The sequence below is a fragment of the Phyllostomus discolor genome, chromosome 1, assembly GCF_004126475.2.
Source record: "Phyllostomus discolor isolate MPI-MPIP mPhyDis1 chromosome 1, mPhyDis1.pri.v3, whole genome shotgun sequence".
Lineage (NCBI taxonomy): Eukaryota > Metazoa > Chordata > Mammalia > Chiroptera > Phyllostomidae > Phyllostomus > Phyllostomus discolor.
This window is the reverse complement of record NC_040903.2, coordinates 99202770-99346948: the sequence shown is the minus strand read 5'-3', so window position 1 is coordinate 99346948 and position 144179 is coordinate 99202770. Positions and strand designations below refer to the sequence as shown.

Below are 144179 nucleotides of genomic sequence, written 5' to 3'. Positions count from 1 at the left end.
CCCTGGGAGAGAGGACCACATGCCTTTGCCAGAGTGGGGACCCCTGCAGCTTTAGAAGGGGGAACCACCACCTGGTTTTAGCAGAGATCGTGGTGACTCAGCGGAGGGTGCCGGGAACCCAGGGAGGTCTCCCAGTTGAGATGGAGTACTAACTGGGAATAACCAGAGGACTGCCTGAGCCATGGACTTCTATTTCCTTTTCTGAGATACGGTACTCTGGACTGGGCAAAGGGGGAAGGAAGGAAGGACTGTGTCTGTTTGTGGGTGTTTTAAGGGACTTTAGGATTTTTTTGGTGAAGACATTAGGTCACTAAGTTTGTATAGCATTAAATAAACATTTCCTTTTCATGAATCTCTGGCATTGAGAGATGTCTTTCCTCTGGTGGTGGACATAACGGACCTGGGGGCTTCTTTCAATAATAGTATATTGTCCGAGGCCCCCCTTGTTTGTTCTGTAACACTACTACAGTTTTTCCAATTTGTCTCCTTTTATTCTCCCTCTGCCCTGCCCCCTCAACCCTCCAGCATCCCCCTCCCTTAGTTCATGTCCCTGGGTTGTACACATAAGTTCTTTGAGTTCTTTGTTTCTTATACCATTTTTGATCTCTTCTCATCTACTTAATGCCTACCAATTATGCTTCTTCTTCCCTGTACCTTTCCCTCCATACCTGTCTTCCCCCTCCCCACTGAAAACTTTCCATATGATCTCCATTTCTCTGATTTTGTTCCAGTTCTAATTGTTTGCTTAGTTTTTATTTTCGTAGTTTTCTTTTTCTTTTATTTTTAGGTTCATTTGTTGATAGTTGTGAGTTTGTTGTCATTTTACTGTTCATAGTTTTGATCCTTTTCTTAGATAAATCCCTTTAACATTTCATGTAATAATGGCTTGGTGATGATGAACTCGTTTAACTTGACCTTATCTGGGAAGCACTTTATCTGCCCTTCCATTCTAAATGATAGCTTTGCTGGACAGAGTATTCTTGGATGTAGGTCCTTGCCTTTCATGACTTCAAATACTTCTTCCCAGCCCCTTATTTGTAAAGTTTCTTTTGAGAAATCAGCTGATAGCCTTATGGGCACTCCTTTGTAGGTAACTGTCTCCTTTCCTCTTGCTGCTTTTAAGATTTTCTCTTTGTCTTTAATCTTGGGTAGCTTAATGATCATGTGCCTTGGTGTGTTCTTCTTTGGGACTCTCTGGGCTTCCTGGACTTCCTGAAAGTCTATTTCCTTCAGCAGATTGGGAGAGTTTTCCAACACTATTTTTTCAAATAACTTTTCAATTTCTTGCTGTTAGATATCGGAACATTTCAGGTTGTTCCAGAGGTTTGTAAAACTTTTCACTTTTTTGAATTCTTGTTTCTTCATTCTGTTCAGGTTGGATATTTATTTCTTCCTTTTGTTCCAAATCATTGATTTGAGTCCTGATTTCCTTCCTGTCACTGTTTGTTCCCTGAATATTTTGCTTTATTTCATTTTGGGCATCATTCATTTTTTGACCAAGCTCAATTAGTTCTGTGAGCATTTTGATTATCAGGGCTTTAAATTCTCCATCAGATAGGTTGGCTACCTCCTCATCACTTAGCTCTCTTTCTAAGGTTTTGCTCTGTTCTTTCGTTTTGGTCCTATTTTTTTTGTTTGGGGCCACTGTAAGGGGTTGGGGCCTTAGGAATCCACCTGGGCAGGGCAACCCTCCTTGCTGTGCTGCCACGCTGTCTGTGGGGGAGGGGCCAGAGAGGGAACAGTGCTGTTCACCTGCTCATCTCTAGTGCACTTTTCAACGAAGAAACTGGGAGTTTCTCCCACCATGACAACTGCTATAGTTCATAGCCACCTCTGAGTATCAGTTTCCCCTTAAGACAGGCCCTCCCATGCAGCCTGCTGCCTCACTGTGGTTTTTCTCCCTCCACTGCCTTACCAGTCTTGTTGTTCTGTTTGACTGTTTCTTTAATTCTGTGGTTGTCAGAGTTCTATGCAGTTTGATTATCCGGCACTTCTGGTTGTTTATTGATTTTAGATTGGTTGTTATTCTCCTTTTGGTTGTGTGAGGAAGTGAAGGGTTTCTACTTAAGCCTCCATCTTGTCCAAACTCTCTGTCCCTTTACATTTCACCAAGGGATTCATTGGCCCCATCTTACCGAGTGGCAGCAAAACTTTTTAGCTGAGTTGTTACATTATGGGCTTTGGACCCAGCTGGATGTGGGATAGGTCTCATCCTTGTCACTCCTTGGTAGTGTGACAATGGATGAAGGGCTGTGCCTTTCTGAGCCTATTTCCTCATCAGTTAAATGTAATCTTGAAGGGATAATAGGAAGAAAATGACATCAATTACATAGAGTTCAGCATTGCACTTGATACCCAGTTAGCACACAATAAATGATATACAGGATATACTGTATCTATAATACATAAGGTGTGAGTATGAGAGAGTCAGCATAATGTAACAGGCCAGTGCATGGCTCTGTGTTCTGGAGCCAGACTTCTTGGCTTCAAATTTTCCTCCATTATTTCTTACCTACATGGCCTCTGGCATATTACTTAAATTCTCAGGGCTTCAATTTATTCATTTGTAAATTGGGGATCATGATAGCTGTATATACAGAATTGAGGTGTTTGTAAAATGTCAATGAGTTAATATTAAAACAGAACAGTGTCTAGTTCAGAGGAAATGCTATTAAATAAAATACTCAAATCACCTGCTAATTAGGGGTAGAAGTCAAGAACATATTTAAACAAACAAACAAGCACACAAACAAATTTTTTAAAGAAAACAGTCTAAAGTAGTCACCTCTGGCTTTAAACCTCTGAAACAAATCCTTGTCTTTTAGAGAGCAATCTGGATGCTGTCTGGGCTGTGGGTCAGGGCAACGATGTCTTCTTCTAGGCAGGTCAGAGGCAATTGGCTCTAAACTCCTGACTGGCAAATTTGATCTCTGACTGGGCTGCATTCTTTTCAGCATGACATTAGAAACCTGAGATGAAATTAGCTGCATTTGTGTTACTAAAATAATAAGCAAAATATTATATCAAATGAATTTTGTAACATTCCGCATACAGTCTTTGCACTCAGGGCTTTGGGTGGAGGCGGGCAAAGGGGAAGGGGCAAAGGGGACATCTGTAATAGTGTCAACAATAAAAATAAAGTAAAAAAAAAAGCTCTGCCTTTTTCCTCCCACATATCTTCAGAGATGCTCTTGATTTTCCATTTACTTGAAAACGCCCATGACTCACGCAAGCCGACAGAGCTCTATTCCTCACTATCTCATCCTGTCTTATGGCTGAGTTAGAACAGTAAGTTTGCTGCATTTGGTACAAACTAAGGCTTTGGGGGAAGAACATTAAATTTAAGTATCATTGATTAGTGAAATAAAGATTTTAACAGCTGTGGTTTCAGAGAGAAGGAGATTTATAATATCAATTAAAAAGTCAAAAGGCTTTTGTGAACTAACTCATCTAAAATTGTAGGAGAAAGTGATGTCACACTGGTGCAAGTAGTTCTTGTTAATGGATGATGAAATAAGGTATCATTTCTTAAATTTCAGGAGTATCTTGATGACTCCTGATTTATGTCCCAGGAAGCAGATATAAGTCTGTAGGTATTAAATGTGTGAAAACTCACTTTGCTAATATATGTTCTCAGCGTGTTTTCAGGAGGGAAGAACTCAATCATAATTGGTTACTTTGATCTCAAAGGTCCCCTTCATCTGCAGGATTCTGCCTCTGTCTCAGTGAATGCCTACATTGTGTAAGGCACTTTCCCCAAGGTTGGCTTCTATATCAAGTGCTGAAACAGGCTCTGGAATCTTCCTGGGCTCTTCCTCCATGTGCAGTGCACACTCTCTCTAGTCACTGAAGTGTTCTCAAAGTAACCCATTGCACCTCCCAAGGCAAGTGACTCTCCTATTATGAAGTTGCTACTGAAGTAAAGATTTCTTGAGAAAGCTGGTAACCCACTTAACATTAAAAAATCTTGAGAAAGCCTCTACTACTGACCCTTTCCTTGAATCTATTTTATTACAAACTATCTAAAAATTCAGAGGGGTCTTGACATCATTCAAACTGTCTGATACAAGAAGAAGATTGATAGCTATTTTAAAAGATATGAAAATTATCATGCTTGGTATTGAGTAGGTACTCACAGAATAGTATTTGGATGAATAAATTAAAGTTTTACAGACATAGAAATGAATTTAAAGGTTATAGAAGAAAAAAAATTACTGGAATTGGTCAAAGGTACCATTTGAAATACTAAAGGAAGAGTGATCACAGCTAATGGTTGTCATGAAAGATACTCTCAGATCTGGCACATTTTAATAGAGAGGCAGTAGTTAATGTACACCTCATTCTTCACATGTAGCTGATAGGTATAGAAAGTGAAAGTAGCTGTTTTTGCTCTGCAGGTAAAACAACTAGATTATGGTCCTGGCTGGTGTGGCTTAGTGGACTGAGTGCCAGCCTGCAAACCAAAGGGTTGCCGATTCGATTCCCAGCCAAGGCACATATCTGGGTTGCTGGCCAGATCCCCAGTAGGGCGGCGTGCAAGAGGCAACCACACATTGATGCTTTTCTCCCTCTCTCTCTGCTCTCTAAAAATAAATAAAGTCTTTTAAAAAATAACTAGAATATTTTCTACTAATTTTGTATGTTGCATATATAAATGTTTGGACTCAGTGTTTTTTAAAAGAAGATAAATCTTTTATCTTTATTTAATTTTTAATTGATTTTAGAGAGAGGGAAGGGAGAGAGAAGAGAGGGAGAGAAACACTGATGTGAAGGAGAACATTGATCTCTTGCCTCTTGCACATGCCCTGACTGGGGACCAAACCTGCAGCCCATGTATGTGCCCTGACCAGGAATTGAACTGGCAACATTTTTGTTTGTGGGATGATGCCCAACAAACTAAGTCATACCAGCCAGGGCAGATCTTTTATCATTAGACACCATCTTAATTTTAAGTCATATGGAATGCCCATGATATGTATTTTCTGATATTCAAAGTGCAGTACAATATTTTAGTGATATCTGTTCAATGGAGGGTAAAATTCTAGGAATACTTCAAGGATCTTTTCATTTTTATTAATCACCTCTTTGAATTAAAAGTAAACATGAAAATAGCAGTTCCAGTGTTCCTTTCTTAAGATTCCACATCAGCACTGTGTCTACAATGCTGCTTTAAAGACGCAGTGTGGTCCAGGGGAGGGAATGGAATAGACCTTCAGCAGCAGACGTAACAGTGGAGACAGTGGGCACAGCCCTTTTCTAGCAGACCCAGGCATGTTGCTGACCCACTCTGAGCCTCTGTTCCTGTCTTTGTAAAGTGGAAATAGTACCTATGCCATAGGGCTATCATATCATGTAATAGATTTTATAGACTTATAGAAAAGTTGTAGAAGTAGTACAGAGAGTAATTGTATAAGTAGGTTTTTAAAATGTGTTAATTTTTTTCTCTCCCTATGCAACATAAATTTGGTCTATGTTTTCCTATTTTACAAACAAAGCAAGAGTTTCAAACATTTCTGTCCCTTTGATTTGGCCTCCCTAGTACATCAAATATATCCATATATCCACATGTATTTTTTTTAATTAATAGACCATAGTTTTTAGGGAAGTTCTAGATTTGCAGCAAATCTGAGCTGAAATTACAGAGCGTTCCCATACACCCTCTGCCCCCACATGTGCACAGGCTCCTTGACTGTCGACATTGCCCACTGGAGGGGCACGATTGTCACAATCGATGATTCTTAATTATGTATCATTACCATAGTTTATATTAGGTTAGTTGTTTAAACCAGGGTTCACTCTGGGTGTTGGACATTCATTCCATCACAGTATCATACAGAGTAGCTTTGCTGCCCTAAAAATCCTCTGTGCCCCACCTATTTATCCTTTTCTCCTCCCTACTTTCTGGCACCCACTAATTTCTTTACTATCTCCTTAGTTTTGTCTTTTTCAGAATGCCACACAGCTGCAGTCACATAGAATGTAACCTTTTTGGATGAGCTTTTTTCATTAACTAATATGCACTTAAGTTTCTTCCATTTCCTTTTCATTTCTTTTTTACCCCAATATAATGTTTTACTGTCTGTATGTACCAGTTTACTTACTCATTCACCTATTGCTGGGCATTTGGTTGCTTTCAAGTTTGACAGATGTGAATAAACTGCTATAAATACCTGTGCACAATTTTTGTGGAGATCAAAATTTCAACTCATTTGGTTAAATACTAAGGATCACAATTGCTGGGTTATATGGTAAGGATATGTTTAATTTGCTGTAATTTGCCAAACTGTCTTCCAAAGTGGCTGTACCATCTTGCATTCCAACCAGCAATGAACGACACTTCGTGTTGTTCCACATCCTTACAGCATTTGCTGTTGCCAGTGTTTTGGATTTTCAGTTCTCTAACAAGTGTTTAGTGGCATCTCATTGTCCTAAACATACATTGCTTAAGTGCTTGAGCTCTTGGGAGGTCAGAATTAAAGCCCAAGATGCCCCTGGATGTATGTGTATGTGTATGCATGTATATATATATGTATATATGTGTATGTATGTATATATATGTATAAAAATAAATAAGGGGAAATTAAAGTTTCACTTTATGTTACTCAACAGTCACTTGATTATCAGCTTATGCTGGCCAAGAAATCCATACATTATATCAGATGGATTAGTTAGATTATCTAATGACTATATAGTTCAATATAGTTATAGTCTGATCTAATATAGCATTACAAAGAGTTTAATTCATATACATACACTATAGTCTAATGCATGTAGTAAGTCTAATCTCTCTCCATATATATTGTCTAATCTATATCTAATCTAATCTAATTTATCTAAATTACAAAGCATTCACTCAATCATTCAACAACTTGTTGAACATATATAATCGGCAGGCAGTTTTGTAGGCTCTTGGGATGGATCAGTGAACAATTACACATCCCTGCCCCAGCAGAGCTTCCATTCTAGCAGATGGAAACAACAAACAAGCATAATCAAGAACTCAATTACATAGTATGTCAGCAGGTAACAAGTGCTATTGAATAAAAGCAAAAGTGGAGAAAATAAGGGGTGAGGTAGGATGCAGTTTTGAATAGTGGCCAGTGCAGGCCTTGCTTGTGCAAAGCCTTGAAGAAATTGAAAAAAATTATTTTAAGTCTATAAATATGACCATACATAATAAAGTACAACTGCTATTTCTATTGAAAACTCAGTTACATGTTAATTTTTCTAAGATGAGTTAATTATCCTGTGATATTTATATATTTTCTCTTTAGGTAGACTCTCATCTTCTTGATGGAAAGAACTCTTATCTTTCTTTTCTAAGCCCTTAGTTAGCACAATATCTGGCACAGTGTTTGGAGAATGTGAGTTAAATTATTTGATAAGTTATGTTTAGAAACCGAAATAGTGGATGAGAGTTCTAGCAATGGGATTTTAATTATTGGAATGAAAATCAACCAGTGCCATTTTTCTTATACTTATCTTTTTAACACTTTATATAAACCACATTTAGTGAATCCCCCAATTTTACCAATTTCTCAGATTTGGAAGAAAAATTGTCAGTAGTGGAGTTTCAGTATTCATGGAGGGAAATGGAGTAAGTCCTAATTTTGTTTCTTAAGTAATAATTATTAAAATATATGTGAATACATGTAGCTTACAAAAATGAATATACAATAGTTAAGTAAGGAAAATAAAGCAATTTAAGTTTTTTAAAAAAGATTTTATTTATTTATTTTTAGAGAGAGGGGAAGGAGGGAGAAAGAGAGGGAGAGAAACATCAATTTGTGGTTGCCTCCAGTGTGCTCACTACTGGGGACATGGCCCACAGCCCAGGCATGTTCCCTGACCAGGAATCAAACCAGCCACCCCTTGGTTTGCAGGCTGGCACTCAACCCACTGAGCTACATCAGCCAGGGTGCAATTTAACTTCATGATAGTGTAAGTTAGACTCCATCATTTTGGGTAGTAGGCATAATACTTGGGTCTTTGTACAATTACTATGCTTTCCTAATGTAGACCCCTTATAACATCATCACAGCAGAAAGGGAGAAAGAGAGAGAATGAGAATGTCTAGGTAAGAGTCATAACCTATTTCAAAAAAGGAAATAAAATACCTTTGGAGGTGGGGTTAATAAAGTAAACTTTGAGAAAATGTGTTCAGAGAGATGCAAAAAAATATCATCCCAACAATAGACACTAAGGTCTATAAACAAGAGTCATGAGAAGAAAATTAGCCAAATACTACAGAACAGTGAAAAACAAACAACCAACTCCCCCCCCCCAACTATGGCTATATATCTGTATCTACATCCATATCTACATCTGGATCAAATATGGACATAAATTCTGTCTTACCCTTGGTCTCAAAGGATTCCTCCAGCATCCTTATGATACAAGATTGGAAATTAATAACAGAACTATACTACCTTCTTTGTGCTTTGTTGTTTTTTTTTGTGTGTGTGTGTATGCATATATATATGTGTATATATGCATACATATATATGAAGTCTGTGTGGGAAAAGTCCAGCCAGTGTTAATATAACAAGAACAGTTTGCTTAACATCGATGTAACCTGGCAGCCAAGGAGAGTGGACTAGAATGTGCATGCATGAGCAATGATGACTTCACTGTACTAGTCAGTGGGGGCAATAGGTGCCATTGAGTGAGCATGTGAACTGTGTGGCTGTTGCATTCAAAATGCCTGAGTGAATAGGACAGTAAGTCTGTATCAAATTCTGTGTAAGCTTGAATATTCCTCCATGGAAACTATTTGGATGATTCAGAAGGCTTTCAGGGATGATGTAGGGAGTGCAGCACAAATAAAAGTGTGACACAAAATGCTTCAAAGATGGCAAAAAATATGTTGAAGGTTATCCATCTTCTGAGAGGGCCTGCAATAAGCAGAACACCTGATTCAGAAAGCTGTAGCTGAGGGCAGCTCATGATTGGCTGCTTCATCACGACAACATTCATCATCATGCATCATGCAGTGTTTTTTGGTGAAACATCAAATCACCCAGGTGACTCAGCCCCCCTACAGCCCAGTTTTGGTGCCCTGCAATATCTGGCTTTTCCCAAAACTAAAATCACCATTGAAAGGGAAGGGATTTCAGATCATCAGTGAGATTCAGGACAATATGACAGGACAGCTGATGGTGACTGGGAGGACTGTGTGAGGTCTCAAGGTGCCTACTTTGAAGGGGACTGAGGTGTCATTGTCCTATGTACAATGTTTCTTGTATCTTCTTCAATGAATGTCTCTATTTTCCCTACATTGTATGGCTGGATACTTTCTGGACAGAACTTGAGCCAAAATTGAGTTAATATAATAATACATTGCATATAGGTCATGACCATCATAACAATTCTTAATCAATAGACAGTCTCATCTAACTTTTTTTTTTTTATAGTAACCTGAGTTACAGAATGTCATACTAATTGAAGATAAATGCTGGCTCTGGCTGAAGCCAACAGAACACAGCAGTGCTTCTGCAAGCTGTGTTGCTATTGGTTTTGTTGTGTATTTTATAATTATTGATTAAAGAAGGAAAAGATTTAGAGTGAATTCTCTCAATTTAGCAATCCAACACAACAACAGCAAAAAACAAAACAAAACAAAACAAAATGACAGTGACAGGACCCAAAAATCCTTTCTCGAAGAGTAGATTATTACTAATTCCTTTCTTGGTATACATTTAGGCTTTAGCTCAAAAGTAATGTTGAAGGTTATTAAGCTCTTGCTAACATTTTGTACTTGGTTTTCATTTGTGAGAATCCAAAATAACAGTAAAACCACAAAGGTGTTACAGGAGCTGCTGAGTTCTGTTGTGTAAGTGTGCACGGTGTCAGCAGGGATCAGTTTGATCTGGATGTGTCTGACATTGCAACTATTGGAATATGTGCTAAGAATTTCTGAGAAATTTGTAGGAAATGCCTTGTGAATTATTTACATCAACAATTAGTCTTTGCTCACCAAGCAGAAGCAGCCACCTGGAACTGTGGAGGCCTCAGTGAGCCAAGGGAGAAGGGATTTTCCTGCCCAGACTGCAGCCCAGTTTATGGAAAAGAGTAACAAGCAATGAACAGCATAAACTTATCTAAAGGCTTTTTCCCAAGAAAAGACAAATAAACAGAAAATTCAAAGATCAAGGACTTCTTTTTATTCTTCACCATTTTAATATATAAAACTATTCAGTTTTGTTTTAGCTCTGTTGAAAGATGAGCACTTATTAATTAAAAGAGGAATAAGAGAAACAGCTACCACTCCCAGGCTGAAACTATTCCTGACTTTTTCTCTCTTTGTGAATAAGTAAAGTCCTCACTTTGTTGCATAGTGCACAGATACAAAAAGCTTTGAACTCAGTTCTGCTACCATTCTGACCAGTCTTTGCAGTGATCTTTAGCAAATGGTTTTGTTTGTGGATGAAAAAAGGGGTTGTACAAGAAGTAACTTCCCAGGGTGATCTGATTATAAATTCTGAAATGCACAGGTGATGGTGGGTGGTCACACCTCAGACTTATTGCTTCTTTAGTGAAAAGTTTTAAGCCAGCCATATCCATTGACCTTGTGCATTTAGGCTAACACACTTAAAAATATATACTATTTTTAAAATTTATTTGGTTTACATTGGCTAATAAATCCAAAGTCAAGTCTCCTTCTGTCACCAATTATCCCCCCTTTACCTTCTTCTTTCTCTTCCTACCACCTTGCCCTATAGCTATCACCATATGAATAGTCTATGAAGTTTTTTTCTTAATTCTTTCACCTATTTTACCCAGCCTCTTAACCCCTCCTCTCTGATACCCATTAGTCTGTTCTGTATATCTATGGGTCTGTTTCCATTTTGTTTATTTTGGTCATTAGATTCCACATCTAAGTGAAATCATACGTATTTTTCTTTTTAACAGGCTTATTTAACTTAGCTTAATGTTCTCCAGGCCTATCCATCCTGTTGCAGAAGATGAGGTTTCCATCTTTTTTTATGGCTGAGTAGTGTGCCTTTGTGCACATGTACTATATTGTTTTTGACCCATTTATCTGCTGATGGGCACTTGGTATGCTTCCAAACCTTGACGATTGTAAATAACACTGCAATGAATATAGGGGTGCATATATTCTTTTGAATTAGTGTTTTGAGTTTCTTCAGATACATTCCCCAAAGTGGAATTCTTAGGTCAAAAGGCAGTTCTGTTTTTAGTTTTTTGAGGAAATATCATACTGTTTTCCATAATGGCTGCACCAGTCTGTATTCCCACCAACAGTGCATGAGGATTCCCTTTCTTTTTCTCTACATCCTTGGCAGCATTGGTTGTTAATTTATTAATGATGGTCATTCTGCTAGGTGTGAGATGACATCTCATTGTGGTTTCAATTTGCATCTCTCTGATGACATTGAGCATGTTTTCATAAGTTTATTGGCCATTTGTATGTCTTCATTTCTCTGCATTTTAAATGAAAATTTTTGGGATAACAAATTAATAAGATCATATAGTTTTCAAGTGTACATTTCTCTTTTCTATGCTTTTATTTTTTATTTTAAAGTATGTTTTATTAATTATTCTATTAGTTGTCTCAATTTTTTCCTTTGTCCCTTCCACCAGGAACCCTCCACTCCCTCAGGCCATCCCCACACCTTTGTTCATGTCCATGGGTAATGTGTACAAGTTCTTTGGCTACTCCATTTCTTATACTGTACTTTACATCTGTATGACTATTCTGTAACTGTCTATTTGTACTTCTTAATCCCTTTATTTCTCACCCATTTCCCCACAGGCCCCTCCCACCTGGCAACCATCAAAATGCTCTCCTTAGCCATGTTCTGTCTCTGTTTTTCTCATTTGCTTAGTTTGTTTTTTTTTTTAGATTCAATTGTTCATGGATATGTATTTATTGCCATTTTATTGTTCATAGCCTTGATCTTGTTTTTCTTAAATAAGTTCCTTTAACATATCATATAATAATGATTTGGTGATGATGAACTCCTTTAGTTTTTCCTTGTTTGGGAAACTTTTATCTGCCATTCAATTCTAAATGATAGCTTTGCTGAGTAGAGCAATTTTGGCTGTAGGTCCCTGCTTTTCAAGACCCTGAATATTTCTTATCAGTCCCTTCTAGCCTGCAAAGTTTTTTTTGATAAATCAGCTGGAAGTCTTGTGGGGATGCCGCTGTAGGTAACTAACTACTTTTCTCTTGCTGCATTTAAGATCCTGATTATTATCTTTGGCATTTTAGTTATGATGTGCCTTGGCTCGGGCCTTTTAACATCCTCCTTGTTTGGTACTCTTTGTGCTTCCCAGACTTGCATGTCTATTTCCTTCTCCAAATTAGGGAAGGGATTTTCTTTCACTATTTTTTCAAATAGATTTTAAATTTCCTGCTCATTCTCTTCTCCTTCTGGCACTCTTATGATGCAAATGTTGGATTGCTCACAGTTGTTCTGCAGTTTGCTTACATTATTCTCATTTTTTGGATTCTTTTTTTTCTTGCTTTTCTGATTGGTTGTCTTTTTCTTCCTTATGTTCCAAATCATTGATCAGATTCTTGGCTTCATCCACTCTACTGTTGTTTCCCTGTAAATTGTTCTTTACTTCAATTAGTATATTATTCATTTCTGACTGGATCTTTGTTATGCAGCTGAGGTCCTCACTGAGTTCCTTGAACATTCTTATAACCAGTGTTCTGAACTTTGCATCTGATAGATTGTTTATCTCCCATTTGTTTAGTTCTTTTTCTGGAGTTTTGATCTCTTCTTTAATTTGGCCCATGTTTCTTTGTCTCCTCATTTTGGCAGCCTCCTATGTTTGTTTCTGTGTATTAGGTAGAGCTGCTAAAACTCCCTGTCTTGGTAGCATGGCCTAATGTAGTAGGTGTCCTGTAGGGTCAAGTGCCACAGCCTCTCCCATCACTCAAGTTGGGTACTTGAGGACCTGATACCTCTTGCCACCCTTGTCTTTGCCACTCAAACTCTTGCCTTTTACCCCCAGCTTAGCTAGGCCCATTCTCTTCCATAAGAGCTTAACACCAATAAACTTTGCTTGCACACTAATAGACCTGCTTATCTGTAATTCTTTATTGTGTCAGCAAGAAGAACCACATTTCTCCTGTAACAGATGGATGTGGTTTCTTTAATTCCATAGTTGTCAGACTTTCATTCAACTCATTTTGATAGTTCTGAGTGATGGTTGTTCTATAGTTTAGTTGTAATTTTGATGTGGTTGTGCAAGGAGGCAAGCCGTGTTTACCTATGCTGCCATCTTGACTAGAAGTCTCAAGTGTACATTTCAATGATACATGATCTCTACAGATATTGCATCATGTTCCCACCACTCCAAGTCCAGTCATCTTCTGTTACCATCTATTTGGCTGTATGCCCTCTTTGGAGAAGTTTCTGTTCTTATCTGTTGCTCTTTTAAAAATTGGATTGTTTTCTTGGTGTCAAGTTGTATAAGTTCTTTATATTTTTTGAATATTACCCCTCCTTATCAGATATATCATTGACCAATATGTTCTCCCATTCAATGGGTTGCCTTTTCATTTTGTTGATGGGTTCTTTTTTTTTCTTGTGCAAAAGCTTTTAAGTTTGATGTAGTCCCATTTCTTTATTTTTTCCTTTGTTTCCCTTGTTTGAGGAGATATATTGGCAAAAGCTATTGCTACAAGAAATGTATGATATTTTCATGCCTAAGTTTTCTTTTAGGAGTTTTAAGAAGGAAATCTTACCTTTTGTGACAGCATAGATAGACTGGAGAACATTATGCTAAGTGAAATAAGCCAGTCAGAGAAAGACAAATACCATATGATCTCATTACATGTGGAATCTAATGAACAAAATAATGTAACAAAAAATAGAAATAGAAGCATAGATACATAGAACAAACTGACAGCTATAAGAGGGGACAGGGCGTAGGGTGGCTGGGTGAGAAAAAGATGGTGGGATTAAGCCAAATATATATATATATACACACACATGTATACACAGAGAGAGAACAGTATGATGATAGCCAGAGGGAAGAGGGCTGGGGGTAAGTGGAGGTGAGTAAAAGGGGGAATAAATAGGAACGGAAGAGGACTTTGCTTTGGGTGATGGACACACGATGTAGCATGCAGATGTTTTGTTGAGTTGTACACTTGAAACCTGTATGGTTTTGTTAACCCAATAAACTCAATTAAAATCTGGTTAGCTAAATCCTATCTCTAGAATGGTATTACACTTGCCTCATGTGATTTTTTTAATGAAAAGTATATTCGGAGCGACAAAAAGGACAAAAAGCTAAAAGGTCATCATTCTTAAATAACAGGTTGCATGACTGTGTTGTGCTGGTTTGCTGATCATGGCAGATTTTATTTTCCACAAAAGACTAAATGATCTTCTGCATTGTGACCTTGTCACTGTTCCATCAAGTTATAGGAGTTTGTTTTTTTTTTTTCACCCTCTTGAATATGGACAGATGCTGTGGCTGCCCTGGTGATAGAATATGGCAGAAATGACTCTGCCAGTTTTGAGTATAGTCCTAACTCCCTTGCCTCTAGCCACATGCTGTTGAAATCCCAAGCCACAAGAAAAGGATATGCATAGGTATACTAGCCCCAGCTGAGCTCTCAACCAAAGCCAGAATTAAAACCAGCCATGTGAGTGGGCATCTTGAATATTCAAGCTATCTGTCTTCCAGAGTACAGTAAGCATGACTTCTGAGAGACATCCATTCAAAAAAAAAATACGCAAACAACCCACATAGCTGAGATCAGTTATATCTTCGAGCTGTGAGATTAACAAGAAGATTTTTTTTAGCTCACTATGTTTTAGAATGTTTTGTTTGAGAACAAATAGCTGAACACTAATAAATGCCTATGATTATGGAAGAATTTAGCCTGGGACTTGCTTTCTTTATAATATGGTATGAAAGTTGTGAGGAGGTTTAGCCCTTATCCATCCACTTCCAAATATTGCTGGCTACTGAGATAAAACAAAAAAAAATCCCCTAAGAGTTGTATATGACCAAACTGACTTGCTGAAATAGGTACTTTTCTCAGTGCTAACAGGGAAAAAATTTAAGGCTCAGAACCCAGGTGTTATACCTGTGTAATGTGGTTTGTGGAATAGAAAAATTGTTGCTTCAAATGTTATTGTAAGTTACTGAGTTCTGATATTGACTGAGAATATAAAAGTTAGCAAGACCATACATCTATAATTCTTTTCCCCAGGTAGACAAATTGTCCAGATAGTTTTCCAAGACACTGCATTTATAATGTATCTACTTAAGATAAAAAGGGAGACAATACGGAACTACAACAGCCTTTTGCACACTTATTTTTGCATTGCTTATTGGCTGCTTCGGGAGCAAGCCAAAGCCAAAGCAACCTTGAATGAGTCCAACTCAATATTCTCATCCATCCTTAAACCTGGACCAGGTGGCCTGGTACAATATCTCCACCTGGATACTCCACAGGCATCTCAGATGTACTGTGTTCCAGACTGAGCATATTATATTTCCTCCTAAACATACTACCATTACTACCCTTTTTGTCTCAGTAGGTATTAATCTCCATCCACCTGTTAGGCATATTTTTTCTTCTATCTCTCTTGCCATGTCCAAATAATATCTGAGACAAGCTAATATGACTTCCTAAACAGCTTTTAGTAATCTCTTCCTAATGTTGTTCAAATATCTGGCCTTAATCATATCTTATTTGGATCTCCTGATTCACTTCCCTGCCTCCAGTCTTGTATTTCTAAAATCCCCCCTCTACTCAGCTAGCAGAGAAAGCTGTCTACAATGTAAATCTGACCATGTCATTTCTTTGCCCCAAATCTGTTATCCTGAAAGCAGCATGGGGCTTCCTTGCTCACTTCTCTCTCTTCTTTACCTACCACTGCTCTCTTAACAATGAAAGCATTCTGACAACATGGCTCTCACAAAACTAAAATGTTTAACCATCACACACCATGCTCTTTCTTGCCTCAGTGCCTTTGCTCATTCTGTTCTTTGCTTCACATACATTCTCTCAATGCCCTTCCCCACCCTCTCTGTCCTCAGTCTGCCAGTTTCTTACTCATTGTTTAGAACTGTAGGGCTTGTAAAAGGTCCGATGCCTAGGCAACATATCAGGCCAATTACAACAGAATTTATGTGAGTGGCTCCCAGGAATCAATACTTTTAAAGCTCCCCAGGGGATTTCTGTGGCAGCTATGGCTGAGAACACTGCTTTAGACTCAAGATGCTCCTTTTCTCCCCAGATTGAAATGCTCTTTTATGATCCCATAATGTTCCGTGACATCTCTATCATTGCACATTATACAATGCATTATAATGAGCTGTTTACAAGTTTGTCTCCCTAGAGAATATGAGCTCCTTTAGGGTATTTTTCAAATTTGCATTTTTAGTGTTTAGGTTAGTGTCCAGTAGATACCAGTCAGTCACCCCTCATGAAAGAAAGAATGAGAAAATAACTAAACCTATACTAATACACATTTTTAGAATATTCCTAAGAAAATTAAGTGAAAATATCATTCTATTTTACTTCAGGACTATCCATTTTTTTTTTGTAAGTCCCAAAGCACATAGGTGTGAGTAGGGTTAGACTATGTAAAGTTTGCTCTGTTATTTGGAATGAAGATATTAAAAAACAAGGGAAAGCACTGAAGATTTTGAGCAGGGTTCCCTTGAAGAGGGACTGACAGGCCCAAGAATGTGATGCTGGCTAGTGAGCTGCTCACAAGAGGTGAACTCTTGCTTCAAAGAAAAGAGAAACATTAAGGGTTTATTCAATAACTTTGTAAGAAAAACAATTTTTCTCCTATTTACTGTAATTTGATGAAAAACTTCACTGGGTTGGGCTAGATATAAGAATAAATGCATTTGTATATGAATTAAAAACACTTTAAAGAAGACAATAATAATTTAGAGCAGAATATCGAGTAAAATGAGAATATTAGACAAACATATCAAACTGAAAAACATCTGGAACCACTTAAATTCACTAACCCATTGTTGAGCACCCACATTTCAGGCTCTGTGAACTTGAACAAGAAAGCTACTGATGCCATGGCACTTAGTGTAGCAATAATGGTAAAGGGAACCATAATATAAATGCATATTTTGATCATCTGCTATGTGCTAGGTTTTGTTCAAAGATTTTTATGCACCTAATACCAACTTACCTATGGTTAACTTACTATTTCCACATTTTTAGATGAAGAAACTAAACAGGGAGTTGAAGTCATTTGTCCATGGTTGGTTGAACTAGAATTTAAACTCATATAAAAACTCATATATAACCCATTGGTTTTAACTCATTCTTCTTTTCTAATAAGATAAATTAAACATCTATGTCAATGGCAAAAGATAGAATGTGATATGTGCTCTAATCAAACAAAACACCACAAGAGCATATTATATAAAGTTCTCACTTTTCACTTCAGGGGAATAAAAGCAAACATTATGGGGAAGATCTCTGATTCAACTCTTACATGAAGAATAGAATTACATTGTTGTAGGTTTAGTAATTTTCCTTAGGTTTTTTTCTTTGGTGGTTTTATTATGAAATATATTTGGATTTGCAGATGAACTGCAAAGATAGTACAGAAGATTCTATTATACCCTTCACCCAATTTTCCTTCATGTCAACATCTTACATACACTTGGTATAATGATCAAAAGTGGTATATATCAGACTTCTGGAAGATATGGAGGCATAAGTAGATATATTTTGCCTCCTTGCACAACCAAAAGAAGGACAACAACAAATTTAAAATAAAAAAACACCAGAACTGCCAGAAAATTGAACTGTATGGAAGTCAGAAAACCAAGGAGTTAAAAAGAAACACTCATTCACACTGGTAGGAAAGGCAGAGATGGGCAGCTGGCAGCCAGGGCACAGAGGACTCACCGCAAGGCAGCAGCTGGAGGACAGGGCTAGGCGGAGGCTGGTGGAGCAGGGGGTTGTACATTTAGCCTGAGTATAAACTGGGAGGAACAACTAAGGAGTGAGATAGACTGTGCAACTCAGGGTTTCAGCATGGGGAAATAAAACCTGAAAACCTCTGATGAAAAAACCTGTGGGGGTTGAGGCAGTGGGAGAAACTCCTGGCCTCACAGGAGAGTTTGTTGGGAAGACCCGCAGGGTCCTACAATATACACAAAACCACTCACCCGGGAATCAGCACCAGAAGGGCACAATTTGCTTGTGGGTAGCTGAGGAAATTGCTGAAAGCTGGCCAAGAGCTGAGCAAGCTAGTTGTTTCTTCTCTGACCCTTCCCCCACACAGCACCACAACACAGCAAAGTGCCTTGCCCTGCCCTGGCAAATACTTAAGGCTCTGCCTCTTACTACCTAACAGGCATGCCAGGACAAAAAAAAATATGGCCCAGGGAGAGGATAAGAATAGTATGGAAAAGTAGAAGCCAAAGAACTTATATATGTGACCCATAGACATAAACTAAAGGGGGGGGGGAGGTGGGTGGGAGGGTGTATGCAGGGTGGAGGAGAGTGAAGAGGGGAAATGGGACAACTGAAACAGCATAATCAATAAAATATATTAAAAAATATGTCCCATTCAACAATTTATATGGAACCATAAACGACCCCGAATAGCTGCTGCAATTTTGAGAAAGAAGAGTAAAGTAGGAGGGATCACAATACCTGACACTAAACTATACTACAAAGCCACTGTAATCAAAACAGCCTGGTACTGGCATAAAAACAGGCACATGGACCAATGGAACAGAACAGAGAGCCCAGAAATAAACCCAAGCCTCTACGGTCAATTAATATTTGACAAAGGAAGCAGCAATATAAAATGGAATTAAAATAGCCTCTTCAACAAATGGTGTTGGGAGAACTGGACAGCTACGTGCAAAAAAATGAAACTCGAGCACCAACTTACACCTTATACAAAAATAGATTCAAGGTGGATAAAAGACTTAAATATAAAGTGTGACACCATTAAAGTCCTAGAAGAGAACGTAGGTAGGAAAATCTCAGATATTTCACGCAGCAACTTTTTTACTGACGTGTCTCCTAGAGCAAGGGACATAAAGGAAAGAATAAACAAATGGGACCTCATCAAAATTAAAAGCTTTTGCACAGCTAAAGAAAACAGTATCAACTTACACGACTCCACTCTAAGACAAGTAACCCAATTAAAAAATGGGCAAAGGACTTGGACAGACACTTCTCCAAGGAGGACATACAGAAAATCCAAAGACACATGAAGCGATGCTCAATATCTCTAGCCATCAGAGAGATGCAGATTAAAACCACAATGAGATACCACTTCACACCAGTCAGAATGGCCATCATAAACAAAGCAACAAACAACAAGTGTTGGAGAGGCTGTGGAGAAAGGGGGTCCCTTGTGCACTGTTGGTGGGACTGCAGACTGGTACAACCACTATGGAAAGTAGTTTGGAACTTCCTCAGAAAACTAAAAATGGATCTGCCTTTTGACCCGGCAATTCCACTGCTGGGTCTATATCCTAAGAACCCTGAAACACCAATCGAAAAGAACCTATGCACCCCAATGTTCATAGCAGCACAATTTACAATAGCTAGGTGCTGGAAGCAACCTAGATGCCCATCAGTAAATGAATGGATCAGAAAACTATGGTACATTTACACAATGGAATTCTATGCAGCAGAAAGAAAGAAGGAGCTCATACCCTTTGCAACAGCATGGATGGAGCTGGAAAGCATTATGCTAAGTGAAACAAGCCAGGCAGTAAAAGACAAATACCACATGATATCACCTTTAACAGGAATCTAAACAACAAAACAAAACAAAAAAAACTAGCAAAATATAACCAAAGACACTGAAATAGGGGATAGTCTGACAGTGACCAGAGGGGAGAGAAGAGGGAATTTCAGGGGGGAATGGGTAGGGATTACAGGAACAAATTTGGAGGACACATGGACAAAAACTAGGGGTGGGAGGTAATGGGGGGAAGGGGGGAGGGTTGGGTGGGTGGGCTGGAATGGGAGTAGGGGGGAGAAAACTGTACTTGAACAATGATTAAAATTAAAAAAAAAATGTCCCAAATGAAAGCACAGATCAAAGCTCCAGAAAAAGTACAACTAAGCAGTGAAGAGATAGCCAACTTATCAGGTGCACAGTTGAAGACACTGGTAATCAGGATGATCACAGAAATGGTTGAGTACAGTTGAAAAATAGAGGAAAAAGTGAAGGCTATGAAAAGTAAAATAAAGGAAAATGTACAGGGAACCTACAGTGAAGGGAAGAAAATAAGGACTCAGATCAGTATTTCAGAGCAGAAGGAATAAATAAACATTGAACCAGAACAAAATGAAGAAACAAGAATTCAAAAATATGAGGAGAGGCTTAGGAACCTTCTGGACAACTTTAAACACTCCAACATACGAATCATAGGGGTGCCAGAAGGAAAAGAGGAAGAGCAAGAAATTGAAAACTTATCTGAACAAATAATGAAGGAGAACTTCCCTAATTTGGCAAAATAAATAGACTCCCAGCAAGTCCAGGAAGCTCAGAGAGTCCCAAAGAAGTTGGACCCAAGGAAGCACACACCAAGGCACATCATAGTTACATTAGCCAAGATTAAAGATAAGGAGAGAATCTTAAAAGCTGCAAGAGAAAAGGAGACAGTTACCTATGAAGACATTCCCATAAGGCAATCAGCTGATTTCTCAAAAAGAAACCTTGCAAGCAAGAAGGGGCTGGAAAGAAGTGTTTGAAGTCATTAAAGGCAAGGACCTTCATCCAAGATTACTCTATCCAGCAAAGCTTTCATTTAGAATGGAAGGGCAAATAAAGTGCTTCCCATATAAGGTCAAGTTAAAGGAGCTCATCATCACCCAGCCCTTATTATATGAAATGTTAAAGGGACTTATCTAAGAAAAAGAAGATCCAAAATACAAACAGTAAAATGACAACAAACTCACAACTATCAACAACTGAACCTAAAAGTATAGAAAGGAAGTAAGCAACCAGCCAGAACAGGAACAGAATCACAGAAATGGAGATCACCTGGAAGATTATCAGTGGGGAGAGTAAGGGAGGAGAATGGGGGAAAAGGTACAGGGAATAAAAAGCATAAATGGTAGGCACAGAGTGGACAGGGGCAGGTTAAGAATAGTATGGGAAATGGAGAAGCCAAAGAACTTATATGTATGGACCATGGACATGAATTAAGGTGGGGGAATGATGGCAGGAGGTGGGGTGCAGGGTGGAGCGGCATAAAGGGGAGAAAATGGGACAACAATAATAGCATAATCAATAAAATATATTTTTTAAAAAGTGGTACGTCTACATTGATACAATACTATTAACTACACTACAGATTTTGTGTAGACTTACCCACTTTTCCCATTAATGTTCTTTTTCTGTTGTAGTCTCTAAGGAATAGAATGTTATGAAGGGAAAGAGTAACATATTCCAGGAAAAGGAAAGTCCCTGAACAAGGGAAACTAATAAAGTCCAGGGCACTTCTAAGATGATCATTAACATACATTTACATTAACATCTAAATTATTAACAAGTGGAAAATTCTCCGTTGCTGTTTTCCTTCCTGTCAGTCAGCTCCATCTGGTTGAACATAAAATGATAAATAAAGAGGGAAATAATTCGTGTGTCCCTTGCTGCCTGCTGTGTTTTCCTTTTGCATCACCACCGATAGCAAATGAGGCCGTGTGCTGTGCAGTGCTAATGCACTCTCCATGGCATTTCTGTCTTGGTCTGACAGTTCTGGCCTCATTGTCACATGCCACACAGAGCTGAGAAAAATATGCCAGTCTGTGCTGTGAAAAACTGAAATAAGTTTTTCATTTTGCAGGGTGGAAAGAACCCACTCTACACAAAAGGATAAACAAAGCCATTAAAGTCCATCCTAGGTCTTGAAAATGCTTTAAAATCAGCCAGATTAAAAAAAAAAAACCACTGCAAACCCCAGAGCAATAATAGACCAAGCAGAAATGTAAAGAGTATGTCTCCACTAAAAACAGTGATGACAGACACATTCACCTGAGTCCCTGGGGAAATATAAATGATAGACAATGTTGAACCCTGCCAAGTTCTGTGTGAAGAACCGAAAGAGTCCTTTCTCAGAGGATGAGCAAAGATGTCTCTACGTTAATTTTCTGGTTTTTTTTTTTTTTACTGAATTTTATACATTTCAGCCATGTTCAGCTGCTTTTTCATCTTGCCCTGTAGATGGGTAGAGGTAGATAGAAATATAGAGATAAAAACTGTCACCACTTTATCTATCTCTAAATTTAAAGGTGTATCAAGAAAAGCCGAATTAAAAAAAAAGAGCCACTGTGAACTTTATTTCTCTGACTTTGACATAAAATGTGGCATATTCTCGCATGACCCATGCAGATGCAAGGCTGCAAGCTAGGTGTGCCCATGTTATCATGGATGATGACTCAAAGGTCACCAGTTGTCATTATTTCCTGTTGCTGGTGGGACTGCAAACTGGCACATCTTCTGTGACATTACTCATAACTACACTATGGTTGTTTAAATCAGAAGGAATGCTAATGGGAGTAATTCATGGGTAATTAAGCCTCCCCTTCCCACCTGACTGTTGTGCAAACTAGAAGGAGATGAACAGCATGGTCAGGTTTTGCTTCAATTAAGAAAAATTTCTCAAGGATTTTGAACAATGTAGGTAGTCTATTAAAACATTAGAGAGGAAAGTGTTGAAATCTGTTATGCTTTAGAGGAGAATTTTATTGAGATATAATTTACATACCATAAAATTCACCCATTTCAAATGTATTGTTTTAGTATATTTTCGGGTTGTACAATTATCTACCAGAATCTAATTTTGGAACATTTCCACCACTCTAAAAAGAAATTTTGTGCCCATTTAGTAACTCTATTTCCCACTCCAGTCCCAGTTAACTATTAATTTACTTGCTTTCTCTCTATATTTGCCTTTCTAGGACATTTTACATAAATAAAATGACATAATAGGTGTTCTTTTGTGCCTGGCATCTTTCACTGAGCATGTTTTTGAGGTTCATTCCTTTTCATTGCTGAATAGTTATCCATCCTATGGAGAGACCACATCTGGTTTATCTATTTACCACTGGATAGACGTTTGAGATATTTCTACTTTTTGGCTTTTGTGCATAATGCTGCTCTGAATATTTGTGTACATGGTTTTGTGTGGATATGTTGTTTTATTTCTCTTGGATAGACACCTAAGAGTGGAATTGCCTCGTCAGATGGGAAATTTGTTTAACTCTTTTAAGAAACTGCCAAGTTATTTTCTAAAGTGGCCTCATCACTTTACATTCTCACCAGCAGGGTGTGAGGGTTCCATTTTCAGCACATCTTCACACTTGTCATTGCTTGTCCTTTTTACTCATTAGTTCTAGTGCATAAGAAACATGGTTTTGATGTGCACTTTCCTAATGAGTAATGATGTTGAGCATCTTTTCATGTTTCTGTTAGCTTATTGGTATAGCTTCTTGGGTAAATGTCTATTTAAATCTTTGTCCATTTTTAAATTGTTTATTTGCTTATTTCATCTTGGTCTCCTGGAGGAAAGCGCTATCTTAAATTTTAGAACCATTATTCCCTTGCATTTAAAAAGTTGCTTTTATAATGTATTGCATTTTTAAAGTTATTTTAATCATGTGTTCCTAAACAATGCATTTTTTGTTTTGTATTTTAAGTTTTGCAAAAATGGACTTATATTATGTATAGCTATTGAGTCACCTCAAACTCAATTTTCATGTTGGGTAAAGCCAATTGTTTTCAACAGTATACTAGAATATTCAATGCAGAAAGTTGTGTTTAAGTTAAACAAATGTATATGTGAGATTATGCAGCTTCTGATCCTTGTCTTCTGGAAGCTTTAATGGAGTTACTATAAATGGGGCATGAGTGTGACAAAAAGTCACCCCTGCACTGATCAGAACATCAACAGTTGCATTAATCTGATACTAGCATGTAGAGCTATTGGCCTCTAAACAGTTCCACTGTGCTAGGAAAATTTCATTTTGTGAGACTAATTTTTATAGTTTCTTGTTTTCTCTGAAGCTGATGATTACACCTTTTACATCTGTTATTCTTCTCACTGCTTTCAACATGCTGTTTCTTATCTAAAGATTTAGAAAACAGATCATCTAGAATTTTGATTAGGATTAGACTGAATATTTAGGTACTGATTAAGAGCCTGAGGGATTCCTGTGGAGATAAGTTAATAAGCTTTACTGCATGAATTATGTGAAATTTATTTTGGCTGCAGAGGCCTCTTTTTGTGTTCTTTCTTATTGTTAGCTCATTTCTGAGCAGAGATTTAAGAATATGGGTTTGCATTCAGACAGATTTGGTTTTGAATCCTTGCTCTGCTATTTAATTGGCTATGGACAAACGACTCTCTTTTCTTTATCCTCTAAGTGGTGATAAGAATATGTTTATCACAATGTGGCATTAAAACAGATGATATCTCTAAAGCACCTATTATAAGCACTCAATAAATTTGTGGATATTATTACAATATAAAAACACCAATTCAAAAGAACCTATCACCCCAATGTTCATTGCAGCACAATTTACAGTAGCCAAGTGCTGGAAGCAACCTAGGTGCCCATCAGTAAATGAGTGTATCAAAAAACTGTGGTACATTTACATAATGGAATACTGTGCAGCAGAAAGAAACAAGAAGCTCCTACCTTTGCAACAGCATGGATGGATATGGAGAGCATTATGCTAAATAAAATAAGCCAGGCGGTGAAAGACAAATGATCTTACCTATAAGTGGAACCTAATAAAAAACACAAACAAGCAAGCAAAATATAACAAAAAACATTGAAATTAAGAACAAATTGAACGTAACCAGAGAGGAGGTGGGAGGGAATAATGGTGGGGGAAGGATTGTCAGGAACACATACAAAGGACACATGGACAAAGCCAAAGCAGGGTAGGATCAAGGATGGGAAATGGGGATGGCTGTGGTGGAGGGAATGGTGGGGGTACAATGGAGACAACTGTACTTGAACAACAATAAAAAATGTGAAAAAAGAGACATCAATATTAAGCTCTGAAATTGCTCTTTGGTGAAATCTGAGAGTAGAAAAAATAAAAACAGTATAGACAATAAAGATTGTACTTCATAGATTAGATATATAATGCTTGTTAAGGGAAGAGAGGAAAAAATCAAGAACAAGTATTGGATTGGTGGGAGGAGGTAGTGGTAGGAATGGTGATAGGGAGAAAGTTTTCCAGGAAAGCCAGATCAGGAAAACTCTCACATTCCTGGTGAGGTCAAGAGGATGCCAGAAGGGTTATACCATCAAGAATGTCTTGAAAGGGGCTTTAGCACTATACAGCTCAGAGTCCTTAAATTTCTTTGTCTTTTTTAAATTTTTCTTTAAAAAAATTTTAATTGTTGTTCAAGTACATTTTTCTGCCTTTTAACCCATCCCAGCCCACCCCCCAGCCCTCCCCACCTCCCTCCCATTTCCACTCCCCCCTCCCCCCCCGCACAGTATTTGTCCATGTGTCCTTTATACTTGCTCCTGTAAGCCCTTCCCCTTTTCCCCTGAAATTTCCTCCCCTCTCCCCTCTGGCCACTGTCAGCCTGTTCTCAATTTCAGTGTCCTTGGTTATATTTTGCTTGTTTGTTTGTTTTGTTGCTTAGGTTCCTGTTAAAGGTGAGATTATATGGTATTTGTCTTTCACTGTCTGGCTTATTTTGCTTAGCATAATGCTTTCCAGTTCCATCCATGCTGTTGCAAAGGGTAGGAGCTCCTTCTTTCTTTCTGCTGCATAGAATTCCATTGTGTAAATGTACCATTGATGCAGACACTGGCCTGCAGTGTCTGCAGCATCATGGATGGGATGTGAGACATTCACACAGACTACCAGGCCCTGTGTGGAGGAAAAGGGACAGCATGGCTACCCTCTCAAGAAGAGAGCGCCCTGTGCTGCTACTTGAACAGGCTTTTATTAGGTAGTTGAGGGTAGGAATATGGATACAGCTTATTAACCGTTGTCTGGCAGTGAGGATCAAACAAATAGGTAGTGTTCAAAGGTCTAAAAAGGGCTCACACTGAGTTGGGGTCTTATCACCTAAAAAAACTACAGAACTTAAGGGGCTAAATTCATATTTTGCCCAGACCTTCATAATCTGATTAAGAGCATCCTCAGCAAAACAGGTGTCACAGGATTTTACATATCCTGTCTCAGGCCTGATTACTCTGGGAAATCCTGCTGTTTCCAGCATAGGGGCTGCACCGTCCCTTGTCATTGTTACAGACTTGATTCAGGCAGAAGAGACAAGGCAGCCAAGAGGTTTGAGACTTCTTGCAGGCAGAATGAGGACTCAGGCTTTGTCAAAGCTGAGGGGTAAAGGTCGATCACCCCCATTTTCCACAGCCCCCCGAGTTCTTCCCTGAGGGCCTTCCCACATGATCATGCGTCTTAGATCTATCCTCCTCTGAGGAATCTTACCCATCATTGGCTAACCAACCAAGCAATGGGGGTCAGACAAAGAGCAGAAACAGAGCTCCTGCCAGGGAGATAAGCTTGTCTCTTAAGTGTCTCCTGATCTGGAGGTCTCTCACTCAGCCTTAGCCATGGGGGGGTTACAGCTTCCTGAAACCAGGCAGGGTGGTTCCCAACATACCAGTTTTTTTTATCCATTCATTTACTGATGAGCACCTAGGTTGCTTCCAACACTTGGTTATTGTAAATTGTGCTGCTATGAACATTGGGGTGCATAGGTTCTTTTGTATTGGTGTTTCAGGCTTCTTAAGCTATAATCTTAAGAGTGGAATTGCTGGGTCAAAAGGCAGATCCATTTTTAGTTTTCTGAGAAAATTCCATACTGTTTTCCATAGTGGTTGCACCAGTTTGCAATCTCACCCACAGTGTACTAGGGTTCCCATTTCTCCACAACTTCTCCAACACTTGTGGTTTGTTGCTTTGTTTATAATGACCATTCTGACTGGTGTAAAGTGGTATCTCATTGTGGTTTTAATTTTCATCTCTCTGATAGCTAGTGATACTGAGTATCTTTTCATATGTCTCTGGACCCTTTGTATGTCCTCCTTGGAGAAGTGTCTGTTCAAGTCCTTTGCCCACTGGGTTGCTTATCTTCTTAGAATGTAGTCATGTGAGTTATTTATATATTTTGGAGATCAAACCCTTGTCTGAGGTATCATTGGCAAATATGTTTTCTCATACATATGAGAAATGTTTTCTCACTCTCTTTTCATTTTAATACTGTTTTCTTTAGAGATGCAGAAGTTTTTATTTTGATGAGATCCCATTTGCTTATTCTTTCCTTTATGTTCCTTGCTCTAGGGGACATATCAGTAAAAATATTGCTGTGTGAAATATCCGAGATTTTCCTGCCTATTTTCTTCTCTAGCACTTTAATGGTGTCATGACTTATATTTAAATCTTTTATCCACCTTGAATTTATTTTTGTGTATGGTGTAAGTTGGCGATCAAATTTCATTTTTTTTTTTTTTGCATGTAGCTGTCCAGCTCTCCCAACACCATTTGCTGAAGAGGCTATTTTTACTCCATTTTGTGCTGCTGCCCCCTTCGTTGAAAATTAATTGACTGTAGAGACTTGGGTTTATTTCTGGGCTCTCTGTTATGTTCCATTGGTCTATGTGTCTGTTCTTATGTCAGTACCAGGCTGTTTTGATTACAGTGGCCTTGTAATACAGTTTGGTATCAGGTATTATGATCCCTCCTACTTTGCTCTTCTTTCTCAAAATTGCAGCAGCTATTTGGGGTCATTTATGGTTCCATATAAATTTTTGAAGTGTTTGTTCTATATTTGTGAAATATGCCATTGACACTTTAATAGGTATTGCATTGAATTTATAAATTGCTTTGGGTAGTATGGAGAGCCCTCAAATTTTATTACCATTAAGATTTTCTTTTATTACTTTTTTCCTCCACTAACTCCACTGAGTAAACTTGTTCACCAAGAGATCTGCTGTGCCAGTGAACTAACTAATTTGTATGAGAGAACAGAGCCTGGAGAGGAGATTTATATTTCTCTTTTTTCCTCTTCAAAGAATGAAGAGGAAATGGGGTGAGGGTCTAGAGACTATAAAATAGAGCTTGAGAGCACATGGTCTCTTCCCTAGCTCTCAACTTGGCAAGTGTCCATGGCTGTGTCTGAACTTGATATAGAGAAGCCCTTCTCCTTCCTTCTGTGCCCAATCTGGCTTAGCCTATGTGCAGTAAAAAATAACGGGTACATGAGCTTGTGAGCAACTCAAGGCTTTTGCAGCACTTGAGTTTCAAGGAGACAACTCAGGGGCTTGGCAGACAACTCTAGAATGTGTCTGTGACCACTTGGGTGATATTTGTAATCTTAGACAGGTTTAAAGATAGCCTGCACCACCTAGCTGACATAAGGACAATAACAGAACTTCCCTGGTTTGGAGGCATTTGTGTGCCTCCCCAGGTAGTCTCAGGAGTAACTATGGGAGAGATGATTACAGAGGTACCTGATAGTTATAGAGATGAAGGTGATGAGTGGACAAACTTTGGCTTAAATGATAATATAAAGTCATTAAATCCACAGAGAGTTTAGGCCCCAAGATTTTTGAATTATGTAAGTAATAATCTATAAATTAAAAACCAAATATTAACTTAGGACAAATGTAATAATTACAGTAATTATATGTTTTTACTATAATTAAATAATTAGAATTAAAGTCTTTAGAAATAGGATGTTATAGTTAGTGTAGGAATTATTATTCATGTATAGTCCCTTGTAGTTTATAGATTCTTTTTATTACATTCTAGAATTTCTGGGAGACTAAGGACCTTAAACTGGAAATAGTGATATAGTTCATCTCTTTCCATTTAGATATGTATAAATGAGGCCCGGACTGATAAAGCTAGTATTATAACTAAGCTTTCTTTTTCTAACGCAGTGTTTTTTCTATTTTTGTAGCATTCCTTCTAGCCTATTTTTAATATCAATAGCCCATAGCTGTGTATTACAAGAAGGAAACCCAGCAAATATACAGAGTGGTTAGTGAACTGTGAAACAGCCAGATGCACTGGTAGCCCATTTCTCTCATTGCAGCTCCAAAGAGGAAGTACTTTGATGTTTTGGGTATAATTGGTGACAGAAGTCTCAAGCTGGAGGCAGAATGTTACCTTGGTTAATAATTAGGGAAAGTAAAAATTGCAAGGCTTTCTTACTTAGCACTACTTAAGAAGCTACAGTACAGACCTCAGAAAAAAGAACCATCATGGCGGCAAGTTGGAGCAGGTAGGGTAGAGGTTAAAGCAACTGGTCTAGAGAGAATGTTTGCCGCCTTGGTTTGAGGGAGAGTTGGAGAGGAACTTGCATCTGAGTCCTATGGAAGAATCTGAGGCTGGTCATCCAGGCCTTTCCAATAGAGGGCAGTAACAGCTTGGTTTTTCTGACAACCTGTGGGTTTCACCTACAGGCCTGGGCTAACCTCGGATCCCAGGGCTGAGAAAGAGGCTAAGGCAGCTCTGTTTCTCATGCAGGGCAAGTCTTCCCCAATCCACAAAGAGGGAAAAGGCATTTACTGAGGTCTCAAATGCCAGAGAGGATGTTGGTGGAACTCGAGCTACATTTTCTCATGCCAGGCACAGAACTGAATGTCCATCCACATAAGTTTTCTTTTTACTTCCCTGCTCGAGTTTGATCAGCTCTCTCTTTGGAATATGTCTATTCAGAATTCAATATGATTTTGACAAATGCTTGCCTGAAGTTTTGGTAACATAACTAAAAATTTCTTGCAAGAGAGAAAAATATAGATGATTGAAGGTGGAAATTTTTATTTTATTTATTTTTTTAAGGAGGACTTTATTTCCTCACACATTCAAACACAACTTCTCATCTTCTTTATTCCTAAGTCCAAAGAAATCAGTTAAGCCAGAGTCTTGTCAGAGCCCCCATGTCATTTTAGTTGAGTTAATATGTAAAGTGCTTATAATAGTGCCTGGTACATAGTGAGAGCAGTGTGAAGGTATTACTTATTTTTATCACTTTTTTTTACATTTTTAGGATTTTTAAAATTATTATTCTATTACAGTTGTCCCACTGTTTCTTCCTTTGCCCTCTTCTACTCAGCTTACTCCGCTTCCACAGTCAATCATCACACTGTTGTTCGTGTCCATGGGCCATTCATCCATGTTCTTTGTCCAGTCCCTTCCCCTTCTTCCCACCATTATTCCCCCCACCCCCCAATCCCTGGTAACAGTCAGTCTGTTCCATGTTTCTGGTTCTATTTTGCTCATTAGATTGTTTTGTTCACTGGATTCCTTTTATAAGTGAGATCATATGGTATTTGTATTTAATTGACTGGCTTATTTCACTTAGCATAATAGTTTCCAGTTCCATCCATGCTGTCACAAAAGGTAGGAATTTCTTTCTTTCTTCTGTGTAGTATTCCATTGTGTAAATGTACCCCAGTTTTTTGATCCACTCATCTACTGGTGGGCATTTAGGCTGTTTCTAGCTCTGGGTCATGGTAAATAGTGCCACTATGAACACTGGGGTGCACAGGTTCTTTTGAATTAGTGTTTCAGGATTCTTAGGGAACAATCCCAGCAGTGCAATCACTGGGTCATAAGGCAGTCCCATTTTTTGGTATTTATTTATTTTAGGTTTTTTAAAAATGCATTTTACTGATTATGCGATTACAATTGTCCCAGTTTTTCCCTTTTGCACACCCAGCACTTCCATTCCCTTGGCAGTTCCATTTTTAATTTTGTGAGGCAACTCCATATTGTTATCACAGTGGTTGCAACAGTCTGTATTCCCACCAACAGTACACTAGGGTTTCCTTTTCTCTGCATCCTCACCAGAACTTGATTGTTGATTTATTCATGGTAGCCATTCTCACAGGTGTGAGGTGATGTCTCATTAAGGTTTTAATTTGCATCACTCTGATGTTTAGTGATGCTGAACCTCTTTTCATATGTCTGAGGGTCCTCTGTATGTCTCTTTGAAGAAGTGTCTATTCAGGTCCTTTGCTCATTTTTTTTGATTGGATTGTTTGTCTTCCTGGTGTTGAGTTGTATGAGTTCTTTGTACATTTTGAGGATTAAATCCTTGTCTAATGTATCATTGGAAAATATGTTCTCCCACACAGTCAATTCACTTTTCATTCTGATGACTGTGTCTTTAGCCATGCAAAAATTTTTTAATTTGATGTAGTCCTATTTGTTTATTTTTCTTTATTTGCCTTGCCCTAGAACATATATCAATAAACACATTCCTATGTGGGATATCTGAAATTTTACTACCTATATTTTCCACTAAGACTTTTATAATATCATAACATATTTAAGTCTTTTATCCATTTTGAGTTTATTCTGGTGTATGGTATAAGTTGGTAGTTAGTTTCATTTTTTTTTGCACATACCAGTCCAGTTCTCCCAACACCATTTATTGAAGAGGCTATTTTTACTTCATTATATGCTCATGCCCTCTATGTCAAATATTAATTGACCATAGAGACGTGGGTTTATTTCTGGGCTCTCTACTCTGTTCCATTGTTCTATGTGTCTGTTCTTATGCCAGTACCAGACTGTTTTGATTATAGTGGCCTTGTAATATCATTTGATATCAGGTGTTGAGATCTCTCCAACTTTATTCTTCTTTCTCAGGATTGCTGTGGCTATTTGGGGTCTAATTTGGTGCCATATAAATTTCTGGAGTATTTGTTCTATATCAGTGAAATGTATCATTGGTATTTTAACAGGGATTGCTTTGAATCTATAGATTGCTTTGGGTAGTATGGACATTTTAATGATGTTAATTCTTCCAACCCATGAACTGGGTATATGCTTCCATTTATTTGTATGTTCCTTAGTTTCTTTCTTCAGTGTTCTATAGTTTTCCAAGTATGGTTTTTTTACCTCCTTTGTTAAATTCATTCCTAGGTATTTCATTTTTCTTATTGCTGTAGTAAATGGGATTTTTTTCCTAGTTTCTCTTTCATCTAGTTCGTTGTTGGTGTACAAATGTTCCATAGATTTCTGAATATTGACTTTGTATCTTGCAACTTTCCCAAATTCATTTATTAGGTTGAGTAGTTGTTTAGTGGAGACTACAGGATATTCTGTGTACATTATCATGTCATTTGCAAATAATGACAGTTTTACTTCCTCTTTCCCAATTTGGATGTGTTTTATTTCTTTTTCTTGTCTAATTGCTGTAGCTAGATCTTCCAGTTCTATGTTGCATAAGAGAGGTGAAAGAGGGTACCCTTGTCCTGTCCCTGATCTTAAGGGGAACATTGGTATTTTTTTCCTATTGAGTATGATGTTGGCAGTAGGTTTCTTATATATGGCCTTTATTATATTGATGTATGCTCCCTCTATTCCAACTTTACTGAGTGTTTTTATCATAAATGGGTGCTGGATTTTATTAAATGCTTTTTCAGAATCTATTGATGTGATATGTGGTTTTTGTCTTTCATTTTGTTTGTGTAGTAGACCATGTTTATTGATTTGTGAATATTGTACCATCCTTATATCATTGAGGTGAATCCCACTTGATCATGGTTTATGCTCTTTTTTAATGTATTGCTGGATCTAGATTTCCAATATTTTGTTGAAAATTTTAGCATCTATGTTCATCAGAGATACTGGCCTGTGATTTTCTTTCCATGTTGTGTCTTTACCTGGTCTTAGAATTCGGGTAATACTGGCCTTGTAAAAAGAGTTTGGGATTCTTCCTTCTTCTTGAATTTTTGGAGTACTTTGAAAAGAATAAGAGTTAGTTCTTTGTATTTTTGTTAAAATTGCCTGTGAAGCCATTCATTCAGTCCAGGCATTTTTTTTGTGCCAGGAGTTTTTTGATTACTGCTTCAATTTTGCTAGTTGATATTGGTCTATTCAGGCTTTCTGCTCCTTCTTGATCAAGTTTTGGAAGATTGTATGTTTCTAGAAATTTATCCATTTCGTCCAGGTTGCCAATTTCTTGGAATATAGTTGTTCCTAGTAATTTCTTATAATCCTTTGTATTTCTGTGGTAACTCTTGTTACTTCTCCTTCATTTCTGATTTTACTTATTTGGGTCTTCTTTCTTTCTTTATGAGTTTGGTTAAAGGTTTATCAATTTGTTTTATCTTTTCCAAGAACCAGCTCCTGGAATTATTGATTCTTTTAGTTGTTCTTTTAGTCTGTATGTGATTTAATTCTTCTCTGATCTTTATTATTTTCTTTCTCCTACTCTCTCTGGGCTTTGTTTGCTTTTTGTTCTTTTAGTTTTTAGATGTAGGGTTAGGTTGTTTATCTGAAATATTTATATCTTCTTCAGGTAACCCTGTATTGCTATGAATTTCCGTCTCAGGGCTGTCTTTGCTGTGTCTCATAGGTTTTTGGCTGTTGTTTGTTTATTTTCATTTATTTTCAGATAGTTTTTTATTTCTTCCCTGATCTCATTGTTAACCTATTCATTATGTAATAGCATGTTATTCAGTCTTCATATATTTGAATGCTTTTGTGTTCTTTCCTTGAGGTTGGTTTCTAGTTTTAAGCCATTGTGATCCCAGAAGATGCTTGATATGATTTCAATGTTCTTGAATTTCTTGAGGCTGGTTTTGTATCCTACTTTGTAGTCCATCTTTGAAAATGATCCATGTTCATTTGTAAAGAATATATATATTTTGCTTCTTTGGGGTGAAGTGCTCTGTTAATATCAATTAAGTCTATTTGATCTAGGGTGTCATTCAATGCCACAATATCTTTGTTGATTTTTGTTTGGATGATCTGCCAATTGTTGACATGGGGTGTTAAGATCCTCTACTCTGTGTTGCTGCCTATCTCCTTCCTAAAGTCCTCCATGATTTTCATTACGTATTTATGTGCCCCTATGTTGGGTGCATATATGTTTACAAAGGTTATATCCTCTTGTTGGACTACTCCTTTAATTATTATATAGTGACCTTTTCAGTGTCTTATTATGGCCTTTGTTTTGAAGTCTATTTTGTCTGATATATGTACTGTTACCCCAGTCTGTTTTTCATGTCCATTTTCTTGGGATATTTTTTCCATCCCTTTAGTTTCAGCCTGTTTAGATCTTTTGTTCTGAGGTGCATCTCTTATATACAGCAAATGTGTAGGTCTTGTTTTCTTATCCATTCAGCTATCCTGTGTCTTTCAATTTAGAGCATTTAATCCATTTATTTTAAGGTTATTGTTGATACGTATTTATTCATTGTCATTTTTTCCCTTTGTGCCTGCATTCTTTTTTTTAAAAGAATTCTTTTTTTTCAATATATATATATATTTTTAAGATTTTATTTATTTATTTTTAGAGAGGGAAGGGAGGGAGATAGAGAATGAGAGAGAAAGACATCAATGTGCGGTTGCTGGGGTTCTGGCCTGCAACCTAGGAATGTACCCTGGCTGGGAATCAAACCTGGGACACTTTGGTTCCCAGCCCGCACTCAATCCACTGAGCTACACCAGCCAGGGCTGTGCCTGCATTCTTATTCTCTCTGTCTCTCTCACTCTCTCTCTCTCTCTCTCTCTCTCTCTACTTCATCTTCTTAAAGTAATTTCTTTAGCATCTCTTGCAGTGCTGGTGTGGTTGAGATGTGCTCATTTAGCTTTTTTTTTTTTTGGTCTGGGAAGCTCCTTATTTCACCTTTCATTTTAAATGAGAGCCTTTCTGGGTAGATTAGGATTGTTTGTAGGACCTTTCCTTTCATTATTCAGAATATTTTTTGCCATTCCCTTCTGGCTAGCAGTATTTCTGTCGAGAAATCAGCTGATAACATTATTGGAGCTTCCTGGTATGTTACTAGCTGTTTCTCTTTTGCTACCTTTACATTCTATCTTTGTCTTTAAATTCTGCCATTTTAATTATGGTGTGTCTTGGAGTGGTCCTCTTTGAGTTCATCTTGATTGGGACCCTTTGTGCTTCCTGAACTTGTGTGGCTTTTTCTGTTACCAAATTAGGAAGTTTTCTGTCATTATTTTTTCAAATAGGTTTTTTATCCCTTGCTCTTTTTCTTCTTCTGGAATCCCTGTAACATGAATATTGTTACTTTTCATGTTGTCCTGCAGCTCCCTTAAACTATCTTGGTCTTTTTTAATGTTTTTTTTAATTTTGTGGCACTGACTGGGTGTTTTTTTCTATCTTGTCTTCCAAGTCACGGATTCAATCTTCCACTTCACCTAGCTGCTGTTAATCCTTTCTTGTGTATACTTCACTTCATATCTTGTATTCTTCATTTCCTACTGGTTCGTATTCATAGTTTTTATGTCCTTTTTGTGGTGATATTTTTCCCATGAAGTTTCTTGTAGTTCTCACTAAGTTCCTTTAGTATCCTTATAACCATTACTTTAAACTCTGTGTCTGATAAGTTGCTTGCCTCAATTTCATTTAGCACTCTTTCTGGGGATTCTTCTTCTTTTTTATTATTTTTTCTTTGTCTCTCCAGTTTTTGTGGCTTTTTAAATTTGTTTCTGTGTATTAGATTGATCTGCTTTGACACCTTGCCTTTGTAGATTGGCCTTCTATGGTAGGATTCCTGTGGGTCTCTCCAAACTTTGGAGCTGGATATGCTAGGGATACCCTTTATACAGTTTTTGTGTGCTCTCTTGTTGCAATTGGATTTTGGTTGTTTTTGGCTTGTTCATTGGTGGGCTCTCCCCTCAGGCAGGCTGACTGAGAATCACAACCCCTACCACATCTTATATACTATTGTACAGGTGCTGCGAGAACAAAACAAAACAACACAGCAAATAAAAATGCACACCAGCAAAAGTACCCCCCCCAACCACTACCATGATATAAGCAATAAATAAGCTAACATTTTTAATGGTGGAAAGAAAGTAAGAATATTATATGAAAAGAAAAAAGAATATGAGGTGACTAATGGGAAGAAAAGTGATTTTGAGAGGGTAGAGGGAAGAGAAATAGTAAGAGTAGGGAATAGAAACAAGGCAAATAAAAGGAGAAAATAAAATTTACCACATAAGTAAAATAGGGAGGGAATGTTGCAAACTGGAGTAAGACAAGGGAATAAATAGTATGATATGAGGTTTGGAAAAAAATAGTGAAAAAATAGAAATGAAATTGTGGTAAAATAACCACCTCAGTGATATCCACAAAAAGGAGCAAAGATTAGTAATAGTGGAAAGATAATAATAATATTATAAGAAAGGGAAAAGAAAGAAAGGAAAAAAAGATTGTGAGGTGTCTCAAGGAAAGAAAACTAATTTTGATAGGATAGAGGGAGGAGAAAAAATAAGTGTAAAGGTTAGAAACCAGGCCAAGAAAGGGACAAGATAAAATTTAAAATGAAAATAAGACAGGACAGGAGGAAGGTGAAATGGAGTAGGACAGGGGAACAGTAAAATATGAGATTTAAAAATAAAAAAATAGTGAACACTTAGGGATAGAATTGAAGAAATGCAACAATAGCCCCAATATCAATGAAAATTGAGCAAATATTAATAAAGTTGGAATGACAATAAGGATATTATAACAAAAGGAAAAAGAGTGTGAGATGACTAATGGAAAGACAGATGGTTTTGAGGGGATAGAGGGAAGAGAAATAGTAAGAGTGAGGAATAGAAACCAGGAGTAGAAAAGAAAAAATTAAGATCATAAACAAAAATAAGAAAGAGAAGGGTGAAGGGAAAATGGAATAAGAGAAGGGAAGAGTAAAATATGAGATTAGAATTAAAACAAAAATAAAAATTAAAAAGTAATAATAAAATAAAAATATATACAAAACATAAAATAAAATAAAATAAAATAAATAAAGTAAAATATATAATGAAATAATAGGAACAAAATTGAAGACAAAGTGTTAAAAATATGCAGGTGAAAAATAACACAAATAATGAAGAAGAACGAGGTGGAATTCCTCTCAGCAGAATCTAGTGTTTGTTCACCCACCGTTCTCTCCTTCAGGATCCACCCCTGATGTCAGCTGGTGTCCCAGTCTAGCTCTAGGGAGCTTGTTCGAGGCTACAAGTTATCCACAGTCTGTAGCTGTCTCTTTCAGACTTGGTTGTTCCTCACTGTTCTGCCCCGCTGGCTTTTTATCAGCCCAAGGCCTAGGGTTCTAGGGTTGGTTCATCTAATGTCTAATAGCACCGCATGTACCATCTCTACCTGCCTTCAGAGGGGGCCTCTGCTGTGATCAGGAGGGTGGGATCCTTGGATCACCTTCAAGGAGATGCTGTTCAGCCTTCAGGGAAGATGGCGAGTGTTTCCTGTACTTGCGCCACACATCTTTGTCTACTTCAGATTATTTCTGCGAATGTATAATTTCCAGTGAATTAGCTGTCTGTTTCTTGTGTGGGACCCATCTGTTTAAAAGAGTCAGTGCCTTCTTCTTGGCACTGATTGCAGCTCTGTGTGAGAGTTGAGGTTCAGTGGAGTGTGAATACTTCTTGCTGCACCAATTTCTAATCTCTTTGCTGTTTTCAGTTGAATAGGGCATAAGAAGGAGCCAGCATAGCATCTCATTAAAATTCATAATGGGGTCCTTTGGAGATTCCCTTTCTTTCCCCTATGGATATGTGCCTGGCAAGGAAGTTCTTAAGTTTGGCTTTACTATTCTGTGGGAGGGAGATTGCAACTCTGATGGTGGGGGATGGGCACACCGTCCCCTTCCCAGAGGTTTGTGTTCCTTGGTTTGGGTGGCCCTGCGTGGCTGCAAAGAATCATAGATGCTCAGCTCTAGCCCATCCTTTCCTGCCTCACTGCTCTCACAGGAGGCTCAGACCCAAACCCTCCATTCTGCATGTAGCTCCCAGCTCGTCAGCCATGCTGGGTGGTGCCCAGGAATCCCTTTATGGCACAGCCTTCTACTTTTCCTGACTGGCTGGGTTCAATGGGCATGAACCGTGCTTTGAATTTGGCTTCTTTTCTGGCAGGTCAGCTGCACACGTCTGTATGTTCCCTGCTCAGTCACGCCTCTATTCCCCTCTTTAAAAAAGTCCCTATGTGACACCCCCACTGCAGCTCCCAGCCACTGCCTGGCTCTAAAAGACAAAAAGTCTTTCTAAGTCAGGGCGGGCCACAGATTTCCCATGCCTCTGAGAATCTTAGGAGCCAGAATTTCTCTGCTGGACTTTCCTGCTTGGTTCTGCAGCCATGGACATGTTTGCTGTGTGTGTGCAGCTGGAGTCTCCCAGACTCTGTTTATCCTCCCAAGTGTCTCCCAGTTTGGACTGGGGATTCCCTGTGCAGATTGGGCCCTGCCTGCTCTGGGAGGGGCAGCAGCCACTAAGCTGTGCTTTCTCTCCTCTGCTCTCTCCTTTGACTCAGGCACCTCATGTCAGGGTATTTCGCTGAAGGTGAAAAATTTTAAGTATTTAACAGATTTAAGAAGTATATGAGAAAAACCCCACCTATTTGAGGAACTTAAAACACTTGGGAAGGCACTTATTACTCAATTATTTTGCTAGTCACTCTTGATAATGAAGGGTAGTAGAATATGACACTTCAAAATATGTCCTTTAATACAAGGTCCTGCAGATGTAAGGCCTGCGTGAGTGTGGTTGGTAGAGTAATAATATGGGTGTAATAATTTATAGTTTTAATTGGGACATTTCACCTAAAATGTCATATGGTATGCTTGCCTGTGATATTGTTATGTTACAGAACTACATGCATATGATTTTGTAACAAAAGATTTTGTAATAAAAAAGTGGCGTTATTTATGCCACACCCTGTATATTGATTATTTTGAGCTGTGGGCACTTGAAAAACAGCAAATGCAGGGAAAGGCTTTCTTTGAACTCCCCTTATCTGCCTAAAGACAGATCCTCCAAAAAGAAATCAATTGTCCTAAATCCCCAGGAGTTTTATCACAGGAGAGACTAGACGACCACACCACACCTGGTAAACTTTGACACAAACTAACGTATCTCTCATCTACTATTCTAAGAGACAAGTCATCTTTCTTAAATATCATTTACTTTCCCCTTTGCCTATTAAGATTGCACTAAAGCCTGAATTTTAAGGCACCTTGAGTAGTTACTAATTTTTCTGTGGTTTTCCTCCATGTACAGATGAAGTATACATGTTAATAACATTGTTTGCTTTTTCTTGTTAATTTGTTTTTTTGCTAGAAGTCTTAGTCAAGAATTCAGACAGGCAGAGAGAAAGTTATATTTCCTTCCCTACAATGGTTTGTTCAAGTTCATAGTCTACAACTTTAACTAGCTTTGTAGTTAAAAATAAAAAAAAAAGGAAAATGCTATGTCATAAAAAGGATTCAGTTTCTGCCTCTCACTGTCTCCTGGAGAAATACAGGGTTGTGTGCCCAGATGTAGGGGGCACTGAAGTGGGAGTGGTTTTGACAGCTGCAAATGCCAATATTTTTGTGGTGTCAGCTTATAGTATGACAGCATCTGGGCTCAGAGGACTTAGCTATTAATCCAATTCATAGTATGGGGGCAGAAACTCCCTGAAATGTATAGACTATATAGAGTCAAATAGTGAAAAGAGGAGGTTTATTCTTCCCTGTCCCTTTTAAATTAAACTGAGAGAGTTTTCATTTTGAAGACTCTCCAGCATCTCAGAGTGGCAGTGGAGACAGAGTGAGAAGCCAGGCCACAATAACATTTCTTTTCCCTGTGACCAAGACATGCGTTACATATGAGAGAAGCATCATGAGACAGAATTGTGCAACCATGACCAGTTAGTTCAAGGTTAGAAAATAACTGTTGTCTGTTAAGAAGTTGACAGGACACTTTAGAGAGTTTTGATTCATGGCATAATTTCTGATTTATTTTTGTTGCTTCTTGGAAACTCATTTTGTGGTTCATCAACAACAGGCAAGACACAGACAGTGAGGAGCCTTGTTGCCTGCTAACATGAATTGGTGGTGTTTGTTACATGAGCTTAGTCACTACGTTGCTTCTGTCTGAAATCCTCATATACCCAATTCCCGCTGGCTGTCTGAGCACGCACCTCTCATACCATAATTCCTAAGTGGCCTACTGAGCATCTAGGTGTGCACTGCATTACCGAACTTCATGCTGAGCCAATAAGAAGTAGTAAACATTCCTGTTTCACATGGAATTCGTGCTGACCCACATGACTTCTCCACTCAAGGATATCATGTGATTTATTGCCTTTGTATTAACAAACATAGCAGTAGTAGGCCATTTTTTAAATCCTGCGGTGATATCTGGCATTCTTTGTTATTCTGATGTCCCAAAGATCACAAGCATGATAGGTAAAAATGAAAAGAAACAACATACCCCACAAGTTTTATAGAAAATTATCATAAATCAGATACATCTTCCTCAACTACTGGTTTTAAACATGATTTAGAGGTTTTAAATAAAGGAGGTTCATCTCTTTATGTCATATCTCACCATAAAAAAATCTCATATTTATATAATATATATTATTTTTCTTTCAGTGTTCATTCATACAATGACTTTTCATAGTAATATCAGCAGCTTAAAACTATTACATCTCACAATTCATATGTGACTAAAAATGTACATTAAAACTTACCAAAATGGTGATAGTATATGTCTCATGACAAATAATTTGGGACATTATAATACAAGATAATACAAATACACAGGAGTGCAAATATACACCCTGGTAGTCTCTGAACTGTGTTTCTGAATTAAATTATTTATCTTCTTGCTTGAATTCAAGAGGCAAAGGATGAATTCAATTCATCCTTTGGGTTCCTTTTTTAAAAATACATTTTATTGATTATGTTATTATAAGTGTCCTGTTTTTTTTCTCCCCTTTATTCCCTTCCACCCTGCATCCCCTTCTCACCAGCATCCCTCACCTTTAGTTCATGCTCATGGGTTGTACATACAAGTTCTTCGGCTTCTACATTTCCTATACTATTCTTAACCTCCCCCTGTCTATTTTCTACCTACCATTTGTGCTAGTTGTTCTCTGTACCTTCCCCCAATATCCTCCCTCCACCTCCCCGCCTCCATATGATCTCCATTTCTGTGATTCTGTTTCTGTTCTCATTGTTTGCTTAATTTGTTTTTGTTTTTTTTTAGGTTCAGTTGTTAATAGTTGTGACTTTGTTGTCATTTTACTGTTCATAGTTTTGATCATCTTCTTTTTCTTAGATAAGTCCTTTTACCATTTCATATAATGAGGGCTTGGTATTGATGAATTCTTTTAACTTGACCTTATCTGGGAAGCACTTTATGTGCCTTTCCAGTCTAAATGATAGCTTTGCTGTATACAGTAATCTTGGATGAAGGTCCTTGCCTTTCATGACTTTGAATACTTCTTTCCAGTCCCTTCTTGCCTGTAAGGTTTCTTTTGAGAAATCAGCTGATAGTCTGATGTGAACTCCTTTGTAGGTAACTGTCTCCTTTTCTCTTGCTGCTTTTAAGATTCTCTCTTTACCTTTAATCTTGGCTAATGTAGCTGTGATGTGCCTTTGTGTGTGCTTCTCTGGGTCCAGCTTCTTTGGGACTTTCTGAGTTTCCTGGACTTCCTGGAAGTCTATTTCCTTTGCCAGATTGGGGAAGTTCTTCTTCATTATGTTTTCAAATAAGTTTTCAGTTTCTTGCTCTTCCTTTTCTCCTTCTGTCATCTCTGTGATTTGGATGTTGGAATGTTTCAAGTTGTCCCTGAGGTTCCTAAGCGGGTTCCTAAGCCTCTCTTCATTTTTTTGAATTCTTGTTTCTTCATTCTGTTCTGGTTCAATGTTTATTTCTTCCTTCTGCTCCAAATCATTGGTTTGAGTCCTAGTTTCCTTTTCCTTCACTGTTGGTTCCCTGTATATTTTTCTTTATTTCACTTTTCATAGCTTTTACTTTCCCCTCTATTTTGCAATCATACTCAACCAATACTGTCAGCATCCTGATTGCCAGTGTTTTGAACTCTTCATCTGATAGGTTGGCTATCTCTTTATCACTTAGTTCTATTTTTGGAGTTTTGATCTGTTCTTTCATTTGGGTTATATATTTTTTGTCTTGATACAGCTGTTATATTGTAAGGGGCAGGGCCTTAGGTATTTTCCAGGGTGGGGCAACCCACTTTCCTACGTTGTGATGCTGTATGTGGGGCAGGGGTCAGAGAGGAAGCAATGCTGCTTGTTTGGCTCTTGGCAGGCTTTCAGTCACTTCTCCTGCTACCCACAAGCAAATTGGGCCCTTCTGGTTCTGATTCCTGGGCAGGTAGGTTTGTGTACATTTAGGACTCTGTGAGTCTCTCTAGGTAACTCTCCTGTGAGGCTGGGAGTTTCTTCTACCACCACAACACCCAGAGGTTTTTAACAGCCAGAGGTTTTGAGGCTTTCTTTCCCTGTGCTGGAAACCTGGGTTGTGCCATCTGTCTCCTAGTTATTCTCCCTGATTTATCCACATGTAAATATGGGACTTCCCAGTCCTCCAGCTGCTGCCTTGCCATGTGTCCTCTCTACCCTGGCTGCCAGTCTCCGTCCCTTCTACCATTTGAATGCATATTTCTTCTTTAACTCCTTGGTTGTTGGACTTCCATACAGTTAGTTTTTCTGGCAGTTCTGTTTTTTTGTTTTTGTTTTTAATTTTGTTGTTGTCCTTTCTTTTGGTTGTGTGAGGAGGCAAAGTGTTTCTATCCATCTATGACTCCATCTTCACTGGGAGGTTTTGGGTTCCTATTGTAACAGATAATTGCTCTATTATGGCTCTTTTGATATTTCTTTTTTGTGGTTTACATATCCTGAAACCTCTGAAGTATAAGCGCTATGGGTCCTTCATATGGTGGATACCTGTGTGTCATGCCTGTGCCTGGTACAGGTTTACTTTAGGCCTACACAATTAAAGAATGGTTCTTTTGATGTCATTTTGCTTAAGTCTATTTTGGGTTCTTAGAATAAGGTTGTGATTGACATTTGACCTAGTTTAGAAAAATTCTCCCAATTATAGGTGAAGCTAGTTATTACACCCTGGAAAGTTCTTAGAAGGAGATGTGATCTACTTCTGCTTTTTCAGATTTGAGAATTTATCTGTCAAACCATCTGAGTCTATGCTTATTGCTTGTGTTTTTAATATTTTTCTCAGACAAGAAGTATTAACACACAGTATTGATGTCTTTCTTTCCTTCTTTATCCACATCAAATTTGTTTGATGATTCCTGTTCTGTTACAATATAACTCCTTGGAAATAAATAAAAAACATTGTGAAAATGAAATGGTTATATCACTTATGAATTCATAGTGACTTCCTAGGCATTGGTTCATAATTTGGCCAATGTTTTTGAGGTTGGAATGTTCAGATGAGCATTTTACCTTCCAGGGAATAAACAAGTTGCATTGGGCCTTGGTTCTTTCATAATGAAGCTGCAATGAAAAACTGATACCTTTTAATAATTTTATTACTTATTTGAAAATATACTCAAGGCTTGTTCACATATTTTATGAGTTACATTCATAAAGTTTATAAAAATTTAATTTAATGAATTATTAAAACACTGTGGGAGTAGAAAACAATCGCAATAGTGATAGACAAAAAATTACTTTGAGTCAATTTGTGCAACTGTACTTCAGAATTGCATATAAAATAAAGCTTTCATACACCCAGATTGTTTTTTCCTTTTCCCTAGAAAAGGGCAAGTAATTTTATGTAGTTTCAGTAAGTTTTCCCCTACTTTTTGCAGTTTTTGCATAAAATTGATTGTTACCGTGAATATGAAATTTGCATAGAGTATGAGTGGATATTTCAATATTGTCATCTGTTTATTTTTTACTTCCATCATACACACTATTTAGATAAAATATATTTGAATGAACTTCATTTTCTTGTATAAGTATTTGTTCCTTTTTTTATATTCCATCCTTGATTTGTGGAGATTTGTTACTTTACTAGTGATGCATCAAATAATACTCTAGTAGCCTGAGTTAATAAAACTTTGTAAGGGCTCAGACAAGAATAAGATAGGTCATAAGGAGAATATCACTAGGTTTTAGTGAGGTAGTATCTGCCATCCTGATAACCCCCTTCTTTTTCTCATTGGCATTTCTTATGCAGTAAGGCAGCCATATGAACTAGTTAGGTAAGTAGGTGACACCAGGCTTAGTGGGTTTGAGTGTTGGTGCCACCACTAACTAGCTGTATGCACTTAACCTCTCTGCATTTCAGTTTTCATGTGCAAAATGGGCAAGATAATAATAATATATGATAGGATTTCTGTGAAGTGTAATAAAATAATGTATAAAGAAATTTAGAATAATAACTAGTATGTACTAAACATTCAAGTACCTTTGTTATTATTATTAATAGTAACAGTCTGGAAAAATACTAATGTACTTAATTCATATATAAATTTAATTGTGAGCAAGGGACAAATAATACCAATTGCCTCATTTTGTAAAAGGGGGAAATAGAGGCATATAATTTCATTAGCTATTTATCCCAAGAACCATGAGATAAGCACTATACCTGAAGATACCCTTAACAACCTAGTGCCTTATTCACACCAGAAGGTTTTTCCTTTACTGAAAATGACATGATTATATAGTAAAGAAATTTTATGTGCACGTTATCTCCATAATTCACACCAACAAATCATGTCTAAATTGTATGCAGCATGATCCCTAAAGGCAGGTGGGAATAATAAACTAATGACACTGGAAGATAGAGTGGCATAGCTGGAAGAAGCCAGCCAGATGGGAGAAATCTACCTTAAGTCTCATGTTTTTCATTTTATGATGGTGAATTTGTCTTTGATGCATCTATCAGTCAGATTCTTATAGGAAACCATTGATATTTTCAAACTTGGTAATTGAGAATTCTATAAAGAGATGACTTACAAGGGTGTAGGCAGGCTTTAGGACAATCACAAAGTAGCAGTACAACACCATGGTTCTAGTGACAGGTTGGGGCAAAGCAAATCACTCTGAGGGGTGGTTTCTGGCTTTGCTGAGCATGACACAGCCAGCACAAGCTACCCTGATGGGATATCCAGAAATAAATGCCCCAGACTCACTTGCCTGCCAGCCACCGATCTCCACTAGCACCTCTGATCATCTGGAAGCAATTGGTATTGGCCTGGCAAGGGGACCTGTGGACCTGTGTGTATAAGTCAGCCTCCAAGTGTATACAGAGCAGAATGAGGAAGAGTGGACAGACAAGAGCAAGTGGAATATGCCCAGCATGAATGCATAAATATATGTTTGCTTCAATATTAAAGGAACTTAAGTACCTTAAGTACATTAAAACTACCATCAGATATTTTGGGAGAATGAGTACTTCAGGATGGAAGGGTTCCTGTGTCCTCCTGGTTTGGGCAGCTTAGAAAAACAAGTCCTTGACAGAAGAATTGATCTTTGGTTATTCAAATCCCTTAATGAATATGGAATTAGTTTTCCATTGCTATGGTAGTTTTCTATTGCTATATAACAAATAACCAGAAACTTAGCAAATTAAAACAGAAGAAATTTATTTTGCAATTTCTGTAGATCAGAAGTACGAGTCCAGTGTGTCTGGATTGTTTGCTCTGAGTGCTGAGTGGCTAAAATCAAGGTGTCAGTCAGGGCTTCATTTCTCACCTGACTTTGGAGCTCTTCCTCCAAGCTCACTGGTTGTTGGCAGGATTCATTTCCTTGAGGTTGCAGGACTGTGTTGTTGTGTTTCTTTTAGTTATCAGTTGGAGAGTTCTCTCAGTTCCTACAGGGTGTGTGCAATTCCTTTTGCCCCCATTTACAGTTCACAACCTGGATGTTTGCTTTCTTCCAGCCTGGTTGGGGCATGTCTCTCAGACTTCTTCTGGGACCAGCTGGAGAAAACTAGCTTTTGAAGGGCTCACATGGTTGCATCTCGCTCATGCAGATAATCTCTCTGTTTCAAGGTTAACTGATTTGGGACCCGAATGACTACACCTGCAAAATCACCTCACACCAGTGGTTGGTAGAATAACTGGTAGAAGGTGTGTGCACATCAGGGATCTGGAATCTTGAGGGTCAGCTTAGAATTCTGCTCACTGTGGGCCAGAATGACTCCAAGTGGAATTGCCTGGGACTTTCCCTTTACAACTCCTGCAAGGTCTGGTGCTGCTGACCTCTAAAACCCTAGGTAACTTTGTGGCCTAGCAGAAGCCTTCCGCAAATGCAGAAGACTTCAGGAGGCAGAGCAGATAGCATGGATCAGGCTCATGAGCTTCCAGTATTTTCTGTTGATATAAATCTTTATGTTAGGTGGCAAGGTCATCATTAGGGGCATTGTCTAGCTCAGTTTGAGGACCTCCCCTGGGTTCAGCAGGCATAGGTCATTCAAAATTGCAAATTCTGTCTCATTATGTCAAACGTAAAATGCCTAATTACACGTGATAATCATTATTCAATTAGTCATAATAGAAAGTTCCTTATCTGCCCCACAGATCCACATGGGTAAGGGGCTAGTATTTATGCAGATCTATAAAGAGTTTAGTAACTGGAAGTAAATGGCAAAATGCCATTTCCAGAGTCCAGAAGGACTCTGGCAGTTGTTTATATCTAACCTGCTTCTTCGGGCTTTCTGTGGATTCTTTGGAGAACACTCTTCCTACAATTTTTCCTTCTCCCTTAGATATGAGTGTGTGCTGCTCATGGACATGTGTGCAGGTGTTCACACACACACACACACACACACACACACACACACACACAGCGTCCCTCTCTTCCTCACATACGTACCATGCCAGGGATCTCCAACTTGCATACCTCTTAATTCAAGTGAAATTCTCTCTTCCAGCTCTTGGATGTAAAGCTCCTAACTCAGCCCCCATGAATCTGGATAGTCTTCTCCAATCACATCAGCTGTGGGGGATAGAGACTTGTGACTGAAATTGCGCATGTTTTTGTACATTTATGATGCTTGCTTATACAGTTTGACAAATCTCTGTTATATTGTTCATCTTTCTGTAACTGATTTGTAGGTGTTCTTTCTAGTTTTCTAGTTTATAATATTTTGGCAGTTATAAGACTTCCATCTGCATATTCAACCTTCTATTATTTCTAAATTTTAAATATTAGTGTAAAGTTACCAATTGTTTCCCTTTTTTGAATTGATAATTTTATTGGCTTTAACCATATATTGTAAAAATCATATTTGATGTGACAAAGTAAAGCTTAATCAAAATTATTAAATTCTTGAAGATCTGACAACTGTAAATGCTTGAATGTGTTATCCTTATGCTTTAAACAAAAAGGGAAATATATTTAAAATAATAATTTATGTATATTTTTATATTTAAAACCTTTCTTAGTATTTACCTAGGTTTACAAAAAGTTTATTAAATGGAAGAAAATGACAGAATGCCAGTCTGTTTACAATAGAGCAATAAAGTTCAAGTAAGTAAGAAAGCAAAACTCAGAGGAGTAGTGGAAGAAACTGACATTTGTTTTGCCTGTCATTCAATCACACAATTTTGTAAAGTATGTATTGTCCACAATTTACAGATGAATACACTGAACCTCAAAAATATTAAATGACGTGGCCAAGGAATTTAGCTTTAAATTTGAAATCTGAACTTAGGGTTCTTTGGTTGTAAGACTGACTATTTACCAGTATATATCTTTGAATATCCAATTCATATGTCTCAAATGCCTACCACTAAAAAAGAACTGACCAAAAAACAATTAGCACTTATGTACAATGCCTGCCAAGGTTGAGACATATGTGGAAGGGCTCAGCAGAATGCCTGGCACATAGCCATTATTCTTTGTACTGACCTTGGGTGAAAAGAACAAAGATGACGAGCAAATACTTTTCAGTCCTTTAAGAAATCTTATCTTGCTTTTAAACACCCATAATATCTTTGACGATGACATTCTGCTTAGTTTTTCTTTTTTTGAATAGCAGGCCAAAGTTCCTTTTCAGTTTGATTGAGAGTTGTCAAGTGGGAATAAAAATAGAAGGAAGGAAATATCATCCCTGAGATGCTGATACGCCCATTAGAAACCTCTTTGAGCACTTTTAGCTGCCTGACAATTTGAATTTTGACTGTTAGTCCTCTGTGATATATTTAGAAAAACTGGTTGCAGAACATTTAGCTCATTCTGAGGGTCTAAAGATTTTAGAACTCTCTAATTCAGCTCACTAACAGTCATGAATGATGTTGAGGGAAATTAAAGAATGTTGTATTCTCGAGTTCATTATGGATGTGTGGCAGTCTAAGATCCTACATGGTTTACAAAAGGCAGACTCTTCATGAGAAACAAGAGGTACTTTGGGTTCACAGTAAGTCCAGTGAAGCCTGACCATGCCAAGAAGGCTTCCCTTGTGTTTACTACTTGATGTGAAAGACGTGGATGTGTGAGAACAATTAGCTGGAAGTGGCACCTGGTAGGAAAAACAGCTATTGGCGAGACATAAACAGCCACTGGCATAAGAAAAATAATCTCAGCCCTACTGAGGACTCTTGCGTGATCTAACTTATCCATGAATGGCATTTATACTCTTGGAAACACATGAGGTTTGATTTTGCCAAGAATGAATGTCTAAGTATACAAGTTACATAATGGCAGCACTTAGGATACCATTTTAGTTCAAAACAGCGTGCATTTATACACACAGGGTAGCTGAGGGAGAGTATGGCCCTTGGAAGTTTTGAAACCCCTTTGGGTGGGTGGGCTGGATTGGGAGTAAAAGGGAGAAAACTGTACTTGAACAATGATTAAAAGAAAAAAAGAAAAAAAAGAAACCCCTTTGAAAGTTCATTAAATCATTTTTTGAGATTTAAGGTTCATAAATCTTGTACCCTTCCTACTCTATAGTACCTTGATGAATTGAAGTCAGATTCAAGGAGGCAAAAAGAAATCCAGTTTATGGAATCAGTTTTACTAATGGTTAAGTGGTATTGGAAGACAAGACGGGACTTTATCTCCTGGAATCTTGACTACAGGATCCTGATTTCACCCAGGAGTAGGCAGACAGGCTGGAACTCCACCGCACACACCTAAATGTTCCTGGAAAAGAGGCAGCTAAGCCCAGACATGGGACAATGTAAGCTGGAATATAGGTGGTTCATGCCTCCATAAGAGCTGATGGCCCCATCCCCTTATGCCTTCCTGTATTTTTCATGCACACCAAGCTCTCATCACTCTCACCAAGCAAGAGCAGAAGCATGTACACAAACACACATGCACACTGCTCTGCCATCAAGAGCAGGAAAAACCATTGTTTCTGATGACCTACAGGTACTGTTACTTCTTTGGAAGTTCTACTTTCATCGTAAAATACTATCAGCTCCACTGCAGATTCCTAGCAGAAATGTGCCACCCTGAAAATCAACTGATTCTAAACATCTAGAGCTAAAAGAACAATTACAACAATGGCAAAAGCAATAACAACAGAAAACAAAGACAAATTTTTAATCTATATTATGTTTATTATGAAAGTGAAATGCAAAAATCATGTTTAAAATTTTTTCAAGGGTAAAGCATAATTGAATTTTGTTCATTCATCCATATAATTCCAAAGTCTTGATCTATCCTTATGTAAATCATAACATTTCATCTATTTTCTAGGAAATAGAATTTAATTGGTAGGTCAATTTCTGGAAGATTGGGGACTTTCTTGAATAAACCATTTTATGACCTTTGTATGTAGACATTGTGAAGACATAATTTTACATTCTAATATTGATATATTCATAAATAGAACTTCATTGTGGTATTACTATTTCTTCAGTAATTTAAGTTCCACTACACTTTGTCTTTCTCTGCTGAGTATTTACAAAGATAAGTGACTCTCACACTGACAGCTATAACTTTTTTGGGGGGAGACTTAAGTTAATACACATTGTCCAAAATAATTATATAAATTTATTTTGTAAGCAACAGTAAATATTGACAAACATCAAGATTTCAGGTATGCTGCCTTATAAACAAGTATGTGTTTGTAGTTAAAAGACATGGTCAGCTATGATTGTTAACTGTAGTGTTCCTGTGGTTGGTTAACCTTTCATTTTTATCAAAGACATAATGATGGCCCATTCATTCTCTAAAACATGAATATATATTAAATAGTATCATAAACTTTCTACTGAGAAGTGGTTATATTTGCCACTCATTTGTTCCATTCATATCTTCAACCTAATAACCAGCCAACATATGTTTGTGTCAAGGAATTGGGGTCAAATCATATTAGGTTAGGAACCAGATCAGACTTGATTCTAATAGTGTATTTCCTTTCAGAAGAAATGAGAAAAACTCAAACAACATCAATTCGCAGATTGAAATCATGATAAGTTGAAAAATGTTGTCCAGTGTTGACCTTTGCTGGCTAATGACTCTAATCTTGTTATTGAGTCCACACAGTATCACCTGTTGTCAATAATAGTAGTTTATTTGAGTCCACCTGAGGTACTCATATTTGCTTATATTCCATTATCCTACTAACATCATCTGTAATTAAAGCAAGTTTTTTACTCTAGATTTCTCTTTGGTATGGCTAAACACTGTTTTGCTGATCTCAAGAGAAAAATGTCTACAATCATTTTTCATTTCATGTGATTAAATGTTCTTGAAATTTAGGGATATACCTCTAAAAAATATAGGGCTTTTATCAGCCTGTGCAAATAAACACACTAATAAATGTACAAATAGGATCTACAAAACATAATTGGTTTCTTCAGTGTTTGTCATTTTTACATATAAAATTAGGTGCTTAAAGAAACATTAACCATTTGGGTACAGTATGTGGTCCAGTAAGATGCTAACTGTGATCTTTGTGGACCAGCCAAGACTTCCTAATTTTTTAAATCAGCTACCAGGGAATAACACCATTTAATGGAGAGCCTCTGACCCAATACTAATATGTGTGAAGCAAAACAGTCATAGAAAAATGCAGTTTTTGATTGGTTGTCTTATGATTTACTTAAATATACCAGTATGAATAAAATGCATTTGTATGCATGTATATGTGGATAAGCTATTTACAGTATGTTATGTGTACATTTTTATGTGTAGAAAATGAAAATACACATTGATTAGCCCTTTTGAGGCTTTTGAATAACTGTTTCTTCTTCCTGCTGTCCTATAGCTGCTTTGAGGATTGAGAAAATTCATACGAGGTATGTACACAATCACACCCATAGTATGTACATCCTAGTCACACACTTAATACAGAGAAGATGTGTGAGGAATGTAAATCATCCCAGTGGTCAAAGAACTGACCTTACCTGTGACTAATGGCATGGTTAATTAGCCCTGGCATATTTAGTAACATGCCAATGTACAGATTACTATATTCAGCCTTTGTGATAATTAAGTTATCTACTCTTGAAGAGAATTAAAAAAACCCAACAGCCCTTTCTGACCTTCAAAAAGAAAAGGACTGTTACTGAATACACATGCACACTTTTTCTGGCTTTATTCGCTTTTGTACATGTGCCTTTATGACAGAACTTGGCCTTAAAATGGAATACAGCATGTTATTTTTCTACACATAAAAAATAGAAAACCAACCACTCACAGACTGTACACACTTACAGAATGTATTGACATACCACAACCAGCTACAGTATTATGCACAACATATTGTTCACAACATAGTACTACAGCAGAGATAAATACATTTAGAAATTTAGTAATTGTTAGTATATTTCTTTCTTGAGTTTTCAGGCCCCATTGACCTTTCTTAACCTCAGTAAAGATATTTCAAGATGCCCTTAAAACAAGAATTAGTCTCCCTTCTCCTGTAGGGATTCAGGAGCATGACTACAATACTGCAATCTCCTGGTTTACCAACATCATTTTAAGATATGATGGAAAACAATATAAAAAATAGTTTCCTCAAAGATGAAGTTAAAATGAATGTTAGGGAATCTAATCTAAAGTCATTAAAAGATACTGATAAACCTGGGCAAGCTCGCCTACACATTCAATATAGTTTGCTCTGTACATAGCCTTTATATAATATTAAAAGCAGTGATATGAATCAGAAAAAAATTGTGTAACTGCTTAAAAGTTTTTCTGAAGAATAGACAATTTAATTTTTAAAGTAACAAATAGTAATGCTAACAGCAATGTCAAAAAGCAAGCTACAATTTTCACTCCAGAAATAAGTGGATGACATTCCCACATCTTAAGAAATCAAAAAAGAAGTTGGCATTTCTCCCCCATTTAATTCTCTTTAACACACTTACATTACTTGGGTATCTCTCACCATAATAATTAGCATGCTGGTTGATCAGTACCTTTTTCTGAAGTGCAGATTATGTGACTTTTATTCCTACTGTTTTGCAGCCAGTAGACTTTGAGTTTGAACCCGAAAAGATACTTGATGAAGAATTGGCATTTAGGAATGCCCATCTAGAGCATCATTTTCTTTCTGTAAGGCATTTTATGAGGCCCCTTTTGCTACAAGTACTCATGTTTTAGTTATTTTACATTTGGGAATCCACTTTTTCATGGCTGAGGCTGGTAATCCTCCAGGCAGATTTCATTGCTTTTCTACATGCAAGCGTCCAGGAACAGTAATGGCCATATGTTTAACTTCTCCAGTTCAACAAACTTTCTGGTTGGAGCTGTCTCGAGTGTTAAGCTAGTGAGATTTTGGACTCCTTTTCTGTCTTGGCTGTTAGCCACATCCCTAATAATGCTCACTAGTGCTGAGCGTCTCTATGAAGCTTGTAAACAAGCTTTTCCAGCAAGGAAGGAGAAATGATGCCTTTACTTATTTTAACCTGTGGGTTCCAGTCAGTGTTCATGGAGCAGACCATAATTATGCAATGGTGTGCCCATAGTAGGTGCACTTGCTGGTATAACTGCCTCTTTTGGCACATTATTGCTTGGCTTTGATTTCATATTCAACAGTCTTTATTCTGGTGATTACTATCTGAGATAGCTGGAACTTAAACAAAACAAAACAACCCCCCCCCCAAACTTGTAAATAACGTCTTGTTGCACCATTCTGGCCTCCACAGTCATTTCACCAAGGCCCATGGTTACTTAAATGTCCTTTAAAATTATCATCACCATGATTACCTAAGACCCAACAGTAATTTTTCAGGATAGTTTGTTATTCTATTGACATACATATACAGATGTATTGGATTTACTCAGAGAGGTTATCTGGTTGTGGCAAGTGAGTAGGTTAGCTGGTGAATGTTCACAGTTGAAAGTAGTTGTAATGACCTCTGACAGATGTCACTGATTACTTGTGAGACAGAATTTTTCCACCTTCATCCATTTCATTTATGTCCTTGGTCACTGCAAATCAAGTTTATTTGATTTCCGTAGCCAAGGAGAATTTTTTTCCGGGACTGGGATAAAGTTCATGGAAATCTGTTTCAATATTTACAAGACTATTTTTTACCCTTTTGCAAAAATGTCTAAAATTTTGTAGGCATCCTTAAGCCTATGTGTTTGCACAGATGACATTTATAATTACCCAGCCAGTTTCAGGAGGGACAGGAGATTCGGCATATCACTTGTTACATGCCAAGTGGCAGCAGCTGACCGACAGTTGGAGAGATTCAACCAAAGTGGCCAAGCACAAGGAACATTGCTTACAAGAAACAAATGCTCAGAAATGACTATAACATAGTAAAATCTTTTTCATAAAGACTTCTGATTTACTGTATAGACAAAACAAGGGTGGGGCCAAGATGGTCAACTCATTTATCCAATATGTTGCTGAGTTCACTGTATTTTTATCACAAAGGGAAATTCACAGACCTCATCTCTCAAATACCATTTAGGACAAAGCGGGAGAGAATGGGCAGCATCTTCTCCATGGCAGCATTGTAGATGATTAGTAAATCAGGCAGGTAGAGGCCTCCAGAAGACTGCAAGTGCCCAATTTTTGGTAAAAACACATTCATATATATTCGAACCTCATTCTAATGCACTGTTTTTCTTTATACTGATTCTTAAAAAGTAGACAAGGGATATGGTGAATTATATGGTACTAGAAATGGACAAATTTAAAAATACTTGCACAATATGTTGGAGGAAGTGAAGACAATTTCTTACATTTAGGCAGTAAAACAGTAACAGAGTGGATACAGCAAAGATCCAACAATTTACATTAATAGCATACTCACACATATCTTCTGTAAACAAATTTTAAAGTCATATCATAGTATATTCTTCATGTGGTATGTACAAGTATTCCCAGAATGATAGGGACTCCTCTTAGGCTTTCTATTTTAAGATGTCAAGCTGAACCCTATTAATGATTTGGTTCCAAAATTCAAGCTCTCAGGTATATGTTACACATGCATATTCAGTCCAATTTATTTAAATTTCAATATTTAACCTATAGCATGGAGAACACTGGTATCTGAAATAATGAGTATTGGGTAATGCTAAAGATTAAACACCATAAAAATCAAATAATATTCAATATGGCTGAATTTGTCAAGGTAGGAAATCATACTCATATATTTTATTACTATTTCATTTAGACACAAACAAAAAGGTTTCTAGTTAATTTTGACCTAACAAAATGTTCAACTTATGCCACTGGTCCAAAACACACAGAGGTTAACTAGGATCTTACTGTATGTATAGTAGCTGGTGTTTGCATTAAACCCAATAATCCAGAAAGACATACTTAGAAAAGCACTGAAGATAAACATATGACAGCTGAAGGGATAACATTTTCTTGTCATCATAAAAATAGAAAAATCAATATTTAAATTAAAAATTCTAGTATTCACTGGGTAAGCTGGACAGTATCTTAAGATTTTGAATGTTTTATTATCTTCCAGACATGATGTTCTAACTCATCTCCCTTTTATAGTTAATATTTAATATTTATTTAATTAATGAAACATTTCCTTCATTTATTTCAACAACTAAAATGCACTAAAAAGAACTAAAACATACCCAAAATAATTTAAGGACAAAAACAGACAACTTTCAACCCAATGTGTGCCATGCAGGAGGATAGCCGAACAAGTCCGAAGAGCCCGCCCGTCACTGACACTGTTTTGCAGCCCCACCTGAGAGAGCCTAAGGCATCCTGCATCGTGTCCTGAATGTCTGCGCTGTGTCATGGAGAAAAGTGGGGGTGGATTTTCAAATCCAGGTGTTTTATGAGAGTACTTAGGGAATCGTGATGTAAAACCATGGTTGTCTTGAACAGGCTCCTATCTTATCCATTTGAGAATCCATTTCTGTAACTGTTTTTAAAAGCCTTTCTTCTACAAGATCCAAAAGAAACAAAATGAGAAAGCTTTTGTAATATTTTGTGACAATCTCTAGAGCATGGCAGAAGTAAAAGTTAAAAAATTAAAAAATTAAGAAGTAAAGGTTAGTTACAGCACCCCCCCCCCCCAAAAAACCCAACCAACCAAACAAACAAACCCCATTTAAATTAACCACCTCAAACATTAAATTTTACTATGAGAGGGAAAACTAAAACATGAAATTTAGTTTTAATTAATTTAATTTTAAATTCATTTAATGTGCAACAGATGCCTATGACTCTTTTAGGCCTTTGCCTCATTTAACTATTTATAAATCATGTGATTACTACAAGTAACTCATGAAAATAAATATTACCAGATGCTAAATTCTTCCTTTTCTCTTATTTTAATGCAGGAACAGCCTGTTCTAGCTACTTCGCGGCGGAGGATCACCTGGGGCCCACCCAGCTGGAGTGGGTACTGTTGACAGCTGCCACTGTGTACACAGGGTGTTCTCTGTGTGCACGCAGCGTGTATGCCAACGTGTGAGGGAGCACAGCCAGCGAGTGAGATTACATCCTGGAAAAGGCATTTCTGAAGGAAGTGAAATGAACATTACTATAAATGGATATTTAAGGCCAAAAGAGAGGTTTAGATCAAATCTCTAATCATTAATAGTAATTTGATTTCTAATTTGATGGTAATTTTTACTTTAGACAGCATTCTTAACAGAGGCCAATTGGTGAGAAACTGAAAGATGTATCACTGGAAAATTCATCATGAGCTCCAGTAGAACCACTGCTAAGCACCCTTCCCAGGCTCTGAGAATGCTGTGACCATGGCCAACTCAGGCAGCTCTAATGTACAGGCCAATCGCTTTGAAGGAAATCAATGGCTATTTCTAATTTATTTAGGTTTGCCCTGTGTAGCTTGTGGTGTTAAAGTTCAGGTATGATTTCCCCCATATGTTCAGCATCTGCAAAAGAGAATCAAGATAGAAAAAAAAAAGCCGGAACAGAAATTTCCCATTTTCATGTAAAAATGGCATTTATGAGTCTCCGGGAGAGAGGCTACATGGCCATCTGTCTCATCTAGGGGAATGAGTTTAGAGAAGGCAATCTGATTTTCTGAGTGCAAGGTGGTGAGCAGTGTTCTCCCTACAACGAATGCAGGAGGGGAAGGCTTTCCTGGGCCCTAGCTCATTCCCCTCTTTCACACTACCCCAATTCTGAAGCCACTGCTGGTCATCCTACCCCAGTGCCCTTGCAAGACACTTGTGGGTCCTACGGACATGGGCGATTTCTGCAGACATGTGGGGGCTGAGCTCAGACAGGTGCCTATGTTCTCAAGGACCACAGCTCAATCTGTGTTTTAGTAAAGGCCTCTCTTTTACTGGTTTTGAAGGATGAGATATGGTGGTATTTCTCTTAAAGTCAGTAAGTTTGCAGAGGTTACCTTTTTGCTAAAGGTTAAAAACCTAAACATTTACATGGCATTAATCTAACTTACAAAAACTGTAAGGAAGCTTGTGTTCTATTTGCTGTTGACTACATTTTCTATTAGAAGCCACTGAACCAAATCAAAAGAAAAACACGAACTGCATCCTGTTTACAGGAGTCTAAATTAAACATATTGTTTTTGTTACTCAGGAAACTTTCCTTTCTTTAACACAGAAGGAAGAGCAACTGTCAGTTAATACTGCCAGTAGAATGTTTTGGAGAACACCTGTACAACATAAACTTTAGTATTATCAATTACTTGATGACTCTTTTCAAGAATTTGGTGACATGTGCTTCCTCTAGGGTCAGGAATTATGAATTTAATCTGGTCAGAATCACAGAGATGCCCTGTGCCTTCAGTGTGGGAAAATCTCTCTCTGTCAATTCATGTTTTATGTGGGCAGTGTTAATATTCAACAGCATAGCTAATTTTCCTAATATAACTTTCTTAAATTTATTTAAAGGAATAACAAGGTTTATAAAAATGATTATCTATAGATGCTTATAAATATAAATTCATATTTGGTATTTTATGGATTTAAATGCTTTTACTTAATGTCATCTGGCCTAGGAATGAGTCAAATTTGTTTCAATTGTTTACATCATAGTTCTTATCGGCTACTTAAATTTTGTGTGGTAACAGCATTCTTATTGCAGTAGGACTAGGAAGTACAGCCAGCAGTTTTGCTAATAGTGTTTTTGGTATTTTTAACACAAAGCAAGGGTTGTGATGGAAATACCATAGTGTGATAAATTGAGCCAGTACTGCAAAATGACACATGTATAACGATACTGCTGATTTTATAAGCAACAGCATATTAAAAAAAATCCAGTGAATCTATTTCCTCTTAATTAAGGTCATAAAATTTCAGTGAAGCTTGCTTTTCTCTTGTTCTTTCTGTCACATCAAAATGATATTTTAGTTTATGAATCTCTAATCAAAGGGCCCAACAATTCTTAACAGTAATTTCCTATAGTTAATACTCGCTTTCTCTTCCGCGTCTCTCAGGAAAAAGCTAAGTAAGCCTTGACATAGACGGACACTTATGATGACCCTCAGCGCGTTGGAGGGTTCCCACACTCGTTCCCTTTCAGTCTAACACCGCGGAAGGGGCAGGACGCACGCAGCAGTTGGGGCGTCGGAAGTTCTGCAGCATGGACTGGAGAACGCTGTGCTGCCTGCCTTTGAGCTTTTTATTTGAAGAAGTATCTGAGGAAATGGATCTCCGGGTCTGGCTGCCCTGCGCTTTCGCTGATTTCTCGTGTTCCCGGATTTGTCTCTGTAAATGGTTCTGGATGGCGACACCCAGGGACTCCGGGTCCAGGGAAGCGCCATATACCTCCCAGGTCATGCCCTGCTCGTCCCACACCACGTCTCTGACGCGCTTGGACTGTTTCAAGTGCAGCTTGGAGTCAGCGCTAAGCTGCTTCTTCTTCTCTCCCGGAGTGAGGCCCACCTGCGCGGCAGCCGCTGTCACGTTTAACTTTTGCTCCTTGAGAAACTCGCTGACCCGGCTGCCCCTGCGTGGGCTGGCTTTGACCGAGCGAGAAGGGGTCCTCTTGCCCGAGCTAGGACTCGAGTCACCCATGGAATCAGATGGCAGGCTCAGGCTGGTGGCTGTCTTGGTCTGCCTATTTTCTTCTAGGGTGCCCTCCTGGCTATTTCTAACTGGGGAGGGCGTGGGATGCGCAGCTGACTCTGCGCCTCCACTTTCTTGAGATTTAGGATTGAGCAGTAGGGTTTTGGTGTCTGCCTCTGCCTTCCCATCTAAAATACCCGTGCCCCTAGATTCTGGTTGTTTTGCTATCTGAAGAGATGCAGGCTTCTTCTCTCTTGCATCTCCTTTATTAGTGGGATCCGAGCTTCCTAACTGCTCAGTTTTGATGGCAGGGACGCAGGAGTCAGAGACTTTGCAATCTGGGGCTGTTTTGTGGTCACTTGTGGTTTTCCTGGCAAGCTCAGATGACTTAGTTTCAAATTTTCCAAATCCATGACTGGTTTCATCTTGATTTCCTGCATGGATAGAAATCTGGTCAATAAGGCTAGCTTTCAGGGAGCTAGAATTAGTACCTGAAAGCTGTTTAGAGGTGGGCTCTGCCCTCGCTGGGGTCATTCCTGTTGACCTCCCATCTTCTATGCAGGTATCCTGAGCATTACTGGATGCCACAGTGATTGCTGAGGTATTGAGGACCTCACCTGGTAGGCTCACCAATTTACTATCCTTTTGGAAAGCTGTGGAAACAGCTGTGGCTGCCTGGATGTGCACCTCTGGCATGATGCCAAGGTGCTGCCCCGACGCCTGGGGGCCCAGGATGTTGACTGACAGCTCCAATGTGTTGCTCCCGCTGCTGTGGCAAATGACCTGCAGCTGCTCTTGTTCCAAACACTCAGGAGCAGGTGTTTCCTTTAAGAATTCAGGGAGGATGCTGGGGCTGGTGGAGACGGATCTGCTCTCGACACTCACCACTGCCTGCACCTCAGCATCTTGCTGAGCCCTGTTGGGAACTTCCTTGATCTCATCTTCAGCTTGGTTGGTCATCGTACTTGCTTCTTTGAACCTTGACACCTGATGCTGTGCTGGTGGAGGCATCTTCTCTGGATCTGGAGGAAACGTTGAATCTTTGCTAGTGAGGTGGGATGGTTGAGGTGTCACAGAAGTCAAGGCCTGGGTGTCTGAGGTGGTGGCAGAGGGTTGTTTGTTCCATGAACATCCATCTCCTCTTGTTGGAGATTCCCAGGACCTTGTCTTAGAGTCGTAAATGGCTCCCTGACTTTCCCCTTTAGGCCCGCCTATAGGAGAGGAGGCATGACTGAACACGCTGGCTGCTGGATTTGCAGTTTGTACCATTCTCTGGATTGGTTCTTGAGGGGGAAAATCACAGGGCACTTGATCTTTGCTGCTGCTACAAGTGCCTCCCACAGGACAGCTTGACTTCTCAGGCTGCTCCCCATCTGAGGTTCTCTGTGATTTCCCCAGTGTATCTTCAGATCCTGATGGGGCGCTGGCATTGGGCTGCTCACCTGGGATGACCTGGTGGGTGTGCTGACTGGCTGGCATTGTAAATGCTGCGTGTGTAAGATCTTTAACTTCTGTAGAACACGGGGCTGTTGCTGTGGTCTTGCTGTTTCCTGGCAGCTGGGTATTGCCAGGGGAGTTGAGTGTGGAAGATGCTTTCTCTACCTCATTGAAGATGCCAGGAGAAGACATGTCTGGCTGGGTGGTCTCATGCTCACAGGCCTGCATCAGGGCCCCAGAAGCTGCTCTGGGACTGAGGTCTGGTTCCGTAGGCTTGCTGGGAAGGCCATTGGTGTTCTTACACAGAAGGGCTGGTTGCAGTTGAGGTGAGGCAGCCTGCACCTCTCCTAGACCCTCTTCTTTTCCAGAAGCTGTGATCAGGGAAGTTTTAGCTGATCTTAGAGGGTCAGGTACAGTCCCCATGGAATTTCTCGTCAGGAAACCTCAGAGCACTCCCCTGAGCAGTGCTCCCACTGGGAAGCTGTCGTAGCTCAGAGCAAAGACACAGTCAGGGATGGGTGATTCCTCCGAAGGACCGATCTGCAAGTCAAGGAAACAGCAGCATTAATACGGTACAGCATTTAACAATGGAAAACACACCTGTCATTTGTAGATCTCACAAACACATTAAATCTTTTCTCCCCAAATTTGTTCATTTAAAAATATAGAGATCTTGGAAAGTAAAGTTTTGGAAAAATATTTTAAGTATACAGGTATTATTTTGATATATCAGCTTCTTTTTGCATCTCACTGCTGTCAGGCAAATAGGTTTTTAATTGTTTACCTAAGCATTCATAACTACCTTACAAGTCATTTGTGTAATCTGATTAACCAGATTCAGAAAATCCTGTAAAGCTACTGTGATCAAATCAATAAGCATTAAAATAGGCCTAAATAGACATGTGAAATAGAATATTGAGAAATAGATCCACATATAAATGAGTATTTGATATGTAACAAGAGAGGCATTTCAATTTAGTGGCAAAAGGATGGATTACTTAATGTAAAGGACTGGCAAACTGTTTATTCATCTGGAAGAAAATGAAATCTTTATCCTACATCAATTCCAAATATAAACCCTAGATGGATTTAGATGGATTAGAGGTTAAAATATAAATAAATAGAAAACAAAAAGATACATACATACACACATAAATAAATAAATAAATAAATAAATATTCTGTAAGAGAACCTAGGAACCATACATATAATATAGGGACAGGGAGGTTAAGCTTCCTTTGGAAAGGCAGAAAATAGAGAAACTGTAAGAAAAATGTAACCATGTATGTCTAAATAAAATTTAAAATCTTACATGGCAAAAGATACTATACACAAAAACAATAGGTTTGGGAAAAAAGTTTGCAACTTTAGAAGAGAAGCAAAAATATAACAGCAGAAGCTGTTAAAAACGTACAAGGAGACAACATGTCTCATTGCAAAAATGGATAAAGAATATGAAAATACAATCTGCAAGACAGGAATCAACATACTCTATAAACTTATAAAAGATGTTCAGATTCATTTGTAGTCAAAGAAATGCAAACATGTAACAATTAGATTTTACTTTACAACCAATTACACTTGGAAAAACTTTTTAAAGTACTAACATTATAGCCTGGGGAGACCTAGCTAAAGAAAGCATTTTTACAAATTGTAGGTATAAATATGTGTTGTTATAGCTTTCTCCCAGTGAAGCAGTTCAGTTTTTAAAACTAAAAATACACATATTCTTGACCCTGTGATCCCAAATAGAAAAGACATACCAGAAAATATATATACACACACATCCTCATATATATATATATATGGTATGTAAACATATATGTATATATCTATGTTTATTGAGACACTATTTGTATAGGCACAAACCGAAAACAAACTGATCTCCATGAATAGGGAAATGGTAGAAAAAATCATGCTCTACTGTAGAGCATTATGCAACCATTAAAGGAAACCATTCATTAGGGTGTAACTTTTCACTTGAGAGAGATTTCCCCAAGGAGTGGTTAAATGAGAAAAGCAAGGTACAGAAAAGAGTATATATGTTTTTATTTTTTTAAAGCAATGACTTAAAACATTACATATGTATATGTTGTGTGTGTATACAGACATGTTTGTATATGATTATATAAATTCTAAAAATATTTGGAAGAAGACATATTAGGTATTAAATGGAGGGAGCGTGATGAGTTGGAGAAAGGGAAAGAGGCATGGAGGGACCCAAAGTTGGGAAAATACTGAGTTTAAAAAAGCATATCTAAAAATTTATTTCTGTGCCTTTATGTATAAACATTTTTAAGAGAAAAAATCAGTGAATGACTGTGTTTTGGTATTACCTCTATTTCTCATAGACACTATGACCTCATGCTAATCATTTAGTCTTTCTGGACCCTTAACTAACTTATTGGCAAAATGAAATATATAATTTCAAAGGACCCTTCTTGTTCCATGTAAGGATCTTATGTATTTGCATGGGATGGATAAGAAATCAAATAGCACAGTCTTAACTCAGGCAATAAAGGGTCAAAATAAGGTAAAGGCAAATTTGGTTGGGCCCAGATTTTGAAAATACATAGTTTTATCTTTTGGTTCAATGTTATTTGGCTGATCTACAGTCACATGAAATATCACAATGAATCCAACTTATTTTCTCCCCAAGTCAGCTTTTCCCTCTAATTTCGTTATTAATGATAATTGGTTTGAATAGTTTCCCATCTTCGGTTTTGACGACGTTCTGCTCATTCAGACCACTTCCCCAGGTACGCATTCCTTCTCTTTCTTACTGGAATTCTCTGTTGTATTCACGTTCCCCTTCTTTTATAACTGTCTTTCTAATTCTTTTCCTCTCACTCTCTGCCCTCCTCATCCTGAAAAAGTTTATTCATTCTTCATGGGCCCGCTTAAACTCCATTTACTTTCTGAAGGTCTCTGAAAATTTCAAGTCATAAAAAAATGACTCTCTCTTAAAAATCCTGCAGCTATGGTCATCTGTGTCCTTTGTATTATGCTTTTTATGCAGTTTTTGTATTGTTGTACCTTGTATAAATGGCTCATTTATCCAAAACTACTTCAAGCCCTAGGAGGGAAGGAGGCAAGCTTTTGATTCTTTTCTGTTTACAGGACATAGTGAAGGATCTTGTGCATGAAAAGGTATTAATTGATCCCTTTTCCCCCCAAAATGGCCACTATTAATGCCCTACCAAACTTCAAAATAATAGGAAATTTAAACCTATGGCATGAAATATAAATGAAAACACAATAAAAAAGAGTGCTATGTTTGGAAGTAAAAAATTGTTGTATGTTAATTATTAAACTTTACGTTTCTGTAATTTGGGTTTAGACCAGGGGTGTCAAACTCATTTTCACCAGGGACCACATCAGCCTCGAGGTTGCCTTCAAAGGGCTGAATGTGATTTTAGGACTGTGTAAATGTAACTACTCCTTCACTAGGAGCAAGGAGTTTGGCACTGTTGAGGGTAGAAACAAGGTGCCAGGCCAGATAAAACAAGGTGGAGGGCCTTGTGTTTGCCACCTGTGGTGTAGACAATTAAAAATAAGTATACTAGACACCTGCTACCAAAAGCTGGAAGGTCTCGTAAAGCCAGGAATACAGAATGCCTCCTATGTCATATGCCTGGAGCCAAGAAACCTGGTTTGCTAAAAGGGCTATAAGTTTTGAATAGTTCAAATACCAACCAGAGGCCATTAATAAGATTTAACCTCTAAGTTTTTCATGTTCAAAGTTCAGCAACTGGAAGTCGAAAGACTTAGAAGAAGATGAGGGGTTCTTAGTACCTGCATGAACTTCCCTTTCCCACAGAGAGCTAATTGTACTATTTATCTATGAAATGGCATCTTCCTCTGTTTGCTTTGTTAAAAAAAGGTTACATTACCCACCAGTTGAAGAATCAAAAAGAAAAGCCCAGATTGCTTGGCTAATACCTGTAATTAAAAATCTCTTGACTTATGAATAGATAGGAAGTCCACACCACTGGATAACATACTTGCTAATTTAATTGTCACAGCCTCTCCATGCACCCAGGAGAGACTGCCTAAGTCCTGAGACAGTAGTGCCTCCACTTCCTTGCCCCCACCCTGAGACTTTTCCCCTCCTCTCACCAAGTGAATAACAGAAATCTTTAGCCTCCAATAGGTTAGACATATCAAATGTTAAAAAAGTATAATTACTTGGTGGTTTGGAGTGAGAATATGTCTTTAAAGTCAACCAGAATAAAAAATACCAACCAGAGGCCATTAATAAGATTTAACCTCTAAGTTTTTAGAGGCTGCAAACAGGTGGTCCACATCCAGATGAATCCCTCCTCCAGGTGTGGTGTGTGTGTATGAATGTGTCCTGCATGGTTTCCATTCCCTCTCTTCTCTTCCCCTTTCTTTTCTTTCTTTGCCTTTTTGAATATAAGAGAATGTTCATAAAAATCAGATTTCTCTCGTTTCTCTTTAAAAACTTGGAACATATGCATTTCCAGGAAGCAACACTAGATGGCGCAGGTAAGGACTGTTTCCCTTCATGGCAGGACCCTCCAGGTGGCCCATGCCCCACCTGCTTTGTTTCGCTCCTTCACATGACTTATCTGGCCTCCTGTGGGTAGCTGAGTTTGAGAGCTTTGCTCGAAAAATACTGACAGAGTAGAATTCCCAACCTAATTTTTGGTCCTCTGAAGAGAATTTGGCATTGTGTTTAATTAAGTACATGGAAGCAGGGGCCAGAATCCTGGATTAGAGTATCCTTGCTTTTCTGTACTTGGGCAGATAACCTCTCAGAGCCCCACCTGAAGCTATAAATTGAGGATAACAGTAACAGGATTGCCTCAGTGGGATGCTGTAAGAAGCAGATTTAGCATTTAGAACAAACAGCATCTTAGCATATTTTAAGCACCTTGTGTTAGCTTTTTAAAAAACTTTAATATTTAAGCATTGATCTTTGTTAAAGAAAAATTATCCTGACATTTGTTAGAATGGTAAGGAAGACTATGTCAGGTGTCAAGATGGCCTCAGGAGGTGAATATGTTCAGTATTTCACTTTATGGCAGACTTTATTCTTTAATCTTCCATTTTGGCATTTAAGTTATTGTTAAATTTTCATGACTTTATATTCTCATAATAAACTGTTGTACTAAGGCATATTTATTTCTTTTTGATGAGAAATTTATCAGATATTTTAACCATTTTGAATAGTATGTCAAAGAGGTCTATAAACTCCCATGTTCAGTGCAGCACTATTCACAGTAGCCATGATATAGAGCCAACCTAAGTGCCCAGCAACAGATGAATGGATAAAAAATGTTATAAATACACACAATAGAATATTATTCAGCTATGGGAAGGAAGGAAATACTGCCATTTGTGACAGCTTGGTGGGCCCTGAGGACATTATACTAAGTGAAATAAGTCAAACAAATACTAATACTGTATAATATCACTTATATGTGGAACTTAAAAACCTCAAACTCATAAAAACAGTAAAATAGTAGCCACAGGGGGATGGGTGCATAGGGAGATAGAACAGATGATGTTTACTTGCAACAAGAAGTCCTGGATATCTAATGCAGTATAGTAAAATTAGACAATATTATATTATAATCACCAAACTCACTAAGAGACTAGAATTATCCAACCACTAAAAAGAAGTGATAATTATGTGATGTTATAGAGGTGCTAGTTATAGCTACAACAGAAATTATATTACAATATATCAAATTAATATGCTGTGTATCTTAAATTTATGCAATGTTACATGTCAAGTATATTTCAATAAAAAATTGAAAAACAAAAGACTCTCACAGGAAGGGACAGAGATCAGGCTTTGCTCCAAACACAGTAAGAACCAGTGGGAGGTTACAACCAAGGAGCAGGTTCAGGTTGGGGGCAGGCGGGGTCAATGGGTGGAAAACCACTAAGAGGAGGAGACATCGAGGGTAGGGAATTCTTGCTGAACCACTTAACAGGTTTCTTCTTGAAGGCTGGCCATGTGGTAACTGTTACCTGGGGTTTGGTGGGGGAATTTAATTGCCTATTGAGAATGATCAGATATCAAGGGTGAGAGGAGTCTGTCTCACTGGCTTAGCAGGATTCTTGCCAAAACTGGACACTGCAAGGACAGACATGGAAGCCCAAGATTATGGTCTAGTGCAGAGGACAGCTCAGAAGGGCCTGACTAAATTTTCATCCAATGGGGGTCTGTCATCTGCACTGGTGAACAGTGATTTCTTTATAGGACTGGCTATAGCATTATGAATTCTTTCTGAACTGGTCACAAAGTGAGTTTGTCCTTAAGTCTGGTGGCAACTGGACTCTGGATAGCAGGTCCCTTTGGTGCCTCTGCCCTTAAAATCATGAACAAAGATTTAAAGCCTTGTTTTGGCAATGTAGCAAACACACGCCTTCCTTTTACAAGGAAGGAAACTGAAGCCCAGATGTCAACTAACCTACTCAAGGCTGAATACCTATAATTCCCATTGAACAGAATTCTATTGAATGCAAATGCCTGGCTCTCTCTGTGATGATTTCTTTTCATTTGGAAAGAAAATGGAAAGGAATAAAAATTTTAAAAGTACAGGTGTTGACAAAGTAGGTTTACATCTGTGAGTATGCACACAGTTTATATTATTTATTAATTATTGTGTTATTTCCCATTAGAACAACTGTAAACCTACTTTTGCCTACCCTGGAAATATATGTGTCACCAGAAGAGAGGGAGCCTTCTTTTGGCAGGAGGTTGAAACTTGGGGGCAGCCTGGAAGGCTTTAACACTGACTACAATGACATTCACAACTGGCCACTGTATGAAAAGGCCTGGCTTGCTGAAGGCTGACACCACCATGACTCTTTCTGAAAACAGTGGGTTCTACTACTATGCCACACTGCCTACTTTCATAACAGACACCCACACTATTTGATAAGAAAGGCAGCAGGGAATCTTATTCCTTTGTGACTTGTACCAAAGAGAGGCTTGGCAGTCCTGGACACAAGGGGGCCTAAATCCTGCTGGTCATAGCGCTAATCCTCTGGGCAGCAATTACCTTTTCCCACTTCCAGACTGTGCCTTGCCAGAAGAAGGGCTGCAAGGTGTCACTGCACCTCTTCAGTGACATTGCACAAGTGTAACAGGGACCTAGGTGAATAGCCCTGTCTCCAGCGATCCGGCAGCAGCTTTTAGCCCTCAGATGGATGGTGCAAAGACACTTGGAGAACAGCGAGGCAAGGGGTAACAGACTATGGAAAAATGTCATCTATTGCCTTGGCTGGTGTGGTTCAGTGGTTGGCCATCGTCTGCAAATCGAAAGGTTGCTGGTTTGATTCCCCATCAGGGCATATGCCTGGTTGCAGGTTTGGCCTGGATGGGGCGCATAACAGAGGCAACCGATTGATGTTTCTTACTCACATTGATACTTCTCTCCCTCCCTTTCTCCCTCCCTTCCCCTCTCTCCAAAAATAAATAAAATGTTTTTAAAGATGTCGTCTTCTGTACTATGCTATTGCATTTGATCTGCTCCCTTTAATTGGGAGCCTTTTTCTAGATCGCTTGCATTCCGGCCCAGCAGGCCCCACCAGTGCACAGTTTTAAGGAGAGGTGATTCAATCCCAGGAAACACCCAAAGGCTATGAACAGCCTTTCTTTGAAAAAGTCACACCCTCTCACTAATAGCTGCCTCAAATGCACTTTTTGAAGATGTTAGCAGAGAAATCAGTTCTTCCCTCCCACTGTGTCCCAAAGCAAATCAGACTGGATGAAGAGAAAAGAAGCCTGCTTTGCCTAATGCCAATAACAGCATCTTGTGGACTTTCACTTGTAATGGCTACTTTAAAAAAGGCTCATGAGAAATGAGACGCATCCCTTCTTCCTATCCAGTTCTTCTTTGGTTCAACACTGTTCTAGAAGCATGAATACGGGGCTTGTTATCTCGTTGAATTCCATTGTAAGCAGGACTGGAAAAATAACAAAGAAGTAAAAAGGGGCTTTAACAAGCATGAAGACACCATACAGATCCTCCCTCTTTTATCCAGTGCAATTGGAAAACATGGCTTCTAAATTCACAACAGACTGGCACCATGTGGTGCAGTAAGCACTTATTTATTGCTTCCTCTATTCCAGATACTGTTCACTGTGTGGACATATTTAGTCCTCAGATTAACTCTATGAGCATACACCTACTATGAGTTCCACTTTGCAGATCTGGAAACCAAGGAAAGGTCACACAGCAGTAAGTGGTAGAGACCAGATTTAAATCTAGTTACTCTGGCTCCAGAGTCCACTCAGTTAACCCGCTTTGCACAAGGAAGAGATAGGGGCATTTTGGGGGTGAGGCAAACACAATGCCCTGAGCAATAAGCCTAATCAGACAATAGGAAAACAATAGAAAACTCAAAAAACATAACCTTGCCTTTACTAATTCAAACTAATAGAGGTAATCTAGGTAGACTTAAATGTACCTGCCTTAAAATGTTATAAAGCTTAAATGAAATAAGTTTGATTGTTAGCATGGTGTTTGGAAGAGAACAAATACACAATCATGAATTATTATTACTTTGACTACCTAAGAAGTACCTACCTAAGAAGGCAGGACCTGTGCGTATGTTTTATAGACAGCCCACTTTAAATGGCGCAACACTTAAATAAGTTTGTGTTCTCTCACGACCACCTGGAGACTGTCACTTAGACCCAGGGGTGTCCAACTTGCGCCTGAGGGCTGCATGTGGCCCAGGATGGCTGTGAATGTGGCCCAATGCAAAATCGTAAATTTACTTAAAACATTATAAGATTTTTTTGTGATCACCTGTCACAATGTATTTAATGTGTGGCCCAAGACAACTCTTCTTCTTCCAGTGTGGCCCAGAGATACCAAAATTTGGACACTCCTGGTAGAAGGAGAATTTTGTAGCTAACTTGAAGATTAACACAATAATGAGCTCTATGTATCTTAGATCATGTGGGAGACTGTTTTTTTTTCTCAGCAAAATCAGGACATATGTTTTAATAATCATAAAAGTTAACTCTTCAGTAGCTCCATTTGCCTTCTAAAGAGGAAATGATTAAAATACACAGTTGTTTTGTTATTTTCAACCTTCTCTAATCAAGCTGGCTCTTATCATTTACTTGGTTTGCCTGACATATTACAATGTTTTGCTTCTTTTGCAACTCAGCTTTGAAGGACTTTGATTGCAAGCCTATTCTAATTGCAAAGAAATGCACAAGGACCTCAGGGCTAACTTGCGGTTAAACAAGCCATTAGAAATAAACCAAGCAATTCTGCATTTGCATATTTTTTGCATTTGCATTTTAAAATACTGTGTTAACTATGATGAGATTTGCCCTGTATCCCAATTTTCTGCAGGATATATTTAGCATCACTCAGCCTTACAAAAAGTATTCTTGACCTTGCTTCATTCCTCCCTGACCTTGCTGATCTGCTGCCCTTTTCCGTGGCTGTCCCACTTACCCCGACACCATGGGGTCCTCATTAAACCCAGGCCTCCACTCCACCTGCTTTCTTTCTGGCAAAGGTGGCTTTGAAGTGCAGAGGTTGGCACCTAAGCAGAGACCCTGCTACCTGGCTTCAGGCTGAAAGCTTGTTAGCGATTTCTGCTTTTAGCTCAGGTCAGACACCAGCCGAGAGTCTCTTCTGTTCCCACACTTGGGTCCTTAATCATGTTGAACGATGGGAGAGTGTCTGGTGGTAGCACTTGCAGTGATGGATATGGATTTGAACAGGGAGCTGTGCACAGAGCTGGTCAGTTGTGGCTTTTCTATTCCCAGAGGACTAGGGGAAACAGAGAGAAGGCAACCTCTGCAAGGTTGACCTATTGTTCTTTGTAAGGAGGACCTATGAGTCTGAGAGAAACAGTGGGGGTGGGGCGCTCTGCTCTTGAGAATGAATGGTTTCCATGCTGAAGCCCAGCTCTCCTTTGGGTTTGGTCTCTGAGTTGTGATTTAAATAAAAAAAGAAGAAAGAGAACCAAACAACCTGTCACTGTCCTTGCTTTATAGCCTGTGAATCATTAATTTAGGCATCAGAAAGTACTTAAAAGTTTTGATTTTTGCCTTTTAGGAGATTTCAATCCATTTGAAGAGACTAGACAAATTCAGTCAAAAGTGATATGTGAGCAATATAGTATATAATTAAGTGGCTGATGCTGTGTAATAAATTACATTTTATAGAAGTTCAAATACTTCTTATTCAATTGGGATTGCCTGGTACAATTTTTTTTAGCAAGAAAAAATTGCCTGTGTAAGTCTAAATAAAAATCGACATTTTAAATTAAGAGAAAAGAAAAGCAAGAAGCATAAAAAGAATGGTCTTTGATTTAAAAAAATCCATTAAGTCACACTAGGATAATTAGGAAAAACTGTTAACATCCATTCATTCAATGATTGAGTACCTTCTTTGTGCCATACACTCAGGATATAAACATAAATAAGATACATTCATGTTTTTGAGGAGCTCACAGCTCCAGCAAAACACGGATTTCAATACAATATTAGTGTTGTAGAGGAAACAAAACACAAATGTCCTATGGAAACACAGAGAGAGGACATGTTATTTTACTCGGCATAGATTTTAGGTTAATGAAGGTGGAGAATCTTAAGGTTTGTAATATGTTATTTAAGGTGATGAGAAGAGGCAGATGTTTATCTAGAAGAGATTTTCTCATCTCCACACTACTGACATTTTGGACCAGGTAATTCTTTTGGGGAGAGAGAAGCAGGGGTGTAGTGTCCTGTGCATTGTAGGATGTTTCACAGCACTTATGCGGCTTCCCACCAGTGCCCACAGCACCTCCACACCCGGGCTCTGACAATGAAAAATGTCCGCGGACACTGCCGATATCTTCCGGGAGGCAAAACCACCCCCAGTTGAGGACCACTGAACTAGGAGATGAGTATATTCACCTCTGAAAGAAGAAAAAGCCCTGATAATGACAACCTGTGAGTTGATGTAAGAGAGTTTGAACTCACTCCACCTAGATAAGAATTAAGGATACAGTTTTCTCCTTTCAAGTCAGAGATAGTGCTCTGCCTACTCCACACGTGAGGATGCAGATTAGTATAGCTTCTAGCAGCGTTCCTCAACCTTTTTGGCACCAGGGACTGGTTTTGTAGAAGACTATTTTTCCATGGACGGGGTGGAGAGGACAGTTTCAGGATGATTCAAGCACATTACACTTAAGCTCACCCCTTGCCATGGGGTCTGGTTCCTAATAGGCCCAGACAGGCACCAGTCAGTAGCCTGGAGGATGGGGACCCCTGCATAGAGAACAATTTGGCAACATCTGCCAAAGATACATAGTCACATACACTTTGACTCAGCAATTCTACTTTAGGTACAAACCTTATAGGTAAATGTGCTAATTGATATATGTACAAGGTATACATTGCATAAAATAACAAAAGATTAGAAGCAATCTAAATGTCTATTAATAGGTTTAGGGAAGGGGTTAGCTACAAAAATTAGGGTATTACTTGCATATCATGGTATACTAAGCAACCGTATTTAATAATGAGGCAACTCTTTATGTATTGATATGGAATAGTCTCCAAAATATATTAAGGAAAACAATTAATACAAAAGAAAAACCTAATGATAATAAAAAACCCAACGATACAAATTAGTATGTTTAATATGCTGCCATTTGTATTAAAAAGGGAAAATGAATATCTTTTTCTTGTATATACATAAACTATCTCTGGGAGGGTAACTAAGAAATTGCTATCCAAGGAGGAGAACTGGGTGCGTGGAGGATAGGCCACATGGAAGTCTTTTTACTCTATATCTTTTAGTACTTTTTGAATTTTAAACAGTATGAATCTATCACCTACTCAAAAATAATAAAAAATTTAAAAGCTGGTGGTCGTCACTTAGGTGAAACCAAACATGCGTGCACCCTGAAGCTGTTCTGTCGGTGATGGTGGGTTTCATACTGGTCTCTCCTTCCACACTCTTTCCATCTGCTCTGCGCTCTGCAAGGCGGCTAGCCTGGTCATTCAACTAGTAAAAGGAAACCATAATTTCCTTATCCGTCAGGGTTATCTACAAGCTAAAAGCTAGGCAATGCAATTATTTTTCAAAGTCAACAGCTGAGAAATTCTTTTTAAAGTGATGTCTGTTGGGCCACAAAATAAAGTTTACTTAAGTTTCTTTTCCCAGACTCTCTGACTCCTATTTCTCAGTTGATTTCTTCCCCTACCCCCTTTTCTATTCTTGGTAGCTCCAGCGAGCAGTTGTTCCTCAAATCATACATCCCTCAAGTAGTAAATCTAAGGAAAAGCCAAATACTATGAAATTGGGTCAAAACATCAATAAAAGTGATTAAGAGGAATTTATTTATTTTTGTCTATATTTTGAGAATTGACTAACTATGTAGATATAAAGGTTAGAAAACATTTTCAGTGCCAGTTATCAAATCCACGGTTTCCGTCCCTATCAGGCTTCACCAAATGTCTCGGATCCCCCAGCACCGCAGCGTCATGCCTCTCGGTCTCGCGCTGCCAATTCTGAAGACTTGCTGCTAACGTGACTTTTCTAAAACATACAATTATGCCCCTTCTCCATGCAAAACCATTCTAATAGTTTTGCATTACCTGCAAAATAAGGTACCTTCTCCTTAGCATGATCTAAAAAAGGTCCTTCACTGTATCTGATCCATTTTTCTTTGAAGACTGATATCCTCTCTCATTATCATTTGCCAGCCCTTGTATGTTATTTATTTTTCTTACAACAAGCTTCAAAGATGAATCACTGTCTTGTTTTACAGGTGAGAAGACTGTCTCAAAGAAATCCAGCTTGCCAAAGGTATACCTTTAGTAAGTGGTAGGGTTGAAAATCAAAACCAGATGGGTCTGATTCCCAAACTCGACTGCCTCCAAGAGGACAAAATGGGAGGTAGAAACGAACCCATGGTATACGCAGGTAAAAGAGAAAAACAGCAAGTGGAGTAAACTTGAAAAGCACTTTAAAAAGATAATTTCTCCCTAGCCTTTCCTGATTACATCAACCAAACGTAATTGTCCCATCTCTTATCTCCTGTAGCAGTTTGTTTGTTGTTTACCAACCTCAGGGCACTTCTCACATTTTGCCTTATCCTCTGTTCTCCAGGCAGAGGGCACAGCTAGAGCAAAGGCAGGAACTTGTGGGCAAGAGCACAGAGTTCAGCCCTGACTGGTGTGGCTCCAATGGTTGGGCATTGTCCCACGAACTGAAAGATTGTGGGTTCGATTCTAGGTCAGGGTCTGTGCCTGGGTTGCAGGGTTGGTCCCCAGTTGGGGTACCTGCAGGAGGCAGTCTATATCGAAGTTTCTCTCTCACATCAATGTTTCTTCTCTACCTTTCTTCCTCCTTCCTGTCCCCTCTTCTGGAATCAATAAAATGAAAGATCAATTTTTGGAAAAGAGTGAAGTGTTCAGCATGGCAGCGGGAGCTGAACAATGGGGGAGGGCAGAGAAATAAGGCAGAGGGCTCACACAAGGCTTCTTCAGCTCTTGCTCCTGTGTCACTCTCTCAATGAGGTCCCTCCAGGTCAGGCTAGTATTAAGTTGCAAGTCCTCTGACTTCACTCTCTATCACTCCTGAAGCCTTACTGTGCTCACTTACTATACATTTTTTTCCCATACCACGAATGACCTTCTAAAATACAAAAACCATTTACCCACTTACTGTGACGATTACATACTGATGGCCATCCCTGCTGGAAATGCAGGCTCCAAGAGGCAACATTTGTCTACTTTTGTTCATGTATGTACCCGAAGGGCCTAGATCAATGAATAGCTCACAATAAGCTCTTGGTGGCAGCACGTGCTGAATATTGCCTCATTCATTTTAGCCTGCCTTCATAGTACGCCATGGTTTCTAGGGTTTTATTTAGCTTTTACTGATTGCATTTAAGGACAGGTTTTGACTTGAGGACTTATCTAGGCTAGGTAACCATATGGATATTTTGAGGATAATTATAGTTCAAAATACTAAGTTATATTGCCATTAAGAATACCTTAAGTATTTTATATTTTCTTCAATATAAGATATGGTCTTAAGATATATATCTATATGTGTGATATATATATATATATGTGATATATATATATATATACTATATATATACCTACACACACACACATATATATTTTTCAGTGTTCTTTTTATCACTGGGCTAATTTAGAAAATAAATGCTATGCCTCTAAGACACCTGCTATGTATGGAGACGGACCATTTCTAATCCAATCTTAGATGGGATATGTCTCACTTGGAGGCTTATAAGTAACTGATTATAATGCCTTTTTTTTTTTGCTTAAAATACTTAGGAAAATTAATTATCTAAATAATTTTATTGAAAAAGACTAAAAATTAAACAATATCCTTCCAGATTTGTCTTTCCAACCTAGGAAATACTTATATCTATATTGAATCCTAATATCTTTTTTGTAACATTTAAAAGTTTGTGGTGAATTACCAAGGTAATATTGGCTGGGACTTGTACTGAGACTATAGTTCCAGCATACTATGATTTTATATAAGGCAAGCATTAAAATGTTTGATTTCCAATAATGTTCCAATAATGCTTATTTTCTATAGTATTGTTGGACATTCTTTGCTTTCTTCCTGTCCTCTTTTCCTTTTTTCCTTCTCCTCTCTCCCCTCTCACTTATTTTGGTTGGTATAGGCCTAATATAATTATTTACTAATATTTTAATAATAAGTTATAAAGCAAGACTATAAATCAATGCTATTTTTATGACTTATATTACAGTAATGTAATGTACTTTGTAGCTAAAATTATAAGAAGCAAAAATTTTTAAGAATCTTCCCAGGTGAAGCTGACAAGCCTGCAGAGTTGAGAACCACTATATTATATAATGCCATATTCAGGTAAATTAACACAAGCCATCATATTTTGCTTATTTAATTGGCAAAAATTAAAAATATGTTTAGTGGTTACATGGGTGGGTGAATATGGCATTCTCAGTCTTGCTTACGGGAGTATAAATTGATGAACTGTTCTAGAAACATTACAACATCTATAGTCTTTGAACCAATAATTCTACTTCTGGGAATTGAGCCTAAGGAAGTAAACAAATAACTGGTAGCCTTATGAACAATGAAATTCATTGTAGGGTTATATAGTAGAAAGCTCTCTAAATAACCCAGATAATGAGCTTTCCATTCCAGATAAAAGACTTACTGATGAAGCCCAGGACTTGGCAGCTCAGAGACCCCTCTCAGGTGGGCCTGCCCAGGTCTGCCCCTCTCACGCATGTTGTGCGGAGACCATGAGTCAGTGGCTCTTCCTGGACTCATCCATGCTAGTTGTCCTTATTCTCGTTACCCATATAATTTGACAACTATATTACACAAAAAGGGTGAAATCAGGGAGAAGTGATTTTGTTTCTTGAAACTAAGTTGAATGCTTCAGTAAAACTTAACCAAGATGGGCTACTAAAAAATGTAGCTATTGAATTAAGAGTGAGACAGTGGTAGATGAGGAAAATAATTATAAACAATTGACGTTTAATTCTAACTAGGAATGCTTTGTTTCACTGGAATAAAATAAGTAGAAAAAAATTGAGAGTTCACTACGAGTTTATGAAAGGAGGATGTAAAACTTCAATGAGTGTTTTTCTTCTCAAGGAAACATCTTCCATGTATTAAAAGGCTAGTGAATAATGTGAATGCAAATATTTGAAGTTGAAAGAAGAATCTTAGGAATATATGTATTATTTTTATAATCTCTCAGTTTTTCCTAATTTTTAATCAATTGTATCAATGAGTTTTGATGCCATGGGCTGAAAGAAATATATATTTTAAAAAATATCTGGAGAAAATACATATTTAAAAAATTAGAAGTGAGTATACTAAAATATTAGTGGGTTAATATATGGTAGAATTATGAGTGATTCTTTATTCTCTTTTATTTTTAAAGCCCAGTAAAACACGTTTTATTTCAACTGTGTAAAAATGCACCAAAAAAAATGTAAAGAAGAGTAAGAACAAAGAAACTATTCCTACAAAATTGAACCTCAGAGCCCTGAGTTTCTCAATTTATAATCCATGTTAAAACCATGGTGAGTGTTTCCCACTGCTAAGAATATGCATGCTGCAAGAATGGGAAGGGTATTCCTCCCTAAAGTTGCACTTTTAGATCATGTTTCATCTAGATGCACATTCTGGGTTTTTGGATATTATATTAGCTTTTTACTTTGTCTAAACCAGTTCTGCATATGAGTCCCAAGCATATAAATTAGACTCCACTAGATATCTGGAAGAAATCTGGGCTTAATCCTGCCCAGCCAAGGTATTCTTATAAGTTGCTGCTCTGTAGTACTTAACCAGCTTTAGGAGGCTTATTACCACCTTGAGTTTGAGGCACTCAATGCTCTGATTCAAGACCATTCACATAACTTTCTAGGACTTGCTTATCATTGCTTCTCATTGGTCCTGGGCATTTTTTCCTATAGTCAGTCTCTGGCTTCTGGTTTGAGCCATTTAAATGCCAGTCATTTCTTTTTTACTTCTAGTTTTAAGAAGCATATATCCTCTTTCTGTTTTTTTTTCAATGTCTGTAAGTACTACATGCATTGAGCCCAACTTTGAATATAGGAATGATTTCAAATATACAGGAGGAGGAATTCAGCGGAATCCACACTGGGGTGGCAGTGGGACACGGCATCTATTCAGGGAAGGTGGATTGTCCCTAAAAATTTAAACGTAGTATACTCATCAGCATTAAAAATATTTGAAAATTAAATCATTAGAAATAATTATCAGCTAGTACACATCTGGATATGCCAGACTTTTCAGATTAGATGCTATTTGGACAATAATTGATACTGGCATGTAGTACATAAAAGTGGCTCTTGGGAGCTAAAGCTGAGATGTTAGACTGAGTCACACTGGAAAAGCCTCAATGGCTTTGTCATAAATTGGGGCCATTTTGGTAGTCAGTAAGAAGCTACTAGAGGTTTGCCAATGGGCCAACAAAATAATTAGGAAGTTTATTGTACAAAAGAAGTAGATTTCAAGTATCACTGACTAGCAGGGAAGAATGCATAGGTGGGCAGATCAACTACAAGCTCATTGCCACATAAGAGGCAGGGAGGAATCCTTCAATGTTGCTAGCATAAAGAATATAAAGAGAGCCCTGGTTGGCGTGGCTCAGTGGATTGAGCACTGGCCTGTGGACCAAAGGGTCACTGGTTCATTCCTAGTCAGGGCACATGCCTGGGTTGCAGGCCTAGTCCCTGGTTGGGGGTGCACAAGAGGCAACCACAAATTGATGCTTCTCTTCTTCTCTTTCTCCCTCCCTCCCTTCCCCTTTCTCTAAAAATAAATAAGTAAAATCTTTAAAAATATATGAAGAGAAAAGAGATAGGAAAACCATGGCAGTGGTGGCACTGGCAGTATTTAATGACTAGTGGCATACTAGAACCAAGGCTAGGGAAGGAATCAAGGATGATTCTAAGATTTCAAATCAGAGTAATTAAGAGAATGTTGGGAAAATGGCCAAAATGATCCAAGAACAAGGAACAAGGTGGGACTAGAAGATTTCTAATGGGTGGCTATGCCAAGGGTGACTGACTGGCATGGATGGGGGAGCTTCAGCTACTCTTATCACTGCTATCTCTGTCCTGCCCCCTAACTGACTCCAAATAAACATAATCAAATCAAATAAAAACAGTGCAGTTAATATGTAGCCTTCCTTTCCAATTAGGTTGGTCCTGAAATTCCCTGCTATATAAAAATTCTGGAGCCACTATTAAGGAACATACGAGGTGAAAGACAGGGAATAGTATGCTTATAGCTAGTAGTTTGCTGGAGCTGGCTCACAGTTGATTATGTTCTTTCCATCTCTGTGATCAGTAACATCGTATAGACAACTTGCAACTGGCCAGGGTGAGAATATTTATACCACAGAAATTGGCACACTCAGATGTTGTTCTTCCAGAGCATCAGTTGTTAAACATTTATACCTCTTTTGAAAAATTGACTATGATGTAAGAAAAGTAAAGAAGTTGTATAAGCTCTTAAATGATTAAGGTAAACTTTAAGACTGTCACTTGGAAGGAGCACATACAATTTTGAGACAGGCTTGACATATGCGGCCATAAGGGTTCCCTGAGAGTGTAACCACAGGGTTTATCCCCACCTCGAAGGATGCCGAAACATTTCTAGGTTAGTCATTGGTTCCTTGAGGGAAACTTTTTTTCTGAGTTTTAAAACAATATTGGATACTCTGGTATAAGTTATGTTTTTCAAAGATGACGATTGTAGAAGGTTCCTGTTTCTCATTCCCTGGTTACAATAGTTCCATAGGATTTCCTCTACAAATCAGATGAATACTTCCACTGAACAACAGTGATTTTTTCCAGCAGGCTAGTGTGACTTAGTGTGTGAGGCAGTTATTAGAGAGATGGAAAGCACCTCAATAGTACATCACTAAACCTCTATTTCAGGGCACATTCTAGAACTAGGTCTGTGTTAAAATGTCCACCCCACCCCACTACAACCCATCTGCCTGGTCTTTCTTCCTCCTCCAAAAGGCTAGTGTGATTTGTATTCATTCTTTTCATAGTGAATCATTTCTAGGGCTTAATCTCTCAACTGTGAAATATATTACAGAAATTGTTAACCAGAGCAGGAAGGATACAAGAGATGATTATGCTTAAATGACATTTTAGTTGCATTAAGGTTAATATACCCACTATTTAGAAGCATATTCTTCATCAAGAACAAACACATTCTCAAGCCTACTCAAGTATTGAAAACAAACAAAGAAACACTATGAGTTGTTAACAGGGAGCTCTCATTTTTTTAAAAGATTTCATTTATTTATTTATTAGAGAGGGGAAGGGAGGGAGAGAGGAAAACATCAATGCGTGGTTGCCTCTCACGCACCCCCTACTGGGACCTGGCCCACAACCCAGGCATGTGGCCTGACTGGGAATAGAACCTGCGACCCTTTGATTCGCAGGCTGGCACTCAATTACTGAGCCATACCAGACAGGGCACAGGGATTCTCATTTATTCTCAAGAAAATTATTAGTCATTACAGAGGAATCCAGTCTCTCACTATGTAGTTTGATACATAATTGGTACTCAAAAATATTATAGAAGGGACAGAAATGTTTCTGTAGCAGTAGTTTCCAAATTGCACTCAGCTTTCAATCAAATATTTGAGGAATTAAGGGAATACATGTCCCTTTCACTTAGAATGTTGTTTTTAGAAATGTTGGATTAATTTAATCAATAGCATGTAAATCTTGAGTATCCATTCTCTTAGTCTGAATAACTTTAATTCCCTTTATGTAGAAAATATTGCACAGCATGTGTAAAATGGAATACACAGTGAGAAAAAGTAAACAGGAAGTGAGGAGAGAAATGGGGTCAATTTATTCACCTAAAATGGAGAAAAGGAGTGAGAAAAAAATAAAGATACAATTTAGGCTCATGTTTATCTGGTGGTGGTTGTATAGCTCCCTAGGCATGAAGAAGGTGGACTGGCATTGATGACTCTGAGGTCTGCATAAGTCCAGTTACTAAGTGTCTCCCTGCATTGCTTTTATGCTAATGTAAGCCAGTATACACATTTATTTCCAGCAGTTTATCTAGCCCACTAAAATAAAATGTTACTAAAAACATACTTATCTTCTGATACTTTTATTCAATTTCATTCCATTTAAAAATGCTGACCCTAAAACACCACCAAACTGATATCCATAGTGACCCACAGATTGAAAAAACAGGGAGGCTTATCTCGTAGCTCTGTATATGAGGTAATCATGTATTCACCTTGGGCTCTCTGGTGCCAGAATCTAGCACATAGAGCCTGGGAAATGTTGAAAACAAGAAAGAGGGAGGAAATCACACCTTTTGGTAGATCATTTATTTTCTTAATTGAAGACCAATTCAGTAAAATTATTATGTGGCAATCACACTGAGTTTCATTCACCATCTGCCAACGTAGTAAATTTGTTCCCAAGTCCCAAATTCAAGTTAATGGATAATCCAAATTATGGTATTAATCCAGTAATCACTATAAATTTGGCTTCAAATCTTCAGAAGGTCATGTTAATATCTATCAGAATATTATGGTGTTTAGAGAATTTTAACAAGCTACAAGAAAAGTAATTCAGAGGTAAATAGATATACAGCAAACAGAGCTGTAATTGCTAGATATGAAGTACTAAAAAATGTGCCTAGTAAATTACGGAAGCACTTTTTCATAACCCCCATTCTTTTTGCATATTACACTGAAAGCATGTTTATTTTTGCTGTTCATGCTATTCTTTTAAGGTGTGGGATAGCAGCTAGGAAGCTGACTGAATATTTCAGAGGCTCTCCCAGGATAGTCTGTGGAAGTCTCTCTCTAAGGAGCTGTGAGGTCCGAACACCATAACAGCACTAAGAAGTTACTTGCCTTTTTGGTTATGCTGATATTTGCACTTATGGCACAAAAGGGTAATTATTTGATAGTAATTATGTTGAATTTCATAGTGTCCTTGAAGACATTTCCTAAAGGAAGTTTGGAGGAATATGTCATGGGGTACTAGAAAGAACACTGTTATTTAGAAGATACAAGAATTGATTTTTTTCTTTTAGAGCCTCAGTATTATCATATGGGAAATGAGAGGGTTGGCCTAGATTAGTGTATCCCAAATCTAACTGGGCATTAGAATGATCTGGAAAGCTTTAAAGAAATTACAGCTTGTTGTGCTCCCCTCAGCTCTACAGAATCAATCTATGTGTTAATTAGGAACAGCTCCATATAAAAGCCGCCCAAGATGGAGAGGGTGTTCATTCCTGTTATGAAGTATCAGAAGGCCTTGATGAGCCCTTTGCCTGGCTAGCAGACCATCTTATCCGCCAAAGGGACTTCCACTCATATGGTCCAAATTTTCTTGAGAGAACTATTATGGCTCTGCTCCATAATGTTCTAGACCACAAAGCTTGGCTATAAAAATTTTTAGGTGGGTATTATCAAACACCCACTGCAGATACAATCTCAGTAAAACACACATGGAAAATCTAGTCTCATGTAGCTCCTTGGTGAACACAGCCCCAGTAACTCAGCGAGTTGGCTTCCTGTAGTAGAGGGATCTTGAAGGAACACATTTCCTGAGGGCTGCCTCCCTCTCCCACCTGCCAAACAGTCCAGACCAGAACTCCTCAGTCCCCAACCACTGGCACAGTTTGTTGAGTGGATGGAAATTGGAGAGTGGGCATGGGGCCAGGGAAGAGTAAGGAGCTTAGGTGGCAGCAGCTCATAAGGAATCAAGGTAGGCAAGGACCAGGGCCCTTGGTTGATGCGATGGGTGGGGATGAGCAAAAAAAAAGAGAGGCTGCTCTGTGAGCAGTTTTTTTTCTCTCAATTCCTTGTCTTTCCCATACTACCCTTCTTCCTGATAACCTTTCACAGCTATTTAGATTGGCATTGAGATGGGGGAGTGAATATCAGGTGGCTGACCTGGCAGCAGTCACTTACTGACTGATAAATGAGGTAGGTATGGATAGCTGGGGTTTGGCATAAAATATGATCAGTGAAGCAAGATAGGCATAGGAGCTATAGGTGTGGCCAGAGGAGCTTCAGCCTTTTGGGCAAGCACCATGTCCTGGGGACTTCCACATTTGCCTGTAAAAGGCCAGGCAGACGTGTGTGTGCAGTATTTAGTGTACATCCTCACATGGGGGTGGAGGCAGAAGGTAATGAACCTAGAAGTTAAGCATTGCCTTTGAGAAGAGAGATCAACTACAAGGCAGGTTTGGCTCTGTGATTTAAGTAACAGAACAAAAGCTGAATATCTAATTTTAAATTATTTTTACCAATATGTACACATTTTGCTATTCAAGATAGTCTAATCAATAATACAATATTAGCATCCTGCCTAGAGCCAGCAGCCACTCAATAGATAGATGGAATCAACACATTCTTTGACTTAGGTTGTAGTCGAGTATTCTGGAGTCAATAGAAAAAAAAAGGAATCAAGACAGAGATAAAAGACAAAAGGACAGTTTCCCTCTTTCTTCTTCAGAACGACTCCCTGACAGCAGCTAAGATTTGCTCTGGCAGGTCTGGGCCCCAACTAACAGGGTAATAAATTGTATCCATTCTTGGAGGAGGAGTGGAATGCTGCCCTCCTTCCTCCTCACTCATTTCCTACCGGCCCTGCGAAGAGCTGCAAGAAAAATGATTGTGCAACTCCTTTCTCAGTTGTTATTTATTCCTTCCTTAGTGAAACAGACCTTCATTTGCCTCTGTGGCCACGTCACCGGTAATGACGAACTGTAACATCGTCACTGTAATGCAATCTGGGATCCTAATCAGACTGGTTAATATTTGCTGACATTTCATAAAGAAAAAAGAAAAACAAAACCCCAATCTGCCTAACTGATCTTAACAGTGGGTCACTTTCACGTGGAATGCTCTGTTCCCTAATGAATAATACCTAGGCCAGGCAGACAATTTTAAAGGCAGATTCTGTGAGTCTAACCTGCCTGAAGAGAATTGACTTTCAGGAAATTCCTTCTTAAATTAGTAGAAAAGGGGTAAACAGTATGACCTGTCTTGGAGCTCAGAGCTATTTTGCCTTTCTGCCTCATAGCAAATAATATAGGGCATTTTTAAATACTGACAACAGTCTTGGAACACATCAATCATCCTTTCACAAGTATTTATTGCTTACCTTCTGTGCACCAGGTATGATCAAGAATAACTGTATTTTATACAACCTGTACTCCTCTTTTTATTTATTCTACCAGTGGTCTACACACTAATCTTTAGAGTCCTTTCAGAATATTTATCTTAATTAGACTTGTATAGTTTTTGCCAATAATATTCAAATTCATATTTTAATGCAATTATTCTTAATTATAGATCCCTTTCATTATTATTGCATGAGTCACTTCTATTATTACCTAGAATTTTGATTTTCCTTTTCTTAATTGTTTATATATGCAGAAAGACAGGCTCAAAAAGAAAACCAGCAGTTGGTTTCTTTTAGAAATTTATACAATAGAAGTAGATATATTTGCTATGGTACCCTTTTTATAAGAAAATGTGAAAAAGGATGGATGGGCCACGGTGGCTTATGAGGAGGGACTGAAGTGAGGTAGAAGGATGAAGAGAAACTAATTATTATTGAATTAACTAAACAAGACAGGATCTTTTACAGACCAGTGCTCATAAACTAAAATCAGTTGAGAAGTTTGATCAATTCAACCACTAATGATAAGTATAACTAAACTTTAGAATACACAAAATTTAAAGAAAATTTAAAATCCCCAATCTCACCATCCAAAAACATTATTAATCTTTGTTTAAAAATTAAGAATTTTTTTAGATCAGTTTTAAGTTTCACAGCAAAATGGAGGGGAAGGTTCCCCATACACACATCCCTCTCCTCACACCTCCGTGGCCTCTCCCATCCACACCCCACCACCACGGTTTACAGCAGGCTTCACTCTCAGTGCTGTGCCTCTCTGGGTTTGGACAAAAGTATAATGGCTTGCAACCATCACTACACTGTCACATAAATGCCCTAACAATCCTCTGTGCTTCCCTATTCATCCTTCTCCCCATCCCACCTCTCAGCTCCTGGGAAACACTGATCTTTTCACTGTCTCCATAGTTTTGACTTTCCCAGAATGTCATATATTTGGAATCAAACAGTATGTAGCCTTTTCAGATTGGCTTCTTTCACTTAGTAATAGGCATTTAAGGTTCCCCCATGCCGTTTCATGGGTTTCCATTTCTTCTTAGCACTGAATAATACTTTACTGTCTGGGTTTGCCATAGTTTATTTAACCATTTACCTACTAAAGAGTATCTTGATTCCTTCTGTGTTTTGGCAATTATGAATGAAGTTGCTATGTGCAGAATTTTGTGTGGATATAAGTTTTTAACTTCTTTGTGTAAACACAACTGTTCAATCATATGGTAAGAGTCTGCCAAATTGTCTTTCAAAGTGGCTGTATCACTTTGCATTACTACCAGCAATAAACTAGAGTTCCTGTTGCTCCACATTTGCGAGTATTTGGTGTTGTGACTGCTTTGGATTTTAGCCATTCTGATTGGTATATACTGGTGCCTCATTGTTTTAACTTGCATTTCCCTTATGAGATATGATGTGAAATGCCTTCTCATAGGCTTAGTTTGGTGAAGTATCTGTTAAGATCTTTGGCCATTTTCAAGAAACTGGTTTGTTTGTTTTCAGTGTTGACTTTTAAGAGTTTTTTTTTGTTTATTACGAATAACAGATGTGTCTCCCAGGCTGTGGCTTGTCTTCAAATTCTCTTGACGGCATCTTTTGCAGAGCAGAAGTTTGTAATTTTAATGAAGTTGAGCTTATCAATTCTTTCTTTGATGGGTTATGCCTTTGGTGTTGTATCTAAAAGGTCCTTGTCATACAAAAGGGTCACTAGGTTTTCTCCTATCATACCTTCTGGGAGTTTTATATTTTTACACTTAGGTCTACGTTCTATTTTGAATTAATTTTTGTGAAATGTGTAAGGTCCGTGTCTAGATTCATTTTTGGTATGTGGATGTCTAGTTGTTTCAGCACCATTTTTTGAAAGGTCTACCTTTCTCCATTGTATTGCCTTTGCTCTTTTGTCAAAGATGAGTTCACTATACATATGTGGGCCTATTTCCAGACCCTGATGACATATACATTTTTCATTGGTCTGTTTATCTATTCCTTTACTGACATCAGACTGCCTGGGGTACTATAGCTGTATAATAAGTCTTGCACTTGGGTGGCATCAGTCCTCCAACTTTGTGCTCCTTCAATATCGTGTTGGCTATTCTAGGTATTTTGCTTCTCCACATAAACTTTAGAACCAGTTTGTTGATATCCACAAAATAACTTGCTGGGATTTTGATTGGGATTGCATTGCATCTATAGATAAAGTTGGGATGAACTGACATCTTGACAATACTGAGTCTTCCTATCCATGAACATGGAATACCTCTCCATTTATTTAGTCTTTTTGATGTGGTCTGTCATTGACCAAAATTTTGTCATATGGCATACGACTGTATGTAGGCACCGTTATAAGTCCAACTTTGCAAATATGGAAACCAAGGAACACAGAAGTTAAGTAAGTTGGCTGTAGATCACACAGTTTGAATGTACCTGAACCTGAATGTGAACCCAAGCTTGTGGTTCTAGAGTCTTAGGACACCACAGCCTATCTGAGGATACCATTGTCATAGAATTGAGGGGTAGGCTACAGAAGAGAACTCTCACTGGCATAAATGAACTCTAATCACACCACCCCATCCCAAAACTCCAATATCAGTTAAAGACTCCAGATTCAAAATCTCAGGGGAGGAGGCTCAGTTGGCTGTTTGCCCAGGTGAGGGCACAGGCACCTTGACTAATAGTTCTACTATGGCTACCCACAGAGGGGAAGAACCAATTTCCCAAGAAGAAATAAAAGTGCTGCTGTAAAAGGAAAAAGAATGAAAATGGGAGGGGTGGGTAACAAAAATGCCCATTACATCAAAGAAGAAGAAAATATTTGTATTCATATTAACAAATGTTCACAATGGCGACTGTGTGAGAAATTCCTCAACTGCTTTAAGAAAATGTCTGTCAAGGAACATGTATAAAGGACCCATGGACAAAGACAATGGGGTGGGGGCAGGATTGAATGTGGGAGGTGGGGGGCGTGGGATGGGGGAGAGTGGAGTGGGGGAAATGGGGACAACTGTAATTGAACAACAGTAAAAAAAACAAAACCTCCATGTTCTGACTGAAGAAAGAATATGTCCTCAGTAGACTCTTATTTGGAAGAAGTGTCCCTATTCCTTTACCCCTCCTATCTGCTACCTCCAGGCCACTCTGTAGAGCCTATGTTTCCCCCTTGAGTTGGATCACAGCGTGCTCAAGTCTCTATCGTCAGGGAAGAACTCTTTCTTAACCCCAGGTAGCTATTGATTCCTATATCTCTGATTTCCTTCACAATACAACTTCTTAGAAAGGCAGTCTACAATCCCTATGCCCTTCCCTTCCTGTATGGTCAATTCCAAATCTATTATCATCTTGTTTCTTCCTCTGCCCTTTCTGCCCTTCTACTAGAACTGTCCTGGCTAAAGTCACCAATGACTGGATTTTGCCACAACAAATAAAGTAATGCATTGCATAATGCGTTTTCAGTTAACAATGAACCACATATGTGACAGTAGTACCCTGTAAGATTACAATGGAGCTGAGAAGTTCCTATTACCTATTGATGTAGCTGTCACTATGTCATAGCACAACACATGCTCACGTGTTTGTGCTGATGGTGTAAACAAACCTACTGTGCTGCCAATTGTATAAAAGGATAAAATCAATTATGTATAGTACATAATGTTTGATAATGATAATAAATGACTATCTCAGTGGTTTATGTATTTACTATACTATACTTTTAATAGTTACTTTCGAGTATACTCTTTATAAAAAAGTTTGCTGTAATGAGTATGCTTTGTTATGCTGGCAGTAGCCTCATACGTCTTGAGTTTACTGTGTCTCTTAATTGCATTGTTTTCTCCTGTGCTTGATTTAAGCTTATTGCTGTTTTGTTCATGCTGGCCCCTAAGACACTAAATCCACTCCTAATGTTGCCATTAAGAGGCCACATTGAGTGATTAACCTGGAAACAAATTAACAGTGATAAGGACTAGAAGGCGGAAAATCAGTGATGGTTATTGCCCGCCCAGTAGGTGCATCTATTTCATCATAGCTATGATCTTGTAGAATGAGAATGAAGTGAGAGAAGCTGTTTAAGGATCTACTCCATTGAGGGGCAATGAGAATAAAGACAAAACGGAAGCCTGGATCGGACATGGAGAAATTCTAATGGCCTGGATTGAGGGTCAGACGCAGAATTATATTCCACTTGTCACCACAACAATCACAAAAAGCAGAAGTTTGTTTGAGATGTTAGAAGAAAAGGCTGTGCTAGACTACTGAATTTACTGCTAGCTCTGGGTGGTTTAAATAATTCAAGAATTGTCATTCATTACATAATGTGAAGTGAGTGGTGAGTCTGCAAGTGCTGATGTGAAGGCAGCTGAAGAATTTCAGGAAACTCTATATAAGCTGATTGTGTGAGAAAAACTTAGTTGCCAGAGCAAATTTTCAATATGGATGAAATCATCCTATTCTGGAAATGGATGCCTGTAAGGACTTTTACCCATAAGGAGCTGTCAATGCTAGGTATCAAGGCTTTTAAGAGCAGGATGTTGTTGTAAGCTACAAATTGAAAACCTTGCGATCTGGCACAGTGAGAACCCCCCAGGGCCTTCAAGCATTTTAATAAGCACACAGTGCCAAGTTATGGATGACCCAGCTCCTCTTCCAAGATGCCCCTCTGGAATCTCTATGCCAGCAGAATGTAGAAGTATTATTTACAGAATAACATATCTTTCAAGATTTGCTTATTGTTGATAATACTCCTGGACATCCTTCTCTTAGTGGTGATCTTTATCCCAATATCAAAGTGGCATTTCCACCTCCAAACACCACCTCTTGGATCCAACCAATGGGTCAGGAGTTATATAGCAACTCTAAATGGCCCTAGTACCTGAGGACCTTTATCAAAGCTATGGTTGCATCTGGGAAGACATTGATGCAATTTGGAAAGGATTACAATATCTGTGACTGCGATAAGAATCTTGCTTGGGCCCTTCCTGGTGTGGCTTATTTGGTTGGGCATCATTCTGCAAACCAGAAGGTTGCAGGTTTGATTCCTAGTCAGGGCACATGCCTGAGTTGTGGGTTCAGTCCCCAGTCAGGGCATGTGCAGGAGGCCACTGATTGAAGTTTCTCTGCCTTTCTATCTCCCTTCCCCTCTCTCTGGAATCAATAAAGAAAAAAAATTAAAAAAGAATCTTGCTTGGGCTTGGGGTGATGTCACCAAAGAATATACAAATAGCAACTGAAAGAAGGCACTCAGGAGGTCTATCCATAACTTCAAAGGATTGGCTAAGAGTGAGGAAGTTGCAAAAATCAACTGTGTTTAAGATGGCAAACAACTTTACCCTGGGTGTGGATGTGGATGATGGTGATGAGCTCCAAGAGGTGGTTTTCGAGGAAATGACCAAGGAGAAGTTGTTCGAACTGGGATAAGAATGCATAACTGAAGAAGAGGCAAGAGAAAAGAAAACTGCTGGAGAAGATGAAGAACCCCCCAGGAAAACTCACAGTGAAGGGTTAGCAGAAGCTTTTGAAGACATTGGCCACTCCTTGAAAAGTCTGAAAACATAAACTCTGACACTAAAAGGTTCTCAATAGAAAACAATGTTCATAGCTTATTATCTGCTTACAAACAAATCTATAATGAAACGAAACAAGCCAACCAAGTCACTATGGACACATTTTGAAGGGTGACCCTTTCTCAAGAGCCTCAGGCAGGTCCTGTAGGTGATGTTTCAGAAGGAGGCACTGGTTTGTAGAACACAGCTCCATGCATGTTACTGCCTCACCAGACCTTCCAGTGGGACAAGACGTGGAGGCGGAAGACAGTGATACTGCTCATTCTGACCCTGCGTGGGCTAACCTGTGTGTTTGCATCTTAGCTTTTAACAAAAATGTTTAAAAAGTAAAAAAGAAATTATATAGAAAAAAGTTTATAGAATAAGGATATAAAGAAGAAAAAGGTTTTGTATAGCTATAAAATATGCTTGTATTTTAAGTTTCTTACAAGAGTTAAAAAGTTAAAAATATTGAAAAGTTTATAAGGTAAAATGTTACAGTATGTTAAGGTTGATTTATCATTAACAAAGAAAAATATATTTTTATAAATTTAGTGTACAATGTTAATAATGTCTACATTTGTGTGCAGTAATGTCCCAGGCCTTCATATTTACTCATCACTCATTCACTGGCTCACCCAGAGCAACTTCCAGTGCTCTACTCATAGTAAGTGCCCTATCTTTTATACTCTGTTGTTACTATATGTTTTCTGGGTAGATATGTGTAGGTAAACAAATACTTACCATTGTGCTATAACTACCTGCTGTATTCAGTACACTAGCATGCTACAGCATTTGCAGCCTAGGAACAATAGGCTGTACCACATAGCCTAGGTGTGCAGTAGGCTGTATCAGAGATTTGTGTAAGTGTGCTCTGTAATGTTCGTATAACAACAAAATCACCTAGTGATGCATTTCTCAGAACATGTCCCCATTGTTAAGTGATGCATGACTGCTGTGAACACTGTCCTCTTCTTGCATCTGTTGACTTTTCTAACAGCATTTGACATTCTGAGCACTCTGTCCTTGTGGAAGTTACTTTATCTCTGATACGCTCCCACTTGGTTTTCCTCTTTTCTTGACAGAAGTCTCCTGCTCAACACGATACTTTGGTTCTTTTTTCCTCAGTTAATTTCCTAAATGTTGGCACTTCCCAGACCTTCTGCTCTTCTCACTTTATACGCTCATCTGGGGAACACAATTACTTCTATGTCACGAATTTCAAATCCATCTACAGTCAGAGCTGTCTATCAATCTCCAAAACAGTTCTTTCTACTTATGTGTTATTAATACCTCAAATTAAATATGTCCCAAAACTCATGCACTTTACCACTAAACATGTTCTTCCTTAGTTGTCTTAGTGAATGTCACCTCCATATCCTCGTATGACTCAGAAACTACAAAGCCAGTCCTTCTCTTGTCTAATCCCTAATATCTAACTAACCACCAGGTCTTACCGATCTTTTCTTTTTAATACCTTCTCTATCTACCACCTCCTCTCTAATTTCCCTATTGCTGATATAATACGGGCACTTGTTTCTTGCCAAAATTATTTCAAGAATTTCTATATAATTTCTTTGCTTCCAATCTGTACCATCTTCAATTCTCCACACTGCTTTTGGACAGTTTTCTAAAATGCAAATATGATCATGTAACTCCCAGAATTAAAATCCTTCAGTAACACCCACAGATTTCCTGAGGAAGCTCAAATTCCTGAGCTTGGCACACAGGCCCTTTGTGATGAGGCTCCTCCTACCCCTTAAGCCTCCTAACTTGTTTGGATCCCCAGAGCCTTTCAGTGCAACTGTTGAGAAGGATCCACAGTTGATCAAACATGTCAAAACCTCTTCCCCTTCATCCACGTTTCCTGTTTCTTGAATGCCTCCTGGACAGGGTTACATACTGTTCCCTCAAATTCAGGCCCATCCAGAACCTGTGAGTGTGTGACCTTACCTGCAAATAGGGTCTTTGTAGACATAATCAAGTGAAGATGAGGTCACAGTGGGTTAGGGTAGGCCCTAAATTCACTACGACTGGTGTTATAAGCAGAGGGAAATTTGGACATAGATACAGCATAGTGGAAAAGATCCTGTTTGGATAGAAGCAGAGACTGAAGCGGTGCATCAACAAACCAACCAACACTGGGTTGTTGGCAACCATCCAACCCTAGGAGAAGGACATGAACCAGATTCTCCCCAGAGCCACTGAAAGGAACCAGCCCTGCCAACAACTTGATCTTGGACTTCCAGCCTACAGGGCAATGAGGAAATAAATTACTGTTGTATTAATCCACCTAGTTTGTGGTATTTTCTTAGGGAAGATCTAGAAAACTAAACTTCCTCTCTTTATTCCCTTGCTAACCTCAGTTTAGCTCAGCATCTCCTCTCCTGGGGACTTTCCATGTGCTTTCCCACCCCCACGCCTGCCCCAACCCCTGATTCAGATGCCACTATATGTACACATATCTCTATCACAACGCATTGTTGTGCTGTCACCATTGGATTTTTCTCTGTTAGATGGTGAGCTCCAAGTGAGTAGATAGGCCACCTACCTGGAAGCCCCAATATCCTGTGCGAGAACAGCAAGGAAAAAGAAAGAAGGCATATTTGGTAAATGTTAACATGCCTCAAAAAAATTGTGATTTTTATTTGCTTCAAATGAATATTGCAAATCATCAAGTAGAGTGGATATAAGTTAATAGGAAAAATAAGCTCTCACATTAGACCAATAATGTGCAATGCATTGCCAACAAAATTAGTTTAACATGAAAGAGGAGTGGTTTATATTACTGAAGTTCATTTATTCTCTAGCAATGATGAAAATTGTACTCATGCTCTTTCAAATCATGACTTGTTTGCTTTGCATTTTTTTTACTGCTTTGGCTAGCATTTTATAACAAAAGTAAATATTATATGTAACCCGAAGTAATAAAATACACTTTGTAAACAACATCATAAATGGAAGTCAGAGAAGTGTACATCAAGTCTTGTTAGCCTGACCATTGAACTGTTGTGCCTTCTTGCTTGCTTTAGTGGTCTGCGTCCTCTACTGGGGTACACCCACAGGTATATGAGAGTTTATTACGAAAGGATCAATCCTAAGTGTGTGGAATGGTAGCCTGAGAAGTCACTTGTCAGAAGTATCAGCACTTCACTCACTGAAAATGATCTCCTCATGGCCTGAAGTGGCTTACTGGGCTATTGCCACGTTATTATCATGGGAATTATGGATCAGTCTCAGAGTTTACATTAAAGACCTCACAAACCTTTGGCAATTCACCTGATAAAGATATAACAAGCGGGACTTGTCTACTTTTAAGAATTCATTAATCTGATTATTTGCCACAGACGCAATTATATGACCCTCAGAAGATAATGGAGGATTTTTTTCTAATAATGATAAGAACATCACCCGCATATGTTCAGGCCTAAGAAGGCCACTTGTAATTAATCAACAAAACTAGCTAAGGACTTTAGTGTTTTGTTTATAAAACCTCATGCTTAAATAAAGGCTATGAGATGAGATTAAAACAGGGCTTTCGCAGTAATTATTTTTCTTATTCACTCAACTCTTAGGCAGCTAAACAAAGGGCCTGACATACCACACACGAAACATATTACTTACTTTTGGTTATCCCAAGTTGTTAAACATATACTAGTGCCAAGCTTATAGTAGTTTCTAGAGAGCCATAAAGGTAAGCACATCTCAATTCCTGCCATCAGTCATTGGCATCTTTTGGGGAGAAAGACAGTTTCAGTGCCAGAGATTTCAACAGTAACACAGGAGAACGACTCATTCCAGTTTGTGTAGCCTGGGAAGCCTTCCTGCCGAACTAGTGGAGATCTAGTACAACACCAGGAAGGAAAATGAATCAGAAACAGTGTGTAAGTAATCACACAGGTCATGGTACGTACATGGTGCGCTTTGGGAACAGCTCCAAGTTTAATGAGGAGTGATGGAAAAGGAGAGATAGTAAAGCATTAGGCCTGAAAGGTGGAAATAATGTTATTTATATGTAACTATATGTGTGACATTCTAACTTGTATATTAACTCATTAATTCATTCATCAGACATTTATTGAATAGTTTCTATGTCTGAGACACTGAAAATATCATGGTGAGTATATCAGCCTCCAGCTTCAGGAAATTTCTATCTCGGGAGTGAAACAGAATCGTAAAAGAATTATTAGAATACAAGGTAGTGAGTCCTCTGAGAGAGTGAGGTGCAAAGCATTATGAGAGCATTGGTGCGTCTAAGGGGCCCACCCAGGGGCTCTGAGTGGAAGTGACAGCAAAGCTGCCTTTGATGGATGTGTTCATAGAGTACCACCTAAGTCCATGAGGTAAGAGACCCTGCCCCTTGAGGAGGGTTCTGGAAAGTTTTGCAGAGCAGGATAACTTCTGAGCTGAGACCTGAAGGATGAAGAGTTAGTCATGGAGGATGAGACCATTCAGGACAAGGGAAACAATGAGCAAAGGCAGGACACTGAAAACAACACATTCGAGAACTACTAGCCATTCAGAAGGACTATGTGCCTTACCTTCTAGACACATTTCTTTGTGTGATACACTATTAGCATGGTGATAGGTGTGTGCATTCTGGGATCAGATTTGCACTCAGGTCAGCTTGTCACTTAGAGCTGTGTGGCCTTGGGTAAATTGCTTAATTTCTCAATACAACACTCATAACACAGGTGAACATGGTGTCTGCCTCCACTGGTTGCCATGAGCTCTTGGAAGACAGCTTGGCACACTGAGTGAGCAGCAGCAGCACTGTTAGTGATAGTGGTGGTAGAATTACTTGGGCTTTCTTACTAATACAAACTCCCCACTCTATGTATCTTCTCCTCAAGTATACTGCCCCTTCCCTAGCTCCTTTTCCTCACTCATCCACTCCCTAATTACAGGATAAACAGAGGATCCTTGTCCATAACTTGACATTTTAATTCTGAAAATGTGTTGGAAATCTGAGGCTGTATTGCAAAAAAAATCTCAATTTTCTACTGTAATCTATCACTTCTTTTTACTTCTCACAGTTGTCCTTACTTATGTTTCTTACTATGTCTTTTCTTCATAATTATTCCTAAAAGAAATTGCTAACGATTCACCTATAATGTAAAGTGCAATTGACACTGATAGGGAAAAGGCATATAAAGTAAGTTGTATAATTAGGCTAAGAGAAATAAATCAGACAGAGAAAGACAAATGCCATATGATTTCACTTATATATGGAATGTAATAAAAATAAAAACAAAACTGAAACAAATTCATAGACAGAGATCAAACTGATGGTTGCCAGAGGGGAGAGGCATGGGGAATTGGGTGAAAAACATGAAGGGATTAAGAAAAAGGTTAAGGGGTTAGTTACAGAATAGTCACAATATATAAAGTACAGCATAGGGAACCGAGTCAGTAATATTATAACTGTGTGTAGTGCCAGGCGGGTGCTAGACTTACAGGGGGGGGTCACTTCCTAAATTACAGAAATGTCTAAGCATTATGATGTACAGCTGAAACTAAAGCAATATTGAATGTCAACTGTAACTGAAAAATTAAAAAAAGTAAATTAGTGTATCCAGGAAGAATGGTGGATGAACTGGTGCTTGGGAGGGAATCGCCATGAACAAGCAGCTTGTTAGAATGTCCAGTTTTTGCCTAAATCTATAATCTGCTGCTCCCACTGTTTATCCTCAGTGGAAAAAGAAGTAATACACTAATTTTTCACTTAATCGCTTTCTAGTGTGACTTCATCAATTGCTTAGAACCTCAGCTCTCTCCCTTTTTCTTTTGCAGAACACATCTTTTTTCTTAAATTTTTGACATTTTCTTTTCTGTAGAGGTTGTTCAATCACACTAATTTTTTTTCAGTAGAAGGAGTATGTTTTCCTTATGTATATATGAGATTTGTCCAGAAAAAGTCCAGCCATTGTTAATATAACAAGAGCAGTTTGCATGACATCCACGTAACCTGGCAGCCAAGGAGAGTGGACTGGAATGCACATGTGTGAACAATGATGACTTCACTGTACAAGTCAGTGGGGGTGGTAGACACTGTTGAATGAGCATGTGTACTGTGTGGCTGTTGCATTCAAAAGGACTGAGCAAGTTGAACAATGAAACTGCATCAAATTTTGTGTTAAGCTTCTGTGGATTCCTCTGTGGAAACTATTCAGATGATTCAGAAGGCTGCAGCTATGGGCAACTGGTGATTGGCAGCTTCATCATGCAGTGCACCTGCAGAGTTTTTAGTGAAATATCAAATCACTCAGATGACTCACCATCCCTACAGGCCAGATTTGGTGCTCTGCGACTTTTGGCCTTTCCCAAAACAAATCACTTTTGAAAGGGAAGAGATTTCAGACTGTTGATGAGACCACCTGATGGCAATTGGGAGAATTGTGTGAGGCCATTAGGTGCCTACTTTGAAGGGGACTGAAGCATCATTGCCCTATGAACAATGTTTCTTATATCTTCTTCAATAAATACCTCTATTTTTCATATTACGTGGCTGGATACATTCTGGACAGACCTTGTACATGTAGAAATTAAGAGGGCATGATACTTAAGTAGTTGCCATATTCTCTGAATGTTTTAACAAGAGCACTGAAAGGAAGTAGAAGTTGGAGGGAGCATTCATTTACAAACTATGAAAGTGTTCATTTCAAAAGCCCAGCTTGCTTCCACAGAACTATGGTTTTGCTGATCATCTTGTTAAGGTTGTACAGATGGGAGAATCAGGTGGGTAATGCTCATTGTAACCACTGTACAATGATGATCCCCCAAATCTTGAACTCAACTCTTTGATTTCCTTACTGCCTGAGCCTTGCATTAGAACAGCTCTGATGTTTCCCTTTCAGCCAAATTCCCCTTTCACAGGTGCTTTCCTATCTTGTCATCACCACATCAGATATACTTTCTTTTTATCCTAGGAGCCACCCTATATTCAAAAAGCTGATTAACAAATACTATAGTTCTTTTCCTTTTTCATGTTTTAAAAGTGAGACTCCATTTTCAATGTATTTCCATTTCCTATGTACATCTTGTTTTAAACATTAATTTCATATTTTTCTTTTATTCCTTGCCATTAGTTCCAGGAACTTCTCAACTTTTGGAATGATTAGAAAACAAAACTCTCAAAGAAGAAGAATCACCAAGTATGGGAGGGATGATAGTGTGGTTTCTCTCACATTAAATAAAATAAGTGCCTTAGACATAATACAGACACACGCATGCACAACTGTTCATCTCCCAAATGTTTGGAAGGTAGTACCACAAAAATACTTACAAAAAATTTTTTTAAAAATTTTTCTTTTCTTGTCTCAATTTCTTAATGGAAAATTGAACTAAATTAAAAAACACTTATTAAGGATTCCTATGCATTGGGCATTGTGCTAAGTTTTGTAAGGGCTATACAAAGGCATAGACAGATAAATAAAAGCTGGTTGATGCTCTCCAAAACTGAACACTTTAGGGAAGATACACCCCTACAAACAACTCTTGTGCAAGACATAAAAAGGAACGTGGTATGGGAGCTCAAGAGGGCAAATATTCAATTAATACTAGAGTGACCTTAAATGCTTTTTGGGGGTATTGGTAAAAGTTTTAAAAATATATACATATCATTTTATGACCATAAGCCATTGGCATTTTGGAGTTATAGGTTATTAGAGGTTAGTATATTGTGGTTAATACATCCAACGTGACCAAATTAGGCGGTGTACTATTTCCTAGCACGGAGTAAAGATTTGAGTTGGGTTTTAAAAGCTGAGCCTTTGGGGCAGAGGGGAGAGCCCAAGCAAAGACTCAAAGACAGGAAATTATTTAAAGGAAGAGAGCTGAGAGTGGGTGTGAATGGGGCATGGGTTGGGATATTCATTGGGAAACACGGCCCCATATATTATGAATAAATTTCAATGCCAGATGGAGAAATTGGGTTTTATTGCAGAAATTATTTCAGTCTTATATCCTGAAGTGACAAAAGAACGACTCTATTCATTGAAATGTGGAATGACAGAGAACAAATGTTTGTTTTGAAGTGATTTTGAATATTAAGGAACCCGTAACAAATTCTAAACTTAAGAAAGATTACTGGGTTGCTTCCATGATAATTTTGATTTTTATTGATCACTAAAAATATAGATAAAAATTCGCTCTGATTTCGATGTTGTCAGTAAGCTTATATCAAATGAGGAGAAAACACTATCAAAAAAAATTTTATCAGTTTCTTTGGGAGTTCCCACAATTTTCGATTGACCATTTACGCACACGGAATAACGCGCCATGAACTTTCAGAGCCACAAGGATTCTGAAAGGCCACGGAAACCGTGTCTCGCTCCAGACGGTTTCGCCAGAGCGCCTGCAGGTGATGTGAGCCTCTTCTGCTTTCTCACTGTTTCCTTAATTGCAAACATTTTCAAGGTGGCCGATTGGAGAAGATACATGAGGTGTCATCCTGGAAGGGAGGGTTTTTTTTTTCCCTCTCTCTTTGAGAAGCAAACTGGCTGTTCTACAAATCAAAGCAGAGATGCTCAGCCTCTTAGACAAAAAAAAATTAAATAACATGACAAATAGATTTGATGATTGTCCCATGCTGTCACTTAGTCATAAGATATTGAAAAAGTGTGCATAAAAGAAATTAAAATTCTTTTAATTTTTTTCTCTTAACTAATGATTTTCTGGGTCAACTAAGCTTTCATTGCCACCTTCAGGACTGAAATTCCATGAGAATGGCACATTCCACATTAGGGCGGAGGGAAGCAGATGACAAGTTCTTTCCCTGCGTACCTCCCTACGGTCAACTTTGGCCTAGATGGGAGAAATTTGTTTTTCCTTGCAGGGAACCCTCATGAGAGTTCCTGAAAAATAATAGCTCCTGTCAGAACAGTATGGAGATCTTCTAAAACTGGGGTGGAAATACATTTTACCCTTTAAAGGTCAGGAGACGTTATGCAGCAAATTTAGCCATGATTTATCTTTTAAAAAGGCAACATCACATGCATACAAAACTTACCAGGTCTGGCTTACACTTATAAAAATTCCTGCAGGATATTTAAAATAAGAATTAACTTCCAATAACAATATTAATAATGGCTCTCATTTTTAACCTCCTATGTACAAAATAGTGCACTAAGTGCTGTCTCTTATTTACTTTCCACAACAAGCCAGCAAGGACATATAATTTTCTCAATTTTAAAACAAGGGAACTGAATTTTATTCCTCGCCCAGCTTGAATGCCTGGCATTGTTTTCCGCATTGATCCTCTCTCCTCTCCTGTTGATTTTTCTTTCTGTTTTTCAAGGTCCTTTTGTAGCCTTAGATCAAGCTTATTTCTTTTCTGACCCCTACATATTGCTTTTACCAGGAATTCTCCTCTTTGGTCCTCTCCTTTCGCATCCTTGCCATCTTTCTCACACTCAGTCTGTGGAATGCTGCTGATCTAACAGCTGCAATTCCAGCCTCGCCTTCCCCCACGTGCCTGTCCTCCTCCATGTTGTAACTGCAGGCCATGCCAAACTCACTGTCCAACCCAGGTTTCGACCTCATTCTGCCAAAAGGAACTCTGTCTACTGAAATCTCCATTTCTCTCTCTCTTTTTTTTTTTAAACAGATATCTTTTTTTTTAAAGATTTTATTTATTTATTTTTCGAGAGGGAAGGGAGGGAGGGAGGGGGAGAGAGAGACAGACAGACAGACATCAATGTGTGGTTGCTGGGGGTTATGGCCCGCAACCCAGGAATGTACCCTGGCTGGGAATCGAACCTGGGACACTGTGGTTCCCAGTCCACGCTCAATCCACTGAGCTACGCCAGCCAGGGCGAAATCTCCATTTCTCTTGATGGCACCTACATTCTTCCAGTCAAGTCTGACTGAAAATTCTGGACTCATTTTGACAGCTTTGGCTCCCTTGCCCTTATAATGGAGCGGTCACCAGTTCCTGCCACATCTCTGCCAGAAATATTTACAACTTTCTTTCCAATAGCTGGGACTCAAATAATAATATCTCTTACATTTATACAGCTCTCCAAAACATACAAAGCTCCCACAAATATTAACTGTTATAATTTCCACATTAACCTCGTAGATACAAAGACTGAAGCTTCAGAAACTTAAGTGATGTATCCCACAGTTTGGAAGCAGAATTAGGACTCGGTCCTAGGACTTCTGGCTCCTGTTTTCCAGGAGCAGAATTCCAACAACGCCTTCTCCAAGCCACGTGTAAACTGGCACAGTGCTTCAGGCGCGGTCTGTCTACTGTGCTCTAATACTACTTATAAAGTCACTAATAGTCACTTTCTCATAATCACTGTCAAATTGACATGTTTTAAAACACAGATCTGATCACATCACTGTCAGCTCAAAATCCTTCAGTGGCTTCCTTCCTATAATGAAAATGTTCAGATTGCTTAACCTGGCACTGAAGACCCCTTTCAGTTGAATTTCAACAACTTTGGAACATTGCTTCCCACAACACCCCCACACTCCAGCTAAAGTGCACTGTCCGAGGTTGTTTCTTGAACATTTGCTCAGGCCATGGGCCCTGGAATGTGTTTTCTGCCTTTGAAATGCCATCTGTCTTATCTTCCTTTCATTAATTCCAAAACATTAATGTATCAACAGTGTGATGGGAACTGTGCTAGAGCTGGGGAAAATTAGTAAGATAGAAAAGACCCATTTCTCAAAGAGCTCAGAATCTACTGGAATCTTAAAGGTCAGTACAAATGCCACACTCTGCAAAATAAGCCTTTCCTGGTACTCCTTGTAGAAAGTGATGACCTCTCTCTCAACAGTCACAGCACAGTGAGAAACTGCTATTGTAGGCTGTATCATAACCTGATTGGATTGCAGTTATTGAATCATGTCTTATCTCTCACCCTAGGTTGTAAGCTTCGTTTTTGATAGAGCCTCTATCTCAATATTTAGCCCTCATGGTGCATAGTACTTTACTTCTCATATAATGAAACCTCAGTAAATAATATTGAAATAAACAATTTCTCTTAGAGTCTGTGAATATGAGATTGGAGAGAGAGAGAGAGAGAGAGAGAGAGAGAGAGAGAGAGAGAGAGAGAGAGGGGGAGAGAGACATGGCCCCTTCACACACAGACAGTGGAGGGCACGAACTACTCACACACCCGCCAGATGGTTAATGTAACATTATTTTAGGCAACAGAACTGTCAGCTGATGTCCAGGGTCCCCTGATACTTGTCTTCACCCATTTAAGGAAAGTTTTGAGTTTGAAACTAACCCGAGATCTCTGGACATCAGAGCACAAATCTGTTCAGTCTGCACATTTTTTTCTGTGTCAATAAACAGGGAATAGACTTAACATCTCCACATGCCCTGCTTTTCTGACCCCAGAACCAGGAGAACGCTAAACTCTGGACTGTGAGTCTAGGCTAGGCTGAATACTTTTTTTAAAATTAAGAAAATTTATGTACAGTTATATTTACTCTTTTTGATATGTAGTTGTATGAGTTTTGCAAACACACAGCTGTATAACTACAATCAAGATACAGAACAATCCCATCACCCTCCTAAACAAATTCCATTTGACCACTCTTTTACAGTCACTCCCTCCCCCACTCTTAACCAATCATCCAGTTTTCACCCCTAGTTTTGCTTTTTCCAGAATGTCATATAAATATAAAAGTACATAGTTGTTTCAGCCTGGCTTCTTTATTTAGTATAATGTATTTGAGATTCATCTATGTTATATGTATCAATAGTTTATTCATTTTTATTGCTGGGTAGTATTCCATGCACAAATGTGCCATTGTTTATCCGTTCCCTTGTTGAGGAACATCTGGAGTATTTCTTGTTTTTGGCAATTATGAATAAAGCTGCTATACACAAGTTTTGTGTTACCATGCCACTACACATAGGTTTCTGTGTTTCCATAGGTTTCTATTTTACTTAGGCAAGTAGGAGTGGAATTACCAGGACGTATGGTAAGTGAATTTTTAACTTCATAAGATATGACCAAAATATTTTCCACAATGGCCGTTCCAGTTTGTATCCCCACTAATAACATCAGAGAGCTCCAGTTGCATCACATCCTTGTCAACACTTGGTATTGTCAAGGATTTTAAAAACTTTTTCTTATTTACTTTGTCTTTGACATTCTAGATGTATAGTGTGGGGCAGAATTTTGAAATTTCATCTTTTTAAACCATAATATTTCCATTTCCTTATTAAACCCACACTTGATGCTTCCTCCTCCCCTTTATTCACTTGGATTTCTGTATTATCTTCCCCAGTAGTTTGTGGAGTCATCCATGATGAGGAAAAAACCTTGGGCATCTTTGTGTCTGTGGTGCACTGCCCTCCCACACGAAGTGAAGAAATTTGCAACAGCAGGCAAATAGTGCCTGCTATGTAAATAAATACATCTGCAAAATCACATTAGATCAACACACAGTGACACTAATGCCCCAAAATGTAATATAGTATCACCTAATTTTATCAATTGTTGTACACCAAAGGAATTTTAATAAAATTATGTCCTTTCCTCCTTTTCAGGGACATTTCCATTTTTATATGCTTTTGTGGCTATATATCTGAATTGTAGATTTTGGTATCTTGATTTACCAAGGAGTAAATTATAAAATATGGTTTGGATGCTGAAATATTTGAGTAACAGGTTTCTCGTGCTTATATGAAAAATAAGATTTTTCTTATAAATACTTAAGAGATTATAACACATTTTATAAATTAAGTCACTAACATATTTTCATTAAGCCATAATTGACATATAAAATTATATTAGTTTCAGGTGTACAACATAATGACTTGGTAGTTATAATATACTGCAAAGTGGTCACAGCGGTAAGTCCAGTCGACATCTGTCACCACACATAGTTAGAAACTTTTCTGCATATGATGAGAACTTTTAAGATGTACATTTCAGCAACTTTCAAATATGCAATAAAGTATTATTAACTATAGTCACCATGCTGCACATTGCATTTCCAGGACTTATTTGTTTTATATCTGGAAGTGTGCACCTTCCTTTAGATCTCCTTCACCCATTCTGCACCCTGACCCCTCTGGTAACCACCAATCTGGTTCTGTGTCTCTATGAACTCTTTTTTGTTTTTTAAGATTTCACACATAAGTGAGGTTGTGAAATATTTGTCTTTCTTATTGACTTATTTCACTTGGCACAATGTCCTCATGGTCCACCCCTGTTTTTACAAATGACAAGACTTCCTTCTTTTTTGTGGCTGAATAATATTCTATATTTTCTTTATTCATTCAATACATTGATGGACAATTAGGATACTTGTAAATAATGCTGTAGTGAACATAGGAATGCATGTATCTTTTTGAGTGAGTATTTTTGTCTCCAGAAGTGGAATTACTCAATCATACAGTAGTTCAATTTGAAAGTTTTTGAGGAACGTCCATGCTTTTTCCACAGTAGGTGAGTGATTTATATTTCTACCAACAGTGCACCAGGGTTCCCTTTTCTTCCCATCCCTGCCAACACTTGTTCCTTCATTTTTTGATAACAGCCATTCTAACAGATATGAGGTAGGTAATATCTCATTGTGGTTTTGATTAGCGTTTGCCTTATGACTAGTGAAACTGAGTACTATTGGTCACCTGTATGTCCTTATGGTAAAAATGCAAAAATGTCTATTCAGTACTTCTGACCATTTTGTAATCAGTTTGTTTGTTTGTTTGCCCCTTACTGGCATTTCAATGTGTTTTTTTAGGTAAGAGAGGAAACAGTTGGAATTATGGAGGAGGAACCCTCCTGTAAACATCATTTACCAGGTGAGCTGGGTCAAAAAAGAGGTTGAGAGTCACTGATAAGGAGTCAAAGAATCTTGACAACAGAATGAGTCTTGGAAATTTTGTTGGTCAACCTCCCAGTCCCTGCAGGACTTCTGCTTATAACAGCTGGAGGAATAGTTCCGCCAGTGGGAGCTCCCCAGTTCATACAGTACCACTGCATACATCCTTATATACAAAGGAGTCTCAAAACAAAAGAATAAATGAATGAATAAATAAATAAATGAAACACTAGGAAGGCAGCTTCTTTCTAACTGAGCTTTTGCTTTTCTCTAACATTAGGTTATATGAATCTTCTGTAGCACCTACGGAAATCTAAAAATGGAATTTGGAATCTATTGTGGCAAAAAATATGTTCATCGTTACATCACCCAGCCATGTGCCTAGTTAATCTCATTAACTTTTATATTGCAAGATGATATATATTTTGAAGAGATGAACTTGGTGGTTAAATGACATGAATCTTGGAGTGTTTTAAAATAGATGTTCCTTTTGAAACTTTAGTTTTTGAATTAAAGTAAACCAACGAGTTAAAGTTGTATACAGGAAAAAAATCTGTATAAATTCATAGAAGAAAATGCCTTAAACATGATCAATAGGCAGACTGGATTCTGAGTCCAGCAGCAGAAGGGAATCTTGCGCATTCTGAAACAAGAGACTTTCTGACCTTAGGCATTTCTCTTTCTATTGGTTAGTTTCTGTGGTGAGTTTGTACTGTGCCAACCTAGCTCAGGTGGAAATCCATTCCCAGAATTTCCTTCCCTAGACGGTTCTTTATTATAGTTGACTACAAGGGAACTTTATGTGAGGTTTGGAAGGCGGAAGGAGCAGCAGTGTTATTAGACTCAGAGGGGCAGTGCAGTGCAGCACAACAGGTGCTGTGTGCTGACCTCTCAGCTCACCTTGGTGACGTCAGATGGCAGTCAGGCTATGGTCCTTCGTCTCCCACCAGATCCCCATTGCCAGCTTCTGGGCCAGTGCATGAACAGCTGTCCAGTGAGCAGTGCCAGTTCCTTCTACGGTTCTCCCAGGTCACTGGGGTTGGAGGAGGTAGGAGTTCAACACAGGTTCTGGTCTGTCTTACAGTTTCCGGTCTGACCCAGCTCAGCTCCACTTCACATCCAGCTTTTCTTCCCAATTCGAGGCTCTGCTAACCTATGATGATTTCAGGCCCAATGTCAGATGCAAAAGCTACTGCTTCCCACAGACTTCTTCAGGAACTCCCATAATTTTGTGAGGTTTAAAACTTGTAATAAGTCATCATAGTGGTTTTATTTTCCAAATTGATATGGCTTGCATTAACTTTTCTGTATTCAGAATATGTACTTGGTTACAAATATTGTTTTTGTGTCTGGCTTCCTTTTAAAAAACATATGATAGCATCAAATGCAATAGCAGTGATCTATTAAGCCTATGTCATTTTATTTTACCTTGTTGTTCAGAAAGGGACTTGGAATATGCTCCTTTGCCCAATTTTCCTCAAAACTACTGGGCTGTGGAATTGGGAGTTTGGTCTACAATAAAAGAACAGAGAAACACTAACAAACTAATTTGAACTTTGGTACAATTATTAGGGTTATAAACTACCTGAGCTAATGAGCTGTTTCTTCAAAATATGTTTTAATGCGACACTTGGAAAGTGATATCTGCTCATGGAAAAACAGAGACATGAATAATTTGAAAACAATTTCAGTGAACCAACTTTCATCACAATGGCTGTGCATTGCAAGTAGGTAAATACTGCCACAAGTGCTTACACTCTTCAATGTTTTTTAATATTAAGATTTTATGGTCTTTAAAGGGAAGGATGTATCTTTTCATCTCTGCACCCTCCCACAGTGGCACACGGCTAAGTCCTCCTTAAACATCAGTTGAACTAAGTAAAGAACAAATTTCTGCTTCCTGTTTTTTACAAAAAAGAAAAGAGCAGCAGTGTATGAGCAAACAACCACAACCAATCATATCCTCTGATGCTTTTCTCACTATTATATGGAAACTCCAGCAGGAAACCACAGCTATCTCCTTTTTATCAGTATAGAAAAATCTTATGAATTGCCGGCAAGCATAGAACACACTATTGACCTTATATAGATGCTTATGACAATTTATATTCACTGCAGTCAGGTGTTTTACAAAATTTTTAGCAGTGTTCTTCAAGGACAAATTCCCAAGAAAAATTAGTCATAATAGTAGTTACACCTTAACCACTTGGAGGTAAATTATACAAAAAAATAATAAATGCCATTGAAATGTAATTCCTCCCTCAATGCAATTTGTTTTAAAAACCTGTTAAGTGTCAAAAGTCTCCATTTGACTCAGACCTGTTCAAATTTGTAAATGACTACAGATGTATTGCCTTCCACTTAAAAATCATGAAAGTACTATTTTTTCCTTTTGTATTCAAAAAGGTCCAAGAATGAGACCTTTCTAGCTATGAAACATAGAAACTCCTTTGTCCATTCTCATGTATAATCCCCATTCAGGGTTTGCACAACACGTGTTTTAAATTTGTAATATGAGCCTTGAGTGTGTTTTTATCAATGAAGGGACTTTCCATTGAAGATCTCTTAGTCATTCAGGAAGCACAAAGAAAAGATTATGGCAGAAGTCCAGGGCTTTCAAAGGCTTGAACTTCAATGGGAATCAAAGACATGTATAGTCACTTAACACAGAAGTCAGGGGTATAGAACTCAACTCTTTCCTGCATGCCCACATGACCGAGTATATAAATTCACCACAGGATGTTTATTTCATGAGCACATGTGTAAATGAATGTATGCAGAAATGCTTGGCAGTGTTGAAGAGGGGCAGATAAGAAGGGTATCTCTAAGTTCAAGGAAATACTGAAGAGACCTACAATTCAGAAAACAAGTGTAAGACAGAAGAAAAAATGCAAGACTTAAAAAAAGTGAGCATTAGAGCTAGAATTGATCTCAGGGATTTTTGGACTAACCTTCTCATTTCTAGAGAACCTGAGGTGCTTGGGGCAATGACATAATTTCATGTGCCACTTTCACAGATTGTGACATTTGTGTACCTCTTTCATGATTTTTGCCTTATGTGCTTCTTATCTAAATGATTTTTACTGAATGTTTTTCATTCATTTGATTGTAACTGGTGCACTAGTTGAAACTATTAGCCTAGTCTTAAAAAGTGGTATTTGTAAAATCAGGCTTGATGTGCCAGTAATATATTTTTCATAAAGAATGTTTTAGCCCTGGCTGGCGTAGCTCAGTGGATTGAGCGTGGACTGGGAACCAAAGTGTCCCAGGTTCGATTCCCAGCCAGGGTACATTTCTGGGTTGCAGGCCACAACCCCCAGCAACCGCACATTGATGTTTCTCCCTCTCTCTCTCTCTCTCTCTCTCCCCCTTCCCTCCCTAAAAATAAATAAATAAAATCTTTAAAAAAAAAGAATGTTTTAAAAATATATTTTAAAATTTACTTGTAATGTTATATTAAAATGAAGTCATAAGTATTAAAATAAAAAGTAAATCTTTATACTAAGATCACCTCACAGATCATGGAGGAAAATCCCCTGTAGTTCTGAAAAGCAGTGCATTCGACTGTGCCGACTCCGGCACATAGAATTCCCATCTTGAAAAAGACAAAGAGGTAGAGATGCACCAGGCTGATGACAGGAGTCCAGTAATATGACTATAATGCCCATAGGTGACTTCTGTCAATTTTTTTGACTAGAATAAAATCCATTGCTTATAAAGGAACTAAAAAAGAAGTCAAGGCAGAAGTCATGGCTTTAAAAACAATTAGTGGATTTTCATTTGCAAAATGGACAGAGATATGTATATTCATCCTCCTGTCAAGTACTAAGTGTTATTAGAAATATAATTTTAAAAAGGAATGTGATTCAAATGGGCCTCCTGTTCACAGATTACCTTTTTTTAGCCTTCAATCTGTAACTAAGACACCGAGTTACAAGCTATAATAAGGAATTGCTCAACTTTCATAAGTAAATGAATGTCAATGATTAAAACACCAATCACGGAAACAGTAGTTCTATAAATAGTTTCTAAGTCCAAAGTCCACAGGGAGGGCTAACCACAGGCACATGCCTGGCTTTTCTTGTTGTGTGTGTGTCCGTGTGTGTATGTACACTTAACTTTGCAATATGCATTTGGTTTTTCTTTTGAGAAAGAAATATTTTTTTTTTGCTGAATATATGTGTCATCTGGGAATTCTGATAAAAACTTTTGTTTTCCTATTGTACTGCCTGTATAATGATTTATACAGTTTTAACCTAAATTGTCCTTGAACTCAAGTTGCTTGTTTAAAAAATGACTTACCACTGAATTAGAAGGTTTCACATTTGGTTTTTAAGCAATACAATATAAAATCCAAGATAAGAGAAATCGGTTTGTAAAATGCTGCCTATTCCTCCTATTTTGACACAGTGTTCATACTGTTAATATGCATATTAATAACATTGTAATACAGTACAACGGGGAAGCACGTAGCCTTTGAGGTTGGCCAATTGCAAATTACACACAGCTCAGATGATTACTATCTTTGGGACCTGGGGCAAGTTATTTAATATGTTTCCTGATCTCTAATACAGGAAATGTAATAGCACAAACTGCATAGATTTGTTTATAGGGACACGGTTTTAATAGGATGCCATTAATAGGGAAGTCTAAAGAATGAAGTCTTGAAAGAGGAGCTCATTAACTCTACAGATCCATACAGATCCATTACCCATTTCCTTACTGTGGAAAGGAGATGGGTGAAGAAAAATGCATTTGAGTTCTTTTATGCTCTAGAACCAAGATGGTGAAGTGCCCTGATTGGCTGCTTTAGTCCCTTTTTCCACCTTTAATCCACTTTACTTCCTCTTCCTCCTGTGTTTGGTTGGTCATTTGTTCTTTTCTACTCATCACCATTAGTTTTCTAACTTAGGTACCTTTGACTTCTCTCATTTTCCCTGTGCTACCAACTTCTGGGCAGCAAGGGAAGGAAGTTCACCTCTCAGCTGCAACAAATACACAGAGATGCAATCATTCACCAGGCATTCTAGACACATCAACTATGACCTGAACTTTCAGGGTCCTAACCCTGGAGGCGAAGACCAGGAAAGAGTGATGAGAACCACCTTAGAAAAGATAGCATGAGGACATTGGGTATTTCACAGAGCAGCTATGAAAACAGCTGGGTATTTTCAGTACTTCCAAATGGGCACATTACTCAATAATGATCTGATCCAAGATTATCTCTCAAGGGTAAAGGTGATCCCTGAGAATCTAGGCAATAATCTAAAAGTAGCCTTTCAGCCATCTTAAAACACATTAGTGTATCACAAACCATTTATGAGCAATGATAAAGTGACAAATGATTTATTAAAAGACTAATTTAGAGCAGTTTTCTCTGTCAGTCATGCCAATCTTGATAATAAAGTAATTTTTATAATAATGTTACCCTCATTCATTTCACTTGCATTTGTAGGTGTTTTCTTGAATAAAAAAAGGGTGAGGGAGGTTAAGTTACACTGTGGTTGTGGTATACACCTGGGAAGGAAATTTCCTAGGGTATATACAATAGCTACCAGCAGAAATTTAGAAGATTTCCTAATCTTAACTCTGCTTCATCTTGGTCACTTTTGCTACCCTCTGTTTTTTTAGTTGTTTTAGGCAGAATACAGTAGAAAACACACGTGTCCATGTTTTTATTTTCAATGACAGCAAGGAAGTATAGTGTGGGAAAGACTCCTCCAATTTTTAAGTTGACCTGGCTGGGAAGAGAGGAACTCAGGTGTGGTGAACAGGTGGTTAAGCTGCAAAGAGAAACAGAAATTAAGTTCAATTGGTAGAGGCTACAGGAAGGAAGAGAGAGGTACAGGGGGTGCCTGGTTGGGACAGAGAAAGGAGCCTCATTCATCAGGCAGCTAGGGGAATTTCCCAAAGATCCTGACCAGTTAAAGATCTCACTCTAACTTTGCTGAACCACTTTTATTAATACGTGTATCTAGTCCAGTATCTGGAGATTATGTGAGAGTTCAAACTCTCAAATAATTTTATGCAACTTTAAATCCCTGGCACATAACACAGTGTCTAACATATATAACAAATACTCAAGTACAAGTGTATTAAATGATCTAAGCACCCATCTTCCCTAAATCAGGACCTTCTGCCAACCACCTTTCACATTCTATACTTCATCTCCCACATAAATTTCTATTTCTATTTTGAGAAATGCTCTTTCTTGATTTGCAAAGCAGAAGTACTCTCAATCCACCTCGGGTTATTAACTGTTATCATCCCTTCCTGAGACTTAGACTCACCACTCAAAATCCACAAACCCCAGAGGATGGTCTTTTAAAAACCCACGATTACAATTTTAAACATGAAAATAACCACCAGGGGAACAGGAAAACAGTTTCTCCGTAAGAGAGCATTAAAGTTTAATGTAACTAAATTTATGTTATTTAAAACTACTAAAGCAAAACTTACTTTATCCCTAAATAATTTTTAAGCACCTATGGTGTTTTATATATTATCGATACATTTTAGGTGACAGGACATCTAATGACTTAAAGACTTGGATATCTTTCTACAAGGAAATGCTCTCTCTCTCCAGAAAGCACAGTGTGTGTGGAGCACTGTGTCCTCTGTCGGCCTCCGCTGACACTGTTCTCAGTGCTGACTTTCTGGGGTGAAGCTGCTGAAGCACCGACACCTTGGGATTAATCATTAGATGTGAGGATGTTTTTAGAAGTGCAGTAGGCGGTACGGTGTGGGGGTGGCATGCAGTGAAGGGTTTATGGAAAAGAAAGTGGCAGCAGAAGTTGAGAAAGAATGAGAGAGTTCAGAGAGCTATTAACTAAGACTTCTCTACTTTAGAGATATGCCTGAGTTTTTCATCATGTTATCTCAAAAGGGTGTTTGCCTTGATTTCTAACATGAATAAATCAGTCCTGACCCAATTACCTCATTTCTAGCCATTTAAACACTTCCACACAACAAAGTGGCCAGACTGTGCTGTGCAGTGATCTGACTAGCTGCAGTGATGGGTTGAAAGCACAGCCCACTGCCATCATTAGACGTGAATTTCTCAGCTGTGCAGACACAGCCACAAGCTGGAATATGAATCAATACTACTTCTGACAGTTTTGTCTCAACTGCCAGGCCTATCAAATAGAATGCATCATTACTCCGAAGGCTGAGATATGCTTTGGGCTCTCAGGAGGCTACTGTAAGTTTGGTGTATGCCTAAAGAGTTGTACATGAAATAAAGACCTGGTGCATTTAAAAACTCATAAAGGAATCCAATTTAAAATCATAGTTATTGGTCAAATTAAAGAATAAATAAATTATTGTGCAAATTGTTTTTCTTCTGTTGCTGCTGTGTGTATGTATATGTGTGTGTGTGTGTGTTTTGCACCACACATGGTACAGTAAAAACCAAGCATGCAAACAAACAAAAAATTACACTGTTCTCTTACTAATAGACCAGGTCAACTCAGTTTGTATTCATTAACCTTTCACAGAATCTACTTATTTTGATGATGGAAATGTTTAGACTCTCACTATAGTTTATGGGAGTTAACTACGTTCAGTACAATGATCTCTCTACTTTGCACAGTCACATAGATTTCATGAGCACAGGCAGAGCATTGTAGAGCTCAATGGAATTGAGAAAATATCTAGCCCAGACTTCAGAACTCAATACCTGTGGTTTCTAGGTAGCTAACACAAGTACGTGAAGCTGTTGAGAGCAAATGACTTCTATGAAGCCTCAGTGTTGGAGAAACAGTAGGGAGTAGTGGAGACTGTAGTGTAATAAAGAGATGGCACACACAGCTATTCAGCTCCAGCTACAGAATGTGAGTTGGGTTTTTTTTTATAGTATGTATTCTGACTTTTAACTATTAACTTAATTAAAAATAAATATCTGCAGGCCAAATAAAACACAGTCTTCCTGCTGGGCTCACATACTGCCAGTTTCCAATTTCTGACCTTGTACCTACACCCTCAAACTTGAGGTGCTGGCAGGTTAGGTGAAGTGCACCAGGTCTCTGAGATGCTCATGGCAAAGCACTCTTCTGCTCTGAGAATCTATGTGTGTAGACAAGAAATCATCCCCAATATGAAGGAGGTTGCACAGGCATTTTTCACTCACTTACTCAGAGCTTAGCCCCTGACCTGACACTGATGGGTTTCTGCTCTCTGACTGCTTTCAGAGCACATTCAATGCAAAAACAAGACCAATTTTCCACACCCATTTGGCATGTGTAATTTTTACTCATTCAAGGATGCAGGGAAAATGCACAGTCATTTATTAACCTCAGCTCTGATGAAAATTCTTATTAGCATCAAAATTCTAGTTGCTTAATTTTACCTGCATTTTTCAAGGAGAAATAACTTAAAGGATTTGAAGAAAGGCATGGTTAGAGAACAATATAACTAAATATAAATTAAAAATTCATGCTATGTATAAAATAGCAGTTAGAAACAGCTTGTAATCACGGAAGCTTTACTGAAATAATTGAGCTTTAAACCATGTCTGGAGGGGGCTTGAAAAGTAGGGGGAAGACATGAGCATTCCAACCTGACATGATGGCAAAGGCAGTGACCAAAGTCGACAAAGTGGAACCTACAGTGAATCAAATATCTTGCATTTTTGAAAAGTATATTTCTTAAGAAGTGTATCATAAGAAAGCATATCCATATTAGAGTAAAAAATAAAAAAAATTCTTATATTATATTCAGTAGGACAGTATATGTCCCACACAGTCATAATTCAGAATACAAACTCAGATACAATAAAGAATTCTGAAGCCTGATGATAGGTGCCATATTATACTTAGGAAGGTAGACACCAGGGCACAAGATTACATTTTAGAAAAATTGTTGACTATAATTGAAACAAAAGAGATGTTCTGAGTACTCAGAAAAGATAGCAAACACAAACACGGGACTGCCTCAAGCATCTCATTTATGCAAAGTTGCACATTGTAAAGACAGAGAAGTGTGTCTCAGAGACACAATAATGGTTATTTTAACTTTAAGCTATTTAGAAATCAATATCCTGAAAAAATGATCAAGAATCTAGCCACATAAAATATCTTGATGATTTCCCCTAAACTAGATTTCCCAGTTTGCGGAATCATTTGTAATTCAGCCTTATAAAACATTATCTGCAATTCCTTTTCCTCCAGAAATTAGTAGATGCAAATGTGATTTTTCAAGGAGCTCTGGAGCACTCTGTCCAGCTGTCCACTGAATTAGAATGCTCAGGTCCCTAGAGGTGCCTGTGACTGTAGATTTTTACTCTCTAACCTTGAGTTTTCTTCAGGGTCAGTTTGGTTCTCCAAGTGTTGCAGGCTGCGAGTCCTTACTAAAGCAAACTTCCTGGCGGCAGCCTGGGTATACACTGGGTTTCAGATCCAAGAATCACCATTTTAAAATTGAATCTGGTGTGTGAGGCCAAGAAAGTGCCTTGCCTCTTATCACTCAGCTGATCCCTGAGTTTTCTGCTGCACCAGACCCTGGGGTCAGAGATCACTGCATTGTCCTTTAGAAAGTCTCACTGCATTTACTCTCAATGTCATAAGGTCTGCAAGTGCGTTTTGATTTCCTCCCCGCCCCCCCCTCCACCCCGCATCACTCAGGAGATGCTCTGACCTCTCTCTCTTCAGTCCTGCCCTCCCTCCCCTTAGCCAACAAGCAGCTAAGAGATCTAGATTTTAGTCCCAACTCTAATGGTGATTTAGGACAAGTTAATTAACATGTCTGGGACTCTTATGTTTTTATTTCCTTGTTCATAAAAGTAAGGTTAAATAGCAGTATGTATACCTGGCTATTAGGAACCCCACTTTACAGATTTGGACTCAGACTCAGTAGGTCATAGCATTTAACCTTTCAGTGAAGATCAGTTATGTTTGCTTGGGAGTAATGATTCAGGCCCCAAATTATGTCGCTAGCTTCAAAATAAAGCTGACCATTTAATTACAGACATAAAAAATACTAGAAATCTGTTACTGTGTTGCCATCTCTGATGTGCCCAGCTAAAATGGTGAAAAATTTTCTTAGTGGCAAATAAGACAGTAGGTACTCTAAACTGTAAAGCATATACATATTCCCCATGAAATTTATTGTCTTTTCAACTAAAATGCAGCCTCTAGATGTTTTATTACTTCAGTCTTGACTCTTCTGTGAAAAGGCTGGATTATCACTGACTCAAACATTTGGATGTGTAGAAGGGGGACGAAAGAAGAGTCCAAGACACCATCATAAAAAAGTCAATTTCCATCTTTGATGGCACTCCAGCTAAGTTAAGCTCATGAGTCTCTATTTTAACTGGCATTGTTCTTCTGGTTAAAGGTATAACTTTATTCAAAAGAGTATCAGAATCATAACATTGTTTTATTTCATAGGAAAGACAGAAGAGCTGAAAAAATCTCAACAAAGTTTTTCAGAAATACAAGTAAAGCCTTTCTTCTCTGATTTTATCTCCTTAAAGCAACTATTAGGGTATAGCAAAACACTGACGTTAATTTCCAAAAATGCATATTAGGTTCACATGTTGCTTGATTTAAGATGAGGATACGTCCAGATAAACCCGTAGTAACTTGAAAATATCACAAGTTGAAAATGTATTTAATACACCTAACCAACAAAACATCAGAGTTTAGCCTAGCCTGCCATAAGCCTGCTCAGAATACTTATATTAGCTTACAGTTAGGCAAAATCCTCTAACACAATGAGTACACTGTAGACTGAAGAGTATCCATTGTTTACCCTCATGACTGTGTGGCTGACGGAGCTGAGCTCACTGCCACTGCCCAGAATCATGAGAGAATATCACGCTGCATATCAGGAGGCTAAGAAATGATCAAAATTTGAAGTATGGTTTCATTGAATGTGTCTGGTTTTTGCACCATTGTAAAGTTGAAAAATGGTTAAGTTAAATCATTGTAAGTCAGGGGGACCTTTGTATTTAACTAAAATGATGGATAAGTCACAGAGAACCTGAGAAAGGAAATCCAACAGATTCTGCCCTTCCTTGGGGCAATGGGTTCCAAGTGGTCCATCTTCACAGGGCAGTCAGTGCTGAACACCAGGCCTTGCACCTCTGAGGCACTAAAAAAAGGAGACTTGTTGAAGAGAACAGAAGGATTTGCTCAATGTATGATTTGATCACCCTTGCCCCCTGTGCTAAAGATTGTACTTGTGGTCTGAGAAATGCTACAATGTGGTGTATCACGTAATTTTGATAGTTCAATCATGAAATGCAGTTGAAACAAGGCCTAGCCTGGAAATTATTACAAAAGAAATAAAAAGATGGCAGGAAATGACAGATTTATGATGTTATGGCTATTCTCTCCAGATCTTCTTAAAGTTAGGGAAAGGAATCTTAGCTATAAAATAAATAGCAACTCTTGACTAATATTTTAGCCTAAACAGAAATTCTGCTGCAATCCTCTCCCTACAACTTAATGCTCATTTTTTCTTTTCTGAATGATTCTTAATAAACTTCACATTATGCCACCTCATTCATCACTTCCTTCTTGTATATCATCGGCTCTTTTTCACTGCCCACACAGATCTGTCCGTCTTTCATAAACTAGCTCAAGTTCCACTTCCTCCTCGATGCTTTCTAGACTAGTTAGTCCCCAAGGATCTCTGTCTCCTCTAACTTTACTGCCATTAATTTACTGGTAAGTCATAATGTCTTACCTTTCTCCAGGCAGTACTGCTATTCAGAATTTTACATAAATGCTTACATACCCAATCTCCTAGTCGACCCCTGGGGTCTTGCAAACTGGAAGCATCTGTTTTTTGATTCACTTAAAGTGGTCACTTTCAGATTTTTTGGAACATGATGCATAATAAGATACATATTTTTACATCATAGTCTAGTGTGTACATACCTATAAACATATATTTAATTTAAAAGTTAAATGAACAATACTTATTTATCTTTCTATTTTACTTTATTTTTTGAAAATAAAATGCTAACATAACCAATAAACTAACTTCACAATGGGTTGTGCCTAGCTCTAGAAGGGCACTTGTTGATTACTGTGGGATTGTTGTATATGTTTCCCTCACTTAAAAACATAATTACAAATTGTATGTGTCTTTTGGGCTTTCTGTTCCTCAGTTATGCTTTTGTTCATTCGGTTTCTCTTTTTGAGTCATCTGGGACAATGAGATGCTTGGAATATACAGTATGTTTCATCCTTTTCCCCTGAACACTGTTGTCATAAAAATAAGATTCCCTGCATTTCTATAAAACTAATTTCTATAAAAATAAAATCTCCATCCACTCATTCTTTTTTGTTTTCACAATATGCAAAGTAGGTGGTAGACATTCTGTAGATGAAGAAATTGAGGCACAGAGAAGTACGATTTTCTCAAGGACACTTATCCCTTTCTACCAGTCTATTATAAACAGAGGTAGCTACACTGTCTAGTTATGTATCTGAAGCATACAGGCTTGGGTAACGTGAACAACATGGAAGCTCGATATGAATACATTTACCTAACGCCTTTGGATCAAATGGTTGACTAAGCAGATGAGCTAGTGGCTCTTCTGAACTTTAGCCTAAGGATGGATCAGCGTCCTTCTCTATCTTCATCTTCCCATCTTTACCTGCTCACGGATTTTCAACCACCTAGAGCTACTTCTTCTTCCCGAGGCCCTGAATATTTGGTCACTGTACCAGGATTGCCCTTCTCTCTCTTCTTTATCGGACTACTTCCTCCTCTTCTTCATGTGCCTGGGGACTGTCCTTGCCCCCTTGCCCTCTCCACCTCCACAGCTGGTGTCCATAGCACCCTGTGCTGGCCCTGTCACAGCACTTAACCAGCTGTTAGTCCCTCTCTCCCAAAGGCTTGCATGCTGAGACTCTGTCTTGTTCACTCTTCAATTCCACAATCTAGGACTACATTTAGTTCAGGGTAAATATATTGTGAATGCATGAATGAACCAACAAATGAGTGTATGAAGGGTAGAAACAGTTGCCACTAACAGAGTTCAAGTGTAAGCTGGGACTGGAATTGTCTATCTTGACTCTCTGAAGCCAATTGTTTTTATGGTTTTGTGACTCCAAACCAATATTCCCTATAAGATGCAGGTTTTGTGGCTGAAAAATTCATACAGTGATGGATAGCTGTATCTAATGTGTTCTTTTAAGTATCTTTGAGGCACAAAGAAATGTTGCAGAGACAAGTAATTAAGTAAAATGGGCAAGTGTATTGAGGCCATTTTAAAAATTCAAATTTCAAAAACAGCTTATTGGAACTCACCCCAACTTCTAATTAAGACTGATCCAAAGCTATGCACTTAAGATTTTTGCCCTTATCATTTTCAAGGAAATCTAGTTAGCGATTAGGTAAAGCCTCACCACATCACAACACACTCTACATGGCTCTCTATGACTTCCTCGGCACTGTTTCCAAAATAAATTCCAATGATATAACACCTAGACTTGCAATGGTAATTACTACTTATTTTTCTGTTTATGAATTAACAACCTATTTCCTGTACTAAACACATACAAAAACTTGAAAAATGGTGATTCTAGTTTAAAGGACCATTCTATAATCCAAACCCCTGCCATTTGCAGATAGAAAAGATTTTCTTGCCTTTATACTGTGACTCATGTATCTTTATTCCCACAGTTGTTACTCAGGGCAGGCCAATGGTGAAAACAATGGAAAAGAAACAATAGTTTATAACTGGAAAATAAGCACACTTGGGAAAAGTACATTCAAATCATTATCAAAGTAAAATATGCAGCAGCACCAACAAGAGCAAACAAAAGCCCACGCGAGAGATGTGTAAATATTTCATGAGGCTAAGCCTTAATCAACTCTCTCTCCAAATCTTGCTGGTGTTGTAAACACTTCAGTCTCTTCCCGTCCCACCATGACCCAGATTCCTTGTGAAAACAAAATGCAAACATGGACCACTGGATCTTTAACAAGTGTGTTGTGAAAAATTTTTAGATGGAGCATATCCAAAGTATCGATTTAACAAGAAGGAAAAGATACCTTAATGAGAGATGGTTGCTTCTTGGTGACTCTCAGGGTGTTGGTTCTGTCCTTCTCCTCTAAACCCTTGCCTTTTCTCCACTACCTCTCCTGCTTTCTGGACACTCACAACACCTTAACCTTGAACTGCCCATACTTGAAGCAGCGACTTCTCCCAATGCTCCTCTAGGTCTTTAACCCTGACAGGTACTTGCTGCTGCCTTCCCACACCCAAAATTCACTTTCCAGTACCTAAATACCCCCCTTTCCCCTCCCCTTCCACTGCCCATTGTTGCATGTGAAATGTTGCCTGTATCATTTAGATCTGCCTGGATAGCATGAAGATCTGTTGTGTATATTGGTTAACAATGTTCTTTAGCTCTTTCTAAAATTTATCTCCAAAGAGCCATTTATAGCTTCTAGTCTCTACCCTGATTTAATCTGGTTCCAAAGTTCACCTCTAGATACTGAACAGGTCTCTACAGTGATTTCCTTTTATCAACCTCTGCCTGCCCTTCTTTTCTCTCAGACTATCTCAAGAAAGACTATATATGTGTACTTGGTTTTGTGTGTGTACACACACACACATAAACACATATTTTATATATAACTACAGTGTTTCGACCTTAAAGGGAATAAGCTTAGGAAAATAAGAAACATGCTGGTGTAGTATTGCCAAACACACACACGCACGCGCGCGCACACACACACACACACACACACCCATTAGGATATTCACAGTGTGCAGACCCCATTGATTATAAATCCCCTCGCCCAAGAACAAGAACAACAGTGTCTTCTTCCATTTACCTTCAACGCCAGAGCCTAAGGGAGTAATGACCTTGCAGGGAAATTTATCACCTGCGAGAAAGACCCTCCTGGAGCTCAGGATGGGATGGGGACAAGAGCAACAGGCAAAGGATCACCAGGCAAGATGTGGGACCCAATCCACCCCCCATCAAGCACCAAGCACACCTTTGCCCGGTCACCCGGGGTTGGACACTAGGCTGAGGTGGTACAGGGAGCGTCTCCTACCTGAACTCACCAGGCTCTCCCCGGCGCGAGAGGGCCACTGCTTTTGCTGTGGCAGGGGCTTCCCGTCGCATATCCCAGCCAGCGATTCTCGGCGCCAAACGGATGGCTCCGGTGTGCTTGGGAGCGGTGGTTCTCTTCAGCCCTGTTCCGGGAGCAGCTGGGTGCTTGCAGGAACTGAAATTACCGTGCAAAGAACAGAGGCGGCGCGCAAAACCCGGGCGGAGACCGCTGGGGCCACCCCCACCACCGGGCTGCAATCGCGGCCTCGGGGAACAGACCAAATTGGAGGTGGGCGCTCAGGTGCTGGCCTGCTCATCCATTAGGCCCGGGGTGCACCCGTCTGTCCTTGTAGGGCAGCGCAGCGGGGCCGGAGCATCGGAGCCAGGGGTGGCAGCTTCTTCGGCGGCAGTGGTAGCCACGGAGGCAGCAGCAGCAGCTGCAGGACACCGAGCTCCGCCCCCACTGCACCCCCGCCCAGCCTTCTGAGGGAAGGGGGTTGCAGCGGGTGGCGGCTGCTGCGTGCCAGCGGGTGGCTAGGCAGGGGCAGGCAGGTTATGGTTCTGCTGCAAGGAAACTAGAGGCAGGTGGGAGGTTAGGAAAGGAATTTAGCTGGAGAGCTGGAGCTGAGAGCGACTGAGCAGGAATTTTGGACCTTGCTCGCTGCCACAGGTCACCAGACTCCATGGCTGTGTCTAGACTTTAGCAGAAGGTTTCTTATAAAGCCATGTGCGGCAAAGATCTGAAAGCAAAGAGACCACATGACGTTTAATGCGTGTTGCAGAATGTACAGTATCCTGGGTATTTGGAGAGAGTATTGCTGAGAGTGTTCCTGTCCCCCTCCTGGTACCTTTCTCGGCACCTCTCCCACCTCCATGGGCGTGCATGGCTTGGGGAATTGCCCTGTTGAGAGGCTCCAGCAATATTGGATGAGTGTGTAGTCCCGTTAGCAGCTGTAGATGGTGCAAAATGATACAATGAAAAGAACTATTATTAAATGAGTGTTTGTTGGCAGGCATTGTGCAAAATGCCTTATATGTGCAGTCTCTCTAATTTTTGTAACAAACCAATGTGGTGGGTATTCTCCAATTTGTTGATGAGGCAACAGGCGTTGATGATTTAGACACTGCCTGAGGTCACACAATAGTAGCTTGCACAGCTGGAATTCAAACTACTCCAAAATAGATTCTCTCAACTAGTACACAGGAAGCACCCAAGGATCTTGTCAAATGTAGATTCTAATTCAGTCGATCTGGAGTGGACCTTAGGGTCTGCATTCCAGTAAGCTCACACATGATGCCCATGCTGCTGTCAAAGGAACAAAACTTTCTAAGTTTCTCCTTTCATGCCAGTTGTAGTTGATTGATAGCAACTTCCTAAAGGTAGGTTAAGAAGGATTCAAAGGCTGTGTCTTGGCTCTTGAACAAAGGATTCTGCAACAAATGATCCCCTTTCAATTTGGTTGATGAGGGGAAGGTTGTGACAAGTGTGCTGGATGGCCACCCCCACAGTAGGCCGCTTCTAGAATGGTACATTTGATACAGGAGCGCTTAGAGTGTGATATTTCAGGTATTGGTACACTAAGGGTAGATGTCTCCATTCCAGTTCTCGCCCTCATTAAGAAAACCTTAAGTCAAAGTTTTATACCTAACATTTGTATAACATAAAACACTTTACAAAGTGCTCACATGAGTAAATTGTATCTGTCATCGTAACAACACTGCAAGGCAGGTATAATTTCACTTTGTAGGAAAGGAAACTGAAGTAGAGAGATTTTCTTGAGGTTGCCAATTAGGATGTTTGTCATGGAGGCCAGATTGTGACAGATCTCTAGTTGAGGGCTGTTTTCACTTTACCACTGTATTAGTTTCCCACTGATGCTGTAACAAATTACCACAAGTTTAGTGGCTTACTTCAAGACAGATTTATTATCTTACAGTCTGGAGGCTCAAAGCCTGAAAATAGGTTTTATAGGACTAAAATCTGAGATTCAGCAAGGTGATGCATTCCTTTCTGGAGGCTTTGTGGGGAGAATCTTTTCCTTCCTTGTTTTTTTCCTGCTTCTTTAGGCAGCCTGTATCTTTGGCTTGTGATCATATTGCTATGAACTCTGTTTCTGTTGTCTCATCCCCTCTGACTCCTACCCTCCTGCATTCCTCTTATAAAGACTCTTGTGATTACCTTGGGTCACTCTGGATTAATCTAGAATATCTCCATATTAAGGTCCTTACCTTAATTACACCAGCTAAGGTCCTTCTGCCTTGTAAGTAAGGTGGCATATTCATAAGTCCCAGTGATCAGGATGTAGATATTTTTCAGGGTCATTATTATGCTTCCCCAAACCTCATTTAGTACTTATCCTGTAGTTCCTACTATGCCTTATTCATTCTTTTCTTGATTTCTCAGACAGCTGGGAAGTCATTTCAATGAAAAAAATTTACTTGAAAGTCATTCAAGAGATAATAATAAATGTACACTGACAAGAAATACCCCCAAGGTCATGAAAAAGCCATCAGGATGCACAGGAGTATGGTTATGAAAAGTGCATGTAGTATTAGGAGCTGCTTGTTGGTCTGAATGACACTGAGGTCATCCTTATGGGAAGTCCTAACCACAGTTAAAGGCATTTGTTAGCAATACATAATTTTCAAAATTCTGCTTCTCAAAATTACACTGTTCCATGATAAATAAGATAATCCAACATTCTTACAAAATTGAGTATAACACCAAATTCTGAACAGAGTGAGAGTTTTCAAAGTGATAATGAAGCTAAACCAGTATGCCAAGGAAATCAATAAATATTATTAAACATTTTTTATGCTCAAGGCACTTATAGACTCTGACATATAGAAGTTTTTTTAAAAAATTTCATTGGGGACACAGAATTTATGAAAAATGAAAACTGAAATAGAAGAAACAAAAGAAGCAACATGGGATGGTGCGTGATTAATTGCCAAGTGTATTATATAAAACGAAAATTTTATTGGGAAGTTAGGCTTTTACAAGGGAATGGGGATAAAACGAGAAAGGTAGATTGGATGGTTGTGTTGTGAAGGAATTTAAATGTCAAGCTAAGGAAATTAGACTTAATCCTCAATAATAATAGTGACAATACCTTACATTCACTCAGTGCCGAGTAATTTAACAAGTGCTTTCTACATGTTTTCAGTCATTTGACTTCCTCCCTTCCGCCCCCAGAGAAGCAGGAAAGTGCAAACACACAGCACACACCACATGGGGAAGGAAGTGCAAGCCACCTCTCGATGAGATTTTCCTGACCCATCTATGTAGAACAGCAGCTCTCCTTCCCACTTACCTGCTGTTCCTCTATCTTCCTTCCCCTGCTTTGCAATTTCCATTAGACTGACTACAACCTCTCGATAGAGTATGGTATATGTTTATTATGTGTCTACTGTCCATGGGAGTAGGGACTCTGTCTATTTTGTTCACTTTTATATCCCTATGGTCTAAAGCAGTGCCCAACACTTATTGAGTACTCAGTGCTTGTTGAATGAATCATTATCCCCAATTTACAAAGAAGGAACCAAAATGCCAGATGTTTAAATGACCACCACTACATCCCCCAGCTGTTAAATGCCTTTACCAAGACTGAAGCCCAATGTCCAGTCCAATGCTTTTTGATACCATGTTTTCTTTCTGAGTGAAAGCTTGTTAGTGGTGTTTAAATAAGGGCAGGAATGTATTTTTAAAATGATAAGAATTTGAGACTAGAGTCTTCTCCAAATGTCACGTCTTTTCTGAAAACTTCATCTATTTAGCTGGATTGGTAAGAAGCACTGGTGGGGTGGAGGAGAGAGTAGATTTGGAGGGCTGACATCAGCTCTACACTAGTTGGCACCGAGGTCTGCTGTATGTGTTTTGTAATCATTCTCCAGTTAATCCACGTCTGACTGTCTTGACACTCTGTATTATGGGACTTTTGGATGCAGAAACCATAACTAGCTTTTATATCCCTGCATTTTGCCCAATACTGGGCTCTAAATAGACTTATCATGGCATGGTTACAAGATGGAGTTCATCTCTCCAAAAATCATACCATTACAAAGTGCATTCAAGACAGTGTAGGGAATCTGAACATGCCACCACAAAATATGGCACCTTGGCATAAGGATTGAGTTGGAGGCAAATGGGAATTAACAGATACAAAAAGAAGCCTTCTTGGAGCTTCCCTTATCTGACTAAAAGCAGAAATTCCGAGAAATGAGGACAGCCACAGATCCCCTCTTCAGGGGAAGTTTTATGGCCATGAAGAAGAGAGAAAGTAAGCACCAAAAGGGATCTGGAAATAAATCTTATTAAAAAAGCCCATGTCTTCTGTTATGTTCCTCTTTGCACAATTTGCCACCCCTTAAAGTCTATACCTCATTTCCTTCATTTTATCACTTTCTCTACAAATTTATTTCTCTTTGTTAAGATGCTATATAAGCCCAAGTTCTGACCACCCCTTTGAGTTACTCATCACTGAGTTTCTCCTGTACATGTTAATAAACTGTTTTTTTTTTCTTGTTATTCTGTGTTTTGTCTCATTTGTCAGGCCCTGGCCAGTAACCTAGGAGGGTAGAAGAAAAATGTTTTTGTTTGTTTGTTTCTCCTTTATAACAGGAAGAAAAAAAATTCCAGTGGAAAGGGGAACCTCTATTACTTTTTTCATGAAAGAAAAAAAACATTTCTCAGAACCCACTCACTTACTTCCAAGTCATTGACCAGATTTTGGTCACCAAATCATTAAGGCAGGATGTGAAAGTGAACACCTAGCAAGAAGAATGGGCTTGCCTTGATTTTTGTAGGCCAGACATCTTGGTGCCCCAATAAAAATGGGGGTTCTATTAGTAAAAGAACCCCAGTTAGTATGAGAGAAGTAAGGTAGGCCCTAGAATCATCATTTTTCATAGTGAATCAGTATAGAAGCAGTGAAGACTCACATTAAAGTCCATTTTGATGTTATCTGACTGCATTTAGATTCCTGGAAGAACATGGCAAGCCATGTAAATCAGGCTTCTAAGTATTTTCCTCCTCCCTTCCCCTTCTCACTTCCTTCCTTCCTCTTTCTTTCCTTTCCCTTCCTTCCCACCATTCCTCCCTCCCTCCCTCCCTCTTTCTTTCTTTCTTTCTTTCTTTCTTTCTTTCTTTCTTTCTTTCTTTCTTTCTTTCTTTCTTTCTTTTCTTCCTTTCTCTCTCTCCCTCTTTCTCTCTTTCCTTCTTTCTTTTGACTAATAGACTCATATTCATTGATGACCATATTAAGATTATGATATCCACTTGGCTTAGTTTTTCTATGGCTGGTGTTCACTATGCTGTGGTAGCTGAGACATTACAGATTTTCATGTTGGAATCTGAATACAAATTGGCCAAATACATAATGTGGACTCACATCTAGTTTGTCTGCCATGTATTAAGCCTACTTTATTGGCATGGGTGAAGGCAGAACCAACCATCAGTCCATAAAGTGCAAGGAACACAGTGGAACAGAACTTCTTAAAGACATGATTCCCTGCCCTAGGAGACAGAGCTCTAAGTGTTCTAAACATGAACATTTTACACAAACACACACATATGTGTGTATATATATATATAAAAAATTTATATATGTATATACATTTAATTTATATATGATGTGTTATGCATTTATATATATCAAAGAAAGCATATATATGTACATAGGGGATCCCAAAAGTATAGATACATAGATAATATATTTAATTTTTTGTAGGTTGAAGGTGTCACTGACAAGATTATATTTGTCTAGATGTGTTAATTTTATGGAAACCTTTTATACACATGAAGCATGAAAAGAAAAGACTTCTATAGTTAAAAAAATTATTTGATTTCCCTAATCAAGTTTGTGCTTTTATTTCCAGGAGTAACTTGTCTTCCAAAATACACATTTACAATAAGGAATCTTTGTAAGACATTTCTAGAAGTTACATAATGAAGCATATCAGTGTGAAGTGGGTCTTTTTCCCCTATGGCAATAATGTTACCATAGGCCTGGCTTCTCTGATCAGGAATTCAATAAAAAAAATGATTCAGAACTCAAAACTATCAAATACCAAAATATTCACAGTCCTTTAAAATACGATTTTGTTCTAAATTCCATACAATGAGTCAAGTCTATAAAATGATGTCAATGTGTATATCAGTTACTCAAGGAATCTCAGTGTAGCACAATGTACTTATGTAACACAACATTTTAACTGTTCTGTTTCATAATGACTTATTTAAAACAAATAATCCAACTCTAATAACCATTGCATTAATTATACATGACTGAAGGAATAATTTTGTTTGCATTCTTATGATGCAGAAGGGATTGGGAGAAATAATGTTTTGCCAAATTCTTACTACAATTTCTTAGTAAGTTTGAATTATTATACATTTTTTTCTTGGTAAATTTTCCTGCTGCAAGAAGTCATCTTCAAAATCATGAATAGCTTTGACTAATGGACTTTTGTTATGATTCTACCATATGCCAGACACCATACCAGGCAATGAAGACACAAAATTGAATACACATAGCCTTGCCCAGGAGGAGTTCATAGTTTTGTGGGGGAGAGAGATGCATAAATAGTAGATTTCCACATAGGCATGAGAAATGCATGAGGCACCATAGAGCACAGGGGAGCTGGAGTGTGGGAAAAACGAGAAACCTGGAAATGAATCTTAAATTGAAGATATATAGGAGTTAGTGGGATGAAGAAGTAAAAGGAACAGGAGACATTTTAGAGAGTCTAACTTGGGCTGTGCTCAAGATTGGGTCATTTGAAGACAGAGCTTTTGCAGTATTTACATCCTGGAAGTCCTTATTAAGAAACATAGTTCATTCAATAAATGCTTACTGAGTGTTTTATTATGTATTGGGCAATGTCCTAGGTGCTACAAATACAATGATTAACAGATACAAAAGTCCCTGACCTTTACATTCTAATGGGGGAGATAGATAAAAATTGAATGAACAAAAAAATATATGCTATGATGTCAGATATGATGAATGTCATAAAGGAAGAAAAAGGTAAGGGACTAGAGAGTGATAGGGTGTTATTTTAGATGTGGATGGGGCAGTAGTCAGGGAAATTCTCAAGAGGCAGTTTTGAACAGAAAAAAGTTAGGTTAAAGGCCATATGAATATGAAGTGGGGAACAGCATTTCAGATACAAGAACAGCTTGTATGAAGGCCCTGAGGCAGAACCTTGGCTTGGTATGTTTAAAGATCAGCAAGGAGGCCAAAATGGCAGGAGTACCCTAAAGTGAGAGGAAGATTAAGAGGACATGAGTTGGTAGAAGTGGGCAGAGGCTGGCCTACATAAAGCTTTTTATTTACAAAACCTGTTTCTTCTGTTCCTATTTCCATAGCTATAATGCATTTTTCAAAATTCCTTGCAGATAGGGACATGTGACCACATGAAAGACTTCTGCCTGCTAGGGTGTGGTGAACATGCTGCACATGACTTCCAGGCTCACTCACATAAGTGTTCTGTAGGAGTCTTTCGCTTCTCTGCTTTTCTATCTCATGGAGACTCCAAAGCCTGTTCTCTCACCAACCAAGCACATGGAAGACTGATTATTGACTAGGAACATTTACTTTGGACATTGTATAAACACAAAATGCAGTTAACTACACTAAGCCATTAAGATTTTGGGGTGTGTTACAGCAGCCAGTGACTCTGATTAATAAAGCTTTGTAGTAGGTAAGGTTTGAAAAGAGCCATCTATTGAATATCATATTTAAATTCATCTTTTAAATTATTTATCCTATATCTGCCTTCCTATGTCCCCAAATTAGGAAAACCTTAAAGAAGCAAAGTGGCCATAGGTTATCCATCTGAAGGCTCTTGTTTTAAAGGGAAAGGGCATAGTCATCCTGCTTTGTCTTAGTAACACTGAGTGGTGTGGGCATGAACTTGAAGTAGAAAGTGGCTTGTAGAAACGATAAGCTTCAGCCTTTCCCCATGACAAGCCCAATTCCCTCTTTCCCTGCCCAGCTCCAAGAGGAATAGCAGGAGTGATATGAAGTGTGGAAGGAACAAAATGCAGTTATTTATTAAGTAGAACTAAAGTGTTGACTACCTCAAAAGTAACAAAAGATCACATGAGAAAAAAACTTGATTATTGAAGAATTTAGTTGAATAATTAATAAATCACCTTAAAATGTATATAATGACTCTCTCACATCTGCATCTTTGAGTGTAAGCACACAGCCGAGATATAGTTATTTTCATAGTTCCCAATAGCATTTTTAAATACTGTTTTCTCTTCACAGGAATGTTCCTCTAGCCTCATTTTTAATTCTCCTATCTTTCTCAACTACCATGGTACTAAAATGAATGTTCATTACTTCGTTGTTCATTATTATAATTTTTGGTCATATACTCTGTTTCTTGAACTGGTCTAGGTTCTAGGGATATAAAACTCCTGGCTCTCATGGAGCTCAGAAAAAAAAGAATTTTTAAAATAGTATAACTTAGCTTGTTTTTACTTTTTGTATGGTTGCTGTTGCCCTGATAAAAAATTACCACAAATTTAGTGACTTAAAACCACACAAATTTATTCTCTTAGAGTTATCGAGGTCAGAAGTCTAGGTTGGTTCCTCCCGGAAGCTTTGGAGGAGAATCTGTCCCTTGTTTCTTCCAGCTTCTAGAGATTGCCTGCATTCCTTGGCTTATGGCCAAACCACTCTGATCACTCCTTTTATCATTGTAGTACCCTCTCCTCTATCTGACCTCCATTGTCCCTCTTTTAAAAATCATTGTGATTTTATTGGGCCCACCAGTACAATCCAAGGTGATGTCACCGTCACAAGATTCTTAGCTTAGTCACATCTGTAAAGTCCCTTTGACTATGTAAAGTAACATAACATATTCATAGGTTCTGAGGAGTAGGCTGTAGATATCTTTGGGGAGAAAGGGCACATTTTTCAGCCCTCCACACTTTTTCAACATTTAAGACTAAAGAAATTAACACCTTTTGGGGAAAGCTTTAGGGTTTGGGGTTTTGGGGTTTGTCTTCATGTCACATTGGTTTTAATTGAGGAAGGGAGTGTACTTCTATGACACTCTATAGTTTATAAAAGAACAATTTCATTTTCTTTATCAAAATTTGCAGAAGCTGCTGTGGCAGGAAGGCACATGTGTGCTCCATCATACTAGTGAGCAGGGTGCCCAGGGACTTTCCTCCGCCACTTTCCAGCCTGTGCTCTGCAGCAAGTGCCTTAGCCTCTACCATCCTTAGTTTCTTCATTTCTATAAAATGGAAATAATAGGACCTTAGTCAACTGTTGTTTTTGGTTGTCTAAGGACTAACTGAGTTAACTATGAAAAGAATTTGGCTTATTATAGGCAGGATTTCTCAACTTGTGGTACACAGTCTTCCAGGGAATCCATATATAGGAGACAGTGAATCATTGACCCTCTAATATTTACATACAAATCTTTGTAGTCTGTATAAATATACATTTTGGGAGGAATATTACCTCTATTTTCATTATGTTTTCTAAAAGTTTATAAACTTGTTCAATACTAACAATTATTTAATAAGATAAATTACAGTGATATTTCTCTTTCAACTTTATTGGGGATGGGATTGGCACACTTCCTTCCTCAATTAAAACCAATGTGACATGAAGGCAAACCCCAAGGTAACATCAGTGGTACATCTTTTTCTTTTTCTATAATGGTGGTTTTGGGTACACAGAAAACATCCTGCTTAAAGTAAGTGATATGCTACCTAAAATGTCCATATCCTTATGATATTTCTGCATTTAAAGTTTCATGTCCCATTCCAACCTCCATTGTTCCTCTTAGAGGAATAAGCATGATTTCAGCTGCCAGTAACAATTCAGCCTTGATCTGTCTGGAGTTTTAAATTACATTTCCATCCACATGATTCAAAACTCATCATGAGCTGCTATCTTCACTTTGCCAACACTCACTGGCAATTCTTCAGCTTGCCATCTCAGACTAGCTCACTGAACCATGAGTGTGTTTTATGGACTAAAGTGACTTTAATGGAGGCACTTTATGGAGCCCATGAGCATGGCTTGCTTATTCCAAGATATAACATTTCCCTAAAGCTGTGCCTCCACAGTGGGATAATATCACATTGTATGATAGACTGTAAGTTCCTTGAGAGCAGAGCTTGTATATTGTACATTTCCTTACCCCTTACACCTAATAACCACATAGTATGTGCTTAGAAAGTATGTTATGTTAATTAAATACTTATTAATACCAAACTTATTTTTTCTAATAAAATCTACCTTTACCCCCATTTTCTTCTCTATTAATGGTATCAGTTTGAAACCATAAAAATTTATATCAGGGGTCAGCAAACTTTGGCCCTTGAGCTAAATCTGCTGCCACCTGTTTCTATGCATTAAGTTTAATTGGAACATGGCAGAAGTGAATAGTTGTGACAGAGATTGTATGGACTGGAAAGCCTGAGCTATTTGCTATGTTGCCCTTTACGGAAAATGTTTGCCAACTGCTGACTTGTGTGATGATATCCAGCAAAGTTATCTTGTGGGATGGCAAAGAGTTGTCCATATTGCTTTTATTTATTTATTTAATTTTAGAGAGAAGGAAATGGAGGGAGGGAGGGGGGAGAGAGAGAGAGAGAGAGAGAGAGAGAGAGAGAGAGAGATGTGAGACAGAAACATTCATTTGTTGTGTCTCATATGCACCCTGACCAGGGACCCCAACACAGGACATGAGTGGGCACTGAAACTGCAACCCAGGCATGTGCCCTGGCCAGTATTAGAACCAGAGACCCTTTGTTTTTTGAGACAGCGCCCAACCAACTGAGCCATGCCAGTTAGGGCCATATTGCTTCTTTAAATATGACTCTTCTCACTGATTCTTCCTCAATTCATCCTTAATCTCCACTTATACCAAGTCCTAACTTGTTGTTGAACTCTTCATAAGTCAAGAATAATAAACCTGACCCATGGAGGGCAGGAATTGTATCATATTTATCTTTCATCTTCAACTGAACTCAGTAACTTGCTTGTGTGACATATGTTCTTCTCCAAATATCCAATCAAATAGCTTACAGATTGTGATCCTCTGTGTAGGTATTTCATGTACAGCATGAAGTTATTTAGAAGTTACTTACCATATTTTGCTGTGTATAATGCACACCCACACTTTTGTGTGCATTATACACAGGGATTATTAGGCCCATGGTTTGTAATCATCCTACCCATGTGTAATGCACATCCTTATTTTCCACTCAAAATTTTGAGAAAAAAGTGCGCATTATATATGGCAAAATTTGGTACCCACATCTTACTGCAGCTTCTTCACAAGCAGATAAATGCATCAGGGCTCATTAAGGGAGAGTTTTCATAGGGGGCAAAAAGCCCAGAAAAGTATTGTGTAAACCACAGAAAATTATGGAAGGGAAAACAATAAAACACTCATTGACTTTCTATAGCACTTTCAATGATTTTAGAGTGTATGGTTTAGCAACAAAATAATCAATAATAAGAAAAAAAGGAAAAAAATCTATGCAGCATGGAGTGATAATTTATGTTTCATGTTTTATCTAAAAAATAAAAATAGATATAAACTGCTAATATAAGAATGAGTACAGAACAACCGTACTTAATAATGATAAGAAAGACATGTCTTATTCTGGGCTGGTTGAGTAACATTACTAACCACAGAGGTTAATGTAGATAAGGTCAAATGTTTTAAAACATTTCTCTTTTAGGACTTTCCCCAAATTCAAGTCATGGGAAGGGTTCAGTCTCTTCATCCTCTGTCTTGTCCTTAAAGCAAAACTTAAAACTTGTGAACTTATTTCCTCAAATATTCTACTGATCGATGCCAGAGAAATCTAAGCTTTCACAGGGCTTTTGGAAATATAAAGACACTTCTTTGATGGTAAATTTCTGAACTTCATGCACACACATAAGACTTGGGGCATGTGGCATACATTTCTATCACTCTATGGTTACAAAATAGCATCAAAAACTATTAGATGCCTTAAGATAAAAAAAACAAACAAACAATAACTCATCCTAGACCTCAGTTGAATACCATACAAAGGAAAAAAGACAATGAAGGTTACCTCAGGGTAGGAATAGTCTGTGGGAATAAAGGGAGCAAGGGTATTTGTTTTCTTCTTTCTCCCTCTCTCTCTGTATTTTTCTTCTGATTCTAGCAACATTGAATAATTTGTAATTTCAAGATAGTTTAATACCAAGAATCTCAAAGACTGTAAATAGTCATATATGAGCCTGGTAATGGGTATTTTAAAATTCTCACGTCTAGCCCTGGCTGGTGTGGCTCAGTGGATTGAGCATTGGCCTGTGAACCAAGGGTCATGGTTCAATTCCCGGTCGGGGCACATGCTTGGGTTGCCAGCCCAGGTCCCTGGTAGGGGATGCCTGAGAGGCAACCACACACTGATGTTTCTCTCCCTCTCTTTCTCCCTCCCTTCCCCTCTGTCTAAAAATAAATAAATAAATCTTAAGAAATAAAATAAAATTCTCGAGTCTAGAAATACTTTAATTAGCAAAAACTTGACCAAAGTAATAAAGTATACAAGCATCACACAGACATGGCACATATGCATATGTTCACCTACTTATTCTCTCTCTCTCTATCATCTATTGATCTATTTCATCCATCCATCATCTATCTGCCTATCACTGTATGGCAAATGGGAATTTTCAGAGCAGTTGTTATTAACATAATTACAATAGTAATGAGGCCTATAAAGTTTAGGGTGAATAGTAACAAGATTCCCTTTTTATATATTGCTTCCAAAGCCGAGTCTAGGAAAACAGATATAATACAATTTTTACTTATGACTTTGCAATGTATGTATTCTTTATCTTTAGTCCATTCTGGTCCATATTTGTCTTTGAGAAAAAATATACCACTCCTACTAGGATCAGAATGAGAGTCAATTATCAATTTATCATTAGACTAGGAGAAAGACACTGGATTCAGAAGCACTATTTTCACACATATTGAATATATAACCAATCAACCATTAATTTCACTAAGAACATAAAGCCTAAGTCTTCTCGGTTAATATCTCAGTGTTACAAGATTGTGGAATAACCCTGGACAAGATTTAACTTCCATGTTAATATGAGGGGTAGGTCAATTTTTACTTCTGGGGGAGTCAACACAATATGAAATTCTTTACAAGAAGAGACAGTAATGAATTTCTGATCCTACTGAGTCCCTGTATACACCTTGCTCTCACCTAGAAACTACTCCTCTGACAGCTCGTGGTTTAAATTGTATTAGATCTTAGACACTTTAAAATTATGCCAAAACTCCACCCCTGCCAACCACACTATCACCTCATCACCTCCCACATTCCTTCTATCTTACTTAGTATTTCTAAAACCTTTTTAATCTTATTGTTTCCTCTCCCACGCTATCCCATAGTTAGTACTTATTTGTGCTCCGCTTTTTGGATTTGAGTATTATTCTGATTAAGAAGTGTCAAGCTTCCATCTCCAACTTCTCCTTTGCTCAAACATCTTTAACCCACTCAAATGCTTATCTCACCAGGGTCCCCAAATGCCCTGCACAATTTGAGAGTCTAGTAATATGAATTGTGTTATTCTTCCTACTGAAAATGTGGGCTTCTAATGTCTTAGTTTGTCTGGGCAGGTATAAGAGAAACACCATAGACTAGTTGGCTTAAACAATAAACATTTACTTCTCACAGCTCTCAAAGTTGGGGAGTCCAACCAAGACCAAGACTCCAGGAGATTCAATGTCTGGTGAAGGCCCACTTCCTCAGTCATAGACAGCTGCCTTCTTGCTGGAGCCTCACAAGGAGGAAAGAGGGCAAGGGAGCCCTCTGGGGTCCCTTGTATGGAGGAACTAATCCCATTGTGAGGGATCTACCCTAATGGCCATTTCTTAATACCACCAATTGGTGGTTAGGATTTCAGTACATGAATTTTGGGAGAAAACAAATATTCAGTTCATCGCAGTAAGTTCAGTCAAAAGCACAACTGAAAGCAAGTCTTCTTTTGATCCATTAAGCATTACTTCTCCTCCAGGACTTGTTTTCTTTTTTAGCTATAAAATGACACATTGGAGCATCGATGGCACCTGATAATCTCAATTGTTTATTGGAGTATCCAGGGTTTATCATAATTATAATGTTCAATCCCAAATAAGGACAGAAGATGGTTCTGTCCTTGATGTATAACAGGAGGAAGAAGTGAGAGGCAGGTGAATGTGTTTCCTTTCCAAGGCCAATTGTCTGGCATCATTAACCCAAGGGATCTAGGAATGTTTTGAGCAACTTCATTATTTGGGCCTTTGAACTAGTTTAACTCACTTCATTTGGAGAAAGTCACCCACAAAGAGCCCTTCCATGAGAGACAGAGATGAAAGAGCTAGTTAGGTCCCAGTATTTGGCTTCAGTTCTCCAGGGGCCACCACTGGTAGCACGTTGACTTCTGATTGTGGTGGGGGTGGGGCGTGTGGTGGGAGGAGCAGCAGCACCTCATCCAACTTTTCCTCCCACAATACAAATGACTTCACACAAATCAAAATCTACCTGGGTCTCATATTTTTCATCTTGAAAATACTGGAGTTTGAAGAGATGACTACATTCCTTCTAGTCCTAACATTGTATCAACATCATTATTTGGATTATTGTTTTAACCTTTCACATCCTCCAGGGATGTGGATGCAGGAAATAAGAATTGGACAGGAAGTTAGGGCCCCTAATGGAGTGATAATGGTCAGTGTTCTCTGAGCCTCAACTTCTTCTGTACAGGGTTCAGTGGAGAGGAAACCAGGCCTCTCCTTGGCGAGAGGGCAGGGCAGTGGGGTGTGGGGGAGAAAGCATGGAGCAGATATTGTCAAGGTTCTTTCCACCTCTCAGTTCTCTGAGTCACTTTAGATACTCTGTCTACCATTACTCAAGCAAAGATAAAATGAGAGGATTTCATGGAATCTAAATTCCTCTTTTTTTGTGTGTTAGGTTTTCACTTTTTTAAATTTTTTATTTTGGGCAAGTAGAGAGAATGACTAACTAGTAAAGAGAAGAACACAGTTTTTAAAAATATTTTAAACATCCAGTCTCCTGATACTTAGAAGGACTCCTTCTAAACCCAGGAATCAAAACATTTCACAGAGAAACTGCACATAACCACATTTTTCTTTTTAGAGTGTGTCAAATATGAGGTAACAAGCAACACTGCCTTACCATGTCTTTAAACTCTCCCTTGTTTGTTAAGAAAAGCGCAAGCGCAGAAGAAAACACCCACGTGTGCTTACTGTATTGTTAACCTCACAGATTACCGTTTCTGGGAATCACAAGAAACAATGATCTTACTGACCAAGGGAAAGCACTCGCTGCCTCTCTCCCCACTGGTCATTGGAGTGCAGTGAACTTCCCTCCCAGCCCAGAGAACCCTGGAGGTTAGAAAGGACATCTCATTGTTTTCTGTTAGCAGATGTTAGATGGGTCTAAACCAGGAAATCAATATATATTTTATGTTACCTTTCCATAAGCAGCCAGGAAGATAAACAAATAAAACTCAATATAGCTCTACAGAAAAGTTGCTTTCTCTAAATTTCCCAAGCTCAGACTACTATAAGAAATGTGAACTAGAAGACTTTCTTCAAGTAGTGAATATTGAGAGGCCACTATCCCCTTTTGTAGCTTATCTGGGATTGGCTCAACTAAGTCAAAATACATTGTAGTTATGTATGAATAAATAGTAAAAGCATACATGGAAAAATTTAGAAGCTATATGACTTTTAAAAATATGGTATTTATCCCTTATAAATTCCAGTGATTCCTCAGCACACAGTAAGCATAGCCCTTAATGAACTCTTGCTTTTATTGTTATTGTGATTTCTTTCTTGATCCATGTAATATCAAAGTCCAAATAGCTAGAAGTGTCCTCAAATAGGGCACTGCTGTTTTTAAAGAGTTAAATTAATAAGTCAAATATTCTTAGGATTTTTTCAAATATAGGACCATCTTTCATTCTAAGAGTATAATCCTAACACATTCCAAAAAGGAAAAAAAAAGAAAGCAATTTATTTAAAAGAGAAAGGGGGCATGGCTGTTTTAGTAGTAAATGCCACTTTCCTTGAATGAAGAAAATATTTCTTAAGATTTCTACTTTATAAGCTTCATTTCTTTCTCTCAAGTGCTATCCTGAGAAATTTATGATAAATAACTCCTGATTCATTCTCTGAGAAAACATCTGAAGCCAGATAAACTGAGGATGGAAGGAACCACCTGAGACCAGCACCGAGACCTTCTCTTCCTTTGCGCTAAAAATCAACACAAGTGAGTCGTAAGTTTGAAACCCTTGGTGTCAGAGCCATCTCAGCACAAAACAGTTATTAATACCACTCAGCAGCCTTGAATAATGGATCTTGAGAAGGCCTCCAAGGTGTTCTCTTGCAGGCAGCAACATTCTTGGAAAATGGACACGGGCTCATTAGAATGTTCTGAGGAGCTCCTATAAATGTAAAGCAGTGTGTGTGGTGACCTTTACATTGCCAGTTGTGAGGGCACGCAGGACCTGTACCTGAATGCAAGAGTATTGTTTGATTCCTCTGCCCCATCCCTAGAATTCTTATGAAGACCCTGGTACTAACCTGCCTCACTTGGAGGGTTCTGGGACTCATGTTCTTTCTCAGTGGCTACTGTAAGTCAGCTGCTACAGAAGCCTAGCTCAGTCCAGGCCTGTAAGTACCTGCTCCTGCTGTTACTCTCATTCAATACACTTGTTGCTCTCTTCATGTTGCTCTTACCCTGCTCTCAAAACCTCTGCCATTTGTACAGTGAGGGAGAGAGATAGGTTTCTCCAGGGCTTAACCTTGCTACTTTTCCCCTACTGATGCTATATGCCAAAACCCAAGGGTAACATAGCAAATATATGCCTCATCAAGGATTGCTCAGTGACACAAAATGAGGCACATGTTTTATCAGCCTAAGATCTGATCTTTTCCTTCTGTTGTAGTGTGAGGCCTCTTCCTACCTGCCCTTTCTGTGTGGGTGTGTTAACGTCATGGACCTGCAGGTTAGGCCCAACATCCTCCCATCCCAAACAGGGAGGTTGTTTCTTTGTCTCTAGGCTTGTGCCTTATCATGCTAGCAACTCCAGTGAAAGGAAGGTTTTCTTTCTCAAGAGTTCCAACAAAAGTTTGGAGGGAGAAGTCTCATTTGCCCTGTTTGGACATATATTCAGCTTAGAACTAGTTACTCAGTAGTTAAGGTAATGCAGTTCTCTCATTGGCCAGGCATGACTCATAAGCCCAGCTCTGGAGCCAGAAGATGGAGTCAGGCCCACCTTAATCACATGTGCTGAGAGTGGATAGGGCTGGTATTACTCAATGTGGGTGTGAATGGTTGGCAGACAAAAACAAAACATATCTACCATTGTTTCTCAGAACTTGGGGGAAAATACTATTTGGATATTTGATATCTAAAGATGGATAAATCACAGGAATAGGAGAAAACAAAGTAGGTGTTCTTTAAATAATACACGCTATAAAATATTCATGTAAATAAAACAAAGTGACTTTTTTAAATCGTCACTCAAAGACATGTTTATTGATTTTAGGAAGAGAAGGAGGAAGGGAGAGGAAGAAAGAGAGGGAGAAAAGGAGGGAGGGAGGGAGAGACAGAGATATAAATAGATTGCCTCCCGTGTGCACCCTGACTGGGTCAAACCCACAACCTAGGTACGTGCTCTGACCGAGAATCGAACCTGCAATGTTTTGGTGTACAAGAAGATGCTCCAACCAACTGAACCACCTGGCCAGGGCTAAAGCAAAGTGACTTTTATTTTTCATGTAAATATTGCACCTTTATATGCACCATTCCATATATTATCTGTGCAATTTTAAGCTAATTACTCAAGTTTCTCCTATGTTAAATAAATAATCCTATTTTTCAGAGCTGTTGAAAGAACTAGAAATAATGCATGGGAAAAACATACCAGCATCTAGGATATAGTTTATGCTCAATGAATGGCAGACATCATTATCAACATCATCATTTTAATAAATTCAGCATTTCTCTGTTGGAAGAACAGTTTAAATTATAGCATTTCTATATCTAAGTTTTCCTTAAGGGCCAGTAAGCTACCTGTAACTTTCTGCTTTAAATGTCAGACTTGAAATGAAATTTTGATCAATTTGTTGCAAATCCATTAGGCCTTTTCATCAATTTAGCTCTAAGGAAGACCTCAACAGCTTTAAATATATTGATGCCGGTTGAAATTTTAATTTAACATAAACCAATGGCAAAGTGAGGTCAGACTAGCAATGTTGCCAACATGAAATCTGTGCCCTTCCAAGATGTTCTTTCACTTATGCTCTCCATTAAGTCCAATTTTATTTTATTAGCTATGATCGATGTGATTCTGAACCTATATCTCCCTTCTAAATCCCTTTTTAGAGAGGGATGTCTTCTACTGATAAAGAAGCTTGCCTGTAAGCTTCTTAAGGTAGGGAATGTTTCTTACTGTTTTATATGTGCAGCAATCCTGTGCTGAGCCTATAATTAGCTGCTCACTGAGAATTTTTCGGATTGATGCTTGTTTAGAAATAAAGATGCAGAATGTGCATGTGTGTTTGTATGTGGTTTGGTTGTTAAAATTGGGGATTACGTGTGAATGAATTTGGGTGTAAGAAAAATAGAGGAAAATTAGAGAATGATGATAAAAAGGAAAATGGTTTATAACTGATAATTAGGAGTTAACTTGGGTTCCACAACAAGTTTCTAGGGTGCTGTGAACTTTCTCAGATTGTGGGCAAAATTTCAAGCACATGGGAGAGATTGTCATGGGCACCTAAGGTACCTGGGAAGTTTTATTTTTCCAGTGTTACTGGGCAGAGTGCAAGGACCTTATGTCCCAGAATCATCTTAGCAAGCACACTTGAGATAATTTGTATTGTTATTCAGAATTATTGTAAGGCTGAAGAATAGGGAAAATTCTTCTGCATGTGAACAACTTTCCTCCCCCAAGGATTCCTAAACTTATAGGTAAACCCAGGTTCCCCTAGGCTTGCTGGGATGTCGTAGTACATGCTACAATTGTGAAATGTGAAGCAGTCAAAGGTTTGCACTTTGACTGTCAAATCCTTGGCTCAAGAACTGGCCAGTGTGGTTTAGTTTGTTGGAGCATTGTCCTGCAAAACAAAAGGCTGAGAGTTCAATTCCCAGTCAGAGCGCATGCCTGAGTTGTGGGTTCTGTCCCTGGTCTGGGTGCATATGAGGTAACTGATGGTTGTTTCTCTCTCACATGGGTGTTTCTTTCCCTGTCTCTCTCCCTCCTTTGTATCCTACCTCTAAATCAATAAGCATGTCCTCTGGTGAGGCTAAAAAAAGGTCCTTGGCTCAAGTCCCCCAAATCTGAGAGTTCAGACTGGTTCTGTTATCCATGACCAGCCTTAGTTAGTGAGGAGCCTGGAGAAGAATGCCCCCTAAATAAGATGCATGAGCAGCTGGTAGACAATGAACACAAGTGTTTGGAATAGAAGGGAACTGGGCCTGGCCAGGCTGAGCAAGAACCTGAGGCTGGGTAAGGGGCAGAAAATTAACCTGATCCTATATGCTGGTAGGAGGACATTGTTTGTAAGGGAAATTCCACATGTAAATGAGGGGTGGGCAGGGAAGAAGAAATGTTCCAAGGGGCAGGTAAAAATAATAGCTAATATTTAATGCAAGCTTATTATGACATACACAGTTGTGAACATTTTACAGTACATGTATTTTCTCATTTAAGTCTTCCAAAGTGTTATTAGGTAGCTCGTATTATTATCCCTATTTTGCGGTCAGGAAACTGAGGCCAGAGAGATTAAGTGACTTGCTCAAAGATTTACAACTACTGAGCATCGGGGTTGGATGGGAGCCCAGGCAGAAGGGCTCCATTGCTCATCCCCACCACCACCCTACCACATACCTCATTATCCACCTTGCGCTACTCCAGCCCTTGCCTGTAGCCAGTAAAAGTGGCCATACACCCAAAGCTGCAGCCCCTGTGTGTCCTAAGTCAATGAAAACCAGCACTGAAAATATAGTGGAAATTCCTTCTTTGTTGCCAGTGAAGTCTGAAAAAGTTCGCGGCTCCTCCGTTCTCTCCAATGCACTCAGTTTACCTGGGTTACTTTGGCACTCAGACGGCGGCAGCTTCACTGTGCTCCAGGTCCTAATGTGGATGACCTTTCTGCTGTTTCCTCTTCTGCCTTCGTTCTTTGCTTCTCTGGGGATGGGGACCTGTCCTGAGCTCCATCCCCATTATCTGAAGCCCTAGAAGTCTCACTTAGCTTCTTACTGCTTCTTTCACCTAGAAGTATAAGTCGACAGTATTATTGGGTAGTCTTAAAATACATCCGCTCATGACCCCAAGGCATGGCTGCCTAGAGGTCTCTGCAGATGTTCGAGTTAGACAACCCGGGCTCCAATCCCAGCTGTGCAACATTAAGCAAACTAATTATCTTCCTGAATCTGCAGTTTCCTCATTTGTAAAACTGGGGGTAATAAAAACCCCCTCATTGGTATTGCCACGAGGATTAAAAAATAATGTATATACAGAGTAAACTTCCTGCCACAAGTTGGGCAATCAGAGAAATTAGCTATAATTTAGGTCCTTCTGCTGGACTAGACCTTAAAAAGATGCTCTCAGCCTTGTGGGTTAGGATGTTGATGTTTCAAGTCTCTCTAATTCTCTCTGTGACCTCTGCTCCCATGGTCAGGCCTACTCAGAATCTCCCACCTTCTCTTTTACTCACAAGAACCCTTGTGATCACATCACACCTCCTGATGATCCAGGATAATTTCCCCATTTCATATCCTTAATCCCATCTGCAAGGTCCCTTTAGCATTTTGGCGACATATTCACAGGTTCTGGGGGTTAGGATGTGGACTTCCTCTGGAGGCTGTTCTTCAGCCATCACACCATGCTGTGTGGAACAGAAGCTCAAGCAGGGGAAGCACAACAGGCCAGACACATCGGCCTTCTAGGTGTTTTCTGGGGAGAATCTTCCTCATTGCCAGGGCACTCGCAGACCCTCGACAAGGAGCCACAACGGCCTCTGTACCAGAAAAGGAGACCTCACTTTACACATAAGCTGGTAGAATAGAACATGAGTTAACACTGTTCCCATTATTTCATATATAAAACAAGTGCCCATCCTCAAGTGCTGACAGTCTTTTTGGCGCTAAAATGAAGTGTTGGTAGGCTGTATGACAAACAAATAAAAATGCATGTGCACGTATATTTTACAAAAATGATAGGAGAAAAAACCCATCTCAAATATAGGTTCAACAATTTACCCCAAAGGTAAGAATATTAAATTGCCAGAGAAAGCAAGAGAAATCACAGAGAAAGAATGACTTTTACCTGGAAATTGTCACTAGTCCCCGGGATTCACACCATGTGCCTAGGACGCCCAACAGCAGGGGTGTAGGTCCTATTGCAAAATTATTTTTTAGGCCATTTCCCCTTAAAATGGTCTAGCAGTGCCAAGAGCGAATTAGTAGATATGGGGGAGAAAATTGGTAAAGATGGTAGATAAAGGTGTGAAAGTAAATTAATTAATTAAATTATTTTTTTTCAGGTGATCAAAATGAAGAAACTTTATTCAGTGGACCAGTAAGGAATTCCAGAGGAGAGCAGGGCTCAGGGAACCAAGCTTCTCCTGCATAAACACACCTACCTGGCGTTTCCCTGTTGACCACTGTTGCCTAAGTTCTGCAGGAGGCCTGGGCTGGGTCTTCAATTTTTTCCTTCTATGTCCTTCACAACCAATCTAACCCAAGGAGGGGACACAGGGAGGACTTTCCTTCTAGAACCCTATGTCTCAGCAGCCTTTGTCAGCTTCTATAGGGCCTGCTGCCATCCTGACATATGACATTTTCCCACCCCATGGTCTTTCTTTCTCTCCCTTTCCTCACTCATCCTCATTCATCAGGTTTTGGATAAAATCATGTCATCTGCAAATAATGACAGTTTTACTTCTTCCTTTCCTGTTTGGATACCTTTTATCTTCTTTTCTGACTGCTGTGGCTAAGACTTCAGTACTGTGTTGAATAAGAATGGTGAAAGCAGACATCTTTGCCTTGTTTCTGATCTTAAGGAAACTGCTTTGAGTTTTTCCCCATTGAGTTAGCTGTGGGTTTGTCATATATGGCCTTTGGTATGTTGAGATATATTCCCTCTATTTCCACTCTGCAGAGTTTTTATCATAAATGATGCTGAATTTTGTCAAATGCTTTTTTCTGCTCTATTGATATGATTGTCAGATTTTTATTGATTTCGTTTATATACTGTCTCACGTTACTTAATTTATGGCTGTTGAACCAGCCTGGCATCCCAGGAATAAATCCCACTTGAACATGGTATATGATCCTTTAAATGTGTTGCTGAATTTGGTTTGCTAATACTTTGTTCAGGATTTTTTCTTTTATGTTCATCAGGGATTTTGGGCCATAACTTTTTTGTAATGTTCTTTGTTTATGGAACCAGGGTAAAGCTGGGCTCATAAAATGAGCTTGGGAGACTTAGGTGTGAAAGTATTTAAAATTTTCATGAATATCATGATCATTTATGATCATGTATCAGAAGTTTCCTTCTGAATACAGAAGGAGACTTCCATTCTACCCAGACCCAGTCAGGGATTGTATTAGTCTGACAGGGCTGCTGTAAGAAAGTACCACAGGTCAGGTGGTTTAAAGAGCAGAAATTTATTTCCTCTCAGCTCTGGAGGCTAGATCAATTTCAAGATATTAGCAGGGTTGGTTTCTTCTGAGGATTCTCTTCTTGGCTCAAAGACAGCTGTCTTCCCACTGTGTCCTCCCATGGTCTTCCCTCTGTCTATGTTGTCTGTATCTGAATTTCCTCTTTTAATAAGGACCGGTCATTTTGGTTTAGGACCCACCATATTCCTTCATTTTAACTTAGTTACTTCCTAAAAGGCCCTGTCTCTAAATTGTCACATTGTGTAGGACTGGTGGTTTGGACTTCAACATACAAATTTAGGGGTGGGGGAGATACAAATCAGCCCATAGCAGGACCAGTGAAATTAAATTTTTTACGTTGTCTTTTGTTGGCCTGGTTTGTTACAGCTGTGTCCATCACTATTTCTGGTGAGAGGAGGGAAAAATGGGGGTACGCGCCCCTGCCAGTCACCAGGTGGTGCTCCCAAACACGGCACCATCAGTAGTTAGTGTCACGTCGAACCCAAGGCAAAATAAACCCATTCTGGGTCCAGGTCTCTGTCAAAATGATCTAGAACCCTGGGGATTTAGAGGATACCATGGAGAGTTATTTAAAGATAGATATCCAAGCTTTTATCTGTTCCTTTTTTTTTTTAGCATTTTATATTAACTCACAATCCTTTTGGGACAGAAGGTTAGATTTCTTGGCTTTTCTCTGTTTCCCTCATTTCCCTTTCCTATGTAGTGGGGTTTATATTTAAAGCCATTGCTTAGAAATGCAGAAATGTAATTCTATTTTCTGTAACTGAACTCAGCTTGCCCGTGAGCCCCCACGGTAAGAATGGGAAAGAACTTGAAGCTGCCAATTCAAGTTTTTAGTCATTTTCAATTTATCTTCATTTTCTCCAACGTAAGTCAGTGTTTCTGCTCCCTTTTCTGGCCCCAGGATGAGGAGTAGATGCCTAGGAAAAGGCCAGTGGCCTTGTCTTTCCCCTCCCGGTCTTCCTGAGGTGTCTCCTACCCAGAGCTGAATTTACAGTTAATCAAGTTCAAACCTCAGAGCTTCCATTCGCCAGGCTTCTTCTGAGCCCTTGGAAGGGGCTGCAGTGATGGATTTATGTAATCAGATTTCATAATATTCCCAAGTAAAAGATTTTGACAGCAATCAGTGAAGAACACTGGAGCTTGCCGCTTGATTTTTACTCCATCAGAACTGTCCCTTGTGTGGTTGCTCTGGAGCAGCTGTAGTGATTTTGGGACTCTGGTGAAGGGGAAATTGACATGAGGATACATTCAATTTGTATTTGTACAGTCACTTTTGTGAATAGTTATTTGCTGGTCAACCTTGGGTAGAAATAGCTTCTAGAAACATACCTGTCACCTGCTGTACCACCTCAGAAATGTGCAGGGCTAGGGTGGTGCTAGGACACGGTGCCTGCAGTGCCTGGCCCCAGAGCGTGTGGCAGTATAGGAGAAAAAGGCTTGGGAAAGAGCCTTTTTTCCAAGGTGTGGAAGGTTCTGCTGGTTACCAGAGGGTAACATTAAGCAGAGGATTTAGTTCTCAGACAACTTGATACAGAGACTTTTTGGGCCAGGAATACTCAGTAATGCAGCATATACAATTATAAATGTTACACATATTTTCTTTCTGATTATACAAAATAGAACTTGGAATTCTTGTGTTTGTAGGGCACAGACGGAAAAGCTGGCACATCTGTGTGAGGCCACACAATTTGTGCTTTCCAACTATCAGTTATAGAAAGTAAATGTCAATCAATTGTCCTTGAGAAAATTATCTACCTTTTTATTTATTTCTAGAGTATTCTACAAAATAATTACCCTAAGAGGTGATCAAGGAGCCTGCAGCCAAAAATGTAGGAAACATGTGTTATTGCTGTATAAACAAATAATTAATTTATAAAACTGTAGGTATTAGCTAGATTTAATGATACTTGTATTTATTAGCCTTTGTATATTTGTTTTCTTTCCTCAATTTAAAGAACCATTTACTTGCATTTTGTTTTTTAAGTTTCTCTTTTTTAAAAGATTTTATTTATTTATCTTTAGAGGGGAAGGGAAGGGAAGAAAAGGGAGAAAGGGAGAGAAACATCAAAGTGTGGTTGCCTCTTGTATGCCCCCTGCTGGGAAATGGCCTGCAACCCAGGCATGTACCCTGACAGAATCAAACTGTGACCCTTTGGTTCGAAGGCCAGTACTCAATCCACTGAGCCATACCAGCCAGGGCTACTTGCATTCTTAGCACTGTATTTATCATGTTGCATTCCTTTTCCTCAGTGGGCTCCCCCAATCCTACAAGCATCGAGCCATATGAACCTTATCCTACCCTCCTTATGCTATGTGACTGGTGAGCGCTGTGGGCTGACATGTGGGGGTGTGGGCTCCAGCCCCAAGGCTGCACCTCAGCAATCTCCTTGTCCACCAGACCAGTGTTCCCTGAGCATGCACATTCCCGCATACTTCCCCTACTTCTGAATGCCAGGAGCACCTGTGACCCCAGTAACATCAGGGTCATGTGGGACACGGGAATCACAGAGCATGCTACTACAAGTCCTTTTTCTGAACAAATGCCCTGTGTCACCACATTTACTGCTTCTGTGTTGGCATGGGTGAGGTGGAGGTGTGGGAATGGGCCATGTTTACATAGCCTCCTCTGCTTTGGAATTTCTTTACATGACTGGAGATTTTTTTTTTAAATCTACCCCCTCCAAGTGTTTGGATTTTAGATTGTTCCTGCCAATACTCTCCATGCACCTCCTCCCAAGCCCAGGGCCAGCTTACATAGCACGTGGTATAATAGTTAAGAGCACAGACTGAAGCCAGTTCACATAGGATCAAATACCAGAAACATCAATTACAAGCTGTATACATTTGGGTAAGTTTCTTAATGTCTCTGAGCATCAGTTTCCTTATCTGTAAAAAAGGTTGCTATGAAGATGAATGAGTTAATGTGTCTAAAGTATTTGGAATACAAAATGCACATGTTCCAGCATTCACAATCTCTTGGCTGTAGGGTATGCATTTGTGCCACATCCCACACTCTGTTGTATGGCTTGTAGTAAAACCACCATGTTCTGACCTCCAGGCTTTGTTCTCTGATGTTTAAAGAGAAGCCTTTGGAATTCAGATCACTTTTTTTAAAAACACAAGTGCTCAGAAGTTAAAATCAAAAGCCAAGATTTCAGGACTATTGCTTTAAACATGGACTTCAAATATCTATTTTGAAAGTCCAGAAATGAACATAAATTTTTTGTTATGAGTGGTGACCCCCCCCCCCCAAAAAAAAACAAACCCTGAAATTATTTCTGGAAGTTGGGCCTCTTGTAGTACAGGCTTCCCCCACTAGGTGATTGTTCTAGGAATCCATTTGTATCAGTGTATCAGTGTACCAGCTGGCATTGTTGTAAGGGGCTGCGTTCAGCCTCAGTGAATTTGTATAAAGATTCTTTCATGCATTTGCCCATTTTGTGATGGGTATTTTATGAGCACACCTGCCCACACCTTTGAGTGTTCAGAAGTTTTTGACAAAAAATGGCTTAATCTCCATGCTCCACCCTCCATATTCACCTGATCTCACCATAAGCAACATTTTTTTGTTTGTTTCCCTGGGTGAAAAAAGTCCTCAAAGGGATACATTTTGCTGATGTGGAAGAGGTGAAAGAAAAAATGGCAAAAGCACTAAAAGGCATCAATATTGATGAGTTTAAAAACTGGTTTGAACAGAGGAAAAATGTTTCAATGGATGTATGTTACATCAAATGGAGAGTACTTTTAAGGTGACTGAAGTTTAAGCACATAACAATAAATACACACTTTTTAAAATCAATAAATTCAATGTTTTTTTGGGTCTCCCTTGTATGCTTGGATCCCAGCAATAAAGACACTAAATGTCTTTGAGGCAATGGACATTTCTGGCTGCTAAGGAGAAGACCTTGAGCAAAGATTTAAAAAGTATAAATATTTAAGTAATAACATATTTCAAAATGCTATAAAAAACAATAAAGGAGAACCTACACTTTCAATTTACTTTAAGTGTGTCAGGTATCATCAGGTCATAAAATTTATATATTTTGCTTATCTTTACACTATTCTATTGTGTGGACAGTTTTATGTCTACTTTACTGATAAATAAACTGAGCTTTACAGAGTTTCAAGTTACTTGCCCAAATGATCAATTAAGTGGGAAAAAAGCCGACCGTGATTCAAACTGACATTGTGTTTCCAAAAGGCAAGTTCTCTCCACTCGTTGCTCTTGCTGCCCCAACCCTACTCCCTAAAATGAAATTTTCAGAAAGAAAAGCAACAACTGGAAAAGAGCAATTTTCTATAAAGAAGAGGCTCACAATTGTTGATTGTAGGGAGCATCTTCCTGAATCTTTGGAGTTTTCCCTCTGTCAGAAGAATAACTTCAAGTTAAAAAATCTAGGGTTATAGGTTCTATCTGCAAGTTTGACATATATTATAAAAGTATATCTCAGTGTGACTGTATAGTCGATTCTAATTACCTCTCCTCTTCCAGTAAATTCTGCCAATACACTGAATCCATTTAAAAAATGTGAACTGTCCTTGCGGAAAAACTTCATTCCATCTCTCTTGATTGTTTGTTCCTTTGACTCTAAACCTCATCTTTATTCTTATCACAAATTCCTCTCAAAAACTGTCCCTCCCATTCCCATAATGAATCAAATTGATCTTGCCTAAGATAGTGACAACAAAATCTTGCTTTTACTTCAAAATAGGAACACAGAGATCAAATATGTGAACTCATTACTCTAACATTGAAAATTAGCGCCATACAATACCTCATACGCATTTCCAAGATGGATCCCAAGTGAAATCATGAGGAATACAAAAATCATTTCTT

The 144179-nt window shown here is 38.6% G+C and overlaps 1 protein-coding gene across 2 annotated transcripts; it reads right to left on the bottom strand.

Moving 5' to 3' along the window:
* Positions 1 to 49254: 49254 nt before the first annotated feature.
* On the bottom strand, positions 49255 to 117044 carry GPRIN3 (GPRIN family member 3). Of its 2 annotated transcripts, XM_036026518.1 has the most exons (3): positions 116609 to 117044; positions 102485 to 102737; positions 49255 to 60082 (listed from the first exon to the last, which is right to left on the bottom strand). In XM_036026518.1, exon 3 carries the CDS (start codon positions 59963 to 59965, stop codon positions 57617 to 57619), a length of 2349 nt encoding a protein of 782 aa, XP_035882411.1. In that variant the 5' UTR covers positions 59966 to 60082; positions 102485 to 102737; positions 116609 to 117044; the 3' UTR covers positions 49255 to 57616. The 2 variants fall into 2 exon arrangements, with proteins under 2 accessions (XP_035882411.1, XP_028362725.1); XM_028506924.2 differs by lacking the exon at positions 102485 to 102737.
* Positions 117045 to 144179: the final 27135 nt, after the last annotated feature.

Excerpts from the sequence above, each read along its gene's own strand:
- GPRIN3 (XM_036026518.1), bottom strand. The coding sequence starts at position 59,965 with ATGGGGACTGTACCTGACCCTCTAAGATCAGCTAAAACTTCCCTGATC.